This window comes from Gobio gobio (assembly GCF_949357685.1).
Source record: "Gobio gobio genome assembly, chromosome: 17".
In the NCBI taxonomy this organism is placed as follows: Eukaryota; Metazoa; Chordata; class Actinopteri; order Cypriniformes; family Gobionidae; genus Gobio; species Gobio gobio.
In genome coordinates this window covers 26,498,683-26,642,861 of record NC_137110.1, presented here as the reverse complement: position 1 = coordinate 26,642,861, position 144,179 = coordinate 26,498,683, and the positions used below count along the sequence as shown (strand labels likewise).

The window sequence follows — 144,179 nt, the reverse complement described above, 5'->3', positions numbered from 1 at the left end:
AACATGAAGCAATAAGAACATCATTACATAGCAAGGTAAAATATTAGTTAGAGCAAATATGAAGAGGCAGATAAATAAAGCCAGGTCAAAATATCCCGTCGTACACAAATCCACCGTGCAACGGTGTTTATAAACATGTACATGATTATTTAACTCTGAACAGAATAACACTTTATGAGAGTGATGCAGCACACAAATTACACCTACATACAGTATACATGCGGTCAGTTTGACACTTACCGTATCTCGGCTCAGAAGTATAAAGGAAAAAACGGGAATAGAAGAACAACCTTGTTGTGCCGAACAGTCGATGGCAATTCTTCACAAGTATATAAAGTTCTCCTTGTTACAACTGTCACCTTATAAACTCTCTTACTCTATTTGAATGCTCTGCAAAACAGCCTCTGTTAATTTGATACAGCCAAACTCAGAAACCGATCGACCTTTCACTTCTGTACGCGTAAATAAAGCGGAATGGTGGGAACGGTGGAGGACTGGGAGCGCAACAGTTTCTTTCTACACGTCCACAGCGGGAATTTACGAACTCTACTATGGCCGAGGTACAGCTTATACATATTAATTAGGTCATAAAGACGTTGCCTGGTAACCTTCTGGTAGCGTCCAGCCACGTAACCTGATGATTTAGAAAATCGCTCAGGGCTACTGAGAGAACGTCACCTAGCGTAATTAATATTAATGTTTCAAGCCTTCGCCATAGTAACACTCTCGTCTCTATTATGGCTACAGGAGCGCCATCTGCCAGTTCAAACACTACAGGGCAGTATTTCCACGTTCAGTCATAGAAACGTTCACAATTTTCTGCACTTTTTCTTGGGTTATACGTAGTCGGGATTCTTTAATTTATGCAATGTTTTCACTATTTATTTAATTTGTAATTAAAAAAAAAAAAACATTTTGGTAATTACTAAAATGAATACTTTAGAAAACAGGTTATTTTATTTTAAAGTCAAATCAATTGACAATTTTTATTTTATGAAATATTGCAGTATTTTATTTTTAATTCACGTCATCTCTCTGATGACGTGCTCATTGGCGCGAGGGCGGGACAACCTGTCACTCACATGATAACAGCAATAGCAAACCATAAACAACCAACCAATTCCTGATGATAAAAAAAAGCCCCACTCTACTTTTTTTTTCTTGTTTGAGAAGCCGTTTCACTGAGATATACATCACAAGAAAAGACGATCGTTACATCTATTTCAGTACCCCCAAAAAAAATTTAACAACACAGGCTGTCTATAAAACGGGTTGACTTTATTGCTTGGAGAATACAGCTTTTGCAAAGGCATGTGAATACGCTTCTCAACTACACCTTACCAGTCATCACAAGATATGAATTAACCACACATTCACAACTCCACTTTTACACATTGCACCTGTAAAAAATCTGCTATCAAAACATTGTACAAAGTGTGAGTAAGAGCGTTCAGCGGAGTCTGCGCCAAAGCACTCATGTCATACAGAGAGCAAATACCATGAGCAGATTTCCAAAGCCTATATGGTGACTGAATTTTCATAGTTTCTTTGGTACTATAAGACAGATATTATTCTGCACATGTAAATCTTTTCCTTGGAATACTGTTCTGAACACAGGGCAGGTAAAAGCCTATCTACACACAATCTTTATCCTCACTTGAACTAAAATGAACCAAAAAGCAACATCCTACATTACAAATCACGTTCTCTGATCTCTCTCAGCAGAACAAAGAGAAATACGGAAGCGGGGATGAACGGCTGTAAAAATCACTTTCCAAAAATGTTCCCCAATTGTGTCTCTTCAAACTATATTACAAAGACAAATATAAGAGAAATACGCAAATCGCCTAAAACAGGATGCAGCCATTCAAAACAGCTGCTCCTGAATTTAACCAATGACAATTAACATGGTGCGTCTTACGTCACAGCCACTTCACGACTTAACATCCTTCCCACACACATACGGTGAAACGATGACAACTGCCTTCAATTAAATCAGGAACAAATGAGAAAGAAAAGAGGGATTTTCAAGAGCTAATAATTCTAGTTAACAAGTGAATCGAGGCAAACATAGCATGACTGCCCCTGAACCATCATTATGAATTTATACTTGTGGCAATTTAAAAGTTTATACAGGAGACAACACTGCAGAGGTCCTTCTCTGCTAAGGTTTACAGTGGACAGTGTGTGTGTGTGTGTGTGTGTGTGGGAGACCGTACATGTCTGTAAATATATATTTATATATGTGTCAATCTATCTGTGTGCTTCAGAGAAAGCCTGCCGGGATTCACATGTCGTCCTCTTCATCTTCATCCTGGGAAGATCCGGCCTGCTGAGCGGAACTGGCTGAAGCCGCCGCTAACTGTGCCTGCTGGGCGGCCTGCTGCATCTGTAACCACTCCTGCTGTGCTAACTCAGCCTGCTGCTGCCGTGCCTGCAAGACAGCACAACTCATCAGAAGAGACACTTGAAATCTTGTTACAAGGCTGAAAGATACAGAGAGAAAAGTTCATTCATCCGTCTCATGAATAATTCAAAACGCATTTAAAGCTCTTCCAGGATATTTACCTTGGCAAATAATTCCTGCTGTTGACGAAGTAGTTCTTCCTCAGGAATGCCAAGGTTCTCTAGTCGGGAGCTGGCCTTTCTCCGTTTAAGTGCTACAGTTTTACACTCCTGCAGAACGTCTTTTACTTCTGCGATGTATGACCCAAAACCTAGACTTTCAAGTGCTGAAGAAAAAACAAAAAAAAGCATTCACTGTTACATTGGTTTTTAGGAGAGATGTAATGCACAAACGGCAGTGAGCAAGAAACCATTATCTTAACACTGTAAATCTTTTACACGACTGTAAAACAATCATATCCATCCATGTGTTGTGTAAATGTGAAATTAATACTGAAATGCTGAATCTTGCGTACATTAAGACTTGTGTATATTAAGCCTGCTCCAAGATCTGAGCTGTTAACTAAAAGGTTGTAGCTTCAAACCCACCGTTGTCAAAACATTTAAAGGGATAGATCACTCAAAATAATGTTTTTGCTCATATAATTCAAGTCACTGGTGTCCAAAACAACATTTGACCCAACTGACTCGTAGTGGGAAAAACAAATCCAAAAAAGGCATTCCACAGAAGAATGAAAAGCAATCAAGTTTGGAGCTTATTAAACGATTTTCAGGTTAATGTGACTTCCATGTAAACCAATCTAACTTGTTTTAAGATGGTCCTTCAGACAGAAGTCTCACAAAACCCCTTAAAAAACAAGTAATCTGACCAGACTGACAACACTAGGTGAGCAGCTAAGACCAGTAGACCAAATTAGTATGAATTGTATAGAGAATGAGGCGTTGAAAGTGAATGAGGCTGTCAGTCACTATCATCCAGACAAACATCTCATTTTGAGTTCAACAGAAGCAAGCAAGAAACACGGGTGAAGGTGTATGCAAACATTTTTGAGCGAACTACCTCTTTAACTCCAGCTTACTGCACAAACCCTCTTCCAAAATGAAAAATGAGCTGTTAGCGATCTCAACCATCAAGAGGTGCCATCCTCACCGTTTATAACATGTTCAGGGGATATAGTCTTCTTCTCGGATTTATTGCAGATCTCGTTGGCCTCTGATGAGACGAGGTGAATGAACTCTGTGCAGCAGTTGACCACCAGCTCTCTGGCATCGTTCGCTACTCGCACATTGGGAAGCGTTTCTTTAATCATTTTATTGATCGCCGCCCTCGGGATCGTCAGGTCATCGTCGTTCCCCGATGAAGAGGCCATGAGGGACGAGCTGCCGAGACGCTTCAGAGTTTAAAGGCAATCGAAACCAGGCGAAGAGGTTCAATGGGTTGCTAATGATGATACACCCACGGCGAAGGCTTTGTGTGGAGATTCAGATGATGTGGTCGGCTTTCCTATGCAGATCGCTAAAACACTGTCTGAGAGAGTGCAATTTTGAATATAGCTTTGGATTCAAATTCAGGGAGAGGGTGTACGTTAAGTGTTTGGAGGATGAGAGGAGTCAGTACCTTTGGGTTGATCAGTTTACGCTGACTCTCCACATCCACACATCAGTGCTGCTGCTGTTCCTGTGCGCGTTTATAATCATGATTCAACTCCGATCGTTCATTCTCAAGCTGCCTGGATGAACCAATCAACGCCGCGCTTGATCAGCTAAAGCCCGGAGCAGAAATTTGTATACACCCGAAGCTCTTAATTCATTTCTTCAACCACTCGGTTAGCGATCAACGAAATGAACCCCACAATGCAACACTTCCGGATATCCGCTGATTCTTCTGCTTGTTATTGTTTCGTGGGATTGTCCGATACTGCCGCCTACTGTAAGAAACGAAAATTAAGGAATTTAAACTCGTCCCTTCAGCAAATCTCTAAAACCATTCAAATGTTTGATTTGGGAAAGTCACGTGTTGGTGTCCAAGCAGCGAAGTTGTAGGAGTTATGTTGTGCTTGTTATGGTCTTCTTATTTCACTGTAGGCTGCATGTGTAGATATATTACTATATTTACTATATTAGGCCTATATTATTGTAATATGATAGTAGGACTATAATATTGTATTACAGGTCAATTAGTAGCTACACGCAGACAAAGGAACCCAAAATATCAAGTTTAGGTCATGAGGCACAAATTACATCATCTTCCTCATAAATGCTGATGCTTTTGATGTTTTTCTTTGATAGAAGTACTGCGTGTCTTAAAATATAAATAGGACAATTTAGAAAAAATGCTGAACAACCAATTAAATCATAACCCAGAAGATCATTTCAAGTGTTATTTGATGCTCATAATGACATTTGGTATATGCAAGGCACTTTTGTGAGACCTGGCCATAAGGTGGTGCTGTAACAAGTGCATATTTTTATTTATATGAATTGAGAAGCTGTATTCAAACACTTTCCCCCTCTGAAACCTTGAGTGCTTATAATCTAATGGCAATATGATGTGTCATTTCTGCCTATAAAACTCTTTTGAAGTGAAGACATTTTGTTTTGTTTTTTTTACCACAGCCAGTCAGGCGATTTGCATTAAATTCAAAATGTAGAATTCAGGTGCACCCATGTCAAGCCATTATGGAGAAAGATGCAAAATTAAATTTTTGGGAGTGGCCCATTCACAATAGCTGGATTGTCAGATTTGAACCTCACATAGCCATACTGCAGCTTATTCTAAATAAGAACCGGCGGCGGTTACACTTTATTGTAAGGTGTCATTGTTACAGTGTAATTATATATTTGAGTACTGAGTAATATTATAATTAACTATGTACTTATAGGGTAATGGTAGGATTAAGTTTGGTTTAGGGTTAGTTGTATCATTGTATGTATAATTATGCATAATGCACTGTTAATACTGTAAAATAAAGTGTTACCGAACCGGCTGCTTAGACAGTAGGTGACTGACTTAACAGTCCATTAATTTCCGAGGTATTCACCTTATTTTGTAATGCAGAAGTAAGCTATTTTCTGTTAATGTGTGAGACTTCCAAATCATTAGTCACTAAAACTAGAAGAATGAAGCTCTGGGACCATTTTTGGGTTTTCCGCCTGGATTTGGCCTACCCAAATTGAAAAGCTCCCCATACCCACATACAGTGGTCTAAATTCAAAATGTTGGTATTATTTTACAGGAAACACTTTGAAGTTATTAAACACTGCTAAAAGTGATAAACATGTACAAACAAATGGTACCAGAATAATTTTGTGTAAATAAGTTACTTTGTGTAAAACAAATGCCAAAGTGATGCATATCTCCAGAAAGTAGAGACTCTAAGCTTTCAAATGGTACCACATATGAGGTCAGAGCTCCTCCACAGACATTTAAAATTGAAAGTATATACTGTACATGATGATGTCATTCTGGACCCTGTACCGGGTCCGCAGAGTAACAAAGTGCAAACTGTAAAACTCTCGTTACCCTTACCTTCGCCTGACACATGTTCAAATTCCTATAGGCCTATAGCTCCTCCACTGTTCATGTCCTTCTTAACAGTTGTTAAAATAACTTATTTTAATTCATGACATACTGTACATTAATCACCCACATAATTGAATTGTATAGAAACGTATATTAAACATATGTTTTTTTGTTTTTTTTCTTGGAATTGCATATAAGGATTATCTATTAAGACTTAAAGATGACGAAAAAGAAAAAGGAAAAGAAAAAAGATTAGATGAATTAAGAACAATTTATTCAGATGTCTTCAGCTGATGGATGGAAAAGAATTAGCAGGTAACAGAATTAAACAATTTGCAAACTTTTATCCAGCTCTCTGTGATTTAAAATAAAGGATTGTACAATGTTTGATATATGCAATCTGATATATTCCAGAAATTTTTTTTTGTTATGCTGGTTGAAAGTCTCTTCACATCCTGATAGCAATCCCTAAATTAAGTGGTCTAAATTTATTTATATGTATATCACCTGTGGAAGGTATTGGATCATAAAATGTTTGTCCAAGCATTGCATTCGATCTGAATGCAATGCGATGATGTTATGTGCTTTGAAACATGAGGTAGTTTAACGCTGTCTCTCATTTTGTGATGCTTTGCAGACTCTGCTGTGTGCGTTCTGTGTTTTGGAGGTGTGGCTTTGGAGACACTCTGAGGCGGGGGTGGGAACCTGTGGCGGCTGGTGATAATTATTTTTTTTGGGGGGGGCGTTTTTTTTTTTGCGGGGGGGCATTAGTCAATGCATGTTGACTAAATTCAAACATTAAAGAGAAAACAGTGTCTTCACTTTTATCTTTTTACACATACATTTCCCACATATAATTGAATGAGGAAAGGAAAAACAAAAGAATAAAAAAAGCATGTTGACTACTTGAACATACATTTTGCTCTCCTTTCTTTCTGGCCAGCAAATTTCTCAATGACTCTCTGATTAAAGTCAGTCATCTCAGACGTGTCATGACGTTTGCATTTTTCAGTCAGATATTTGAGGTCTCTTACCCCCGTTGTTGTCCACAAAACTTCAGTACCGACACTTAGAAATAAAAGACAGGGAAAGCAATAAAGGGCATTGCTAACAACACATCCAGCCAGCCACCTACGTTTCTCATAACAAGCGTGTGAAGCTACGAGTGCAGCTTCGTCCTCTGTCACTGGCCTGCTGCTGGATTCGTAAATCGCGTTGGTCCGGTTTGGGATGCTTTATCATTTTTTTTCTTCCAAAGAACGCCTTGTGAAAGAATTTGGTTTAACTGCTGCCATCTCTATGAAAGTGATCATCCTCCTAACAAGGTTTTAGCGGAGTCGGAGTGACTGTGTCACCCGCGCACTTTCGCTTTAGTGGCCAAGAGCGTAAAGTTGAATGACAGGTGAAGAGAACCAATCAGATTGGATAAAATAACACGCATCCAATTCTGATTTGCCAGGGACGCAGTGACCTGCGTCCGGAGGGGGATCTTTAAGAAACCAATTAGAGACCAGCTTCAGGTCTGCCCGTATATTTTTGGACTCAGATAGACATCCATTCGTCCGGCGTCCCTCGTGCATGAAACCGCATGAAACATATTGAAGAACATATAAAATAGTTAACCCATCAAAGCTCTTACTAAGGCTTACTGAGGCTCTTACTAACAGCCAGCACATCGTATGAGTAAACTAGTTTATTTTTATTTCATTTTTATATCATTTTTTTATGTATATTTCTGGAATTTTGATGGGGGCGGCGCCCCAGCGCCCTCTATTGACCAGCCGCCACTGGTGGGAACTCATGCTGTCAAAGCTAGCTTGCTATTGCTAGCTTCTCTGAAAATTGCCTACCCTGCCTTTAAGGCTGCAATACACTATACACAACTTTTGCCCAGATGTCTGCCCTGATTTCTGTTCTCGTGGTTGCCGAAAGCAGATTTTCAGCAGTCAAAGTTGACAGATTTAGCAGAAAGTCACATTGTGTATGATGGGCACAGGTTTTTTTGATGGGCACAGGCATCCAGTTGGAGGATATCAAACATGTTTGATTATTACATTTTAGAACACATATTGTTTTCATTTGTCATTTGTATAGTAACGAGGCACAGATTTTTTTGTGTGTGTTGTCAGTTTTTTCTGTAAATCATTTACAAGGTTGGTAAGTGTATAGTACAGTACATTATAGTATGAAAGCAGTCTTTGCTAGCAAAAATAATATGGCTGTATTAAAGGGGTTTCCCATCCAGTTTCTGGAAGGCCACCATCCAGCAGGGTTTATCCAGAGATATTCTTATTATGGGGATATACATTACCAACCACCGCTGCTCTACTATTGGCAATTACATTCCTATACCTTGGACTCTGAACTCTACCTGTCGCAAAAATGTTTGTGACTTCACTGTGACATTTGCTCCTAGCATTGCTATGCTGATGACACAGCTTTAGTTTTTTATTATAACCAGATGATCCGACAGTATAGCTGCATGGATCTCAGATGGATGAAAAGATTATGATCTGCAACTGAACCTTGCAAAGACAGAGCTTTTTGTTTCCCCAGCCTCTTACAGCACATTTTCACCAGCTAAATTCAGCAACAATAATCCCATCAAGTTCAGCCAGGAATCTTGGGGTCATTTTTGAGGACCAGCTGACCTTCAAAGATCACATTGCTACAACAGCACGATCATGCAAGTTTGCACTGTACAACATCTGGAAGATCAGGCCCTTCACTCTTTTAACTGCAGCCTACTATAAATTAATAAATTCTATTTTATCTAGTATATTCCTTTGTGTTCTCACTATTTCTTTATCCCCCTATTCTAGTTTGTACCATCCTGAGCGATGGCTGAAACGTTGTATTACTACTTCTTGTTTATTGCCTCTTTAAGATGAATCACTTGTTTTATTTAATTGTAAATCTCGTCGGATAAAAGCCTCTGCTAAATTAATAAATGTAAATGTAAAAAAGCAATTTTTTTCAGAGTGAACTTCAAAAATTGATCAATCCGAAACAAATGTTTATTGGCAGAGGTGTTGAAGATTAGGATGTCGGATCATCGTTTCTGCAGAGGGTTTATTCGGTGTGAATCCATTGACAATACCGCATATTACACTTTTTTTTGTTTTGTTTGTTAGAGTCTCACCTTGAAGTGGCTCTGGTTTAGCTCTAGCCTTAATTAAACACACCTGATCAGCTAATCAAGGTCATCAGGTTCACTTGAAACTTTCTGACTGGTGTGTTCGTGCTAAACTCTACAGCAGAGGTATTCAAACCAGCTCCAAGGGACCCACTGTCTGGCAAAGTTTATTTCTAAACTGCTTTAGCAGTTGCCTGTGGCTGCATCCAAAATCGCATACTTCCCTACTATATAGTAGGCGAAAAACAGTGTGTTATACCCGAATTCACAGTAGCCTATTCATAAAAGAGTCTAAAAGTACCCGGATGACCTACTTCTTCCGTCAAGATTCTGAAGTGTGCATACGATGGACACTGTACTATCCCATGAGGCCACGGGAGAGGATTTATGACTGGCAGTGGCACAACACAACTGACGCTGGTGGGTCACATGATAATGACAACATGGCGAAGTACATCCAGATTATATTCATACTACACACATTCATACTATATACAACGTCTTTTTTAGCGGTCGTGAAGTAATTATTCAAAATAAGTAATTACTCGAGAGTATGCGATTTCAGATGTGGCCTGTGATTTTCAAGTGATCCTGAAGAGCTTAATAAGCTGGTTCATGTGTGTTTGACTGGGGTTGAAGCTAAACTCTACAGGACAGGGTCCCCAGGAGCAGGGCTGAAGATCTCTGGTCTACAGGAACATGGCCTTCCAGGAGCAAGATTGGACAACCCATCTGTATATGAATAGATCTTTTTGATTTAGCCATTTTACTTACACTTCGGTGATAAAGTGTGATGTAGGCCTATCTCAGGTGCATATAGATGTGTTCACATTTACTGTTAAATCCAGTCATTTCAATAGGAATCCACGCAATTTGGAATTTTGCATGAGGGAGAAAGATTTCCCCATGCAGACTTTGCAATAGGTTCAATCTGGTCACGCGAATATGCCACATTGACCAACAGAAAGCTGCTTGGTTTGAAAGTGACTTCTATGTGAGCTGTGCTTTATGCGTCGCTACACTGTTTATAATAGACAATGGGACTTTATGCCCAATTTCTTGAATGTGACTGCACCTTTTGTGTTGTATTTGTAAATTATGAATTATAATAAAATATTTGGCCACAGATTTGCGATATGTGTCTGGAACCTAAACTGCTCTGGAGAAAGTTATGTTCAGAGAGTAAGTTTCTATATGGCTACTTGCACACCCTGAAAGTTACCTCAGTTTTTTTGGAACCAAAAGTTATCCATTTACTCTAAGTAAACATACCCGGGTAAATCACTTAACCTGCCTTTCTGGATCTCCAGCAGAATATTCTTTAAGAGGCAGTCTTTTCTTTTTCCAAAGTGAAGCTCTTACGGCTTCTCCAGCGCAGAAGCTTGAGGAAATTGAGACTTGCATTGAACACCTTATCATGTTCAAACACCATCTTGTAGAAGGTTTCAATGGGAAGGTCACCGTTTGGATCTGCATATTTCAGGGTGGTCATGGGTGTGTACAGAGTGTTAGTCTGATGGCGAAATGGTGGGTTCTCCATGGTAATCATTTTGAATGTGTGCTGGTTAGAGAAGAAATGACACATGGACTATTAGTAAATCAGAGAAAAAAACAAACATCTATCCTATTGGAATGGTAGATTGCTGCTGCTGTTTTGATGGGTCGTGCAAGTACCTCTGCAATGTCCTCTGGTGTTTGTCCAAGACTTTCAAATATCTGGCCGTAATTCTTCAAGTAGATGTTTTGGAACATATCTGCAGTTACTTTATCAGCTTTGGAGAGGTCTATCTTCACACCTTCCTCATACACCTTGCGCTCAAACTCTGTGATGACAGGTCCTGGTTCAATAAGGCTGATACTGCACATGATGAAAATAAAATAAACCTACAATAACAACTTAAATGCATTCAACGCCTTCAAAACACACCAGAAGTTTCTAAATTACTGTATCAATGTATTATCATGAACACTAGAACTGAGCTCTTTTAATCTTGGACATTTTGAGTAGTTCCCGTCACACTTTGGATGTGTTTACTAGTCAAATTTTATACTAAGCCTGGTTTTGTATGAATATTGCTTGTTTTGAATAAATTCAGTGGACATTCAGTGCTTGGACCTACATATGATCACTTACCTTAGATTGAATCTCAGAGCTTGAACTGCCAGACTCTCACAGAACCCTTCAACAGCAAACTTGGAAGCAGCGTAAATGTCATTAAACAAAATACCTGTGTACATGAACATGACTTTGATTAGGGATGGTAAAATCCTATAGAATCTGGTCCTGTTGAAGTTTGTTCTCTCACATACTGGTGTAAAGATCTCAAATGCAAATATAAACTGGTTGTTGTTCTTTTTTTGTATGGCTCACCCTGAATCCCCATGACACTGCTGATGACCACTATGTGGCCTCTTTTTCTCTTCTTCATATCAGGCAAAACCTCCTTCATGAGCCGCACAAGCCCAAAGAAGTTGGTGTCCATGACCATTTTCATCTCGTCGATGCTCTGACACTCAATGGGGCCAATCATTCCCATTCCAGCATTACTAACTGAAACACAGAGAACAGAAGTGTAGGGACAACAATACTGATTCAGGATAAATTAAACAAATCATTAGGTATTCATAAGCCTTGAAAAAAAATAATAAGTAAATAAATAAATATATATATATATATATATATATATATATATATATATATATATATATATATATATATATATATATATATATAAATAATTATTTTAAATAATAAATAATTAAATATAAATATAAATCAAATATAAATAATTTTTTCCCCAAATGTATCTTATCTACAAATTCAAATGCACTTTGTATCTTATCTACAAATTCAAATGCACTTTGAAAATAACCACTGATTGCGCATGTTTATTGCTATATTTTCAGTGCTCTTAAAACACACTTTATTTGGTAAATCAGTACACTATTATGCAAATGTGTAATCTAATCATGTGGCAGCAAATATGATTAAGAGGTTTCTTTGTTGTTCAACCATCAGAATGGCAAAGAAAGTTTAAAGAACTGAATGGCGAGACAGATTACAGGTGACAGGAAGGTCACAACTAATGGTTATAGTAGTAAAGCCATGGTTAATTTGTGGTTACCATGGTTTAACTATAATAACCATGTTTTTTTTGTTTGTTTGTTTTTTTAGTAAAACCGTAGTTCATTTCCGTAAGGGTTGAACCTTAAAGTGGGTGAATCCTAAATTGTCTTCTTGTCGGAAAAGGAAACAGAAGCTGATTCCACAAACATGACACTAAGTTAAATGTAATCTAATGGCCAAATTTACAGCCAATGCTGTAGACCATGGAATGTCCTCAGATTCTTATAGTTGGTTCCAGATTGGCTCTTTGAACTGAATGGCAGGACTTCCCTTCCACATGAGCGTTACAATTGTCAATCTCCTTATTCTACGGAACCCCACAAATGACATGCATGCAGGGGATTCTTTTCTTTTTTTTCTCTCGATATTGTGGCCACAAATTAAAAATTAATTCCCATGACTTACAGTATTAATTAGTGGCCATGTTTTATTAATTAATTTCCTCAGTTTTGTTCAATCGTCACCAGATTGGTTTAATTCGTTCCTTTGTTTTAGGCAAATCATGCCCATGTTGTATAATTTGTTCACTCATTTTGATTTAGTTAAATTGTAAGTATGATTTAACTAAAATGAGAGTACAGCATGGCCACAATTTATCTAAGTGTACATTCACATGACAACAATGTACAAAAAACTAAAAAGGTTATTTCACGTACACACGACAACATTGTTAAAACGATCGCCGTTCACACGGATCCACGAAAAACGCTGTATTATGTATGCCAGGCCAGTAGTTGGCGATGTCACTTTGTAAAGAAACACTATACACGACGTGCCTATAGACTGAACACATAATACGCCTTCACATGACCAAAGACTATAGATATAGAAAGAGGGAGGGGAGAATCTGCAACCAGCAACATGGCAGAATACGTCCCACCTTAAAAAAAGCCAAGTAAAGGAGCCAATCACTATTTAGTTAAATCATTGTGTCACTGCCGTTAGAAGCTCCGGTTCCCATAGAAATGTGCAGGGCTCCATATTATGCTGCCTCTGATCCTACTTAGTATTAGAAATATTATTAGTACTTACTTACTACTACTAATATCAGTATAGTATTAAAGCTACCAAATGCAATGGATATAGTGTAGTGTTGTTAATTTAATATACTATAAACGTATCGTAGCATTTTATTATTGAGATAATATTGTTTAGAGCACTGAAACAATGGAAAATAGTTTTTAGGCAAGAAGTACATCTAATCAAATCTTACTGAGAATGTCGACTCTACGCATGGGTAGGCTGCTCACACAGGCTTTGATAGAGTTCTCATCACACACGTCGAGCTGCTTGATCTCCAGTGTGCGTCCCAAAGTACGACCTGCTGCCTCCACCAACGCTTCTCCTTTAGCCAGGTTCCTCATGGTAGCATACACTGCCAAGGTCAAAACATTTAGCTTAACTTCCATTTAAGCTAGTCTGCTAACATTTGCAGTGACCAGTCCAAGTGATTTCAGGTAACAGATGGGGAACACAGTCATTCCCTACTCGTGCAAGTTCGAACTGACATAATCCGTATGGACTTTCACATTAGAATGATATAATGACTGCTTTATCTCCCATGTGCATCCCAAAGTATGACCTGCTGCTTCCTCTGAAGCTTCTCTTTTAACAAGTTTCCTCATGTGGCATAAACTTCCAAGTCTAAAACAGATAGCCTAAATTTAATTTGAACTGATATGTTAGCATTAGCAGGTAACATGGTGAACACAGTGAAAATGTATTAACTAATGGGCCAATGCTCAGATGTTTACTTGGAATAATTCAACATGCAAAGTACATTTATTTAGGAGAAATGTTAAAAAGTTATACAAAGAAAGAAAATCAGTTTTTTACTGCAGTTATTCAGAATATTGGGTAGACCGAGTACAGTTGTAACAGGGTAACATTTTGGGGACATGCTAGCATGAGAATTTGCTGAGAAAAGCAGGCAAACATCTGAGGTTATCAGTAAGAAGAGTTGTAACACTGTTGCTTATTATATGCATACATCACACTTATTTAGTATAAAACGTGTCGGTATATTTCATTTAAATGTAGAGCACACTTAGAATGCTACAACTGTCCCGGGGCAGTGTTACAGTTGTACCTTGCATGGGGTAACAAAAGCACTGAAAAATAGGAATTATATATGTATATTTTTGTTGGCAAACAGATAATGGCATTTCATAGAAGAAGAAAATAAATAGATAAACAAAATAATATATATATATATCGTTTATTCTGAACAGTATTTGTGCAATACAAAAGCAGAATTTCACAACTGTACTTGATCTACACCACTATTATACTACTATAATATATTCACAATATTTGTAAATATTTTATTAACTGGTCTTACCCATAAACCTCTTCTTTTCATCTTTGGCAATACGAACAGCAAGTGCCAATCCAATGCCAGAAGAACAACCAGTGATCAGAACAACCTTTTGATTCATGGCTGAAAAATAATGTTTCTTTCTCTGACGATGTGGTGAGACAAAGAACAGAAAGTAAAAGACTACTAAGAAGAACTGGATACACAATAAAGAGACTTGAGCTTGAAGGGAGCTTGAGAGATGAGCTAAAACTTAAACTTACTAATCCACTGCATAAAGACTCAGCAGAATGACCCATGTGTCACTCCAGTCTAGGCATGTGGTGGAACATACGTAACAATACGACTGCTGGGACACAAGTTCTATGCACCACTGTGGTCTAAAAGAAATATCTGATAAAACACAATTTCACTGTGATTTTTTTTTAAACATAAAATCATATAAACATACACCACTGTTTAAACGTTTGGGGGCGGTAAGATTTTGTAACGTTTTTTGAAAGAAGTCTTCTATATTAATATATTTTAAAATTTAATTTATTTGTGTATTGCTCAAGTAACTTTTATTACACATTTGAACATGGTTGTGCTTAAAAAAAATGTTTGTGGAAACTGTGCTACATTTTTGTCAAGATTCTTTAATGAATAGACAGTTCAAATAAAATAGCATTTATTTGAAATAGAAACTTTATGTACTTTATGTAACAATGTAAAAGTGATGAATTGAGAAATCAGCTTTCCCTTGAGTCTTTGATAAATAAAAGTTCATTGTGATATAAGAATATCCTGTAAGTTTCGGAGCTGGAAACTTCCTTGTTAGTCAAAGAAAAGCTTTTATTGACACCAGGCCCAGAGAACGCTCGACCTCAGCATATGTCGACCCTTGACGTCATCGTATGCTGAAACGCCGCCTCAACAGATAAATATGTACGCCTGCTTCTGTAGCCCTGCCCACCGACTCATGCCTGAGATGATATAGGCCTACATAGAGCTAAATCGTGTCGAACTTCTAAGCAATAAACATACCACAATAGCTTCATTCGGATTCCAATATTTAGAATGCATGGATGAACTTTATTTTTAAAGGGGTGGGTTTTATTCTAGGCTTGGTTGTGTTTATGGGGTGCAGTATAACATGTCTTAATACTTATTTTTTTTTAAAACCTTTATTCCACACCGCTGTCTCCACTGTCCTTTGAACGGCTCGTTTGCTTCCTGCTTCTATGAAGCCCATCCCTCCGAAAAACGCAATGGTCTTAGATTGGTTAGATGGCCAAATGTAGTTTGTAGTTCTGCAACAGCTCTCTCTCTTTCGTAATGACTGCGACGTGGCCTCGCCCACTTTGTTGCATGTTCGCGGGGGCAGTGTTTATGTTAATAGCAAGGGTTTATGATGTCACCAACCCGGGAAGAAGCTTGTTGTAGTCCAAACCGGCCGTTTTTGTAGGCAATAAACTGCCATAACTTTAAAAGACAATATCTCCGTTTGCATTGAACTTTCACCGCTGTAACTTTGCAGATACTGTTTATGCTCAAGCAGCAACATTACACACTAACTAAAGTTTAAAAAGTGAAATCGCATGCAACCACCCCTTTAATGAATATCCAGCCCACGTGGGGAAGACATTGCAAGTCTGTTCCTTCATTTCACCACGGATTCGTTTGTAAACGAGACTGGATTTGCAGACAGGATGAGATTACATGAGTGAATGAAGCAACACACTAATGTGAGTAAAACATTTTTTTTTATATGTGATAGTATGCATTGTTACAGATCGTATTGATTAACTGAACACACCTTAGCACGCTGTCAAAGGCTGAAGAATCCTTTATTTGTGGTGTTGTTGGTTCATTGCGATTCGGGATCAGACTCGCAAAGCCCAACGTCCCGGGGCTATGTGTTTTTCAGACGGGCTACCAAAATGTAAGCTGGCCTGCCGACGGGCTATCTTAAATAGTGAAATAACATTCCTTTCTTGATGTGCATTGTTCACTCTCTTGACTTGATATTTGAAGCGTGCGCGTGTGTGTGTACGGTTCGCGGTTATATTCACCGATCGGGCGGGCAAAGTAATACAAAAATAACATTCCAATCAGTCGCGGGTGGATGAGAGATGAATCATTGTGTTTGTTTGATAAAGACATTTTGCGAGCCCTGTGGGCGATTCATTCCGGTTGCCGTTTCCCCACACGCTTTCAAACAATTCCCATATGTACTGACAGGGGAGCTGAAGCTCATTAAATATGCAAATCTTATTTGTAAAGAAAAAGTGTCTTCCAAAATGTAAATTAATATATTGTTTTATGTGAATGTGAAGGCACAATGATTCTCACATCAGTTTGAAGCAAAAACTCAAGGCAACAACACCCATTAGTCAAAAGTCTTGTGGACACATAGCCTATCTATTGTGTGTTTTGTAGCCTTAATTCAGAGACTTACACTTTTTGTTTTTTCAAAAACCATGCATAAATGTTATTCTCTCAAAAATACAAGAAAGTACATATATGTTGCTCTCATATTATGGTAGCCCAGTTTGTGCTGAATACAGTGTAATGACAATTTTGCAATTAATATGTTTATAAGCAACTGAAAAAAGCACAAATGTCAGAGCATGTCAAAACTTCTAAAGGGCCAAAAAACAGCTCAGACGTTCTACTACATTTCTCTCCGATACGGTAGGACATTAAAATGTGGAGGATTTGAACTGTGGCGATGATTGACAGGGCAGTTTAAACAGTGACGGGATGCACGTAACTAAGCGACAGACTGTCCGTTAAAGATGACGAAGTAGTATGTCCCAAAGCTTGCATACTCTTCTGCTACACACTCAAAAGTATGTACTTTTTCTTCACAAAAAAAAAAACATAAAAAAAAAAATCTTACTAACCCTAAATGTTTGAACTGTAGAGTATAATTAATTCTTGAAACAATGTCAACATCAAGAAAAGCATAACTCAATAGTATTTTGAAGGGTATTTTTTATTATATACTGGGAATCTGAATAATTGTAGAGGTGCATTAAAATATTTTTAGCAACTACAGTATATTGTCAGATTACATTTCAGTTTGCATATTTGTGCAGCATTGTCCATACACTTGTACAGTTTTTAATAATCCAAATGCACTAAGTCTGTTGAATTGTCAATTACAAATAAATGTTTTCTTGCTTATAAAAATCTACATTTTCCTTCTTCATTCCTTATAATAGTCATTTAAAAAAAAATCATAATGACAATGTGGTTGAAAACGTCACTGGAATACAGAATTATATATATAAAAAAGATATATAAAAGAATTCAAATGTATAACAAGGCAAAGTCAAGGCACAGAAACAACAAGGCAAAACGTTGTTGATAGTAGCAAAATACGGTACATAGTGGTTTTTGCATACTGTGTTCCTTCCGCATCCCTTTCAGAGCACCAATGCATGAAACACACAAGGTATGAATTCTGGAAGCTATGCAAAAGTATACAATGGTTTGTGCATTTTAGAAACGAGCACGGATGCGATCCAGTGGGTCTGTGTCCCACATCTTCGAGTCCCAAGCCTGGAACCAGCCAGTGAAGGTTGGGGGCTCAAAGCCTTGCTTTATAGTGATGGTTGGGGTGCCACGGCGACCAGAGGGGTCAGAGTCCACATATTCTTTTGCTGATGGCAAAGAAACATTTTATGACATTTATCAATCAGCGAATTACATTCAGTGCCAATGCTAAACCAAACTTAATCCTCCATGGTTTTTGGTGCTTTAACTGAGTTTTCCTAACAATATAATGATAATTTTATAGGTATGAGTGAATATTATGTTGGTTATTGCTTCAGCATTTTAACTTACCTATTTTATCTGATCCAGTCCGCTCCACCTCATTGGCCTCAGTACCAATCCAAAGAAAGATCTAAGGGAAGAAGATTAAAAAACTTTAAGCTTACATTTAACGTTCAGCAGTAGACCTTAGTCACATTAGACACCATATTAAATTTAACACAGATGAAAACGGGGCTCTGTGAGAGAGAACTACAGTCTTTACAATGACATCCACTGTATAATTATTTTCCACTGTATACGTAATTTTCACAACTCAACTTTTTAAAACAGTTTTTTTGGGGGAATTTTGTTTCGTTAGCTTAACAATCTGTATGTTGGTATAAAACAGTACAATCCACTGAACGCAGTGTACATCTATCCCCCACTTCCTTATTTTCCTTCCTGACAAAAATTAAATATGGCACTACCCTGATTATAGTCTTTAACTGAACTTCAGTCTGTGCTCCATTCTGGTTTGTTACGCCCACTTTTCAAGAACCATTCAAATGATTATGGATAAGATCTATTCTCATCCTGCTTTTTTCTGGTTGGTTATCCTGTTTCACTCAGAAGTTTATCAGATTACAGAAGTAATGTGTGTTGTAAACATAATTTCATGCTGACATAATTTCAAGTCATCTGTATTTCAAATGCTAACCTGATCCCAGGTATCCAGAAGCATGACATCATCAGTGGCCAAATCCGACTGGGTGAACTCTCCAGGAACTTCCTCAGCCTGAAATGGAAAAGGAGAGGTACATGTATAGTAAAGTGTATGCAGTCATTTAACAAAGAAATTTGAATTAGTTGCAAATTCCAACTGTTAACTCACAATTAGACGACCAGTCTTGTTGGAGCAGCCAAACAGACGAGGAGGTTTAACACTCTTCTGCAGACTTTTGGAGGTCTGATATTCCTTCTTTCCACCCAAAGCAGACCAAAACGCAGCTGAGAGGAGCAAAGAGATAGATTAAACTAACCAATCAGTTCCAAGTAACAGGAAATGTGATTAGGTTAGGAATGCCTTTTAACTGTAAAAATGACAGTGTCTGAACTTTTATAAAAGGCAGACACCCACCCGGCTCTTTGCCCTCGGAAATTTCCGTAACACTGCCTCCAAGGAAGCTGCAGACGCATTTTGCAGCAGCCATTTCTTCCTCTGAAGCGGCCACTCCTTTCCACAGAAAAACGCCATCAGGAAACTTCAGCACAAACACATCATTAGTGTTCAGTTTAGATGCAGAAGGTTCCACCTGGGTGAGAAGAGAGAGACAGAGAAAGAAAGAGTCAGAGAGGAAGATTATTGCCTGATGGTCATTCCTGGCTGTGACCACATACAGTATGTGTTTGCTACCATCACTGACCTCCACAGCTCGTGTTGCACGGGTGGAGCTCTGACGGATGTGGAAGAGGCGTGTGTTGTCAGCCCGACTCTGACCACCTTTACGTGAAGTCCCACCCAAGTGGATGATCATGGGTTTCCCCTTGAACAGGCTCATCAAATGGGCCGGTTCCTGGCCCTGAGTGACGCGTACCTGTAGGACAACATAACAGTGAATTCTAAGTCAAGTAGACCTTGTTATTTCCTTTTAAAAAAACAAGAAATCCTTTATAAAAATGGAAACTAGATGCATAATTTTATCTGAAAAATATTTAAGATTACAATGACATCTGCCACGATTTTCTGTACCTGAAGTGTTGATTGCAGTATTTCATGAACTTCCATTACAGTACAATTTTTTTGTAGCTTGACCAATATTAATAATTATTTTTAAAGAATACCTTTAAATGAGTATTAAATGATGGCAAATGTATCTAAAAATTAATTATTATTAAAATTTTTATATTTAATTTCAACCAATATACACTGCTGTTCAAAAGTCTGGGGTCAGTAAGATTTTTTTTTAAAAGAAAATTCATACTTTTAATTCAGCAAGGATAAATTCAATTTAACAAAAGTGACAGTAAAGACTTTTGTAATGTTAAAAAAGATTGATATTTCAAATCAATGCTGTTCTTTTGAACTTTGAATTCAAAGCATCCATACTTGTTTCGATTAAATGCATCACAGTTTCCTCAAAAATATTTAGTAGCATAAATGTTTTCACAGTGATGATAAGAAATGTTTCTTTAGCATTAAATCACCATTTTAAAATTATTTAAAGGATTTAAAGGATCATGCGACACTGAAGACTGGAGTAATGATGCTATTCCATGCCAAGGTAACAAGGTAAGTAAAAAAATTACTCAACAGCTATATTAATAAAATAACAGACAATAGTGATTTTATAATAATTGTGCAGACCAATATATATATATATATATATATATATATATATATATATATATATATATATATATATATATATATATATATATATATATATATATATATATATATATATATATATATATATATATATATATATATTGTTTAAGCATGGAATAATGACCAGGCTCAAGACTTGGTAGTACCTGGACAGGTGAACCGCCCATGGAATCATCCATCTTGACAGTTAGAAAAGCTGACGCAGCCAGCTCGTCTTGAGTACACTTCAGTCCTTGCCTGATGTGAAAATCAATAAATATAATTAGAATATTAATATTGACTTGATTGGGTAAATATTGGCTAATCGAGTGAGTACATTCCGGCATGTCATCCTGTGACTGTCTTGACTCACCAGGTGTAGATAATGTGTTGCTCTTTGCTTCCTTGGCGATAGGTGTAGAGAATCAGGTAACAGTCTCCTCCATAGAACTGCCCATAGCTAGCAGGGTCAACAGGAACTTTATCCCCACCCTCGACCCGCCACACCTGCCGAGGTCAAGAGCAATGAACTTCATACAAGTGCAGTGTTGTAGTTAACGATAAAATCAACAGCAATCTTGAATTTTAAGCAATTATAGTTCAGCCAATTTGAATGGGTCGTTAGAATAGAGCTGCATTTATGAGTTTGTAGTTAACTTTAAATAAATGTTATAGTAGCATTAGCAATTTAGGCTAACAGCTTGATACAAACGTTTTAGAACAGCTGTCTTCTTCATCAACTTGTTAGTTTTTCTAAAACCAGGTTTGACATACATGTAGTATGTAGTTGTAGAACACAATTACTTTAAAGTCTCTTCAAGCAATGTTAACCAAAGATTTATCATTATTCGGCTAACTTTTCATGATGGAAATCAAATAATTTCTGTGAATTTGCTATGTTCATCAACAGAAAGCTGCTTGGTTTCAAAGTGACTTCTGTGTGAACTGTGCTTCATACCATTGACAATGAATTGACCTTTTTGCCAACAAAATTTCAACAACATTTCTCTAATGTGACTGCACCTTTAAATTAAAAACATGACCCTAAAAACTCATTAGCATTTCCTGAGGTAATTCTTGGCTCAAAAATGCTAAAGGCCCGTTCACACCAAAGACGATAACTACAAAGATGAAGATGAAGTTTTAAAAATAGTTCTAAATATGAAATAACAGAGTCCAGCCCACAATTATAACGACAATGGCACTGAAACAATATTGTTGGAATCCCTTTTTTACAACAATTTTTCCAGCAGATTAAAAATAGCACAAAATTAACAAAAATCAGCACATGCTTTTAATAAACTACGTTATCGTCCGTTGGTGTAGATGCTAACATTGGTGTGAACAGGCCTTAATTCTCCCCTGGGTTTTAGGACTGTATGGTGCTTGGTGTGATGAGCGTCAATATTTTTACCTGAATCTTGCCAGAGCCGTCATCCACCATACCGTGCTGGGAAGCCATTGTTTTGTTGGAGTGCAGACTGGAGGCGTCAAAGGGAACCTGTGGAACATGGGCAATGCGGCCAATGCTGTAGGCCTGGCCTGGACCTGTGGTTTGATTCTTATCCTTCCAGTTACTGAAGAACTGTTTGAACAGTGTGGTCTCACCTCCAGCTGGCATAACCTGGATCTGATCACAAAAAGTTAGATTGGTTACAGTTTGGCTTCTATTTAATCTACTTCCATTATCAGGCTGGCCAGAGTCTGATACCTGTGTGTTTTTGGGGTAGTTCTTTTCTTTGATAAACTGCTCTGCGACCTTCATGGCTGACTTACGCTCTTCTGTGTTTGCATCCGGTCCTGAAAGGTTAAAATAGATGAAACTTTCAATAAAGCAGCCAATCAAGGTATATATTTCACCATGCAGCTTTAATTAATATATATATAAGGATATCAAAATTAAATTTGACCATACCTTTCCAAAGAAAGATCTTGCTGTCCCCTCCATTGTCCAGGATGTAGCACTCGGTGGGAGTGAGCATCTCCTGTTTGAAAGGGCTGCTCTGGGCCACCAGAGATGTTTTCATAGAGCCTGCAGCATCAGATACCTAACCAAGAACATACAAATACTTACATTTATAAAATGCCATGAATTCTACACAGTTAGCATAAAACAGGGCTCGTTGTAACTCTGATATGCGCATAATAAATAAATGTACCATGTAAAGTGAGGCCTTTTTCTGATTGCTTCTGTCAGCCGTCTCATCGTCAGGACTTCCTGCTGGAATGTCGGGCTTGGGCCCAAGAGCCTAAAAATAAACAAACACAATAGGAGTTTCTACCAGTTTTCTCCATGGCAGCGGTCAACCTAGGACACAAAAAAATACTAATATGCAGAACCTCAGACAAGAAGTCAAAATCAAAACCAGATGAACTGGCATTCTTTGCTGATTGCACTAATTCCCTTAAATATTTACTAGTTACAGTTTACTAATATTTACTGTGACAAACTTATTCCAGCTTTCTTTTTATGTTTCTGTAGGGGAGAGCGGGGCACAACCTAACGCTTTTTGACTGTCTCAGTTTGTGTAAATTCACTTGGGGTTCAGAGTATTTATTTTTTTCTCACATTAATTCCCCACATGTCTAGTACAAATATGTGGTTTTGTGTCATTAATACAGTGTATACTTTTTTCTTGATTTACCCCGAAAGAATGGAAGTGAAATGTGACCACATGCCTCGTAGGTGGGGTACATTGTAACATGTGAGGGGAACAATGTAACGTGACCAAATGACAGCTTAAAATGTTACCTGAAATATTCACAAAAAAAAATATCCAAAACAAACTAAAATATTTTGTCAATAAAATACAATTGTTAACTTTTTCAAATAAAATAACGGCATTTTTTAATCATTAAAAATATACTGATTTTTGAGTTTGACAATAACAAACACATCGCTAAATACAACTAAACAGCATAGTTAAAACATAATAATAATGAATAATTTCTGAACTCTCAGTCATTATTCACCCGTTTCTCATGGTTTCTCAACAGAATTCGTAAAATAAATTGTTCTAATAGCGGCTCATTGTAATGCAGTGTTACAACACACCCCACCTGCGCAACTTGGATTTAAACTTATCTTAAAAAGATTTTTTTAATTTTGGCGCTATTTTTTCTCTAAATAATGTTGATATGGCAACTAGTTTCGTCATACTAAGTTTCGTCATCCTGGCATGTATGGAAAGGGTTAAAACATGCGTGTTACAACTAACCCCGCGTTCGGTTGTGCCCCGCACTCCCCTACCTTAAACCCTAGAGCATGGTGCTAGCAATGCTAAGGTCATGAGTTCAATTGCCAATGAATGTATGAAATTGAATACGCTGTTAACTGCCTTGGATAAATGTGTCTGCCATGTGAATGTTTACAGATTCTTTCTGTTGTACTTTCTCAAGTGTCTCTGTTTCTTTGTTTTGTCAATGTCTTTTTTTCGTATTACTGAAGCCTGTTTCTGTAGCTACAAAGATGGTCTATGATATTTCGAGAAAATTATCCATTCGTTAGAATTCGTTAGTTAGAATTCCCATTCGTTTCAATAACAGTTGCTCAGAACTCCTCTGTTTTATGGAACAAGATGTGTAAAGGCAATGAGGCAAAGGTTTGGACTTTAATTCAGTTTAAAGTCGCTATGTAGTGACAGATCTATTAATCCATATTGTTTCCCAAACATGTAGGATTGTTCAATCCATTGGGTTATTGATTGGATGGAAACAGATCTAAATGCGCGCTTGCAGTTGATGGTAACAAAGGTGCAGAGTTTATGCGGATGAAAAGAAGGAAATAGTTCGGCAATATTAGATAATGGATGAATTGATAATAACATGCATTTAGAAAATAAATGTGAATTTGCATTTCATGCCGACTCATAAACTCTTTCAAGGTGTGTAGTAGTCTGAAACGAGTTCTACCAGTTCATAGTCACCAGTATCCTTAGTTTAGAATTCAAAAAGCCAGAACACACTGCTCAAGAAGGGCAGTGCTGTTACTGGTCTCACTCTAAACTGTGTTTTATTTGTGTTTCATTAAATGAAGATTGTGAAGCATGTCACCACTGACCCAGTTAATCATGTCTTGACTTCCAGCCACAGCAGATCCTCATTCTTCTTACACACTGCATGTTTAAACTTGCAGCATAATGGCACATAGTTTTTTGTTTTGTAGAAGAAGATAAGACTTACACTAAGGACAGGCTCTGGCTCAGAACCGTCCTCAACCATTTGCAGACTGGCACGCCCATTTCTCTCATTATCACGAATGCCAATTGCCACCTCGGATGCTTTCAACCGCTCAAAACGGTTGCACTCACTCCCACACCATTGGTAAATGTCCTAGGAAAATCATAATAATTTCATAATCAAAATCATAATTTTGGATTTCTCAAAATGACAGCACTGAAGAAATGTATTGTACACTTTCTTACCTTGCCAAGATCAACGATGAAGCAGTCTCCATGATTGAAGCTGGCCCAAGACATATTGACCTCGGTGGCACGAATGGCACGTCGTCCTTTAATGTGAAGCAGACGCTTCACGTTCATGTCATTGGTCACCACATGCTGGAAACCAGAGGCCACACCACCTTGCTGTGTAGGGGGAAAAGACAGCCATTGAACAAAATACACCAGCTTGTCTTGTGGCTTTGTGTCTTGTGGCTTTGTGTCTTGTGGCTTGTGCATTACAAAGATTCTCATGATACACAGAAACTTATTGCAGAAGGAATTATAGTGAAAAGGGAAATGCACTAAATCTGAAAGGGGAAAAGGGGGAGGGCAAAGATATACGGAGTGTCTATTTACACCAAGTGCAAACAGAGTGCCTTGTTGGCAAGCACTATTTACACTAGCTCCGCCCAACAATTTTAAAAACAAGATTCAAAAATCAAGTTTCAGCGTCTACAGTGGCATAGTCAGTAGAGTGTAAGACTCACGGAACTAGGTTTTGACGCAATCGACCTGGGTTCGAATCCGCCTTTTGCAGAGCTCGCTCTTCTCCCTTTTCCCATCACATATCACATCGGAAAGGCATTTACTTTCAATAAATATAAAGAAAATGTTCTAAAAGTGGAAATAAAGTGCCTAACGAAATGTTTAATAATAATAAAAGTATGTATTGGGTTAGGGGTAGGTGTAGGGAGGGCTTTTATTGTCCCATTAAGGCGGCATCCATTTAATAATTTTAATAAATATAATAATTTACACTCTATGTTATTATTGCATCCTGTTAATGTATAACAATACTGAGGAACAAATAGTATGTAACTGCCAAAATAAAGTATAAATAGCATCTAATCGCAAAGAACTGCTACTTTTACACGGTGTAAATAGAATATATCTCTATTTTCACTTAGTACAAATAGCCGCTGCCAAATAAATATTTATCAAAGGAATACACTGCAAAATGTTCTGCTGGATCAATTCTTATTTCACAATTTGCCAGATATTTGCAAGGGAAAATTGTTCAGAAAGTTTTCACTACTGATTTGAATGTGGTTTGCGAGATCCTTCTACATAAACAAATTTGTTATTGGTAAAAAACGAAATCATAATTCATACACTACTACCCAGGGCTGTAGCCACCATAGACATTGGCATCCACATTATTTTTTGGTTAGTGCTCCATCAATAAAGCATTTCAATGACAAATTCTTACATTTTTGCATTTGGTCCTTGCTGTTACCCATTGACCTTAATTAACGTTCAGTCAAAGAGGCTTTATTATTTATCACTGAAATGTAACACAGTATAGTGATGCAAGCAGAGAATAAATTATATTCTTCTGACAACATATTTTTTGACAAAAACAAAATAATACATCTCGAATGTGAAAAAGGGTGCATTTAAATGGAGCGCTGACTGTAAAATTAAGCCTGTTACCATTTTGTCAGATTTAGCAACAAAAGTCTGACAGATTTGGCCTTATTTTTTTTTTCAATGAACTCTCTGTAAGGATTATTACCTTGTACTTAATTCCAGTTTTAAAGTAGCCAAGGAAGGTGACAGACTCATTGTTCTGAACCTCACGGTACTGGACTGGTGCTCCACCCAGATGGTCATCCAGCTGCATAGCAAAGATGGCGGCAGCTCCACCTTCATCCTGAGAGCACTCATTACCTGCAGTTTAAACAGACACAGAGAAATATCAGAAATAAAAACAGTGTTGAGGTGTATTTCTGAATCTGCTTACATACCTGACAAGTAAAAAAAACATACCACGTCATTGAAAGGGAAGTTTTTTTTTTGCATATTCGAAATTTGGCAAAAGTTTTAAATGATTAAATGTATTACTTCTACTCACCCAACCACATGTGGATATTGTAGGATGGAGCAGGGGTGGTGTAAAGGACAACATAGGCATCTCCAGTGTAGAAGTTTCCTTGGAGCTGTTTGGGGACCGGTTTCAGGTCCATCTTCTCTATTCTCCAAATCTGCAGACCAGGCGCTTTACCTGCATTCTGGAACTCCTTGTGGGAAACCATGATTCCTGGAACATACAAGAATGCTAGGGCTCAACTATGGAACTTTTTTTTTTTATTCCAAACAATTCTAAAACCTAATGGTCTGAAGTTGTAACTGCTAAGGGTTATAAAACAAATGCACAATGGATCTTATAAAAGAAAAATCTGGAATAGCAAGTGTCCTTATTGATTTACTTCATCTAACACAAGCTCTATAACAAAACTTACTCTATAAGCAACTGTAAACCATTTAATTCAAAATACCAATTTTATTTAAATATAAGGCAAATATGTGCATGCACGTGGTAAAAAAAAATAGACTCACTGCAGAGTAATGCAGAGAGAATCAGGTGCACGTATTCTCAGAGGACAATATGAGAATATGTTTATATTTACATGAAAAAAGGGATGTGATCAGCTGGATGTATTCAGTTGAAGTACAAGTTGTGTGCAGACTAGCAGGGTGAGGCAGACAACAGATGAGTCATTCCGCATGATTACAGCTGTGGGCAGACATAGTGCCCTGTTCCTTTGAGTTTACCAGGAAAAAGTTTCATGCAAAACATACATTTTGCATGTGTTTGAGATCTGCCAGTTAAAGATCCATGGTGTCAAAACAGTGCGATTCACCTTAAACTATAAGAGGTGACATTAACAAAGCCACATGGTGCAAATGTAAACCCTAGGTTCTTTGTACTTGTTCAACCACTTTGAATCTAATTTGATAAAGTCAAAACTCTTAAAACTCATAAAAAAGTAGACTGTTTTATTACATCATTTATTAGTGACTTTTTGTGTTTACACCATGAATAGTTTTACATGCGGTTCTAATACCATGCATCCACGATCAATCCTTTATTTAACTTAATTTTAGATTTAGGTTAAAATATATTTGTATATTGTGTAAATTTTCAGGTATTAATATTATTAGTAATATTAAAAATAAAAGTAATTTGCAAAATGCTGTTTGAAAAACTGTTAGATGAAGCATAGCCTACGTCACTGCAGTACATCAACTTCCATAAAAAGTAGACTGTTTTATTGCATCTTTTATTGGTGACATTTTGTGTTTACCCCATAAATATTTTTATACGCGGTTCTAATACCACGTAGCCACGATTATTCATTTATTTAAATAAATAAATTTACATTTGCCTAACTTTTTAATGGAAAGTAGGCTATGTCTGTCTGAATGGACACGCCCACATGTTAAAGTTCTAGCCGGGATTTTGAATAAACAAAACAATTAAATACGATTAGGCTATTTTTTTTATTTTATTAAATAATAACTATTAGAAGCAGATGCACATTTAGCAAGCAAAATATTTTTTTTTAGCTTGGAGTTTTTATTATCTGATGCTGTAGATATCCATCTCTGCAAAGTAGCCTACAATGAATAATAGCAACTATATGTTTGCTGTAAATATAGATAAAGGAGTGGCCAGCAGAATAAAAACGGTCCTACATTTTTTAATGAAACTGTTATTTCCTGTGCTTGACTTTCCGTCGTAAAGCGGGTATCTGCGTAGCCTATAAAATGCGCTTCCGTGAAACACCCCATCGACTCCAGAAAGTTATTTAAAGTTATGTGATAACCCAGAGAAGTGTTAACATAGTTTATTCTGAACTCAGCTGTCGTTCGGAGACTCAATGAAGAAGTAGCAAACGAGACTAAAAGTGATTGTTGTTTAGTTCTCTTACCTTCCTGGTCAAGAAAGTGCACAGAAGGCGATGAAGACAGATGTGGTTTGAGAAGCTGCTCCGGGTTTAGTCCAGATTCAGTTTCATACGTTTCAATGGATGCAAGCCGACTTTAAATGATCTGCCGTGTTTCCAGAGGAGAGGCAGATGCGAGTCCTCAGCCAATGACACTCTCTGATTCTCTTCCCCCCTGAGGCAGATCTTTAAACCAGCATTATGCAACTTTGTGGCACGAAGTCATCTCACTCCCCCTCAAAACATATCACACCATAATCCAAAATTACGCCGTATTCGTTCTTCTTACATAGACAGAACAGTGCAACATACATTACACATACAATTAAATGGAAAACCCATATGGTGGGTGCAGCAAGCAGTTAAAAAACGACAATATAGTACGTAATTGATGCATTTTTTTATTTTTTTATTTTAGATTTTAGCTTATAATTGACGTGAATATGAAAGGGAATATATTTGTATACTGTTGTGTATATTTTATATACTATGGCTGATAAAATCATTTGCAAAATGCTTTTTGAAAAGCTGTTAGATGAAGCATAGCACGTCACTGCAGGACATGTCAACTTCCCAAAAATGATTTCGTATTTAGTGTATTTCGACATTCTCATTTACACAGAGCTGTGGTTTAGGTCTGTATATGTGCACACAAAATGTGATCAGACTTTTTCTTGTGCATTCCATGTCAATATCAAATGCACTATTCATAATGTTGACGATGCAAAAGAAATGTAATGTACTGTGATAATTTGAATGTGGGATGATTCGTGTCATCCGGTTTTAGGTGCAGAATTGTTAATGTCTCAAAGACTGTGTAAAAACATATGAGAAACATTGTAGTGCAAAAGACAAAGAAAGGTGTTCACCAACTCTTCTATTTTATTATCATATTGACATTATGTGCATTATGTGTTCATTGTGCAGGATCATTCAACACTGTTTTTGCAGTTGGTAGTTGAAGTGAAGCATTGTTCCCACATTTAAGGTTAAGCTCACAACACATATTTCCAGTGAGGTGGCATTCTGTCAGACCACACCTTTCAGGTAATTATAGCAGTCAGGTCTGCTTGTTTGTGCTTTATGCACATTAAATTCACAGTACAGCAAACAATTCACTCTTCCCCATGTCAGTCATTTCCTCCATAACGTTTGCTGACTAGGCACCGCCCTACCCTGCTCTTGCATTTTCCAACACACCTCCACCCAGCCCTCATGGCTCTCCAATGTCATTACAATCTCAAGGCTTTCTCTGAGCCCTGCTACACCTGCAGACCTGAGAATCTACCTCACAGCAGCTGGCAGAAACAAAAAGCCTGTAAGATTTACTGTAATATTCTAGAGAATCTGAAATATTCCATCCAGACACAGAGAGCACACAAGCTTTCGATTTAATATTCTCATCAGATCCACCATGTAATGCCCTGAGCGCACTGCTTTGTCTGAATATGCCTTCGGGTCATGAAATTACCGAGTGGTATTTCTCAGGCATTCCATAAAGTGAAGGGTCAAAAAATCATTGGTGCATCTCTTGAGTTTCGGAAAGATCGAGCCTGATCTGCCTAAAGATTTGCTTAATGGCCTGTGGATTTAAAACATGAAGGTCTGACATGAGGGCTGTGAAATAAAAGCATAACAGGAGGAGTGGCATTATGTGGAGTGGAGTGAGTGAGTCAGAGTGAGTCACAGGCTCTCAGTGCTAAAGTTAGTCTTCTAGTGGTGTTTCCTCCACCGTCTATGGCTGTTTTCCATTGCAGAAACATAATGCTCACAATTATGCATAAACTACAGGGCCAAAGCTATGGACACTACAGTGTAACACTGTTTTGATTGTCCACTTTAGACATTCTACTAACTATAAGAAACTTTGCAACTACATGTCAAACTCTCATTAGAGTATTAGTGGATTGGTAGTAGAGTATTTTGATGGTCCCCCAACAGACATTCTACTGAATATAAGTAACTCTGCAACTATATGTCAACTCTACTAATCTAAACCCTAGCACGTAACCCTAAGAGTCTACTAACTGTCTACTACTCTAATGAGAGTTAGTTGACATATACTTGCAAAGTGACTTATAGTTGGTAGGATGTCTAAAGTGGACTATTGAAATTAAAGCGTTACTGTAACATTTTCATACTCACACAATTTGTCCACTAACAATGTCTCAATGTCTCAAACAATGTTTTTGCTTGATCATATTCTGTCATAGAAATTATGGTGGAGGAAATTACGTTAAACATGCTAATTTTTAAATATATATACTTGATTAAAACATTTAATAAAAATGGTTCCCTTGTCTTAAGGCTAATTTATTAGCTAGCATTAGCTAGCTAGCTAATTTCCTAAACAATTACATTTTCACACTTTTTTTGCAAGTTTTGCATATTTTCCTCATGCATCTAATATTTAATCTCAAGCATGCTCTTGAGAATGTTGTCTCCTTGGTAACCAAGTATACACTTAACTTAAAAAGGCATACTTGTTTGTTCTGGTGGAAATGACACCACAACTGAGGAACAGTCATTATTTGTGTCAAAATGTATGGCATTTTTGGAATCATACAATTAATATTAAAATGGTTTATATTTAGGCTACTTTAGTCTTTGTTTAGATTATCATAGTTTTAAAATTGTACACCTTACAGAGGTAAGGTGACACATGTTTTACCGTAGTAGTAATGATAAGTAAATTATGCATAATGATAAGTATTAACCCAAAACCAGAACATAACCTTAACCCCAACGTAAGTAGTTAATTAATATTACTCATTACATATTTGTGTAATTAAACTGTAACAACATCACCTTAAAACAAAGTGCAGTCAACTTTGCAGAAACTTTGTATCCCTTATTTCTTAAATGTTGAAAAACAGCTAAAATATGCAGAACTACAGAAAATAAAACCACAGCTTTGAAGTAATGAATGCATATCAAGACCAGTTTTTAGACTCTCTGTAACTTAGCGTTATAACATCCTGTTTAAGGAAGCTGTAACAAGTGTCTCTGCAATGATACAAACCCTTTACAGAAGTCTAACCACAGGCACAAACAAATGTTTCCAATGACTACAATAGAGAGTGTGTAAACAGAGAAGTTGCTGCATAAATAAAAGTAAACCTACAGGTATAACGGCATATACATCATCAAATAGTACAACAGCAGACTTTTGTATTTTGTAATTGTCATGATCCCAGCCTGTCCTTTGTAGTTTTGCTTGTTAGTTTTGAAGTAGTTCTTTGATTTTTCCCAGCTATATCTTGTTTGCCAATTACCCCTTGTTTAAACCCCAGTGTTTCTTGTGTTCCTTGCCGCGCCTTGTTCTTCATGGCTGTATGTTTGGTGAGCTCATTCTGTTTCCTGGTTCTCTGGTCTCCGTGATGGATTTGTTTATGGGTTTTTTTTCTGTCATTAAACTCATTATAGATCCAGCTCTCCCTCATTTTTGAATCATATTTGGTTACACTTTAATTTAAGATGTCCTTGTTAAAGGTCCCCTTCTTCGCGATTCCATTGTTCAAACTTTAGTTAGTGTGTAATGTTGCTGTTAGAGCATAAATAATACCTGTAAAATTATAAAGCTCAAAGTTCAATGCCAAGCGAGATATTTTATTTAACAGAAGTTCCCTTTCAAAGCCTACAGCGAACGGCTGGCTTGGACTACATCCTGGTACTTCATTCTTTAATTACGTCAGTAGAGCAGTACAACAGACTAACCTCCGCCCACAAAGAAACGCGAAAAAGGGGGCGCGGTCTTGTTGCTGTCCCACGTGGAGAAGCGGACGGTCGCGTGGAGAAAAGGAACTGTTGCGTTGAGTGTGTTTATCGCCATGTCATCGAGACGCTGTTATTCTCATCCAGGAGTCAAATCACCTTTGTTTGGCTTTCCCAGGGACGCTGTAGAGATTATTGAACGCATACATCTCTCCGTTAAGAGGCGTGACCTTTCCAACGTGCGCTAAGCTGCTGTCAAATTACAACACAGGAACCGCTTTCACGTGCGCTAAGCTGTGGTCGAATCACAGCACAGGAACCGCTTGCACAATCAGAACTCGTTACGTGTTTCTGAAGGAGGGACTTTATAGAACAAGGAAATCACCAGCCGTTTTTAGGACAGTGGAAACAGCGGTATACAGATAAGTAAATAGTGTGAAAAATACTGTGTTTTTTTACACGCGAAACATGAACACATGTTATATTGCACACTGTAAACACAATCAAAGCTTCAAAAAAACACGAAGAACCGATATACTCATGGCGAAGTTCGAAGTTCGAAATACATGAGCAGTTGACGTGAATTTCGACGTGAAAGAAGGCAGAGCTTCCGCGCACACATATCTATTATGTAATCGCCACTGACCAATGGTACAAATGTGTTTACCAGCCGTAGCGGACTTTTCCAGAAAGTTCGCTTTGGCAAGCTGTTTTGAACTCCCAAAATGAACTTCGTTCTTCGGTTTCGCTTGAAATATATCGGGCCATTACTGTTACGTTTTTCTGGTCAGTAAACACAAGGATAGAAAATTCAATATATAGACTTTAATTAACTGACAGTCAGGAGGAATGTTAGACACTAATGCAACATTAACGCATGACAAAACAATGAGGAGAATTAAGGGCTTAAATACACAAGGAGAGGTAATGAGGTAACAAAATTAACAACAGGTGAACATAATCAGTAACTAAGGGAACAAACTGGCACACACTAGGGGCACGTCTCAATCAGTTCCCTAGCTCCTGAGGTCGTGAATCAGTATATCGCGTACACGAATTGGGCACTGGTAAAGATGATAAAGGACGCTGGCTCACTACACATTGGGACACTGATGACTCTATTTCCGGCGACGTGACAAACTTACTCATTGTACAACATCATTACTGGTATATATGAAAAACAGCAGAGCTGATATCTTTCTGACATTACTTGTAATGTTATTTAAAGTACATTATGACCAATACTTTGCTTGTTACATATAGGCCTATACGTGCAACATTTTAGCCGTAAATAAATTATAAATGTTAGCTAGATTGTTTATAGTGATTAATTTACCTGTCTAACAATGTATGTTTATCCAGAAATATAATAAAATAATGCTTTCTATTTTTAAAAACATTTCGCGTGTCGTTATCTGTCTATATGTGTGAGTTGGCCTTTTTCTTTAAAAAGCTACGAAACATGCTATCTGTCTCTGATGCAGAAAAGTTAGTTCATGCATTCATGACCTCTAGACTAGATTACTGTAATGCACTACTAGCTGGCTGTCCTGCCTCCTCAATAAACAAGCTACAATTAGTCCAAAATGCAGCTGCTAGAGTTCTTACTAGGTCAAGAAAATATGATCACATAACACCAATTCTAACATCTCTACACTGGTTACCTGTTAAGTTTTGTATCAATTATAAAGTATTGATACTGACCTATAAGGCCCTAAATGGTTTAGCTCCTGTGTATTTAACTGATCTTCTATCGCCTTATAACCAATCACGATCACGGGCTTCTGGTAATACCTAGGGTATCTAAGTCCACTAAAGGAGGAAGAACGTTTTCATATTTGGCACCTAAACTATGGAATAGCCTTCCTAATAATGTTCGGGGCTCAGACTCACTCCTCCAGTTTAAATCTAGATTAAAGACGCATCTCTTTAGCCAGGCATTCACATGATGCTTCTCCTAACCTTGCACTCCAGTTATGTCAGTGCACATGATTGTCTTTGCTTAATGCTTTGAACAGCAGCTACGCAAATTATTTTTCTGTTCTGTTTTATCTCGGGACACCCGTCCCGAGGTAACTAGAGAGTCCGTCAGCTCCAGTCTGGATCCAGCTTCTCATAAAGACTTCAGATGACCATCACCTGTGAAAAGACGACTCCAACTCCTGTGAGGACTTCAGATGACACAGCTCTGCATCAACACGCACCCATTCTCACTCTATATACCCTATTCATTAACAACATGTATTCTTATTCCACTCATTTCTGTGCCTTAGTTATTATATTGACTAATAATATATCGTTGGCTAATCTGTGTGCTTTGTATATGTGCATTTCTGAAATGCATAACATGGACAAATCACTTTAAATTGTAATGTAGACGCATGCATTTTCTGTGAAGCTGCTTTGAAACGATATGTATCGTGAAAAGCACTATACAAATAAATTTGAATTGAATTGAATTAAAGTTTTGCCCTTCAGAACTTCTGTTAAGGGAACATCGATGCACCCTGGGTTTTGCGGTGCAGTGTGGGACGTTTTAGGGATTGAACTTTTCAGTGCACTGGAAGGATTCTGCGATTGATACAGCCCTTAAAATGGCCGACTCCCTGATCAGTGCCCTGACTACTGAACTAGGGAGCTGATTGAGACGCACCCTAGGAAACTGTATAGGGCTGCATCCGCAAAACTGTTAAATACTGCCCTCGGAGGACGCATTCCAAGGCAGGAAGGCATCAAGGCATGTCCGAATCGATGTTTCCTTCACTGCCTTTGATATCCCACAATCATGCACTCAAAAAAATATTTTTATGATGCTGTTCACTTTATTTAAGCAATTCATCTTGATTTAACACAATTATATCAGGTTTCTGGTTCAAATGTAATTGATTCATGTTAAACTGACTTAAAACCGTTACTCTTTGACATAACTTGATGTTTTCATTTTGAAATAACACGTTTCAATCAAGTAACCCAATCAAACAAGACTTTCTCTTCCCGTCATGCTTTGCAAAGGGGCTGAATTCGGAGAGTAAATGTTTAAATAAAGTGCTATTTGATGCCTTTTTAACAAGATGAGAAAATGGAGAGACTTTTTAATGCTTAATGTTTTGTTATGTTGGTATTTAAAATGTTTTGTTATGTTAGTGTTTTTGGAGGTTACCATTGTGGTGAAGTAGAGCATGCGCGTTCAGTGAAAGTTGAGCTAGAAAAAGAAAGATGCCGTCTGAAAGTTGCAGTTGCTGTTCAGTTTGTTTGTAAATGTATGTTTTTAACATTTTCCACTTCTGATGTCATTTCTAGTGAGTAATTACTACTGTAGAAATTAAATATTTGTTTAGTTTGCACCAAAGCTTGCTCCATTTTGCTGTAGATCATTAAACAGTTAGTATACGCTGCCTCAGAAGTCTGTCCGAAATCAGTGCCTATAAGGCAGTGACAGGGAACACAACTAAATCAGAAAAGAACATGTTAGTGACAGTGTAACTATACATTGAAGTGCTGAGTAATTTTAATTAACAACATATACTTACTGTATAATTAGGGTTAGGGTTATATATATATTTTCACATGGCTGTTTGGCAGAGGAATGAGTGCAGCTGCATAGACCCTCTCATGACTAAACACTGGGGGGAGGGCTGCAAAATCCCTAAGCCCCTCACCGCAACCTCAGCATTTTCTGCTATTGTCTGCCCTTTAAACACACACGCCCTTCATACAAGATCTCGCACACACAGAAATACATACCTGTACACATGCTTGCGCACATGTGTATGTAAACAATCTCAGACATTGACACACACACACACACACCTCCTGAAGTGATCAGTAACACACTCCAGTTGTCAAAACTTACGCAAACCCCTTTCACGCATACATTCACAAATACAAAACTGTGCTCCGGTGCCCACATGCAACAAAAGACAGGGATATAATGCTATTGTCTTCCGACCGGAGGAGTGTGAGCAGAGCGTGCCATCAGGAATGTGGATGAATCAGGCGTTATACGATTATCCAACAATTCCAAAAAAAGTCTGATGGATGCTATATTTCAAAATAATCTAAAAATCTTGGTTGATGTACCAGTTTCAGGTCATTATATCACAAACTGGCCTGTTAAGTGACTAAATGTCCAATTTCATTAAAGATTTCGGAAGGATTGGATGCGAATCCCTGAAGAGAACGCTTATCCTCTTTGCAGCTCTAGATTTGTTCCTGGGCCAATGGAAATTTACCCTGGCTCCCTTTCCCAAACCTTGCAGTGTTTCCAAAAAATACAACTGCCACTGCTGGAATTGATAGTTATATTGTCAATCTCATGTAAAAGAAAAGTTTAGTGCAAATACGAGACAGCAATGACCCTCCCTATATCGGTCCGAATAACAGTTAACCTGTAGAGTTTCCAAGTGCTTTGTGTCCTTGTGAATGTGGATCTCAGAGAGATTTGGGAGCAACACGTGTGCGGAATGGCCAACAGATGCTCCAGCACTTTCATTTCCTGTTGCTGACTTCTTGGATCTTCTGGAACAGCAAAGCTAATGCTACCAGACTTCACCGAATAGCCATTTTAATGCCACGTCACACTCACACGACTGCCATTTGAACATGTGTGAATCAGCTCTGACTAGAAAAGGAAAACTTCTGAGACATTAAAATTAAATTTTTATTGAGTTCACTAGTAGGGGAGCGCTGGGCACAACCTAACACGGGGTTAGTTGTTACACGCATGGTTTAAAACTTTCCACACATGCCAGGATGACGAAACTTAGTGTATTTACTAGTTGCCATATCAACATTATTAAGAGAAAAAATTGTGCCAAAATTAAAAAAATCTTTGGAAGATATCACTGAACATTTATTCCGGGCACACATATGTAATCGACACTGACCAATGGTACAAAGGTGTTTACCAGCCGTAGCAGACTTTTCCAGAAAGTTCGCTTTGGCAAGCTGTTTTGAACTCCCAAAATGAACTTCGTTCTTCGGTTTCGCTTGAAATATATCGGGCCATTACTGTTACGTTTTTCTGGTCAGTTAACACAAGGATAGAGAATTCAATATATATAGGCCTACTTTAATTAACTGACAGTCAGGAGAATACAGGAACAGGAACAGGAGTTCCTGTTTTTTTTGTGTTTATTTAAAATAAGACAAATCTGATATTATTTTAACCTTATATCTGTTATTTAACAGTTGAGATTGTTCTTTAATGCTGCTCTAACAGCAGAAGACACGAGCCGCGGTTTAAATCTCAGTTGCGCAGGTGGGGTGCATTGTAACACCGCGTTACAATCAGGCCCGTCGCGACAAGGCAGGCAAACCAAGCAATTGCTTGGGGCCCCGAGCTGGCCTAGGGCCCCAAGACAACGACAGGTTGCTAACTTACCTGCCTGACGGCAAATGCTGCTTGTAACGAACAGTTAGTGCAACTTTTTTTTCGAACAGACGGAATGACATAAGATTGCTATAGCTTTGTAATAGGTTTTGATGAAAGTGGCATAGCATGCTATACTAACTATTATTTATGCTATGCATAAATACGGTAACCTGGAGTTAATATAGCATGCTATATTAACAATTATTATAAACATTATTTAACCAGAAAGAGGCAGAGGAACATGATTTTTTTCATAGCTTATCTTAATGTGCTAGTGTCGGGATATATACGGTAGTGACAGAAATGCAAATATGACATTATTTGTATAAGTTACCAATGGATCTTGAACAGTTACTTTATTCTGTGTGGCAATTTTTACACTGTTACATTTTGAAGTAACGTTACAGTATCAGGACAACCCACATGTTTTACAGGTACTGTTTACATGTTTTACTGGTACTGCCCACATGTTTTACTGGTACTGTTTATTAACTATTTAACAAGGTAGGCCTATTATAGTCATCTGTATTCTGCAACTTTATAATAACCATCCAGATAATGTTTATAGACAGTTTACAAACCAACTAGTAACCCTTAAGTATTCCCAAAGTGTTAGGAATATCTGGTCCGTCTATCTATGTAAATGTAATGTTTATTGGTATCATGTTATGTATGTTTAACAAATGGTTACTTAAAGGTTTACACTTTGTTTTTTTTCAATGATACAGTACTGTATCTGTGGTGTTTTTTGCAAATGTTTTCAAATTTTATGCACAGTATATGCAACAACAGTATTTGCACTGTAAACCTTTTTATTTATATAAAGTGTGGGTGAACTTAAACTGTATGGCTATGCTGCGGTTCCTGTAGGCTTTGCGTGCGTGCGGGTGGGGTGGTATTGGGGGGGCCTCCATGTCCATTTTGCTTCAGGCCCCCAAATTTCTTCAAACGGCCCTGGTTACAATGAGCTCCTAGAAATATGCTATTATATTGTATACTTTTATGAATTATTTTGTGAAACCATGAGAAAAGGGTGAATAATGACTAAGAGTTAATGTTCAGAAATTATTCATTATCATTATGTTTTTAACTATGCTGTTTAGCCGTATTTAGCGATGTGTTTGTTGTCAAACTCAATTTTTTTATATTTTTAATGATTAAAAAATGCCATTATTTTAGTTTAAAAAGTTAATAATTGTATTTTATTGAAAAAACATTTTAGTTTGTCTTGGATATTTTTTATTATATCAGGTAACATTTTAAGCTGTTATTTGATCATGTTACAATGTACCACCTATGGCATGTTGTCACATCACTTCCATTCTTTCGGGGTAAATCAAGAAAAAATTATACACTGAATTAATGAAACAAAACCACATAATTGTATAGACAATGTGAAATTTGTGGGAAATTAATGTGGGAAAAAATAAACGCTTGGATATTCTGACCAAGATGTTTTATAAAACATCTGTCAAGAATTACCTATTATAATGCATTGCAGTCTGTTTACGACAAAGCAAACCATCCTAACTTAATGTAAACAGTTATCAAAGGGGCTGGGAAACAGATGCTATGACAGAGTGTGTGGTTTGTCTTGATGCTAATCTGAGAGACACAAGTCTTGAGTTCCTAGGAGAGCACTACATATCTTTTCTTGGGCTGCTACAAAACAATTGTATGTCTAATTTGAAGAAAACATTCAACAATGGCCTGATTGTGATCATATGAAGTCACATAACCAAAATGCCTTGAGTCTAAAATTGTCTAGAACATCTAGAACCACATCACAGTCATTCTGTGTCTGTCCTGACTAGCCTAAGGTCATTTAGTGGATGTATGAAGTAGGACACAGGTGCCCTAGCAGACATGTAGTTAACTAAATGTTTGAATAATAAAGATTTTCATTTAAAAAAAATTTTTTTAATGCTTTTCCTTGAAATGTGTGCTTGTGCTATTTATATATATATCAAAACATATACTTTATATAATCATTTATATTCTGGTGTATATATTGGTGCACTGCAGTGTTGCATATCCGATATATTTTAGTTTACACCTCTAGTGAAAATTATTTTACAATATATATAAAAATTCCTGCATGAGTTTGAACATGCATCAACATGAATAATGCTGTCTGGTGCTGCTGACAGTGTGTGGATTCTTTGGATTGAGTATAGACTAGATTTTTTTTGTAGACCTATCTCTCATTCTTTCATTGTTTGCAGGTCCTCTTACAAATGTTTCATCTCACTCTTAAATCCACAAGACAAGGTGATTACACATTTTTTTTCCTCCTCTGTTTTTAGCAATAGATCCAACTCTTGATCTTAATCCACGCTACAAGACACATTATACCACATGAAAAACAAGTACTCATAACATTATTATGACAATGATGACCATAAAACAATTTAGGGAGACCATGGTATGAGTAGCACATAAAAAAACATAAAGGATTAAACACATGTTTTTTTCTTTAAAGTTGGTTTAAAAGCATATCGATAGATTTGCAATGAAGACAGAAAAGATCAGGGCCCGTATTTATCAAGCTTCTCAAAGTGCCATTTTAGTCTTAAGTGCCGAGAATTCATGAAATTTACTCCTACTTTCAAACTTAAGTATAAAAGCAAGTTATCAAATTTCTTAAAGCTAAGAATCACTCTTACTCTCCCAGTTATTTAAGACAGCTTGAGAGGTCTCTCAAGTGGTTAGGAGTTGCCAGTAGGGGCTTGTGATGGCACTGAGGAGACAGAGACGTGCGCAAATCTTTTTTAGAAGAGGAAGAATGTTTTTGAAATGTTTGACAATGAGCATTTAATCAAATGGTATCGTTTGGACAGAGCAGGCATCATCTTTAGGCAGGTCACAAAAAATGTAATTAAGACATGTTGGAAAACGTGTTTATCTTTCATTTCAAATGTGTATATTATAATGTATTCTCTTGAATATTATTTATTGTCAAATGTGTGTTGAATGTATACTCCTCTTAGGAATTCCACCATTCAATGTGAATTTATCTGAGAATATTCTTAAATAAGGACATCTATTCAGTGATTGGTTCATGCCTATGACATCATCCAAAATCCCGGCACAGCAAAGTGTCATAAATCAACTCTAAGACTGAAACTTAAGATTTAGTCCTACACTTCACTTAAAGTATGTTTGAGATGCTTGATAACTAACTTTTAAGCGCAGCTTTGAGCCAATAATTTTTTTACTCTTAAGTCAATTCTTAGCAGTGTTCTTGTGAGTAATTCTCAGATGCTTGATAAATACGGGCCCAGAACAAATTTTTAAATATTAATAAATGGGAATGATAGTGGATGATAAACCTCCTTGAAGCACTCGTGGACAGGGCCAAACATTGCCACCCTGCTGACCAAAATAAATATATGCAAGGTAAAAAACACCAAAACCATGCTTCTCAACTTTTCTTTTATAATATCAGACTACTTCACCTCTGAGCAGTGAATTGAGAGTATTTATAATGTAATTAGAGAGTTTGGCTTGAACAAATCACCTGAGATTTTAGTATATATTAAGTATATTAAGAATATATTTGATGATATTCACTCACAGGCCATCCAGAGTTCTCTACTGTTGATGCTTATCAGCTAACAGATAAGTTGATATTCTGAGATTCATAATGGCCTGAGGAAAGAACCTGCAATAGGCATAATGCAATTTATGACTACTAAAGATTCAATTTATGTAGCCCAGAAGATTACAGTAGCTTGGATTCACCAATCCATGTTCTCACTGCCCTGCACATGACCTTAAAAGTTACTTAGACCCTTAGACTTAGCACAGATCATAAGCAAATCTTGAACAATTAAAAAAATACATAGAGAAATATATCTTAGAACTGTTGAGTCTTGAGAACATGCCTTGGATTCATTAATTTTTCTTATTTGATTTAAAAGCTCCCTTTCTGGGTGCAGTTATTGACCACCTTCTGTCCTCGAGTCTTGCAGCTACAGCTTAAAACTCCATTAATGAATCTTTCCCGTGTCATAAGAGAGTGTTCAGAATTTCATAGGGCTTTATTGATTTCTCTACAAGAAAATGTTTTGTAGTGACTAGTGACATCAATACTTAAAGGGTTAGTTCACCCAAAAATGAAAATTCTGTCAGTAATTACTCACCCTCATGTTGTTCCAACCATGTAAGACCTTCGTTCATCTTCGGAACATAATTTAGTATATTTTTGATGAAATCTGAGAGCTGTCTCACTCCTCCATAGGCTTTCAGAGGGAATGAAACTTGATGGCCCAGAATAGTAAGTAAAACGTCATTTAAGGAGTCCAAATGACTACAGTGGCTCTGTATTAAGTCTATCATGCGACGAAAATACTTTTTGAGCGGAAAAACAACAAAAATAACGACTTTATTCCAATATTATTGTTGTTCAATTTGAGCCTCTGACGAGAGTTCGCGGGAGTGCCACGACGCATGCGCGAGAACTGAGGATTAACCCTACTCCGAAAGAGTGAGCAGCCAGTAACAAGTAGTAGTAGAAGAAGAACGCCGTAATCTCAGTTCTCGCGCATGCGTCGTGGCACTCCCGCAAACTCTCGTCAGAGGCTCAAATTGAACAACAATAATATTGGAATAAAGTCATTATTTTTGTTGTTTTTCCGCAGAATTTTCATTTTTGGGTGAACTAACCCTTTAACTCCTCCCCCTCTATTGAAGGAATTGTCCGTCATTTATGAGATATCAACGCTTCCCCACTTGACCGAATTTTCACTGTTACACGGTAGGGGGCGCTATTACGTATCTTCTAAAAGAGCAGAGAATCTCCGGGTCAAAACACAGTCAAAAAAGGAGCAGAAACAAGAGATAAAAGCATCACTTATTATGCGATTTTCTCAGCGTTTTGTCCAAAATGTAACTTTTTTATAAAACACTTGCTTTTTTACTAGTTGCTCTTTTGATAAAAAAAGAATGCATGAATAAAACTTTATTTTGTATTTATTTTTTAAGCAGAGGCTGTTCTCCCTTTTGATATTGCATGTTCAAATATTCATACAACAAAATATTCTGGGGGCCATTACATTTTTGTGAAAATTATTAAAAATGTTGGCGGTGGCTGACAAACGCTGGCGGGGAAAGAGTTAATACACTACAAGAAAATGTTTTCTTGCCCCTGTGAGGAAGATAGACCATTTCTGTTGTTACAAAAAAGAGAAAACAACCATCTAAATCAGTTTTTATATGCAGCGGTGGGGAAAACAAGATATTGTGGCGGCCACAAATGAAGAATACCCTTATTTTAGTTAAATCATCACAATTTGTTCAATTTTTTTATCATGACCACAATTTAACCAAATTAAAATGAGGGAACAGATTAGTATACAACATGGCCACAATACTATTATTTTAATTTAATTTCCATTCATACATTTAATTTTAGAATGTATAGGAAATGTTTGGGGTTTAGTGTCATATAGGGTTTGGGTCACATTTAGGGATTTTTGGGATTTATTTGTTATGGGCTTTAAACTATTGCCTAAAACTATTGACTAAAATGCATGCTTGAGCTGTTTTAACTGTAAGCAACTTGCACTGATATACGTTAAAATATGTCAGTGCCATTGTTATGTCTCAAGATGCACACCAGTAATGTTTGTTTTTTTCCCCTAAGGCACATTATAAAAGCTACTTAAATGTCCTAATTGAACTAAGGTTTAATCCTGGCTTAATCTAAACCTTGTCTGTGAAACCAGGCCTATGTGTGATAAAGTAATCTTGGCTTAATGGTATACACTCAGCATTTTTTGTTTGTTTACATTGCCCTGAGAGATGTGGCAATCTACTTGGATGTTTACTGACATCTATTGGTGTGGCTGTATCAGGCAAAAGCAGCAGTTTTCAGATACCAACACCAGAAATGTACTTTTCAAAGTCAACCAATATTAATTCAGTACACGAGCAAAGGTGTTTAGTCACAAGAAACCCCTGAGATAAATTCAGTGGTGTTGCTGGTCTCAACATGTCGACCCCCATGAGGTTGCCCGCTCTGTACAAAATGTATTAAGCAACTGATGACTGAAGCAATGACTGGCAACTTCATTACAAGCGAGTGTATTCGATTGTAAACATATTTTACAAAAAGTAAACGTGTAAAACATTTTTAATGAGGGCAAAAGTACCATTAATCTTTTAACACAAGGTGAAGTGAGGACAGGTCAGTGGTGTCTCGCTAGCAAGAGTGGAATGAGGCCATAAAGTATGAGAGAACTTCAGTCAAAGCAGAGGATCTGAAAAGTAGATTTAGGATTGAATCTTATACTAAAGCCCCTGAAAGCAACATGAAAAAGTGATCTTTAGGATATGGGGAGGAAATCCTCAACTGAAATGGATACAATGTTTCTGTTTTCTTTTCATAAAGTACAATCTGGAGGACATATCAATATTTTAATGAACAAAATCATAAACACACATCTTTAAAGTTTACTTGCATTACTGAAATGGTGATTAATAACGTTGATACAGCATGTATGCTACTGTAACACCGCAGATCATGTAAAAGTTCAAACCTTATAAGAAATAAAAAGGCAAAAGCAGCTATGAATATAGGTGACTAAAGTATTCATATCAAGAAATGCGGGACTCACTTTGCTCATTCCACATATAAAACAACTCATTGCTATAAGACATTGTAGCCTACACAATCTGTTGTCTTACAAAACAAATCATGTGAAGACATAAACCAAAACAAAAAGTACTTTCCAGAAACCATCATACAGTAAATCGGTGTCAAAAGTGACAGGGTGTGAAATTTATTTGACAAGTTGACAAGTCATTCAGTGGATGTCTATATACTTAAATGATAAATTATGGCTTAAGGGGGCATTTCAGTAAAAACAGGATGTCAGAACTGTGTCTATCTTTACAGGGTAAACACATGCACTTTAAATAATTGTGGCATGATTTAATTGTTTAAAAGAGACATTACAACAGCATCTGGTTGTAAAGGAATGTGTGAGCCAATGTGAAAGATTATGCCATTCTGGATGTGCAGTCAAACAAATATTTCAGATGAACAGTTGTGTCTTCACGATGAGATGAACTGAAGGTGGTGTCTCACCTCAGCCCTGCAGCAAGTTTTTGCATGGCAGCATCCCGCTCTTCTGATTTCTGCTGCGAGCGGCGCAATATGTTGCGCAGCTCCTCCAGGTGGTCCAGCGTGCCAACAAGCTCGCCGCGAACCGTCTTCATCTGACTCTCCAGCAGCTGTGTGCGATGGAGGGAATTACGGCGGTCCCGCTTACTGCGCTGGACCTTCTGCTCCAGATCAGATACTAAGACCAGAACAAAATCACAAGAGTCAGATTGAATTCACATTCATTTGTCAAACTGAAAATCATGAAATACAGCCTACTCAGCTAAGAAGCTATAAAAATGTCCAGTTTTCATTTGTCAAACTGAAAATCATGAAATACAGCCTACTCAGCTAAGAAGCTATATGTCCTGTTTATTAAAGTCACCATGAAATCAAAACGGACAATTCTTATTTTTATGGATTATTGGAATGTCCCCTCAATCTTGCAGCAACATCTCTTCGATTCTATGGTGACGTGTTGGCATGAGGGCAGGACAACCTCACTCATTGGTCACTCACATGAGATTGACCAATAGCAAACCACAACGATCCAGCGATCCAATCAATTCCAATATTAACCAATACATCACAATATGGATGAAAAAAGGCTACTATTTCAACTGTTTCATGACGACTTTAAAACAATTATTTTTCTTGGTTGTACGAACATTAATGGAACATTCCATTTTATCATTTTCCAAACATCATGGGAAAGTTACTTTTACTTAGTATCATTTTAAAGCTAAAAACAAAGTCTAAAGCTTCCATGAACAATGTGTAAATAACGTTTTTGTGTTAACATTTTGGGCACATTAAAAAAGACCAGATAAGTTTGAACAAACATTCCATTAACATTATTGGAACAAAGTTTTATCGTAACTTTGACAGAACCTTGTGAGAATGTTAGCCAAAGTTCTGAGAATGGTCCCTGTTAGTTGGGTATTAAAAAGAGGAGAATGCAATATTTTTTTTAATAATATACTAAAATAATATCTTGTTTTCTAGTTAAAATATCTAAACATACCTAAAACTACACTCTAAAAATGCTGGTTTAAAAACTTGGGTTGAAAATGGACTAACCCAGCAATTGGGTTGTTTTAACCCAGTGAATGGGTCGTTTTAACCCAGCGGTTGGGTTAAATGTTTGCTTAAAACAACCCAATTGCTGGGTTAAAACAACCCAATTGTTTTTAACCCAGCATTTTTTTAGAGTGTAATGTACATAAGAAGTAACATAAATATAGATATTAGACATTCGAACTTACAACTGTTGAGGTTTTGATAGAACATGTTTTGGATTTGATTTTCTTATTTACATTTTTGTCTTATTTAAAGAAAATGTTTAAGACACATTGTGTTTAAAAGTTTTATGTTTAAAAAGAGAAAAAAGTAAATTGGGTAAGAACAATGAATTAGAGATATATTCTTTTAAAACAAGTCTTTACATTATTTTATAATGTTGAAATTTTATCTTGATTTACGAATGTTTAGATATCTCTGGTGATATATATATATACATATATATATATATATCCCAAGAAATGTATCTTGTTTTAAGGATACTTAATGCAAGCCCCACATTCAGGCATTCAATTTGAAGATAGTTCAAATATACATACCCATAGTGTCACCACAGGCGTTGCTTTCTGGATCCGTCTCTGTCTTCTTCTCCAGCAGGCCTTTGGTTTCTTGTAGCATCTTTTCCATATGAGCCAGCTGAGAGGCGTTGGCTCCACTGGCCCTGCGGATGAGCAACCGTTCTTTCTCTCTCTCACTCAACTCTTTCTTACACTTACTCATCTTCTCTGTTAGTGACCAGTGTACAAAAGCAGCACACGGTCAAACGCTCTACAATGCTAGTAACAAGGAGACTCCAGATGGATTTAAGCTCAAATGTTCCTTCTAATTTGCACAAAATCATTCAAGAAAGACAAAGCTATGATGTTAAACCAAACACCACCTTGTCATTCTGTTTTCTGTGAGTTTCCCATTGCATTTTATTTTCTAGTGCTTGCCTATTTTTCCTATCTTTTAGTTCATACGTCTTCTGTATCATCCACAGCAGTTCTGTAACTTGTAAGTATTCACTTTGATAGGAAGGAGAAGATTGAGTTCTTTTATACTTGTTATCGAGATCACATTTAGCCAGCAGGCAAACAAACAAAGAGTGAATAGAGAGTTGTGGCAGTCATGAGACCAGCCTGATTCACAGCCTTCAGCAACTCGGCCTTTTACACTTCATCAGACACTGACGGACAATACAAGGCATTCTGAGGAGCTCATTAAAAGCGAATGGAACATTCAAAACACTTTTGGTCAATAAATGCTCCAGTTAAAAGTCATTTTTTACATAACTAACACATTGCCTCAGTGATTGACATGTGATGTGCTTGCACTGCACTTCTTTATCTGCTTTCGAACACATTTCTTCCTCTACCGTTCATTGATAAACTCTAGGGGCCCTATCATACACCTGGCGCAATGCGGTGCCAGGCAAGTATTTTTTGCAGCCTGACGCAGTTCATTTTCACGTATAGTGCCACGTTGTTTAAATAGCAAGTGCATTTGTGCCCATGCATTTGTGCGCCCATGGGCGTGCTGGACTGAAAACGAGGTGTGTTCAGGCGCATTGTTGGCACGTTGCTATTTTTAGGCAACTGAAATAGACTGGCACAATATTTGTTTGTTATTTAAAGAGCGTATTATTAATATGCGCCTATAGGCGGGTCCACAACGCGTGTACACTCTGCTTATTACACACACAGGGACACGCAGCAGCACACAAACATTTTTAAAAATGAAAAATGAAAGGATTTAAATGTAAATTGTTATTATTGTACATAAAGATAAAATGCCTACATGTCATAATGGATAGTCATTGCATGTTTCAGAATTAGCCTACCTATTTGCAGTAATGACGAGCAAGCAGGCGTCATTGGACAGGCAGAAGCCATGCCATGTAATTGGCAATCCGCCATGGCGCGAGCGCAACTGGCTTTTAAAAGGAAATGGGAGATTAGACTCTAATTGGTTTATTGCACGTTTACACACCCATTACTCATTAAGAGAATAGGGATAACTATTTTGGACCATGCACTGGGTGCACCGTCCTTAAACTAGCAAAAGTGGATTCGGACACGCCCGAAGAGCACCTGTCCCATTGCGCTTCAGATCATGCTCTTAGATTGTCAAAATAGGGCCCTAGGTATGTGCTGTCAGACTGCTGCAGAACATGACTTCATCAAATGTGCAGCATGTTCCTGGATCAACATTCCAATCAACCAATCAGATTTGAGGGACAAGTTTACAGTTTATGTCAAGTTTAGGCTTGCAACCAGGGTTAGGTGCTTCTACACCTATCATTTCCCTCTGGTTCTAGGGATAACTTATGGGTAGGGTTTTGGACAGGAATGTTGTTCCAGGATCAACAAATATGTTGACCCAGGAACGTGTCTAACTTGGTAAAATCATGACATCAGACATGCCTGTCAGACATCATGGACCAAAGAAAAATCAGGCCTTTTGTTGTTTTTTTTAAGTTCCCAAGAAAAATGATCATAATTTAATGAGGATTTTGTTTAAAAATACAGTGCAGGTGTGTCTCTCACATAACTTATGAAGATCTGAACACACTTAAGGACTTTAAGGGCCCTATTCTAACAATCTGAGCGCATGGTCTTAATCCGAATCCACTTTAAACAACGAAAAAAGAAAGAAAAAACGGTCTGTGCCAACCAAAAGGGTTGTACCTTGTCTCTTAATGAGTCATGGGTGTGGGCATAACATGCAATAAACCAATCAGAGTCTCATCTCCCATTCCCTTTAAAAGCCAGTTGCGCTTGCACCATGGCAGATTCACTGCCGGAACTTGCGAGCGTAAAGACTGAACGCTTCTCCAGAAAGGAATCCTTTTATTTTTAATATTTAAAAATGTTTGTGTGCTGCTGTGCGTCCCTGTGTGTGTAATAAGCAGAGTGTACACGCTTTTCCTGTAGCTCAAACAGTAGAGCGTGGCGCTAGCAACGCCAAGGTCATGGGCTCGATTCCCAGGGAAAGGAAGAACTGACAAAATCTCAAATGTGTACCTTGAATGCAACGTAAGTCGCTTTGGATAAAAGTGTCTGAAAAATGTAAATAAATGTAAATGTACACGGATTGTGCAACCACCTTTAGGTGCATATTACAAACACACCCTTTAAATAACACAAAAAATACTGCGTTATTGACTTTAGACCAGGTTTTTGTTGGTCAATGGCGCAGTCGTTTTCTGTTGCCTTAAAATAGCAATGCGCCAATAATGCGCCTGAACACAACTCGTTTTCAGACCAGCACGCCCATGGGCAAACAGATGGGCGCTGGATGTGAAAATGATAACTGTGTCAGGCTGAAACTAGCAAAAAACACTTGCGTTGTGCCTGGCCTCACATTGCCCCGGGTGTATGATAGGGCTAAGACTCTCTCATCTACCCGAGGGTACCACAGCACAGAACACAGTAGGTTTTCATGTCAATTATACAAAAAATGTCTTAACCATAGGCCATTTCTCAAAAAAGCCCTGGTTCTGTCAAGATTGCTTCTTTCCATGTTCGATCTCTTATTGAGGACAGTGCAGTCACTTAGTAATGGAACAGTCTTGTGATGAATCACGAAGACTGTTGCTAGCATGCATGGCCAGCAGGAGACAAAGGATGGGTGTCCTTCTCACATGCTGGGACAAGAGTTTCAATATCTGGGACAGCATGAGCACTTTATAGGCTTAATTACTTAAGTAACTGCTGAATAGTACAGTCTAATAAGCATGATTCAGGGATCTTTAGATTGTGGAGCTTTCCCATGCTTTTGGTAATGTGAATGTAAAAGTTGTGTTTATTCACGTTTTCACGTACAATTATATATTTAAGTACTGAGTAATATTAATTAACTACATGTACCTACTATAGGATTAGGGTTTGGTTGAGGGTTAGTTGCATGAAATTATGCATAAATTTACTGTAGTACATGTAAAATATGTAACAAGGACACTGTAAAAACAAGTGTTACCGAAACATTATAAATGACAAAAAGCAAAAAAACAAAATGACTAAAAAATTACAATAAAAACTCAAAATATTACACTAATATAATACTAAAATCAGGCAAGTAAATTTGACATTTCTTGTTTTGAAATTCCAACAAAATGTGAACAATGTTGGGTTTTACCTGTGATCTCATTTATTATCCAAAATAAGGATATTATATTAATTTATTTATATACAAATAAATGAATGAAAGAATAAGTCATTTTATTAAACAAATTGATATTTAATACTTTTATTACACACACACGTTGGGTTTTCATATTTTAAGGGGACTTTCCATAGACATAATTTTTATACTGTACAAACTGTATATTATATCCCCCTACACCTACCCATCACAGAAAACTGTCAGTATTTTTAAATTTTCAAAAAACATGATTTATAAGCTGTTTTCCTCGTGCGGAATAAAAAATGTCCCCACACGGACAAGGATATCAGATATTGACATATTTGTGGGGAGATTTTGTCCACATAATATAAGGTTTACCTGGACCACACACACACACAATACCTTCATTTAAAATATGCACAAATATGCATCATTTGACTAAAATATTCAAATGATTTCAGGCCTGCCAGAGCTGTGGGTTATTTTGGATTTCTGTTTCTGATATGAACTGCAATTGTCTGTGTGCTTGTGGCTCATGTGACTCAAACACACATGGACACAGATTTACCTTTAAAGCCGCATAACCATTCAGACTAATTCCCTCATGGGTGATGATATTGTTATTGTTGTTCATAACCTAAGAAAATGTTGAGCAAGTGAACCAATAAACAAATCGATTCATTGTTACACCCACTGAACTCACACTTGACTTTTCAGCTGAACACTGGGAGTATTATGCCATCACAAAAGAGATCTACCGATTAAAGGAAAATAGGCAAATATAGACTCAGGGCCTCAGGGCCTCAGGCTTGTGCTTTTCATGTAAAAAGCTGCCTTTATTAACTCTGATAATACTGATATATCAAGTTCTGGTTAAAAGTGGCTGCACATACAAGGCAAAATATTTTGAGATGTTGTAAACGAAATAGACGAAAAAAAGGTTTAAGGCAAATATATATCATCTTAGAGTTTTAAATTGATACTGACAAATGTGTGTCCAACATATGAAAGTCTCTCCATTGCACCTAACACCTTTAGAAATTTCTCATCCTTGTCAACATCACAGCTGAACACTGATTCTTAGAAAGAACTCGAATGCTTTATGGGCTGGCTTATTATTGTGGCATTTCCTGAAATTTCTGAAAGAAAGTGACTATTTCTCACACCGGAAATGAGGAATAAATAAGGATGTTCACTTGATTCTTCTCAAGCTCTAGACTGCAGCTGCTGCATCTTCACTCCATCTGCTTCAGACTGAATTCCTCCTGACAGCGAAACAATGTGGGCTTCAGAAACTTCACTTGCAATTAAAAAGACAAATGGGTTTAGCCAAACGGCAGCGGGTGTCGCAGTCTTAAAGAGGATTACTGTGTTTTACAAGAGAACAGATGAGATGGAGATTATGTAACTTGCACCATCAGCCTCCACAGTTGCTCCTGGTTGCGGCCTCTAATGGGCTCTGTCTCATTGTCATATTAAGGAGTTGTCATTACATTACATTAAGTGTACGTTCTTGCAGGAGAAAATAATTAAACGTTAGGCTACCGTATATGAGTGGCACTTCAAATTCTATTCGTGTACAATCAGTGGTATGAACACCGAATCCACTGTGACTGAATAATCTCTGCTTTTCTCGTCAAAAGCATTTTTAACATTCTGATATTCTTCTAAAAAAGTACCTTGCAAAAAATACATGGGAAGGTCTCCATGGATCTCCTAACATGATAACTTTGTTTTGAGTTATTAAACTAGATTTTGGTTAAGCACATTTACTTTCCCATTGCCAGTGTATATTCAGAGCATTTTTTCCCCTCAAACTATATGGCTGCCATTCTGGTGGTCTTCCTCTTTAACTGTTAGTAGAAAATAACTCCACTAGGTGGAGACAGAGATAGATAAGACCACGAGAAAATAACTCGCTAAATGTATTGGTAATTTTAAAATGAACCCGTTTAAAACATTAAATGTTTGAAATAATAATCTGCGAGTCTAAAAAGTGAATAAGAATGCTAACATATATTCTTCTGCAGGTACCAGACCTCCTTGATAAAGGTTTGTCTATTTACAGGAAGCTAAAGATCTGCCTGAAGAACCGTGTCCCGTTTTTTTCCAGCAGTGTTTTTGCAAACGTATGCACATCCAGACAAAAGCAGATGAACAAATTCGGTGGGAGACATTGCAGCATGTCTTACTCTGACCTGATTATGTTGTGAGTAATTAGCTGTGTAGTTGCAGAAGTTTGATGCTGGCCCTAAAAATGCTGACGTGGTGTAACAAATGAAGTGAATAAGAATTAAATTCCCACACACATTTCAGTGAATTTAAAGATTATGTAAACAGGATATCTAGGCCTATTCGAAAATGTTTGGAACTGTTGGATATGGGGGAAAACCCCGCCTACAATACTGTACACCTCCTGGAATGGCCTGCTCTGCTCTTATGTGTTTGCTTATTGTATTCTTAAGATACTTTCCTCTGCAAGGACACAGAATGATTTTCCCTTCAGCGTTTCATCTGTCACTTTCAGCTAATCTGTGCAATGGAAAACAGACTCATCTTTTTCCCCCCTCAAAATCCAGTGTCCTGATTTAGCCTGTCAAGAGATAGGCCTACAGAACGCAGGCCTTAAAATGCCACTCTCATGTTCGAAGTGAAAAGGTAAGGTTGTTAGATGAAGTTTTCTGTAGTAAGGGTAATACAAGTGTAGCATTATTGAAATGTCAGTTAATTTTGTTAGTCAAATCCAAGTGATCCATCTTGGCTGTATTAAGCCCTGCTTTTATTTGATTTCAAAGAATAATGGAACTGCAGATTTACTTTCTACTCATTCCCATTAACTAAAGGAGGTAGACAATTGATTTTGGATTCGATAAATTGGGTGAAAAAACAACAATAAAATTGGTTATAAATACACAAAAGGTCATTGCCATACTCTTTTAATGAGTAGTTATAATCAAGATGTGTAAATCACGGCTTTTAATTGGTCAAATGTACTTGCATAATTATTTATACAACATTTAAATAGACTAAATTATTGTTTTTTTATTCGAAAAGATATAGGCAGTTAAAAGTAACTATTTAAACATGTATCAATCTACTACCTTTCAATGAAAAAAGCAACACAATTCAAACAACACGGCTTTTATTATTAATACAACAAATGTAAACCGGAACCACTAACATAATCTCTACACTCTGTTCAAAACATTTGAACAAAAAGAGCAACAAGAAAATGCATTTTTGGTATTCTACAAAGATTCAAGCAACACCCATCAAGTAAACAATATAACTTAGAAAATTGCCCACATGCAAAACAACTGCACTGAGGTCACTATTCCAGTCCTTCATATAGTACCTGTACGATGAGTACAAAATGGCATGTAACTTCGCTCAACTTAAGCTGCGACTGATCCGTCTTTCTCCCCCAAACAAATAAGAAGCACAGAAAGGAGGAAAGGATGCAGTAATCCAAAGAGTCCTATCAAAACATTGGCTGTATTCCAGTTCAGGATGCCGTCAGTGATGCGTTTCCAGCTCCACGATAGTCCACTCGCCCTGTGGAGAGGCAGCGTCCTCAGGGGAGAAGCTGGTCACAGTGATGCTGGTGGTGGAGTCCTCCAGTGGAGAAATAAGCTCGGCCCAGCGCTTAAATGTGTCTTTTTCATGATACAAGTAGTCCTGTTCATTCAAGCAGTCTCGAGACAAGGACAGCGTCTGCTTTATCAGGTACTGTGCAAGGTTTAAATCCTCTGGGACTGAGTTTATGACGCCCAGATTGGATTCTTGGTCAGACAGAAGCTGTCGAAGCAGACTCCAGTCTTTCTCTGCAAACTTACTGACTTCATTGTCCACTTCCTCGGTCTCTACTCCTTTACCATCCCAATGTGACTCCTCCTGTTGGGGATCATTTCTCCTGTCTGCATCCGTGCTTTGTTCGAGGGCTTCTCCCAGGTCCATCTCAATAATGGGGGACAGGGCTTTAGACGACCGCCGGTCATGTGTGCAGGTTTGATCCAATGTGTCACAACCATCAATGTCCCCTAAAAATAATTGACAATACTGCACAATGACCAAGTGTTTTATCCGTATGTGGGCTTAAAAAAAAACAACAAAAAAAAACAGCAATTTTCTTGAAGACATGCGTTGTTTCTAGCTCCACGTGATGTACAGAATCACCCCTAGTGCAACTGTGTCCTCCATGAAGCAGTTAAGACAAGCTTGATATACGAATCATTTTAAAGACTAAACAGATGAAAAAAATATATTCTGTCTTAGGCAGTAATCACTTTTCTATTGTCATTAATCAAGATTTGATTAAATGACACATGCATTACAATTAAGCAGATGTGCAAATCCAAAGTTTTCCATGGAGCAACTCTTGACTTTCCATGTACAACTTCTGAATTTAGGATAAGGATGGACAGCTGCCATAAAGGTGATGCACAGAGGAAAATCTACACTGAATGTGTCTCTTTTGTTCACAAGTGCTATAACAGTAAAAGGCATATTTTTGCCAGCCGCTGCATCTCCAGCATAACTTAAGTTTTGTTCACACACAAAAGATATGAATTCCCTAGTTCTGATCAAACTGAGCATTTGTTCTCTTAAATATACACATTGAAACGTAAGCAAGCACTGGAGCTTTTTAGTTTGTTTCTTAAGTTTTAACTTAAAGCTACACAGAAAATATGAGGGACATGCTGGCAAAAGAGTGCTTATTGCTTTACTTGGCAAACTCAAGATACGCTTCTTGTAAAGATAAAACTCAAGCAAAACCTTTAACAGTGACTGGAATACACGTATACAAGTGTGAAAAAAGAGAGACACAAGGAGGACCTTGAAGATTGTTTTCTAGAAACACAACATACAGAAAAAAAACCTACTAATTCTACAGAAATGCATTGAATAATATGAATTCTACAACGCAAAAATCTAGAGTTGAGAAACTGATTACCTACTACAGAACTAGAAATGGTGTGATATATTGTGAATGAGAAATAAAACAAATAGAAAAAAAACAAACACACAAGGATGGATACAAACATAGATGGGATTTGAACAAAATCAATAACAAAGCCTAGCATTGGCATGCAAGATTCCCTGGTTTGGATGACTAAACAGACAGAGTCTTGAAAAGTAAGAGCAACACTCAACATCAATATTGAGTACAAAAAAACATCTAGATCTAACACATTCAAAGCATCATGGCCTCTGTATAAGGTGTGGTCCTTAATGTGCAGTATTAAAAGGAAGCTTAGCTCACTGTATGTTTGTGCATATATTTATATATTTGAAGGCCAAGTCACATTGGTGCTTGTCTTTTGCATAAAGATCGCTTATGGAAAAGTCAACGTATAAAGGACTTGGCCTATGAGGAAGAAGCGTACTATTCAGTATGGATAATGACAAACAAACAAAAATGACTGAGGACTTGGGTGACTATAAATTAAGTGCACGGGTACAACTGAGACTTCCCAGCCATACCACATAACAGATGGTCAGCATACTACACCACAGGCATATAGATATTTTACTGTAAAAATTAAGCTTGTAAACTTGTTTGTTGAGTAACTATAGCGCCTCAGAGAAGGCATTTTAGTTGTGTGTATAGCTTATTGAAGTATTAGCAAACAATGGACGTTTAAAGAAGATGATTAAGTGAAGGGGAAAAGGGAGGCAGTAGAGTGCTACTATCTAAATCAATGAACTACCAGGATTTACTCCATTGGATTTACCTCATTGAAAAAGAACTGTCTGACAATTTGAGTTGGATGTGTCAGGATGGGAAACTGAGTGAATGTTTTTGAGACTGCAGTCAGGGGGGATGGGCTCTAGCATTATACATTACCTGCTGGAGAGTGTGCAGGTGAGCTCGCATTCAACTGCGGCTCTGGTAAGTCTAGCCGCAAGTCAGCTTTCCGGCTGTCTTTATGTTTGGCCTGGAGATTGCCGTACTGTTCTCCCAGCCGGAGGTCCAGGTGACTAGGGCGCTCCTGAGCGGGAACGTCACTGGTGTCTTTGTCTTGCACAGGAGCATCTGATTGATTATATGCACAATCCTCCTGTGGAGATCCCCGGACCTCTGTCAGGAATACCACAGGTTTGGGCTCTCGTTCATTTTCTCGGTGGTTAGAGATTTGGTTTCCTATCGCTGTGCTTGTGGATTGCTGGGAGCAGTAGTCTGTCTGAGAATTGTGAGGTTCACTGTCGAAGACATCGCCTGAATGGTTTGTCGGAGTCTGGGCACCTCCTTCTTCGCATCCAAGCTCTTCACACTCATCCACCGAGAGCAAAACAGAGCGCCGGAAGTTAGAAGCTGACTGGTACTCTGTTTGCTCATTCTCTTGGTCTGCTGGATCTTCAAATGCAAGGTTGACAATACCTTGGAACTGTGGAGGTGGCTCGTTAAGTGGGGGAGCCATTCCTCTCGGTAGCACCTCAACTTCCGATCTTTCATCCTCAGTCTCTTCCTCTTCTTCCTCCTCCTCTTCTTCTTCCTCAGTAGAGAAAAGTTGGTTCTGTACACTCTTCAAGTTTTTTAATGCGGAATCCATTTCACAAGGTTCCTCTTCCACTGGCACATCATCCTTTCTAATCCACGATCGCGGTCTTTGACACCCTACCTCTTCTTCACTTGTAGTCTCTGCCTCCCGTCCTCTGAGCCGTACCTCCACACGTAGTCCAGCACCACTCTCGTACATTTTAAGCTCCTCAGGTGTGCTGGTGTCACTGCTGCTGCGGCCTAGAAAGTCAGGGCAACGCATGGTCCCACACTTTGAAGCGTCACGCTCATGAGAGCAACAGTCGTCATCCTGTGAGCCTCCAGCATCATAATCCTCTGACCGTGGCTTTATGTCATCAGAAGAAGTGGTGGCACTGCCAGTCTCTGACTCTGGGCTAACTTGGGGAGGAAGCCCATTCCACGAGTCCTCTAGGGGTGTCTCAATGCTCCCTAGACTGCAAGGTGTATCAAGAGGGAGATCTGAGTCCTTTAAGGAGTTCATGGAATTGAGGCCCCGGTCTGATCCAGTGGTATGGGGTGGAATGGCATGGTCTTTTCGCAATTTACTCCCGCTCACCTCACACTGTTCAGAAGTATATGTATGCATGTCCGGAGTTACTGACTCAGTCTTTACCTCTGTGCTACGTAATTTACTCACTGGATCACTGCTTTTCTCCATATCATGAACCTTGGTGGAAGTTGCTGACATACCCTTGGAAGCCACTTCTGGCTGGTCTGATATAGCCGTGCTGACTAGTGAATGCGGCTCCATGGACAAAGGAACTTTGGAACTCTCTAGACAAGATGCAACTACTTCCTTGCTTCTTGTCTTACCTTCGGTAGAAGCTGAATTCTGCTGAGTGACCTTTTTTAAGTGTTTGGGGCTAGATATTGAATCTTTCGCAGCAGTGCCTGGCTTTTTAGAGCCAGCAGGAGTTGAGTTTTTGACTGCCCCTGAGGATTTTAGAGATGATTTTGTTGGAAGTGTTTCTGGAGCCTTCTGTTTAGGTCCTGTTTTGTTTGGGGCAGCAAGCGACTGCTTAGAGGAAGACGTGGAAGCTTTGATGCTCTGCCTTGACTCAGAGATGGCCTTTGTTGTCTTCTTAATAGTTGAAGGTTTTGATATATCTTTCTCTACCTCTTTTCTGGGGGAGGCAGACTTTTTAGAGCTAAGGGCCGAGTCAGGTCTAGATGAAGCTGTTTAAAAGAGGGAACAGAAAATACTTGAACTCATTACTGTTCATTTACCATCAGATTCATTCTGAAGCATGACTGTTTCTTACCATGGTTCTCTGAAAGGCCTGACACAGTGCTCTTGCTCTTTGGATCTGAGCGGGATGCAGGAATTACAGGTACCGCACGGCTAGTTGTGGTAGGCTTAGTCTTGCTTGATTTATTAGTGGGGCTGTAGCAAAACAATGAAGGACCAAATATTGACTATCAACTGGAAGAAATAGATATAATGAAAAGGTGTGAGGATCACAGGCTTGTTGCTCACCTGCTAGTCTTTTCAGTGTCTGGTTTTTGGGCAGTTTTGGTCAGAGGAGATTTTGTTGTTGCCTTGGCTTGAAGTTTTGACCTGAGACCTACAATGTAAAAGGATTATCCAGTCTTTATAACAACACAACAATGTTTTTATAAATTAAATTGCATAATGACAACGTAGAATGTAGTTATTTAAAAACAATTCCAGGCAAATCATATAAAACATTAGTGTGTATGTTTTAATGTATAGCCAATTAATCTATTTAAACAGAGCATTATCCTACACAATCGTATTCTCAGCACGGTCTACTCAAGAAAATGTATTACATTCATTTTAAATGTATTAAGTTTTGATATTTGTTGTACCTCATTGTAAACTGGCATATCCAGCAGTATACTCCATGTGCTATCTAAAACCACTTTCCTTAAGAACTGTGAGCAAGGTAACAGGCATGTACAATTTTAGAAGTGCTAAGCAGCTTAATGACAAGCTAACTCTGGCATACCCCGCTAAAACCTACTCTGCTGAGCACAGACTCTCTGACTCACAGAGGAGTCAGTACCAGGCAAACACCAGCTAATGAGCAAGGAAAACAGGAGAGACACCTATATTTTTACCTCTGGATTTCAAGATTCAGAAATTTTGTACATTCCTTCTCTCTCTATCCTTACTTTCCCATTCTAATTTTCTAACTTTTATTAAAACTTAAAAGCACACATACTTTTACACATACATACTGTAACTTTTACTTGGGGTGACAAACATTAGGGGGTAATCTCCAATATCAGGGGCTAATCTGAGAAACTAAGGATAGCTACTTGACTTCCATGGACCTAAAGCTCTGTCTAGCTTATTTAATTATAGAGCTGTTTTCAGGTCTGATTTTCATAACTCCAGAGAACATTTTTGGATTTTTACTTTAAACACATTGTTTCCCAAAAGTCTGAATCAGGAAACTGATTATAGTATGTTTTATTGATATTTTGCCTTCTCTTCTCTTCTTCCCTTTTTTATTCTTTCTCCCCTAGTCTGGTTAGGAAACCACTTCCACAATTAGTAGAGTAGCACACCTGTTGCTGATTGCAAGAGTGTATAAAGCAGTATGTGATATTGTTGCTTTTGATGTCTAATAAAGACCTTGACAATGTCAAGTGGGGCAGTCGTGGCCTAATGGTTAGAGAGTCTGACTTGTAACTGGAAGGTTGTGGGTTCGAGTCTCAAGTCCGGCAGGAATTGATGGTGGGGGGAGTGAATAACCAGCGCTCTCCTCCACCATCAATACAACGACTGAGGTGAGACCCTTGAGCAAGGCACCGAACCCCCAACTGCTCCCCGGGCGCTGCAGCAATATGGCTGCCCACTGCTCTGGGTGTGTGTTCATGTTGTGTGTGTTCACTACTGTGTGTGTGTGTGCACTTGGATGTGTTAAATGCAGAGCACAAATTCCAAGTATGGGTCACCATACTTGGCCACATGTCACTTTACAATGGCTGAAACTTAACATGTTTTTTAATCAATAAAGTTGGATTTCTTCAAGAGTGAGTGTTGCCCCATTTTCCAATTTACTAATTTTCTGCTCAGACAGTTTTACTAGCTCTGATTTTGCAGAAAGCAACAAACAAAAACATTTTTGCTGGAAGCCTCCACTCTTCACAGTAAAACAAGGGACTAGCTCAAGATGAAGTAGAGTATCATTTAGTGACGCGTGGGGTGTGAAGATAATGATGAATCTAGGTAAATTCACCTGTTGGTGTACTGTGGCCATTGTTGCGTGGACTCCCAGTGCTGTTGTCTGGTGAGGTGCTGCCAGAGTTTGATGGAGTATTCTGAGCATTGCTAGCTGATTCCTGAGGCAGATCTTTCCCTGACATTGTGTTCTTCAGCACTTTTCCTCCTTTAGCCTGGCCTGTTGAGAGACAAGACCCAGCAGGGGAAGACTTTGGCCTTGCTCCTGGGTTTGGCTTCCTGTCCAACACCGTCTTCCCTGTAGGTGAACCACGGGCACCTGAAGTGGTGGAATTCTCCCGTGGAGCACCACCAGTAGTGCCATTCAACACTGGTTTAACAGTAGATGAAGTCTTGGTCTTAGCTGGCGTGTGAGTTGGCTTAATTTTATCATTCTTGCTTTTAAGTGAGGCGTTGTTACTGGATTTTGTTTTCCCAGAAGGAGCCGTGTGAGCTGATGGCCCTAGAGCATCAGACTTCATGGTGCCTGATGCTGCAGCTACAGATCTTGCAGGGGAAGCACGTGGACCCTGTGATACCTTAATGGGATGATGAGTAGGGCTATCACATGGAGATGAAGTGCCCGAGAGGCATTTTGTAGATTTCTGTTGCAGTGAGAGATATGGAGAGAGAATGAAAGACTATGATGGCTTTGTACAATATTAATCAGATCAGCATCCCATTTGACTAATCTCAGACATAAAAGAACGAAGTACTATACCATGATCTTTGGATTAAAGGCTAAAAAGCATATTCTAGCCAATTAAAGAAAAACTGAAGGACAGCTGTTTCCTTAGCCCAATGTCTTTGTGTCTTATAGTTGTTGTTTTTTTTTAAATTATATCTCAAGAATAAGACAAAAAAAAATTAAACAGATATTCACCTTCTCTTTAAGAACATAATTCTCACAGGTAATCTATATAGCTAACTATGTTTTCAGCATCAGTAATTCTGCAGCACAGATTCCCTGGATCACCCTTAAGGTTGCTGTGACAAAATAGCACTCATCTAACACCCATTTAACGTCAGTTCAATGAGCTTGTCTTTCAGTAAAAGAAACCCTTACAAAATCAGAACTCACAGCAGAGCCTATGCCAGTAAATCACATTATTTCAAGTGGTCAACCGATATTGTTTTTTTTTAATGGCTGATGCGGATATCTAGAAAGTAGGTTGGCTGAAATAATGCAAATTAATACACAATACAATTGAATGGAGGCAAATAAGGATTGATGAATTTACAGTAAAAGAACATTTATCTTTATATATTTACTCCAAAAATATATATTGCTGTATATTGGTTGATGCAGACAATCTCAAAATGATCGAATACTGGCCAATGTATCTGTCTATAGCCAAACATTTCTCATAGTTTCACCAAAATAAGTAACAGAATAAAATAATACCTGCGAGCTGGTGAGCACAGGTTTTTTCCCGAGCGGTCTGCAGTCTCCTTTATCAAGAGCAGCTAAGAGGGTTGTTAGAGGGAGGAAGAAAATAAAAGCTAATTTTAGATTACAGACAGCTTCAGTTTAATTAGAACATCCACTCCTGCATAATCAACATTTGCCAAACATTTCCTCAATCAGACACGCACTTACAATCAGTCACAACCCCAATCAGTAAAATTGGCAGTGCAGCTCTGCAGAGAGCCACTGATTTCCTAGATATAGCCTTTGATCATCTCACAGTTTATCCAGAACATCCTTAATATCATCATAAAAAAACAAAGATCTAGGCTTTCTTCCCAGCAGTACAACGGAGCTCTGATTTCACTGTTGTCATTCCAGAAAACAAACCAAATCATGGATCAAATATCTCCTGTGAAGGAATGCAGCTTGAGTGTTTGTTGTTGCACAGCGAATGCTTTGCATATGAGGCACTGCATTTGCATATGTGGGGGAATCTTTAGAAAGCAGAATGTAAGCACGATCTTGACACCCAAAGCAATGCATAATTTATCCACAAGCTTATATGTTTCCACTTGAAGGACAGAAAAACACAAAACCCATTGTATCTAATTGTGGACCCCATTCCCCAGCCCCCTTTGGAAATAATGTTTTGATGTGCTTGGAGTATTCTAGCCCTCGATGGTCAAAGCATCACAGGATGCTATTAAAGAGATTCGTTCTGATGTCTGTGTTGATGGACTGACAGGAGTTGGAGGTTATCCAGCAGGGTTTCTCTAACCAGCACTGGCTACCCCACTATCCATGCAAAGGAGGGCTCTTTATCACTGCACTGGACCATAAAAAAAGAAAAATAAATAAATAAATAAAATAACACCCCCCCCTCATCCTCCTCCACACAAGCGCATTCTGACTGCTGCCTGAAAGCTGTTAGTTTCTTATGTACTTCTCTCTCCTCTGATTTATTCTGTGCTCTTCCCACATTATTTACATTTAATTTCCATTCCTCTTTCTTTTACTATTGCTAAATTCTTACCTTTTCTCATCCCTCTCCTTACCTGCAAGTATTTTTTCTCGATATGTGGGTCGTAGAGAGTCCCATCCTTGTGTGTGCCGCACTGCAAAGAAGGACTGAAACAGGAAGGTCCAGAGCCTCGTGCGCAGCAAACACAGCTCACGCCTGAATGGCTACCAGAGGGACAGAATGAGTGAGAGCGGGTGAGCGAGTCAGTCAGAGAAAAGGAGAGAGAGAGAAGGAGGGAGGGTGGATACAACAGCAGGAGAAGAGGAGCGAATCAGCAGCTGCTTCAAAGGCTGGTTGTCTTGGCAACCGATTGCCGTTGCCTCCCTCTACTGCTAACAGGATCCTCTCAAGCTAAATGTATGATGTCACTAGCAGAGGCTTGTGGTCACGCCTTCTGCATCGAATGTTCATAAAAAAAAAAAAAGAATCTCTGTATTTTTCAGATCCTGCCTCAGCCTTTCCATCCGCAATTCATTTCTCCCCCTGCCCCTCCCTGCTTTTCTCTATAATGGACATAGAGCCAGATTACACATGGCCACACCCATGACTCTTGGTCTTTCTCAGACTAATCCATTCTGCTATTTCCCCTGGGATGTGAATTAACTCACAAAGAGACAGGAAGCGACAGAAATGGGCAGAGAGAAATAAAAATAAACATAAAATGTCAGAGAGAGACCATAAGCATGAAAGGTTGGGTTGTTTACTATGACCTTTTCTATTTGTAGTGTCACTTTACTGTAATCCAGCCCAGGCCTGGCCACGTACATTATAGCTTTAAATCCCAGGATCAAATGAAGTATACATGCCTTTTAACACACAAAATCTGCTCAGCAGACCATTGCTGCAGGCATGCTCGATGAAGCAAAGGGAATCTATTAATCAAGTATTTTAATAACTACAACACTGTAGTTATTAAAATATTTAGGTAAAAGATTAAAATAAATATACATCATGTACTTTTTAATGTATATATTTTTAAGTGCATCTTATCCCAACTTTTTATTTATTTAAAAAAAGTTGTGTCTTCAATCTTTTATGAAAATGTATTAACTGAAACGGCTGTTCTTTTTAGTCGACGTCACAAATCCCTCTTATTTTTACAACAACTTTAATCCAAACATACAACCACAATTCTGGTATGTAACACGCAATGGACAGAAGTGTCACCATACTTTGAATATCACAATTGGATTTCAATTGAAAATGAGATTACAGAAGTAAAGACATGTTCATACTGTAATTTCAGAAGTAAATCCAGTATTTGTATTTGCAAATTGAATTGTAATTATGTATTCCTCACATTACTTTATATTGACCATAATACAACGAACAGTTCTGAACCTGGATTGCTTAAAGGGATAGATCACTCTGAAATGAAAATAAAGCCATCTTTTACTCACCCCGGTGTTGTTCTAATGCCCTATGTCCTTTTTTCTTTTTCGGACCTCAAAAGCAGAAATTTAAAAAATAGTCCTGCACGTGCTCCTTCCTATAATGGCAGTGAATAGCGACCAGGCTAAAACATTACAAAAAATATACAGAAGTATCACGTAATGAGCTCAGTGTTTTGACTGAATAATACAGTTTCTTTCTCGTAAAACCTTATAGTATGCCTCCTGAACACTTTCCACCTGGTCGCAATTCACTGCCATTATAGGAAGGAGTGCATGCTGGACTATTTAAAGAATTTCTGCTTTTGAGGTACGAAAAAGATAGAAGGACATAGGGCACTGGAACAACAGCAGGGTGAGTAAAAGATGGCTTTATTTTCATTTCAGAATGAACTATCACTTTAAAGGGTTAGTTCACCCAAAAATGAAATTTCTGTCATTAATTACTCACCCTCATGTTGTTCCAACCTGTAAAAACATTGTTCATCTCCAGAACACAAATTAAGGTATTTTTGATGAAATCGGAGAGCTTTCTATCCCCCATAGACTGCAACCTAATTACCACTTTCAAGGCCCAGAAAGGTAGTAAAGACATCGTTTAAATAGTCTATGTGACGACAGTGGTTCAATCCTTAATGTTATTAAGTGACGATAATACTTTTTGTGCGCAAAAAAATAAGAGACTGACACAGAAGAGAAGAAATTGTTGAAAGTCGTTTTTGTTTATATTTTTTCCGCACAAAAAGTTATCGTCACTTAATAACATTAAGGATTGAACCACTGTAGTCACATGGACTTTTTTAACAATGTCTTTACTACCTTTCTGGGCCTTGAAAGTGGCAATAGCATTGCTGTCTGTGGGGGGTCAGAAAGCTCTCGGATTTCATCAAAAATATTTTAATTTGTGTTCCGAAGATGAATAAAGGTCTTACAGGTCCTGAATGACATGAGGGTGAGACATGAATTAAGTAATTAAATGACAGAATTTCCATTTTTGGGTGAACTAACCCTTTAACAAAATAATGTTTGAATGAAAACTATGTAAGCATGTTTTAAAATTAGGTGTCCAGGGATGTGGTAATTTTTTTATACACTCACCTAAAGGATTATTAGGAACACCATACTAATACTGTGTTTGACCCCCTTTCGCCTTCAGAACTGCCTTAATTCTACGTGACATTGATTCAACAAGGTGCTGAAAGCATTCTTTAGAAATGTTGGCCCATATTGAGAGGATAGCATCTTGCAGTTGATGGAGATTTGTGGGATGCACATCCAGGGCACAAAGCTCCCGTTCCACCACATCCCAAAGATGCTCTATTGGGTTGAGATCTGGTGACTGTGGGGGCCATTTTAGTACAGTGAACTCATTGTCATGTTCAAGAAATCAATTTGAAATGATTCGAGCTTTGTGCATGGTGCATTATCCTGCTGGAAGTAGCCATCAGAGGATGGGTACATGGTGGTCATAAAAGGATGGACATGGTCAGAAACAATGCTCAGGTAGGCCTTGGCATTTAAACGATGCCCAATTGGCACTAAGGGGCCTAAAGTGTGCCAAGAAAACATCCCCCACACCATTACACCACCACCACCACCAGCCTGCACAGTGGTAACAAGGCATGATGGATCCATGTTTTCATTCTGTTTACGCCAAATTCTGACTCTACCATCTAAATGTCTCAACAGAAATCGAGACTCATCAGACCAGGCAACATTTTTCCAGTCTTCAACTGTCCAATTTTGGTGAGCTTGTGCAAATTGTAGCCTCTTTTTCCTATTTGTAGTGGAGATGAGTGGTACCCGGTGGGGTCTTCTGCTGTTGTAGCCCATCCGCCTCAAGGTTGTGTGTGTTGTGGCTTCACAAATGCTTTGCTGCATACCTCGGTTGTAACGAGTGGTTATTTCAGTCAAAGTTGCTCTTCTATCAGCTTGAATCAGTTGGCCCATTCTCCTCTGACCTCTAGCATCAACAAGGCATTTTCGCCCACAGGACTGCCGCATACTGGATGTTTTTCCCTTTCCACACCATTCTTTGTAAACCCTAGAAATGGTTGTGCGTGAAAATCCCAGTAACTGAGCAGATTGTGAAATACTCAGACCGGCCCGTCTGGCACCAACAACCATGCCACGCTCAAAATTGCTTAAATCACCTTTCTTTCCCATTCTGACATTCAGTTTGGAGTTCAGGAGATTGTCTTGACCAGGACCACACCCCTAAATGCATTGAATCAACTGCCATGTGATTGGTTGATTAGATAATTGCATTAATGAGAAATTGAACAGGTATTCCTAATAATCCTTTAGGTGAGTGTATAGTCAAGGCTGCAGGGGTTTCAGGTACTCCTCTGAACATTAGCGTACACAGAATTTTCGGATCAGAATAGTTGAACTTTTGCGTTTAGACCGTATGTGACGGTTTAACCTAATGTGATGTATTTGAATCATAACTATGAAAGTAAGGTGAAAATTACCAATATTTTTTGTACTAAAACGTTATTCTTTAAACATTATGAGTAATTATGTCTAACTCTCATGGTGTATGTGTATGTTTAGATAAAGACACTGTCTCAAAATCCATGTGATATTTTGTTATTTTGTTAATAAGAATGTATAATAAAAAGAAGAACTCATTGAATGTGGTTTGCGAGGTGAATGCCTGACGTAGTAGTACTGACTGAAAGCTTAAAATCCGACGGAGAAATATTATAATATAATTAGTAATATTATGAAATACAGTAATTTATTGCGTTTTATAATTAATATGAACATTTTACTATTAAAATAAATATTATAAATCACACTAAATGAATGTGTTAAACTGACCTAATTGACTGATTAAAATGCTCTGTTTATATCACTTTTTTAATAAATGATTAATTTACTAAATGAGCTATAATGAAATGCTGGCTTTTAGTGTCCTGTTTTGTTTACCTCCACTTCCTCCTGATTGGCTTGGTCTTCTGTGATAATGTCTACCTCACTCGGGTCCCCACTCAGCCAGTTCACAGCAGTAAAGAGGTCACAGCAGTTGTCCACAGTAACGCCCTCTCGCACAGCTATACACACCTTCCTCAGTAGTGTGGGGTCACGTGTAAACTCCTCTCTCTGAAACGGTATACGTCTGACAGTCATAGCTGACAAGACATCTTATATCTTATGTCTAAACATCATCGACTGGTCGTACCCTTCGGAGATCGCGGAAGGCAGCGGTGTGTGTGACCTGGGGCAGGTGTGTGACAATCATCTGCAGACACTCCTCTTGCAGTTCGCTGGCCAGACTCAGCACCTGCTTGGCCCATTTCACCTCCGGCAGGCTGGAGATCAGCTGCTCGCTGCCACACAGCACAGATACTACACTCTGCACCGACTGAAAACCATAAACACACGGTCTTATTCATAGATCCATCTTCCCTTCTTCCTCTGACACACAGTGGCCGCACTGTTAGTGACTGCAAATTTCCGAGTGTAATCCAATATGCTTCAGCAGTGGTTTACATCAAGACTGGAAGTCAGGAGGGGGAAAACCCAAGGTTATACAACTACACTTGGCTGAGTGTAGCTGCTGAAGGTCTGGGTCTGTGTGTGTATGTGCGTGAGAGAAATTTAGGGGACTGCCAGACTATGGATGAAGTTAATGAGCTGTTTGTGGCTTTAACACACACACACACACACACACACACACACACACACACACACACACACACACACACACACACACACACACACACACACACACACACACACACACACACACACACACACACACACACACACACACACACACACACACACACACACACACACACACACACACACACACACACACACACACACACACACACACACACTCAATCAAGACCTATAATTGCTCTTTAGTCAATGGCCATCCTCACAACAGAGGCCACAGCTCATCTCATCAATGTCTTATTGTACTATTAGTTGCAGACAGAAGCACAAAGACAGTGAGGGAAAAAAAAACGTGTTGTTGTCTATGTTGTTTCCCATGAGGAAAACAGTATAAAAATACTAAAGTAATGTCTTAATGCAAAGTTATTGTGAGAAATAGTTTTAAAGTAGGATAAGAGGGTATAAAATATCATTAGCTCAATATACAAACAAATTCAAAGGGAAGTCCCCACTAAAATAGAAAACATATTTTACATACCATGTTTTTGGTGACAGTATTAAGGCAATCTCTCTGTAGTTCTGGCGGGAGGAGGGCAAAATTCCTTTCTGACCAGCACTTCACGAAATTCTCAGCTACCCATCTGTGGATTGAAACACACATTCATATTTCATTCTTGCTTTCAAATCCAAGTCAAAAAAGCAATATTCAAAACGTATTTCCTAGCAATTCCTGCTGACATACAAATGCAGTTTTGTGTCATTTACCCACTTTTGTGTCATTTCAAACCTGTAGTTTGAAAGACTCGAAAAAGGACAAAACACTTCGGCTGGTCAGCCGAATCAAATTCTGTTGCATTATTTTCCTGTTTAACACTGTGAAGCTGCTTTGAAACAATCAGCATTGTAAAAAACGCTATATAAATAAAGGTGACTTGACTACCATACAAGTGTCATGGTTATCAGTCAACACAAATTCTGTTTAATTATGTTCCTCTCACAAAACTATTGTACAGCTTTAGAAGACTTGGAATATAGTGCACAAGTCAAATTTACTATTTTCGTAGCACTTTTATTGTCTTTTTCTCCTTTTTGGAGTTTCTCAGTATAATTGTGTCAGTATATAAAAGAACAGCCCGAAACTTCTGATAAATATTCATGCCAATCATATGTTCAAGTTCAAGTTTATTTATAAAGCACATGTAAAATCGACAAACATTGAACCGTTGAAGTGCTGTACAATTAGGAAAATACAGTGAAAAAAAAAACTGGACAAATTGGAATTCGATCAAATTAATAGAGCAAGATAGCACGCCTGATCGCCCTTAGTTTTCAAGTGGAAACGGGGAACAGAGAGAAGCAACTGATTTTATGAACAGAGATATCACTACAGAATATGGTTGAAGAAGATCAACAAATTAACTATGGTGCTAGACTATGCAAAGCTTTATAAACATACAGCAAAACTTTAAATTCGACTTTGTAGCCAACTGGTAACCAATGCAAGGAAGCGAGAACAGGGGTGATATGTTATCTCTTCTCTGTACCCATTAGAATTCTAGTTGCGGCATTTTGAACCAATTGCAAATGTTTAAGAGTAGATTTAGGCAAACCTACATATAAGGAACTGAAGTAGTCCAAGCGTGATGTGATAAGTGCATGAATAACTAAATCCTTCTCTGAAAGTAACTGTTTTCATTTGGACCGAAGATAAAAAAAATGTTCAATTAATAATGGCACTTCTCTGCTTATCAAATAGTAAGTCAGAATCAAAGATGACACCCAGATTCTTAACTCTGTCATGCGATGTTAAAGACAGGGTACCCTAACTGATTTGCAGTATTAGCTATCATTGTTAGACTTGACAGGAAGATAAGGTTGCGTATTGTCTGCATAACTGTGATAAGAGACACCATACTTCTGAAAAATAAAGCCTAGAGGAAGCATATATAGAGAAGAAAGCAATGGACTCAAAATGGAGCCTTGTGGGACACCACATGTAATCAGTGTTGAAGAGGAGTTGTGATTACCAATACTGACAGACAAGTTATAAAAAGAATAAAAATAGCACCATCGCCAGAATCCAAGGTACGCAGAACATCAGTCACCATTAGCAAAGCAGTCTCACTACTGTGAAATTATATAAAGCCTGACTAAAATGTATTGAATATATTGAAAGTAGTCAAGTGAGAATAAAGCTGCAGATAAAGCACCTTTTCTAGAATTTTTGGATAGAAATGGTAACTTTGAAATAGGCCTATAATTATGTACAACATCAGAGTCAAGATGAGTTTTTTTTTCAGGAGAGGCTACACCACAGCATGTTGGAACCACTCAATTCCCTAGAGAATGGTTTATTATGGTCAAAAATGATGGGGGCAACACAACAGAGTCAAAGTGTTTTTTTAAGAAAACGTGATGGTATGACATCCATGGGGGAGTTTGAAGGTTTCAATTATGAAGCTATGTTTGACAACTGAATGAGAGAGATGTGTCAAAATTCCTGAAAGAGCTTGGAGGCAACGTAGATTCAGAATGAGTCACAACTGGGGCCAATTTGTTCTAATATCCTGAATTTTATCAACAAAAAATTCAAGGAACTTTGTCTACGGGGTTGTAGTAGGATATCCTACCATGGAAGGGTCCATAACAGAATCTATTCTATTAAAAATTCCCTATGGGCATTTTTAGCAATTATTTCAGAGAGATAATTCGATTGTGCAGACTTGATACTGTTTTAATAAATAACAAAACATTTCAAATGAAACCTGAAGTTTATCTTTCTTCCACTTGTGCTCTGCTTTCCTACATTTCCACCTAATGGAACGGGGATGTTCATTAAACCAGGGCTGGATGTTTGACTTATTTTTATATCATCTCAGCGATTTGAAGTCTAAAATGTCAGCACAAGTAGTGTTAAAGACTTCAATCAACTGTGTGGTGTCTGTGGTGCTAGTTGTAAGATAGGTGGAAGCATACATCTCTTCAAACTGTGTGTTGAACAAAATAATCTTTGTTTTTTGATTTTTGGATTGAAGATCCCAATGATCTAAGTTAGTAACAGAAGGACGGTAGGTTTAGCTGATGCTGGACTGGCCATCAGATCATTGATGCTGTACTGAGAGCCTCGCATCCTGATGCGTGACTCTTCACCATCCTACCTGCAGCCGAGGCAGCGGAAAAACATCAGAGAAACAACACACACGCACAGTCTCTCTCTTTCTATCTCTAAGGCACTGGAAAAATTTCCCGACCTACATTCACACGCCTCTCTGAGCTGGTTTACCGCAGTGCACTGAGTTGAGCAACGAGAATTAAATGACAGAGTTGAGTAATTAAGTCATGGTGATGGTATGAAATGATCAAAAGGTCAAAGATGTAATTTTTTCCTGCTATTCATGTTGTTGATCAAAGAATCTTTGGACATCTAGTTGTTAATTTCTCCATCTATATGTGTTACCAATACAAAATTACAGTGAAATCAAAGAGGAACTATTTTATTCGACATATTTTTTAATGCACACCACAATCTAAAGATGGAAAAAAATAAATTCATTCAAATCAATCTTTTTGCACTGCCTAGAGGTGCTTTAACACCAAATGTGAAACGCCTAAATTGACGAACATACCGAGAGCGAAGCCAATATTTGTTGGTACAATACAGTATGCAAACACTTTTCAGTTGTTCAGCCATCCGACTATCACTAACAGCTCTGCTAGAGAAATATAGGATGCAAGACCGTTGCCTAATGTCAGCTATATAAGTCACAGCAATAGTGCTCCACACTTGAAAAAGATGAAAATAAAGTACTGGGTAAAGTTAAAAAAATTATAATTTGAACAGTTTTTCACATACTGTAAGTTTTGAGGTATTAAGAAAAAAAAAAGAAATGATTCTGTGTGAGGGAGTAAACAGCACTATAAAAATCTGCTTCTGTCGGGTGTCTAGCGCATATATTTTACTACAGGTCAAATAAATAGCTTGACCCAACACTTATTGTTTTTTTTCTTTCCTTATAAGTTAACTGTATGGCCCCTATTTTAACGATCTGAGCGCATGTTCTGAAGCGCATGGGGCAGGTGCCCTTAGGGTGTGTCCCAATCCACTTTTGCTAGTTTAACGGCGTAAAAACATCAGGCGCATGGTCCAAAAGGGTTGTACCTAGTCTTTTAATGAATCATGAGTGTGTTTTGGGAGTATCATGCAATAAACCAATCAGAGTCTCAGCTTCCATTCCCTTTAAAAGCCAGTTGCGCTTGCACCATGGCGGATTTGCTATATTTATGGCGGAATTTGCGAGCGGAAAGACTGAACGGTTCTCCAGAGAGGAATCCTTTTATTTTTAATATTTAAACATGTTTGTGTGCTGCTGCGCATCCCTGTGTGTGTAACAAGAAGAGTGTACGTGTGTTATGCGCCCGCCAATATGCGCATATTACTAACGCGCCCTCAAAATACTGCACTATTGACTTATTGACAGTTATTTTCAGTTGCCTCAAAAAAGCAACGCGCCAACAATGCGCCTGAAAACACCTCATTTTCAGACCAGCACGCACATGGCTGAACAGATGGGCGTGAGTGCATTTGCTATTTAAACAACTTGCCTCTGGACGTGAATATTATTAACTGCGTCAGGCTGAAACTAGCAAAAAACACTTGCGTAGCGTCTGGCGTTGCATTACGCCGGGTGTATGATAGGGCCCATATTGTTAACAACAACAACAAATCAATAAATTGTGATTTATTATTTATTGTTTAATTATTAACTATTTTATTTTATGCAAAGGCAAATATGTAAATGTTAAAGATGTAGTGAACATTTTTTGATGGAGCAAACATTTTTACATGGTAGCACAGTTTTAAGAATAGACAAAAAATAATATTGATTGAGATAAACAAAATGTCTTAGGAGAAAAGAGTTAAAGGGGTATTTGATTATGCTTTCACTTTTTTTTAGTGTGTAATGTTGCTGTTTGAGCATAAACAATATCTGCAAAGTTACAACGCTCAAAGTTCAATGCAAAGAGAGATGTTTTCTTTTACAGAAATCACTTTTTAAGGACTACAACAAACGGCTGGTAGGGACTACAACAAGCTTCTTCCCGGGTTGGTGACATTATGAACCCTAAAATTTACATAAACCCTGCCCCGGGGAACACGCAACAAAGGGGGTGAGGCCATGTTGGGCTGAGTTGTTGTAGTAGAGTGTTGTTGCCATGCCGTCGAAACGTTGTTATTTCTGTTACACAGTCTGCCATGTTTATATCCTCGCTAGAGCAGCTAGTCATAAAATGTCTCACCTATTTAAACACTATAACTGTTCTGTTTTTGGCTGTAATAATAAACTCCCGGCATCTGAGCCATTGAAAATGCAGTGGATTCATTTCATTTGTGAAGGGAATGTGCCAGAGAAATGAGCTAAATTCATATATTTTTATGTGAATCACTGTACACTGGACTGCTTTGCAAATGAGGGTCAGTAAGAACAGGATTTACACAAAAGTTGCTTCTCAAAGATTGATCAAAGATGGCCATGTGGCAAAATAGCCTTCTGTATATTGAATCCACCAAAAAATCCACCCACTCACTAAAGATAAAACTTTGCTCTTTTGATGCAAATGCTCGTCTATTCCAAACATTTGTTTGTTTTTTTGCTGAATAATTATGCATTTGATGTGAAAAGACCTTAAAGGGGTGGTAAACCACGATTTCACTATTCTAACTTTAGCTAACGTGTAATGTTGCTGCTTGAGCATAAACAACATCTGCAAAGTTACAACGTTCAAAGTTTAAAGCAAAGGGAGATATTTGCTTTTAAAGAAATCAGTTTCTAAGAACTAAAGCAAACGGCCAGTAGGCGACTACACACATTCCTCCAGGGTTGGTGACATCAACAGGCTCAATATTTACATAAACCCCTCCTCCGAGAATATTAAATAAGGGGGGGTGAGGCCATTTTGTATCGCGGCGCTGTTGTGGTATAGTAGGCTGGAGTGTTGTTGCCGCGATGCCAAGGAAACGCTGTTATATTCATCCGGATTGCAGGTCTGGGGTACTTGCTCTGTTCAGCCTTCATAGGGACGGGGGTGCGTTGCAGAGCGTTTAACATACAGCATGTTATATGCACGTGTGTTTGAGTCAGCGGGGAATCAGGCGCGCGCAGGGCTCCCTGCAGCACATCCACGGAGGAGAACATCCACCGTCTTCGCGATTTCAATGCCAGATTTGCACAACGTCAGCTGCGTGAAAAAAACACTGCCGGTGCGTGGATGCATGACGCGCGCGCTGCACATTTCACGGAGGACAACACAAACTTCCACAAACTTCGCGAGTTCAATACAGGATATGCACAACGGCTTGTCCTGAAAGCTGGATTTACAAACAGAAGCTGTTCACGGGCCACAACCTGTAAGTCTGATTTATTTTTCATCGATGTGTTTTCCTGTAATAGGTTGTAGCAAGGAAGTAAACAGATGACAACGCTGTTCTGCAAACCAGTCTGTTAAATGCTCATTCATACTTAACGTTATCCGACGAACACCTAACGTTACAAACACTAACGTTAAAATCTCAACAGCGAACTTGGCATTAGTGTAAATGATTCTTTGATTAGAGCTTTTATGTATTGTTTATCTACAGGCATGCTAAACATGGTTCTGTGTGTGATTTGGCTTACTAGTTAAAGCCAGTGCTTAGTGTTTGTTTTGGGTTAGTTCTTGTGACAGATATTTGGCTATAATCGTTCTAAAAATACAAAAGTTAAAGTGCCATTCAGTAGCGATCATTATAGATCCGCAGTCTTTACTCTTGAGGACTGAACAGGTTCTGCTCGATCATCTTCACTCAAATGTTCTGGGTCTGATTCGGGCTCAGATTGGTATGGTTTTATTGACGCCGTTGTTTCTAACACTGACCAAAGCACAGCCTCCGATAAAGGTAAGGGGCGTGACGTTTCCGACATACGTGCACTAGGCGTTTAGCGAATCACAACACACTGGGCCAGCTAACCAATCTGAGCCCATCGCGTATTTTTGAGGGACTGGCTTCATACAACCCGGAAAGCATCAGACCGTTTTACAAGGAGGGACAGAGCAGTGTAGAATAAAGGTCAAATATATGAAAAATAAGGCAATTTTTTTTAAAACGAAGCATGAACACATGTTACAGTGCACCCCACAAACACAGTCAAGTCTTCAAAAGAATGTGTTTTACCACCCCTTTAAAAATGGGTTTGTTTTAAATGTTGAATAAATATCTGCAAAACTGACCGCATCCACATTTGGACAGAAGCACAACCTCAGAAACAGAAAGCATTTTGGAACATATTATTTATTGATTTATTTAGTCATTTATTATTTAGTGATTCATTTGCACTGTACAGTATACACATATGGCAGTAGATGGAGGAAAGAACTCTAATGGGGCAGTACAACCAGAAAAGTCATGTTAAAAACCATTTTTAAAAGCAGTAGCATCCACAGAAGTGCAGAAAAGGCCTCACCTCACACAGGAGCAGTAGAGTTCGTGCAGGCCGATAGAGTGGGTAATGGCGAGGCACTCCAGAATGGATCTCTGAACTCCATCAACAGGCTGAGGAAAATGAGAAGAGGGACTGACTCTTGATATTCACACCTCATCGCACACACTTTTGTGGTTCAATAGTCTGGAACTCTAATTTACAGTATAGTTCAGCTGCCTGAATTTATGTGTTTCCTAGAATTTTATTCCAATCTGAACAACTTCCTGAAAGCCACCATTTGCAAACTTTGGCAAACAGATTATTTATTAAAAATTTGCAATGGCCAAGCATCTGATTACCAGTAAATAATGGAGAAATACCTCTTTATGGGTTAGTTATAAATCATGCATAATATATTTTACTTGTTGAGCTTTAATGACCATGCTTTAATTGGTACTCTTTATACAATGAATTTGCATGGTCATTAAAGCGCAACAAGTGAAATATCACACACAAAGGAATCAACGCATCACTTCATCTTGACACATGTAGTAGGCAAAAAGTGGAACTATACAATTTGTAAAAGAGAATCAAAAGCATTAAACCACTGAATTATGAACCTGATTATTGAAATAGGTGTTAACTGTTTCAAAAGACCATGTCCATAAAGTGTGAATAATGTTATTTTGTTATTGAATTATTCTATTTTTCTATTATTATTCTATATATTGCATTTGCATGCGTTTTTGTAAAATACAATTTTAGTTTATTGAGATGAGAAAATAACTGTTACATATGTTAATGCTATGCATTAAGTTTATCGGAAATTGCAAAAATGTAAGTTTATTTTTTATTTTTTTAAGAATGCATTAAATGGTATAAAATTAACTGAAGAAATGAATACTTTTATTCAGCAAGGGCACATTAAACTTTAAAAGTGACAGTAAAGAATATCAAAAGTTGTAAAGACGGTTAAGACAGCAAGTAATTTCAAATAAATGCAGCTCTTTTGAAATATCTATTCATCCAAAAACCTTGACAAAATTGTTTCCACATAAATATTAAATCAGCACTGTTTAATCTGTTTACAACACTTATAACAATAAGAACTGTTTCTTGAGCACCAAATCAGCACATTAAAAGGATTTCAGAAATGTGACACTGAAGACCGGAGTACTGGATGGATGCTGATAATTTAGCTTTATCATCCCAAGAATAAAATCCATTTAACAAATACTGAAATAGAAAAAAGTTATTTTAAATTGTAGTAATACACTATATTGCCAAAAGTTTTGGGACGCCTGTCTTTACATGCACATGAATTTTAATGACATCATATTCTTAATCCGTAGGGTTTAATATGGAGTTGTCCCACCCTTTGCAGCTTTAACAGCTTTAACTCTTCTGGGAAGGCTTTCCACAAGGTTTAGGAGTGTGTTTATGGGAATTTTTGACCATTATTCTAGAAGCGCATTTGAGAGGTCAGGCATTGATGTTGGACGAGAAGGTCTGGCTCGCAGTCTCCGCTCTAATTCATCCCAAAGGTGTTCTATCGAGTGGAGGTCAGGAATCTGTGCAGGCCAGTCAAGTACCTCCACACCAAACTCACTCATCCATGTCTTTATGGACCTTGCTTTGTGCACTGGTGCGCAGTCATGTTGGAACAACAAGGGGCCAAAGGGGCTTTTCTTACAAAGTTGGGAGCATGAAATTGTCCAAAATGTCCTGGTATGCTGAAGCATTAAGAGTTCCTTTCAGGGAACTAAGGGGCCAAGCCCAACCCCTGAAAAACAACCCCATAATCCCCCCTCCACCAAACTTTACACTTGACACAATTCAGTCAAGTACCATTCTCCTGGCAACGGTTAAATCCAGACTCGTCCATCAGATTGCCAGACAGAGAGGCGTGATTCCTCACTCCAGAGAACACGTCCAGTGGTGGCGTGCTTTACACCACTGCATCCGATGCTTTGCATTGCTCTTGGTGATGCTTGGATGCAGCTGCTTGGCCAAGGAAACCCATTCCATTAAGCTATCTACACACTGTCCTTGAGCTAATCTGAAGGCCACATGATGTTTGGAGGTCTACAGCTATTGACTCTCAGCATGCGCTGACCCCGCTCTGTGATTTTACGTGACCTACCACTTCGTGGCTCAGTTGCTGTTTTGCCCAATTGCTTCCACTTTGTTATAATACCACTAACAGTTGACCGTAGAATTACACGAATGGACTTATTGCACAAGTGGCAACCTATCATGGTACCACGCTTGAATTCACTGAGCTCCTGAGAGCGACCCATTCTTTCACAAATGTTTGTAGAAGCAGTCTGCATGTCTAGGTGCTTGATTTTATATACCTGTGGCCATGGAAGTGATTGGAACACCTGAATTCAATGATTTGGAGGGGTGTCCCAATACTTTTGGCAATATAGTGTATTAACAATATTACTGTTTTTACTGTATTTTAGATCAAATCTTTTGAACGGTAGTGTCTAAATATAATATTCATAGACAGTCCTAGTTTAAATCTGTCAAAAGTACATTCTCAGCGTACATCAAATTTTTCCTACACTTTAACAGAAGCTAATTATTTTGAAAGAGGAAGGGGGAGTGAATGCATTTCTTTCATCTCTGTGTACAGAAGGATGAAATTACTAGCTGAAAGGACACAAACTGGACTGGTCTCAAAGCATTCTTGAAAGGTGGGAGTGAGAATGAGAGACTTGAAGTAAAAACAAAACAGCTCTTCACGAATTGCAAGAGGGCTGTCAAACACACCGCCTCCTGACTTACTCTGCCTCCCACTGCTGCTTTTGTATCAGAGAGCGCATGTTTACGACAAACTGCACTAAACATGGGGTGAGTCTGCTGCAGTACTTCTATTATAAGATAAGTAGAAAAATGGCACAACTATAGCTGGAAAAAGATGTTACACCTGCATCTGAGGAACTTAAGGGAAGGTTCATCCTCTGGAGCCACAGCAGAGGGATAGGGCCATGTACTTTTGGCTGACAAATGAAATGCTCTACAAAAGCTGAACCAATGCCCAGACTTTACTCGCTCACAAATACAAATCACATAATGTGTCCCTAAAGGGTAATAAACGACAAGATGATAGTACTATTGGCATGATCTGACAATAGACTCACTGCTTAACAGGACTATTTACACTCATCACCTCAAATAGACTGAATGTGTAAACTGTGAAAAAAGTAAAAAAGTGTGTAAACCTTGGGAAAAAAGCGGCAGTAGTCCCGAGTCAGGACCATCTCGGCCACATCTTTTAGTCCCTCCAGGCCCAGCATGTCTGCTGCTAACACAACCTGACTAAGATCAGAGATAAACACACACACATCTTGACATTTGTGCGATATCTGTCCAAAGCCATAGGATTTTTGTATTTATCACATTGTAAGAAGAAATGACACAACAGAGCTCGTTTACCTGACATTTGTTCCTGGTGGGAAGTCTAGGATGGCACCGTACATGAAATTAAGCAGAATCTCCATCTCATCTGGACCCAGACTGATTGAAACAAACACACACAAAAAAACAGACATACATTCAGATTATTTTGACATCTTACAATCTCCACACAACCATTTGAACTCAAATATCTGGTCTCATTTGCGTTTCTGGGAAACCCTGTTAAAACTTAAATCAACACAAAATTTTGTGAATATTTGCTAGGCATCTGTTTTGTGTGTGTGATGAAAAAAAATATGGTGTTTGTACATAGTCCTGGCTATGTAAATAGGAGAAAAACATTGGATGGGACCGATCCACCAAGCATCAAAACACTCATGACGGGGGAGGAGAGAGTGAGCAAGAAGGACATTTGTGGAAAAACAGGCAAGTGTTGATATCATTTCAAATAAAAAACCAAGTTGGGGTGGACATATTGGGCCCTGTCATACACCCGGCACAATGCGATGCCAGGCGCAACGCAAGTGTTTTTTGCAAGTTTCAGCCATTTTCACGTCCAGCGCCACGTTGTTTAATAGCAAATGCACTCGCGCCCATTTGTGCACCCATAGGCACTTTCATTTGAGGCAAATGGAAACGACTGCGCCATTGACCAACAAAAACCTGGTCTAAAGTCAATAGCGCAGTATTTTTTGTTATTTAAAGGGTGCGTTATTAATATACGCCTATAGGCATGTGCACAACACACATACACTCTACTTATTACACACACAGCGATGCGCAGCAGCACACAAACATTTTTAAATAATAAAAATAAAAGGATTCCTCTCTGGAGAAGTGTTCAGTCTTTCCGCTCGCAAATTCCGCCATTTAAATAGGAAATCCGCCATGGTGCAAGCGCAACTGGCTTTTTAGCGCTTTGGGTTTAAGAAAAGCGCATTATAAATAAAATGTATTATTATTATTAAAGGGAATGGGAGATAAGACTCTGATTGGTTTATTGCACGTCACACCCAAAACACACCCATGACTCATTAAGAGACTAGGTACAACCCATTTGGACCATGCGCCTGGCATGCCGACCGTTTTTTCCGTCGTTAAACTAACAAAAGTGGATTTGTACACACCCTAAGTGCACCTGCGCCATGCGCTCAGGTCGTTAAAATATTGCCCATTTAGTTTATGTCACAGCCTGGCAAAACTAAGAGACTTCAGATTCAATCATTGGCACCACTTACATCTTTACCTACACTTGTAGAACAGCCAGAAACAGAGATCAAAATATCAGAAAAAGATCCAAAGATGTAGATCTTCTGATGAAGAGGGCTATAATGAATTATTAAAATGAATAAAATAAAAAGGAATTTACGTTTCCATAAATTGTGTCACAGAGCTCAGAAATATCTGCATCAAGTATTTTATTCTTCTTGATATTGTGTTTTGACCATATAGGGTAAAAGCTAAATGCAGTTTTAGGATAAAATCACCTCTGATCTCACACATGGACTAAAATCCATAAAAGACTTTGGATACACATCATGGATTGAACTGCATGAAACACTACACACAGTATCCTGGTTTTCCCAGACAGAGACGGAGCAATGAATAATTGATTGCTGGTAGGCTGGAATGTCCTCCTCAGGAAGAAGGTCTGACTGAGAACTCACGCTGAACTCTGCGACAGGTCAGATCACACACATAACCTATTAACTTAACACACACAGAGTCTGGATTTTTAAAGGACATGAACTGCAAGCACAACGGCCACAGGTTCAATCCAAAAAATTATCAAAAGAAAAATATAGGTATTTTAAAAATCAAAGCCCTGCTTTGTCATCCTAAATGCAGGATGTTCCAGGCTCTCTCTCTGTATATACAGTAACACATCTGTCTGGAAAAGCCGAATCTGATTGGTCACTTGCAGCACTGAGCGGTGAAATATTTGTGAATAACCATGAAACTAAATATGTGCCATGGCAAAATATTGGTGCTATTTTGTCTCTCATATCACTGTGCAGTTTCTCGCTTTTCATACCAACACAACTTAGAATAACGAACATGTGAATATAAAATGTTATGGAATGTTGTAAAAGTTGCCTCCAGTGTTAATTTGAATGTATGCATATATAGCCAGTAAGAGGAACCGGTAAAAGAGGAAAGCCTTCGGATGACAAAATCTAAATATGAAAGAGTATTTGTACTATGTGTGAAGACAGTTGAAGGCTAAATGATGAGTTGCAGTGATTTGTCCCATTTTGATGGTTGTACTGCATAACCTACCCCTGCAGAGTGATACACTGACGCAAACTCTCCATCCAACTGCCACACAACATCGCTCGGAAATACTGTGCGCGTGCACACAGAATGGCCCTGTGGGAAAGGAGAAACACATACACACAGACAACGTCAGCTTCCCCTATCACTCACACACGCTTCACACCACATTACCCAGGATCGATATTTGTAAAGCAGCCCCAGGAAAAATGTGTGTGCGTGCTAGTGTGTGTTTTTCACTGACTGATTTGCTTGGGCATGTTGAGAAAAAAAAGAGAATATAAAGAATATACTTCATGAAATGGGAGGAGGGAGGTGTAATGGTTTGTTGAAGTAATATTTTAGAAGATGGTGCAGACTGTGGCTCTTATACAAAACCTAGTGAGCTTACACCTTCACAGACACATTCCGACAGTCATGTTCCAGGTTCTTATAAGTACTCTTTGTCTTCTGTAGAGCTGATTTATAGCTGAATGGAATTTATTTCGTAATTGATGAACTGCAACACCGACACTGTTATTGAACTAAATTAAAGCAACACTGATATGACCTTTATTTATATAGCGCTTTGTAACAATACAGATCGTTTCAAAGTAGCTTTACAGTGATAACAGGAATGCAACAAAGACTGTTTTGGCTGTACAGCAGCTCTAGAAGAAAGTCATTGTCCAGTTTAAGTTCAATGTTGATTAATTTCCATTGTAAAAGTCATTAATTATTAATTTAGTTAGTTTCTCTAAACAGCAGTTCTGGAGAAAACAGTGATGTCATCGTCCAGTTCAGTTCTCATACAATGGTGTCAATGCAGGCAGATCAATAATATTGTTGAATATTAAGCGAATAATGACATTATTGCTGTCTGTATAGCTGAATTAAGCTTATTGCATAGTTTAATATACTTTGCACTGTTATTGAACTAAATTGAATACATCTAGAGTGAACTAAATTGAGCTGAACATTGACACGATTATCTTTTTTGAGCTGCTTCAGTTCAAATGTATTTATTTCATAATTAAATAACTTTTGTTTGCAACATTAATACAGATAATAATCTTGTTTATTACCGTGAAGCTGCTTTGAGAAAAGCTGTATTGTGTTTTTTTTTATCAATTTAACACATCCTTGCTGAATAAAAGTATTAATTTCTGTATATATAAAAAAAGACTGACCCCAAACTTTTGAACGGTAGTGTATATTGCTCATTTCAGATTTCTATTTTAAATAAATGTTGTTCTTTTTTAAACTTTTCTTTAAAGAATCCTGAGAAAAAGTATCACAAGTTATAAAAAATATTAATCAGCACAATGATAATACATTGATAATAAATTAGAATGATTACTGAAGGATGTAACACTGAAGACTGGAGTAATGGCTGATGAAATTTCAGTTTGCATCATAGAAATAAATATAAATATAAATAAATAAATGCAACCTTGGTGAGCATAAGAGACTTCTTTCATTAAAAATAGTTTTTTTATGGCATGTGCTATCAAACTACTTTTCCCATAATTATCTAAGGCAAAACAAGAATGATAAAATACTTAGATATCACATAACTTACACACTTAATGCACATCCTTTGCTCTTCATTTGCTGCACCAAAATTACGATTTCTGAAGCCACAAGTAAAACACTTCCCTGAAGGCAGCATTAGACACAGCTGGTGACACTTCATATGATCTACAGTCTACGTCCTGCTCTCTTATGTCCCTCATCTTCTCCCTCCCAGTCCTCCTTTATCCCTCAACCAACAGCCCCATTATTCTCTATCCGCCATAAACATTCGCTATAAATAGATTCTTATTTTATAAGGTGTCACTTCTGGTCTCCTCTCAGAACAAACTGCAGCTCTAAGAGTGATTACTGAGGGAGGCTAAGAATAACGCTTTAAAAAAAAGTCTAACACATTATGGATTATACTTTATTTCGGAGGACAGATCTGCATGTCCCTGCTCATAAGGGTCTTGTACAGTAAGGACCTTTTTGTCATGGTCAATTTTGTCCTCATTTTCACATGAATAAGCTTGTAGCAGAGGAGCATCTTCATTTGTCGAGCATTTTGTTCATGTGTCATACAGTCCTCATATGTGCTCTCCCTTCTATTGCTTTCCCATTACCATTCCATAATTCTGCTTTTGACATACATTCTGCTATTTTGGGTTCTATTTATTGATTACATTAAGGCCGATTAGCAGCCTGAACGTCTCACATTCAAAGCGAAAAATATACCACCGAACCAACAACACATATTTGATACTGTATTCAGTTGATGACACACACATTTATCGACTGACCTACAAAATTCAGGGACTGTTGGCTGTGGATGACGTTGTAAAATTAAATATGTCACAAGTTTATTTAAGCACTTTGACTGGCTAATAGGATTTATTTCTCTCTCTAAAATATTTTAAGTTGTTTTATGTTGAAATCTAGTAATACAATTTGCCATATAATTTGCTGTTTAAAGGTGCAGTGTGCAGATTTTAGCGACATCTAGTGGTGAGGTTGTGAATTGTAATCACCCACCGCTCACCCCTCCCTTTTGAAGCACATAAAGAGTGGCTGACACTAGGGCTGGACCAGAATATTCGAATATTCGTTCGGTGGGTTGGTATTCGATATTCAATTTTGGGTTTTGAACGTTTTTTTCTTTATGCACACCTGGCATCCCCCTCGACACGGTTCTCATTAGCGCCTGCATATGTTTACACTATAAAATCTGGCGAAATACAATACTCTCTTTTTTTTTGTACAATTATTTTATAGCCTAGCAGTTTTTAATAGGATGGAAGGTTTAATAGGAAATAGCGGCTGTGAACGAATGCAGCTGTGCGCAGTTTACTTTTGGTTCGCCAATTCGGGGGCGGGTTGCTTGAATTGTGGGTTCATTAGCCTATTATTCTTAATGAAAAACCCAACAACAAAACAGTACAATGACAAACTCTCTTAAATAGGCACTTTTACATTTCACCTTGAAACCAAATCTTCCACGATCATTCAGCTCCTCACTCTCGTGATGAATGAAATCTGACTCTCGTTCGGCTTTCGCTGCACGTTCAGTTTTTAATTGTAGTTAATCTGTTCTCTAACTGACAATTTTTTTTTACTACTATATCAAAACTGGGACGTAACAGACCGGTGTGTTTTGTATCACTACAGTGTCCGTTCTCGGAGCATAAAAGCCCAGCCCGTGTGAGGTGCGCCGCTTCTCGAGAGTCCTGCCTTTATTAGAGAGAAGAATATGTTCAGCTCCTTTCCTCCGAAAATTTGAATATTCAATGTTGATTTCTACTGAAGCTTCGAAGCTCAAAAAAATGGTATTCGGACCAGCCGTAGCCGACACAGGACAAAAATATTGTGGTCGGAGAGAGCAGAGTGACTAGCGCTCTGTATAGAAGTTTGTCCGTTTAGGGCAGGGGTGTCCAATCCTGCTCCTGGAGGGCCACTGTCCTGCAGAGTTTAGCTTCAACCCCAATTAAACACACCTGAACCAGCTAATCAAGGTCTTATTAGGCATACTAGAAACTTCCAGACGGGTGTTGAGGCAAGTAAGAGTTAAAATCTGCAGGACAGTGGCCCTCCAGGACCGACTTTGGAAACCCCTGGTTTAGGGCTACTGTAGAAACATGACGTCGCAAAATGGCGATTTCACTATAAGGGGACCCGTGGTGTATGTAGATAGAAATGGCTCATTCTAAGGTAATAAAAACATAACAGTACATTATGTTAGGTCTTTATACTCCACTGAAAACATAGTTATGTATAGTATATTGCATTTTTGTCAGTAGATCCTCATAAATACTACACACTGCACCATTAAATGCATTGTGACACTTCTAATTGTAATGTTATAATTTCAGTTTTAGAAAAATCCATTTTAACAAATGAACTATTTAAAACCGGGATATTAAATTATTTGTACATGGTCTATTTAATATTCATAAGCTAGCCATGTGTGAAGTCATAACTAGCACGCCTGTGCAACCCAACCCAAAACTGTCCCCACCATTTTTTTAAACAAAGTTATGCTGGTGCAACTGCTACAGTGAATTACAGCTGATTATGCACATTTTTAACCTGTATGTGTATCTGTACGTGTCTCTAAAATGCACATATGTGTGTGATGACTGATCATCCTCGTCTCGTGGGAGATGTATGGACAGATGAACGAGGGATAATGAAAGTGAATGGGAGATGAGACCGGGATTACCCGCGCTGTTGTGGTGTATGTATTCTGCAGTGAGACTGACAGAACTGCAGCAGTCACCTCAAGCCTGACATACTGATCAGGACTGCAGACGTCTCTCTCCATCCATACAACCTAAACCCGCAGAGATGCTGCTCCTGGCTGATGATGAGGGAGAGCCTGTTGCTATAGTAACAGGTCATGGCAACTGCTCTAACCTCTGCAGCTCCAAACAAAGGTGCTAAGATACTGAATGACAGAAAACTACACAAATACAACAGTGCTGCAATTCATCTTCAGAGCACGACCGTACCCGTGCCACATGCTAATATCATCAGCAATCACTACAGATTGGTGTGTTGTATGCAAAATATAATTTTTGGTATTTTGATTTTTAATGTTAGATTATATTCAGTTAGTTTCTTTCTGATTAGCTTGGACTTTGCTGCTTCACGTAGGAGTAAACTGTAACTCTGCCACCTCCTGGGAATTTATGATACAGCAACATTAGCTGGTTCCATTTAAGTCAGACCATCCAGCAGTGAAGATTAGAGATGCACAGTACCATATATCAGCTGATACTGGAGATCTTTTTTTACTTTTTTCACTCCTTGATGGCCACTGTCCAGCAGAGTTAAGTTAACTTGCCTGCCTGGAGGTTTCTAGTATGCCAAGTAAGACCTTGAGCGGCTAATCCAGGTGTGTTTAATTGGGGTTGGAGCTGAACTCTGCAGGACAGTGGCCCTCCAGGAGCAGGATTGGACACCCCTGCTATGTTGGCCCTGACCCAAATGGCACACTTCATATGCACGTTCGGTCTTGTGGACTTACAATGGCTGCCGTGTGCACATGTCAGTTAAAGCCCATAGTAGGGTGTCCCATTTATCACTTTTCAGAAGTCAGGTTTCAGATGGGTGCCTTTGCGATCAATTTGTGCCCTCAATGAGCACTTTTGCCATTGTTCCAAACCTGTACGAGTTTCTTTTTTCTGAAGATTTTAAAGAATGTTGGTAATCAAACAGTGACAAAGCCATTGACGTCCATAGTATTTTGTTCCTACTATGGAAGTCAATGGCTACTGTAAACTGTTTGATTACCAACATTCTTTAAAATATCTTCTTTTTATTTTAGTAATTCATACATGTTTGAAACTACTTGAGAGTGAGTAAATGATGACAGAATTTTTATTTTTGGGTGAACTATCCCTTTAACTTTGTCATGATCTAACACTCACTTAAAGTACATTTAAAAAAACGCTATACTAATAATTTAAAACTCAAAATGAACAACCATTTTAACTTGTAGCATTTAAAATTTTAGATTTTTAGTGCTTTGAAAGACTTTTCATTTAGTATGGATCTTTAAAGGTGCTGTATGTAAGTTTTTGACTGTACAAAAGCATAAAAATACCATAATATGTTTGCAGATATTTAGGAAGCATGCTGAGTTCACAAAATGCTACAGCCAGTTATTTTTCTTTGAAATGTGCGTTCCGTGTTGGAATGTCCGTTTTTGTTTTGGTCCGTGCGATAACGCACGTTGCCAGTTTACCCAATAGTATTTCGACACCACAGGTTGCCAGTTGGTGGAAAACACAGCGTATTTCTGCCATGGAAGCCAGCAAACAAACTGGGTAAGAGATCGCAGATTCTACCTGACCAAAACAACCTTGGCATCCGTCTAAAAACTCTATGAACGGAAGCACATTAAAATGCGGCTAAATCAACTCATCAACTACACTGGAAGTTGATGAGTTGATTCTCCTTTCCTTCCATTGTCAATTTACACTCATTCCTGTTGTGTGTCCTTAAACTGGCAACCCGTGTGAGCGTCAAGTCTGAGAAGGAGGGGGCGGGACAAACTATATTTTTTATTTGGACTGCAGTACTCATTTCAACCACTAGCTGTCATTCCTTCTTACAGCACCTTTAATAAATGGCCATTTACTGATTATCGGCTATACATGAATATAACTATTGGCTTAACGTATCGGACAGAATTTCAGTGCATCTCTATTGAAAATACAAAAGTACTTTTATAATTCTGTTTACAGTTTGTTATAGTTTGATTTTAGAGTGGGACTACCTGTTTGTATAAACAACAGTAGACCCCAGTAGGGCTGTTTGGCAAACCTGTTTGCGTGTCATTTCCATTTGGTGCTGCTAGTAGTGTAACAATCCATTTTTGTTGCTGTTCATCAATTTTTGAATGTTTTCATTAACAGTAACAACTTTGTTGCTGGAAAATCTCTGCATGACGTACTGAGGCTGCTGTAATATCACTGGGTTTGAATGAAAAGCCATAGTGTGGTGAATTCTCACACAAAAACTGACACTGAAAGAGTATAGTGAAAGTGGAAGAGAATGTCATGGTTGAACAGCTGGTTAAATTACACATTTGGAATTAGTGAAACTCCATGCAATAGAGGGCCAAATGTCTAAGACCACTGCAGTGAAATGCTTCCATTTTCATTCTTTTCCAATGTAAATGTAAATTCCAATTGTCATGATTTTACATTTTACATGTATTTAGAATGTATTACGTCCCACTTTTGCTTTATTGACAGCAGCACTCAAGCTGCATGAACTCCACAAGTTTGGGTTAAAACTGATAATCATGTTATTCAATATAATTTTAAAATGTTTCAAGAAGCATCTACTGCTTCAGTGGTAAACATGGAAATACGACATTTTGTAGGAGTTGACCTAGTCAATGTCTCAAATTTGTTTATTTGATTACTGTCCAAGAATTTTTAAATCTTAAAGGGTTAGTTCACCCAAAACTGTAAATTCTGTCATTAATTACTCACCCTCATGTCGTTCGACACCCGTAAGACCTCCGTTCATCTTCGGAACACAAATGAAGATATTTTTGTTGAAAGCTGATGGCTGAGAAAGGCTTCAGATAGGCCTCCATTGGCATTCAGTACATTTACACTCACAAGACCCATAAAAGGCACTTAAAACGTCGTTACAAAGTCCATCTCACCACAGTGGCTCTACAATAATTTTACGATGCGACGACAATAGAAAAATACAAAAAAAAATCTAAATAACGCCTTTATCCAACTTGTTCTTGTCTTCCGTGTGTGCCTCCACGAAGCATGCGCGAGAATATGACGCAGATCCGGCGTTCGGACATATGACCCAGAAGCGATTTTTTTACCAGCAGAGGAAGACGCGCGTGTCTAAGCTGTTGGATTCTACATTGATCGTGCTGTAGGTCTCGGCGTAGTGCTCAAATGGGACTAAAGTGTGCATTTCATGGATTCCCGAACGCCGGATCTGCGTCATATTCTCGCGCATGCGCCGTGGAGGCACACAAGGAAGACAAGAAGAGGTTGAATAAAGTCGTTATTTAGATTTTTTTTGCACACAAAAACTATTGTCGTCGCTTCGTAAAATGATTGTAGAGCCACTGTGGTGAGATGGACTTTGTAACAACGTTTTAAGTGCCTTTTATTGGTCTTGTGAGTGTAAATGTACTGAATGCCAATGGAGGCCTATCTGAAGCCATTCTCAGCCATCAGCTTTCAACAAAAATATCTTCATTTGTGTTCCGAAGATGAACGGAGGTCTTACGGGTGTCGAACGACATGAGGGTGAGTAATTAATGACAGAATTTTCATTTTTGGGTAACATCATACCAAGTTTGAATTTTCCCAAAACAACTGTTTATTTCCATGTTTAAAGGAACAACAATACCACATTTTCAAAATGGTCTGCAACTTCTGAACCCTGCTACATAAACGATTTAAGAATAGTGAGATGCAAGCACATTGGTAAATTTATGCAAAAGCTGCAGAAAGCCGGGCAAGATGATTTTACCTGTGTGCTGAGAAGACTCTATCGGCCACCTGAATGCTGATGTCAGACATATCAGCCCTCTGATACAGAGCCAAAAGATCCGCCCCAAGCCCTGATGCTGACTCTAAATTCAAAGAGAAATTAAGCAGAATGAGTAACAAGGGTACAATGTGTAATGGTGGCTATTACTATTCATAAATATAGAGCAGAGCTAATGCAGCTGCAGTGGACAAAAATAATCAGTAAAGAACAATAAGATTTCTGCATAGATCTGCAGAGAAATAAACTGGACATGTTGTCCTTACCTGGGTCAGAGCTGACCTGAGAGTCAACATCAGGGCCATCTGCAGCAGTGCCATTCACTACCACTGATTGGCCATTGTGTATATTTAAGGCAGTGTTATCCTTCGCCAGGCACTTGTCATCTGTGTACACTTTTCTGTTATAGCAAGAGCAACATGTAACATTTTAGCAAACACATATAGCTCAACTCTTTTACAGTTACAGGTACAAGATTGATCCATGGATTTATTTTTATGAAGAAAAAAAAAGCTTTAAAACAGCTTTAGCTTTAATGCAATAATAATATTACCGGTAATAATAATAATACTGATTAAGTTGGTCGTGAAGAGTAATACAGAAAATGCCAGTATGTACTGTATGAAGTCCTTGAGGGCTGCAGGTTCAATCCCTTGCAGGTGGACGACAGGTGTAGTTGGCTCGGTTCCTAGCAGGAGGTGAGGAGCTCGGGCCAGCAACACCGCCCTGTGGGCCTTCAGCCGAACAGAACCTACACACAGAGTGACGTCAGTCTCCTGCTCCTCCTGCAGCAGCCTAGTGCAGAAAGAGATCAAAATAACATAAAAAATGAATGCAGGAGGTTTTTATTATGTTCTGTCTGTTTGTTAGTTCGGGTATTTTTTTTTTTTACTGGAATAACATTTTGTTGAATTGCTCAATGCCTCTTATTATTTTGTTGCATTTAGCAACACACTGCTGACAGCCTTTCTTGAGATATATATATATATATATATACACATTATCTTGCTGAAAGAGGCCACAGCCTCCAGGGGGAAGCGTTTCCATGAAAGGATGTACATGGTCTGCAACAATGCTTAAGTAGGTGGTACATGTCAAAGTAGCATCCACATGGATAGCAGGACCCAAGGTTTCCCAGCAGAACATTGCCCAAAGCATCACACTCCCTCCGCCGGCTTGCCTTCTTCTTATAGTGCATCCTGGTGCCATGTGTTCCCCAGGTAAGCGATGCACACGCACCCGGCCATCCACGTGATGTAAAAGAAAAAGATTAATCAGACCAGGCCACCTTCTTCCATTGCTCCGTTGTCCAGTTCTGATGCTCACGTCCCACTGTTGGCGCTTTCGGTGGTGGACAGGGGTCAGCATGCGCACCCTGACTGGTCTGCGGCTATGCAGCCCCATATGCAACAAACTGCAATGCACTGTGTATTCTTACAACTTTCTATCAGAACCAGCATTAACTTATTGAGCAATTTGAGCTACAGTAGCTCGTCTTTTTGTTCGGACCACACGGGCCAGCCTTCGCTCCCCACATGCATCAATGAGCCATGACCCTGTGGCCGGTTCACCACTGTTCCTTCCTTGGACCACTTTTGATAGATACTGACCACTGCAGACCGGAAACACCCCACAAGAGCTGGAGTTTTGGAGATGCTCTGACCTAGCCTGACGTCGTCATACTCAGATTCTAGTCAGATTATGGGGCGTATTTCAACCGAACCAGGAAAGAAAATGCCTCTGCACTCAATTGGATAGACTTACAACCAATCTGAGCGACACATAGTTGTCAACAGAACTCAACTGCATGCATGCTGGAAGAAGTAAGATATAGAAAGATTGTGTAAACAATCTTTGCCGGTGTTGTAAAAATAATTTAAGGATACACTGAGTACTTACCAACACGATCATCATTTTTGAGAGAAATAGGAAAGGTGAATGCATGTAAGAACAAGTTCTCTGTTTAGAATTAGAACGAATTCAACCCATGTTCTCTTTGGTTACGTTACTGTTGATCATCTGTCCATCATCGTATAATGCCCGCCCTGACAATTTGATTGGTCCAAACAGCTCTGGTTCGAGCATAGTTGCTCCACAACGGATCAAATCCAGACCGAACTTCCCGACCTCAAATGTTGTGGGCGGGGCTATGTTCGGCTGGCATCCAGGCTAGCTCTGACCCAGTCCTCTAGCCATCACAATTTGGCCCTTGTCAAACTCGCTCAAATCCTTACACTTGCCCATTTTTCCTGCTTCAAACACATCAACTTTGAGGGTAAAATGTTAACTTCCTGCCTAATATATCCGACCCACTAACAGGTCGGCACCGATGAAGAGATAATCAGTGTTATTCACTTCACCTGTCAGTAGTCATAATGTTGTGCCTGATCGGTGTATAAAGTCGCAATCATGAAATAAAGTCTCAATTACAAGATTTAAAAAATAAGAAAAAGTAAATTGTGCGATTTAAAGCCACAATTACCTTTTTTTATTATTTATTTATCTGTTGAAGATAAAAGAAGATATTTTGAAGAGCGATAATAACCAATAGTTTCTGGTCCCCATTGACTTCCATAGTATTTATTTTTTCATACTATGGAAGTCAATGGGGACCAGCAACTGTTCAAAATATCTTCTTTTGTGTTCAACAGAACAAAGAGCAACTTGAGGGTGTGTAAATGATGACAGAATTTTCATTTTTGGATGGACTAACCAACATTACGATAAATCTCTTTTAAACTTAAAGCAAGGGCCCTATTTTAACGATCTAAGCGCTTGGTCTAAATTGCACAGCGCAAGTGCACTTAGGGCATGTCCAAATACACTTTTGCTAATTTAACGACGGGAAAAATGGTCAGCACGTCCGGCGCATGGTCTAAAAAAGCTGCCCCTATTCTCTTAATTAGTAATGGGTGTGTTTTGGGCATAATGTGCAATAAACCAATCAGAGTCTCATCTCCCATTCCCTTTTAAAGCCAGTTGCACTTGTACCATGGCGGATTCGCTATTTACATGCTGGAATATGGACACCCTCAACCTGACGAGTCATTTTAAATACATGTGTGTATTGCCACGATTGGTAAAATAAGCAGCCGATTTCATTCGTCATTACTGCAAATAGCTCATTCTGATACATGAAATGACTATCCATTATGACATGTAGGCATTTTATCTTTATGTATACAAATAATAATCTTTTACATTATAATCCTTTTATTTTTAATATTTAAAAATGTTTGTGTGCTGCTCCTTGTGTGTGTAATAAGCAGTTTGTGTGTACGCACCTAGTGCACCAGCCTATAGGCTCATATTACTAACATGCCCTTTAAAGAACACAAAAAATACTGTGCTATTGATAGGGCTGTAAAGATTTGACCAAAAATAAAAACCTCGATTAATTGAACATTTGACCTCGATTACGATTAATGAACGATTATTTTGCTCTTTTTTTTTTGCCCTCATAAGGTTGAGTAAGTTCACTGATAAGGTTTGTACTGTAAATATTTTCTACTATTAAAGGTGGAATTTTTTTTCTAATGAAGAAGTGCATTTCTTTGTGATTTTTAAATACTTGAAGGAAACGGTTCTTTCAGCAGTTATTGTCTATGGGGCAGATTTCTGTTTGTTGTACATCAGATACAGATAAATTAACACAGTAGGCCTACATTACATTTATTTGAATGCATTAATGAGAGAGTGATAGTGTGTGAATTACTCTTACTGTCTCTATTCATTATGAAGCTGTGGTTTACTTCAAAGGTATTAAAATGTATGCCTATAACGGTTGAGTTTCTAAGCTACTTTAGTGGCTTCACTTTAAAGTGCGTTTCTGTGCGCGATCTTCACGTGATGTGCAAGCTTCTGTCTGAGTGTTCGTTTGTCACAATATATCAGGCATTAGTTCAACATAATACACATCTGATGGTAGAAACTCGCTTTAATGTTCAAAATGGCAGGGCTTAAACCACATACAAATGACAAAGCTTTGTGAGGACGCATGTGAAAGAGGTCTGCCTTCAGGGTGTGTGTTGTCGACACTGCTCGGCTCTGTATCACAGAAAAAGCTGAGCACTGATAAGTTTTACGTATTGTTGCTTTTGAATAGTGCACAATCGCTTTAAATGTTGAAACTGGCAAGCCTTTAAACGCATTTACTTGACAAACTTTATGAGCACGAAAGTGAAAGCGGCTTCGGGGCTTGCGCGCGCCGTCTGTGTGTGTGTGTGTGTGTGTGTCAGCGCGTAGGCTATACAGGGAGATCAGAATTATTAAGCACGTTGATTTTCTGATCATATTTTTTTTCCAGGCACATTTGACCAATTCCAAACCACAGTAATCCTAATAACTACTATTAATTTAGTCCATCCTGAAGTCCGTTTTGCAGAGATGGACTAAAAATGAACTCCCAAAACGTACTGCCAGATTCTGGAAGATGAATTCTTCAAACAGTGGTACTAGAGGATGTGGTGCTGGTCCTTCAAGAGTCACTCTCAACCTATCTGTCCATAAAGCCTATAAAAAAACCTTCTTCATGTATTTTACAACACTTCTCTGAGATCCTGACACCTTGCACTTCTGGAGACTCCAGGTAGGTTGCAGCTTTGGAAAATGGTGGCGCTGGAGACTAAAGGGTTCCTGATGGTTTCACCCTTAATTCTTCACCTTAATTCTTTTGCGGTTAATAGGTGTCTTTTCTTCACCACCTGTTTTTGTCTGACCCTGCTGACCCAACGAGCATTTCACTGTCCAATGGTCACGCCTTAACTGCAATGTCTAGTATTGCATTAGTATTGCATCCTGCTCATGGGCATTTAATACTTTTTGACTTTTCAGTCTGAGTTAAATCTCTTTTTTGGCTCAATTTATCTGTAAAAGAAAACATGCCTAATAATTCTGCACACCTGAATATAAGGTGATTTTCATTTCCAGCCTTCATGAACAATTATATATCACTTATACATTATTAAATACTAAATCAATAGTAGTTATTAGGATTACTGTGGTTTGGAATTGGTCAAATGTGCCTGGAAAAAAAATATGATCAGAAAATCAACGTGCCTAATAATTCTGCACTCCCTGTAAGAACAGCAATCAACTGACCTGTATAAACTGTGTAAAACATGCAGTTACTATAGTGATTCTGAGCATCTATAAACACAGATAACTGCTCCTGCTTCTCTCTGTGTGCCTTCAAACTGCACTTGATGTGACTGACGGGGCGGAGTCACGTGAAAACCGAAATAACCGACATGGGAAAAATACGTCGGTTAGATGTTCTGAATGTCGGTTTCGGTTATTTTTCGATTAATCGTACAGCCCTAGCTATTGACTTTAGCATTGAATTAATTTGCTATGTAAACAATGTGGCGCTGGACGTGAAAATAATAACTTCGTCAGGATGAAACTATCAAAAAAAACTTGCGTCGTGCCGGGTGTATGATAGGGCCCTATATCTCAGTTAGCCATATATTTTACTGAAACTGGCTTTCAAAATGTTGAAATAGGCTGAAATACTACACAATAAAAACACACGTGTCTTTAGAGAACACCAGAACTATTACTATTACTATTATTAAAGTATCACTGAGGCACTAAATCTAAAAAGTGAGTCTTTACTGATGGAGGCTCTTCCTCCAGCTTCACATCCACATCAACATCATTGTCAGCATCATTTTGGCATCTTCTGCTGCAGTGCGATGAATCTGGGTAACCCAGAATCCTATGTTGCCCGAGGCCTTTGTTCTGGGCATTGGTGTGACTGCAGTCCTCTCTCCTCCGATGTGAGCACAGAAAAATTAAGAAGTGGGAGAGAAGAGAGTTGCATTTCCATCCTAACTAAAACTGCCGTGTGATCCATGAGTAATAACTACAGCTCCGACTGTAGACAAATCTGACCGATTAGTCTATAATAATTTTCATGTTATGGGCAATAAGTTATAAATGGACGTTATTACAATTCAAATACTAATTTTGTCAAAATAAATAAAAAATAAAACAAATAGGCATCACAGCATATTAATGTGCAGTATCAAAAAATAGATAATCATTTTGAGATTTGCTAGAGATAACAAATTCAACAATGTTTAAATGTTTATTATAGACCTATTTTGTGTTTGCAAACAACGATGATGGGGTTTTTTTTGTGGGCGGAGCCTACGTGGTGGCAGAAAAGGATCTGTGGAAGCCACGGAATAAAAATGTTATGAATTTTAGTTCGTTTATCTCACAATTCAGACTTTTTTTCCTCGCAAATCCGAGTTTATATCTCACAATTCTTAGAAGGATAAACAGAATTGTGAGATATACTCGTTATTCTGTCTTTTTTCCTCAGAATTGTGGTATAAACTCAAAATTGCTTATAAAGTCCGAACTGGGAGATATAAACATGCAAGAGCAAGAAAAAGAGTCAAGAATTGTGAGATAAAAATGTTATAGGCTATGTTTAAAAGTTATCTATGTAAAATGTTATAGGTTTAAATATTATTTCATGGTATAACTGCTATGTATGCATGTCCCCTATGAACTGCATATGTGAATTTTATGAAGACTTACTGTTTACATCAAATTCAAGCTTTAATAGTAGACTAATCATGGCAGGTTTCATCAGTCCAGTCTGTGACTTGCAACATAAACGTCTGCGTTTAGCTTCAAAGGGTGTCTTCAAAGACGGAATTCTATAAAAATGAAGACCGTATTTTTTGCATTCCGATTTTGACATACAAAGGCACAACAAAACATTTTTCTCTTATTCTGTGGATTTTGCCCATTTTTCTCCACTTGTTACCGCCATTTTCTGCCACCACTATGCGCGTGGTGCAAGAGACGTAACTGTAACATCTGCTCCTAATTGGTTTATTTTTAACTGAATTGAGCGCCATATGATACCGAAAGTAGTATAATTATAAATCTAAAAATAGAGGAATGAGAATGCACAATTATACAGATAAAAAAACTCCTCTAATATCACATGTTTGGTACCAATATATTGTCCATCCATAAACACAAGGACAATTTTTTTTGAGAAATGCGTTTCATTTTAGATTTCCTCAGCAGTTTTGATCAATGCTATGAACAGAATTATCTATTTCTTTCAAAAATGTCTTCATAAATATTTTTATAAAAATATAAAAATGTATTTTTATTTAATCCAAACTTTTGAATGGTAGAGTATATGTTCACATAAAGCAAACGATCAGCGTTTGCATACAGTATAAAATCAGCAACGGGAGTGGCATGAGCTGTGCAAACATTAAAGCAGGTTGGCGTGATTTGACTACACTGGTTGCTAAGAGTGCATCATATAACAACAACAACAACAGTGATACTCCATGCTGTGAGCAATCCAGACAAATTTTGAAAAAGAATAACAAAGGCCTTTCATGCTGAATGTGATGATTACCGGTTCAGGTCTCCTGACAAAGCATTTGCCAGTCTCTTCTTCAGCTGGCTTCTGCATTTGCGCTCTTTGGCTAGGAACTCCCTGGCAGCCTCGGTGGATGACATGTTATTGCCAAACTGCTGAGCACAAACGTCAGCACATTTCTATGATGATGAACATCTGATGAGAGAAATAAGAGACACAATTCAGTCTTCTAACCACATCATTACTATCTTTATACTACAACAAATGCAAATAAATTATGATGATACCATTGTGTATATTTTGGGGGGTTGTGTATATTTTGTCATTGTTTCATTTTAGTTTTTTTTTAGAAGGGTTGAGTTAGAAAAAACACCCCATATAGGACAAAACAAAAGATATTTCCAATGTCAAATGTACAACAATGTACTAGGGGGGAAATATCTATGAAATAAATCAATAAAATAAACAAATAACATAAAAATAAAGACAAAGTAAACCAAGAAACAAAGTTACTCAAAAAAGCATGTAGAATACGGTAACAGTAAATGTAACCGACATTAAACAACTTTTTTGGCAGCAGTCAATATATGGGTTTTCTGAAGCTAACATTTAGAAAGCAGAATGGGGTACGGTGGTATATATGAATATTAACTTTTTACTTTGCATGTTAAACGCAATCATATTAGATCTTTTTTTAATCCCAAGGTGTCAAAAATACAAGTACATAAGCACATTTCAAATAGTCTATATATACATATATATACAACCAATCATATTTTTTTATTATTATGTATGAGTACAATTATGTATGCAAGTCAAGCACAATAGAAAAACAATTGAGATTTTCCAGATTAAGCTGATTTATGGTTATGTAAATAAGAAGTGAAGTTATCATCACATGCAATATCAAAAGACTATAATATCAAGGCTATTAGATATTTAAGGACATGTGATAAATAAAAGATTGTAGAATAAATATAGTAATAAATAGATCAAATATAGTTTAAACGCCTTTTTTTCAACATTATATGTGAAAACAGTTAATAATCCTTTGACTGGGCTTTTAGAACTGACACATGGGGTTTGAACGCCTACACTTTCAGTTACCCTGTCAGATCTTCGATCACTAGACCACCAAGTCTAACATGGGTCAGCATCTGTGAGTATGCACAATTATAATCAAGTAAATTATTGATTAATAAAGGTTAGACTCAACTGACGCAAAGTCATGATATATTATAAAGCTTAGATGGAGAAATCTGATCTGTTAGCATGGTTAGCATTCACACCTTTTGAGTTCTCATATCAGAGAGCTATCAAAACAAGCCTGCTTTAATAAACCAGTCATAAAATCATAATATTTAAACAAAATCACTTCATCTATCACATACTGTGTGCTAAATGTTTAAATAAAGGGCGTGAACGTGTATTTAATGACCCAGACTGCTAGCCATTAGCCTATATAAACTGTCATTACCACTAAGAGATAAACTTCGCTGTGAATAATATAAATACTACCTGCATTTTTCTACAAGAAAAAATAATATTCATATCACGCTGAAGACGATAAAACTAACAGACCACTTACTGAGGCACAATGACATTTCAAAAGCATCAGTGAGACTGTCGTGTTGTCAATGACAACTGGATGAGGACACTTACCTCACACTTTATCAAACTGAACAACGCGTCATCCTCACAGTTAAACATCCGCATCTGCACTTAAATGTTCGCAAATGATTCTGACAGCGAAAGTACATTTTAACAATCCAAGGAAAGCTGACAACTAACACAACCTTCAAAATTTACACGAGGAGTGCTGTCTGGGAGTTGGGAGTATTTCTGACTTTGTTTTGCTGCCCTCGTGCGGTGCAGATGTGAAATATGGCATGCAAAGTAGGTGAAGGTTGTGAGGTTATTAGATGTGTGCCAAATGTAATAGGACGAAACTTTTCCAAGAAATAAAGCAGATTATAAGTTAAGAAAATATTTAAAAAAAATAAATAAATAAATAAATAAAACTGAAAAACTGAAAAAATAAAATAAAAAATCTAAATGGAGAAATGTAAACCTGTAGTCTTAAAGTCACAATTAAAATGGACAATTCTTATTTCTTATTGGAGTATTTATAAATTAATTATCCGTGGCGTGCACTAATTGTCTTGTTTTTTTATTTTTTATTCATGCTCTCGTAATCTTTAATGTTAATTAAAAACTTCCCCTTCCTCCTGCAACCATACATGCTCTTGCAAATACATCTCTTCAATGATGACGTGTTTTCCAGCACAAAGGAAAATTCTTCATTCATAAGCAACAATTTGCAAAAGGTATTCCATCCTACACCCACTTTGAAATTGAATTAAACTCACTTCTTAAATCTCTTTATTACATAGGCCTAAAAAAAACTTAAAAAAAACTAAGATTCCTTAAATACTATTAAGAAATATTTAAAGAAAATCTATGGAATTAAAGCTTTCCTTGTGATTGTCTGTATGTTACTGTATTAATACAACTGTGTCCTAGCAAATTATGATTTGATTATAATTTTTTTTTTTTCTTTCTTGTATTTTAATTGTGTGTGTTTATGTTCTTATGTTTGTTATTCGAGCATTAATAAAAATAAATAAAAAAATCGCTGCAACGGCAAACCACAACGATCCAATCAATTATCGATGGACAAAATCAAATAGCCTACTTCAAAAAAGGAAAGACTATCGCGACTTCCATTTCGTGCCGACTTAAAGAGATAGTTCACCCAAAATTTAAATTGACTTGCCCTCAAGTCATCCTAGGTATTTATGACATTTTTCTTTCAGACGAATACAATCTCAGTTATATAAAAAAATGTCCTGGCTCTTCCAAGCTTTATAATGGCAGTGAATGGCTATTTCTGTTTTGAAGTTCATAAAAGTGCATCTATCCATCATATAACTGCTCCACACGGCTCCAGGGGGTTAATAAAGGTCTTCTGAAGCGAAGCGATGCGTTTGTGTAAGAAAAATATCCATATTTAACACGTTATAAAAGTAAAATATGTCGCTTCCGCTAACTGTCGTACACGCATTCACGAGAGACTGGTGTTCCAGCGTATGGACGCAGGCGTAGCGTAACTTCCAGTGACGAATGCGGAATCGCAGAGGATAGAGCAAAACAAAACTTGGTTCTCGCCAAAACTAGCATATTGTCACCGAAACGCCCTGTCATACGCTGGAACACCAGTCTCTCATGAACCCGCATACGACAGTAAGCGGAAGTTAGAGGTTACAGTTTGTAACCTATTAAATATGGATATTTTTCTTACACAAACACTTCGCTTCAGAAGGCCTTTATTAACCCTTTCTGGAGCTGTGTGGAGCAGTTATATGATAGATAGATAGATGTACTTTTTTGGACATCAAAACAGAAATAGCCATTCACTGCCATTATAATGCTTGGAAGAGCCAGGACATTTTAATATTACTCCGATTGTTTTCGTCTGAAAGAAGAATGTCATACACGATAGGATGACTTGAGGGTGAGTAAATCATGGGCTAATTTTCTTTTTTAGGTGAACTATCCCTTTAAAATTAAATATGTTTTCAATAAGAATACTGAAAAGAATTTCTGTTACTGATTTCTGGACTACTGCCACTGAAAAGTGTTTTTCACACTGCTAAACAGTAACACGTGAGTGATTCTATATTTGGAGTTACATTTCAAAAAGATAAGGAAAAAAAACTGAAAACAGTTTCTTCAACAGAAGAGGCAGAAGCAGAGACAGTAGAGGCAGCAGAAGCCTCAAGCTTCTTTCCCACAGGGAGCACCCATGCACACCAGGTCCCAAAAGAGAGTGTTCATGTCTGCCTTGTTTTCACATGGCACACTCGTTCCTGCCCTTTTACCCCAGGGAGCACCCGTGCCCACCTCCTTTCCACAGGCAACACCTGCGTACCCATTTTATCCATAGGGAGCACCCGTGCCCAGTTGGAAGCAAATGGAGCAAAGGAGAATTGATTAGTTCCTCCTATCTCTATCCCTTTACTTTAGTTGGTCCACTTTAGACATTCTACTAACTATAAGTAACTTTGCGACTACATGTTATCTCATTAGAGTATTAGTTCACTGGTTGCTAATATCTGCTAATACTTTATTTTATGGTCCCCAACAAACATTCTATTAAGTAACATTGTAACTATATGTCAACTTATGCTAACACCTAACACTATTACCTAGTCTACTATTTCTCTAATGAAAGTTAGTTGACATGTAGTTGCAAAGGTACTTACAGTTAGCAGAATGTCTAAAGTGAAAATCTTCTTTGTCTAAGAAGCACTCATTAAACCTGCTCATCATTACATAATGTCTTTTTCTTAAAACAGGACAAGCGTGTACCAGCCTCCTCCACCATTTTTTTTTAATACAATTAGTAGATCATTTATTTAGTAGAGACTGTGCTTGAATTTGATTAAATAGGGAGTGATTGGCTGCTAACTAATTTGGTCTGGCAAAATGAGTAGTGCTTATTGAATTACTCTACTAACTTGAACTGAAAACAAGGCTGAGTGTGTTCTATTTGATGGGATTTGTTGGATAAACCAATTACAGAATAAGTATAAGAGATTTTTTCTTATATATCTTTATATTTGAATTTAATATATAAAAATATACTGACCACATTCCAATGTTAAAATAAACATTAAATTAATAAAGGAAGGTCCCACCCTCCCTTACAATTTGCCTGAAAACAAGGATATCTGTATAGTGACTTACAATATCCCAGATATCTTAAAATATGCAGCCGCTTGTAAAATATGCACATATTGCATGACATCAAAGTAGTATCCCACGGAAAAGGTCACAGCTTTTGTTTTTGGTTTAATGCTATCAACAACTAATGTTGTTTAACGAAATGTCAAATAATAATAAAAATAACTTTTATAAACTTTAACCCTCTACTGCATAGCGTTGCTCTCAGGCAACGGAAAGTGTTTTTAAGTTTAATTTCCAGTACATGTTTCTTTAAATAATTGCAACCAATCAAAATGGTCAAATGATTGCTATAGAATGGTCCAATAAGGTGTGGGAGTCACTATCAAGTGTCATTTGAAGGCGGGGCTTCCTTTTCTGACATGTGGTCACATGAGCACATGGTGTGAGAAGAAGGTAAGATTATTTGCTTCAGTAATCTTATTTACAATGACATGAACTGTAAATAAAAAAATATATGTATGTGCATGAAGGTGTAGAGAAGTTGTTTGTCAAGTTTTATTAACTTTTTTTTTAATTTAGCATGTTTAGAAATTCAGTTTTTCTTCTTGTTGCCTCAGGGCAACGTTATGCGATAAGGGGTACTTTTTATGGAGGTCTTTGCTGACAATGTATTTGGATGTTATCACACATCATTACATGTTATTTGTGCACAATATGGTAAAATAATAATAATAACTTCATAGCCACGCCCTAGCAACCAGTTACAGCACCCTAGCAACCATATATCAACATTAACGAGCCATATCTCAGTACCAGAGCATTGTAGAAATACAGAGTTGGGCTCTTTTGACTCAGACTGGCCAATAGTCTTTCAATATCACCCCATTAACTGTATAGCCACACCCTAGCAACCATTTAGAGCACCCTAGCAACCGTATTGCAACATAAAGAAGCCATATCTCAGCCCCAGAACATCGTACAGTCATGGGGGTGGGCTCTTTTGACTCAGACTGGCCAATATTCTTTAAATATCACCCCAAGAACTGTATAGACACATCGTAGCAACCATGTACAGTACCCTAGCAACAGTACAAACACATTAATAAGCCATATCTCAGCCCCAGAACATCCTACAGACATGTTGCTTGGCTTTTTTGCATCCCAGTAGCATCCGAGAGGATTTTTTTTTGCCACGGCAAGCACCACTCACATTTTCTTCAGGAAATGTACATTCTAGAGTGAGAAAGTGAACTGTTCAAACAGGTTCTACAGTGTTTGAAAAAAGAAAACTACCTCTGTTTGATGGATTGACAAATAAGTTTTAGTCAGATTAAATACTTTTTACTTGCTAAGACATATTTGAAGTGTTTTTAAAAGGAAAATTACCACTGTTTGATGTGTGTAAATGGACCAAATGCTACAATTAAATATTTGAAACCCATTATTAATTGAAAAGAGTGCCAGTTCCCTCTTGATTTTCCTAATAAACATTGAGACAATATTACATTTTTCTCTGTGATTTACTACCTATACTGCATAGCGTTGCCCTGAGGCAACAAAATAAAATCTGCTAAGGGGGTGGGTTTTTAAAAAAAAAATTTTTTGTTTGTTAATCTGTTATCTTAAATCTTCATGAAAATAAGATTAAATTTTTTTTTTAATGCAAAAACATAATTCATGCATTAGAGGGTTAATAATATAATTATTGAAAGATTATTTTTGAAATATTACTTTATTGAAAATATTTACTTCTATATGAGCAAAGTGTACATTTACAAAGTATGAAATATATTTAAAAAAAATATATATATTAATTAAAATATATATATATATTAATTCTGGATTATTGTGAATCCTTTCTGAAAATGTATTTTTGACTTTCCACAATAATTTGTAACTGCAACCTTTTTTTCCCGCAAGACCAAACATTTGCAAATTATTTTGATCAATAACCAAAGGTAACAGAGTTCAAGTGAATGACTTCCCACTATTAGGCCTATTTATTAGCTTATAAAATCAAAATGGCGCAGAGCTGGTTCTATTGTCTTAGATGCGGTGTTTAGCAAGAGATACAAAAAAAGTGTACAATATTGAAACATCACATTGTTTTATCATACAGGAGGATCAAAATAATGCAATTCTCAAATGTTTAAGCCAAATATTGTCAAAAATACAAAAAAGAAGAAGAAGAACAATATTTTCCACTAAGACAACACCTGATAGAGATGCGGAGGGGTTTAGGACTCCCTTAAGACTGTGTTACGTGTTAGAGAGAGTAGTAAAACTGACAATACAAATTGTTGACAACCCCACAGCTCGGTCTCAAAAAGACATGGCACATCTTTTACGCTGCAAAATGGTATGTTGAAAGGCACCACACATTACAACTTACAGATATTTTGCAACACACTTTTAAACACTGTCACCAAGAAACCTTAAGGCGAATGTCATGTGCAAACTTAAGAAAAATAGATTAAACATACTACTCTCTCTCTATGCAACCCCTCCAATTAAAATGTGCTTTTGTTCTTTTCTGCTTCACTGAAGTTTGATTTGTTTCTATATCTTAAATGTATCAAATTTAAAACGATGATTGCATTAATCATTACATTGGTTTGTATTCACAGGCATTTCCCTGGTCCCCTCTTCAGACGAGCTCAGAGGGCGAAGGACCCCATTATAAGTCCCTGTAGTTTTTCCGGCCTTCTCCCTCCTTAATGAAAGTCCATATGAGTGTATTGACGATGTCGGGCTGGTCTTGTTGCAGCCAATGACTGGCTCCAGAGATGATGTTGAGGCGGAAATGGTTTCTGATGTACAGACGGCAGGCCTCGGCCATGTCCTGCTCCAGGAAGGCATCTCTCTCTCCCCACAGCAGCAATACAGGAGACTTCACCTCACTCTGACTCAGTGGGAGGACACTACCGAATACAAATAATACAAAAATTAGGGCTCTCAATTGATTCAAAATGTTATTGTTTGTGCCTTAAATTATGACATCTGTGTGATTTGTATATGTACTTTTCTGAAATCCATAACTTGGACACAGTCTCCTCTGATAACAAATAACTTTAAATTGTAATGTAGACGCATGCATTTTTTGTAAAGCTTTGAAATGATATGTATTGTGAAAGGCGCTATACAAATAAATGTGGAATTGAATTGAATAGTCTCGTGTAGCCCGACCTTCAGACTGACGGCAGAAGGCCTGGACTCTATTGCAGCTTTCATTGATCAAGGACTGCCAAAGAGGACGTTTGACTGACATGTAACACAACCAGTCACAATTAGTTTTGTTCCGCGTCATGTTTAGTCGATGAAAAGTCGATGTCCCTAGCCAAGAAATCTAGACACACCCTAGCGGCAGCAAATCTAATTTGCAGCCAGGGTAGTCTAGCAACTCGCCGTTGGCTTGCGAGCTGGAAAAATCTAACTCTGGTCAGGCCAATCACATCGTGTGTAGAGTCAGTGGGCGGGCTTAACATAATGACGGCAGAGTTGCCACGGTTCCGCGTGCTTCTTGTAAACAAAGAAGCTGGTGAACAGCGGCCTTTCGAATCGGCTTTGGCCGCAACTCTGGAAGACTTGGAGTTAAGCTTTTCTTTGAGAAAAGAACAAAGAACGGCACTGAAGTCATTCTTAAGAAAGGAAGATGTGTTCGGAGTTTTGCCGACCGGATACGGCGAAAGTTTAATCTATCAACTAGCTCCGCTTCACCTTCTTCGTTGGTTGTATTGCTATCCTATTGCGTGCAGAGGGAATTTGAAAGACAACCGTTTACCCCGCCCCTCGGATTGAGCCCTGCCAATGGTGAGTTCCAAGACCCAACATCTTGATGTGGGTCTTGCTTGTCAGGCTACGATGTCCCTGCATTCATTCAAGAACGTTGTGCAAGTCTACTGCAACAATGAAGCCGCGAACTTCACATACTTTTGAAAACCCAGCGTTTTCTTTATCCTGGTAAGCGCTCATTGTCACAGTTGTAAACATGACAGGGTTCTTCTTCCACGAGGGGGTTTGGCGTCACGGCATTCGTTTCCAGGCGGAGCGTAAAAGAACGCAACACACAAGTCTCGCAGCCATCCTGTAGTAGAATTCAACCAATCAGATGATGACTTTAAAACTCCTGAAGTATTTCCAGTGCCATATGCATCAGACGGACCATGGGCATGACGTCTGAGGCTGAGACTAGCTCAGGTCCGTAAAATAATATAAACAAATACAACTTCTGATTTTAATAATAAATTACTAAATACTGAAATTGACATTAACTAAGATGAATAAATGCTGTAGAAATGTTTTTCATTTTTAGTTCTTGTTAACTAATGTAGTTATCTAATGTTAACAAATGAAACATTATTGTAAAGTGTTACCAATTAAACTATTCCCAATTAATCTGTCACAGCTGGGCACAGACTGTAGAGGAGAGGAGAAGAGGATCTAATTGCAGCACTTTTAATACATAGTTTAACCAAAAACAAAGAAGATAATCCACTCAGGAAAAAAATTATAAACTAAGAAAACCCATAGCAGGGTTTTGGTCAAAAGGCCGAGGTGGAGGCTGGGGCTTGAAGGCAAGAGGTGGAACTGAGGGATCCATGCACCAAGGCAGAGCTGATGAATGGGAAGCCCAAGCAGGATCCGAGCAGCATGGTGGAAACATTGGAGGATCCGTGACGAAGGAGACTTTGTGCTGGACAATGAAGGAGACTTGGTACTGGCTTGACTCAATGGCTACGAAGACCATTTGGAACTGGGCTTAACCAGCAAAGACTACTTTGGACTAGATGGGATCAACGGTGGAGACAACGATTGAATGTAGGAGGAAATCAGGGTATCAAGAAGTTCACATGAGGAGGAATAGACTTTAGGGGTAGGAAAATGAGTGGAACGCCATTCCACGATGTTCAATTCCCACAGCACTCTCTCAGGGGTGAACATCGATACCGGCTCAAACACCTGTCGTCAGGCTTTGGCTCTGGGTCTGCAGTGGGCTCTGGCTTGTGGTTCATGCACGTGGCGAGTGCAGCTTCGGGCTCCAGGACAAACACTGGCTCAGACTCGAGCTCCAGGATGGACATTGTGCCGGCTCATAAACCTGCTGACAGACTCGACATGCTCTGGGTCTACGGTGGGCTCAGGCTTTAGGTCCATGGCGGGCTTTGGTACCGGCTCTGGGTTCGTTGTTGCATGCGTGAAGAGGAGTGAGAAAAGACTAGGGAGGAGTTCCGAGGCAGGTTGGGTCACTGGAACAACGATAACAGTTGACTGGATGGTGGAAGTGGGCTGGGAAGGTTGCGGCTGAGTGGCGAGGTCCTCCACTCAGCCCTAGTGCATAATCCAGGTATTGTGCCAGCATGCAGGTGGTAGATCTCACTGGCAGTAGTCGGAACAAGTGGTCATCCAGCCCACTCCAGAAACAGGTCTTTAAAGTGCTGTCAATCTAGGACACCAGGTGGCAGTGCTCCAGGAACTCCTCAACATAGTCTTCCAGTGGATGGCCATCTTGTGAAAGGGAGAAAAGAAAGTCTTCGGGGAAGGGACTGGAAAATCATGCTGTGGTCATCTTTGTTTGGTCTGGTCTTCTGTCATGATATGGCTCATACATAATGATGATGACACAGGGTAAGTTTGAAGCAGCAGGAACAGACACAGCAGTAGGTAAGTAATAACTTTGGTAAATGACTTGAGAATGACTAGATGGATGAATAACCATCTTTGATGGCAGGAGGATGATGACACACACTAGAGATCAGACAAGACGAGAAGATGACATGCGCAGTTGTCATTCTAACTCGAAAGACCGTAAATGCTCTAAGTGACCATTACAAGCTATATATAGAATATGTATAAAGACCTATTTGTACTATGTGAGGAAAAGTGTGATATTTTGCTAAATTAAATAATTAGCTTTTATATTATGACTGCACTGAAGCCAAAGTAAAAATCTTTTCTGACCTCATATTAGTTGTATCTTTTTTCTACCCTCTATAAGATGTTTTGTTTCCATAAATCTTCAATTCAGCTAAATATTTGTATATTGTTTTTCATAATAAATACAAAATTACACATTGGCAGTCTTAAAAAAAAATACATTTTGTAAAATCTGTTTTTTCTCTATAATGTTTCCACTAACTCGCTAGAACCCTCTTGCAGCTTTCTGACAGCCCTAAAAACCCACTGGACATACTAGATAGTTAAAGAGGTGAAGACATGTTTAAAGGTTTGGACACCTCTCCTCAGTTCTCTGATATGGACTTGTATGCTTCTAGCTTCCGTAGAAACTGTTATGTCAGCGCCCTCCTACATACACCCACCTGCCCACCTACACACACACTCGCACACACAAGCACAGTCAGCACAGCTCTGCCCTGAGACATAATCAAAGTGTGCTTCAAGAGCAGATGGAGGGCTCAGTCATGCATGCACTTATCACATGTTTCAAACACATGCACTCCGCAAGCAAATTAATGCAGTGCACTTCCAGAATTGTTTGGGGTATATTAAAATGAACTGAAACCCATTTTGATTGTTTAGTACTCTCAGAGATATACCCAGCAGTTGATCTGTTGCTGATATGAGCTCAGTGTGAATGAATATCATTATTACATAGGCAGTGAGTTGAAATTGCTTTATAAAAACAAATATGCATTTCAGGCACTAGAGGGCAACATTTTCTGACAATTAAGCAGCGACTGTGCTGCATTTTTGTACAAGACATCAACAAATCAGTTAAAAGACATCATTTCTTATAAGATTTTCAAATAAGAAACAAGTACCTGAAGACATTTCTGAAGTAGTTGAGAGCCCCTGTGAGGGCCCCTGGCTGTGAGAGGGCATACAGGTATGCTTCAAGGTCTTCTGTGGTGAGCCAGCGGCCTTTACAACTGATGCCTGTGCTGCGGCTGGTGAATAGATTCTTCAGCGCCTGTAAATCCACATTAGCAAACAATAAGGAAGAAGTCACATCATTTGGCCCCGCTTTATATTAGGTGTCTTTAACTACTATGTACTTACAGGGGTTGGATAATGAAACTGATAGATCTAGTTTTAGACCACAACAATTTATTACTTCGTTATTATTAATTTTGCAGCCAATGCAGCATGAATTCATCCTGGGAATCTGTCCTTGTGATGAGCCAGTGAGACGCGCACCAACAATTTATCCTCTTTTCAACTCTGATATGTCTCCCATTATGTTGTGTGGATTGCAATATTTTATGTACAGCTGTGCTATTGATCTGTTAATTCATCCTTCACATTCTGCTCTTACTGATGGAATGTGAAATCAGTAAAGATCGGCCATATAATAGGTGTGAATCATCCAACACTATACTGGCCAGATTTTCAGTTTCATTCTCCAACCCCTGTATGTCAAAAAAACTAAATAAATAGTTCAATGTACTTATTGTGTTCATGTCGTATTGCAAAATACTTTTGCTGCTATTGAGGAGGGATATGGTTAAGGTGACAGGTTTTTGGGTGTGGTTAATTTTAAGGTTGGATTAAGAAGTAGCAGTATGTTCACCAGTGTAGTTATAGATGTCAGCACAGAAACTACAGATTACATTTAGGTATCTTTTAAAAAGTAAAAGTACAACTTAAAACATGTACACAATAAGTGCTTTCTATCAAATGATTAATTTAAATGTTAGTATATACTGTAATAGTTAAAGAAAGTGGGTACCAAAATTCAATCTGGTCTCACCAAAGTAGGATCTGAAAAGAAGTGACTGAAAAGAAAAGGCAATTCTATAGATGCTATGCTAAATAAAATTATTTGTCATTTTACAAAGGTAGCGGAGCAATTAAGTTTAAATATTTTGCTCTTATTTTTACTTGTTTTATATTATGTCCATGGTTTAAACGATACTAGACATTGGATTATTTAAATATGCTCTGCTTAAATACATGCTTACTATAGGTTTCCATCTAGGATGCATGATATGCATGAAATAGCATCGGAAGTAAAACCGAGCTGTGTGTTGAAGACAGATGGATAAACTTGGCTGAGTGATTCACTCTGTATTAGTAATTCTGACACAAACAAATTCACATGCTGGACCGAAAGGCTGTTAGGTTATGAAGAATCTTCCAGAATGATGGGTAATTAAAACAATAGAGGTAACATCAACCCACATTTCTCAGTTTATAGGCTACATTTATAGTTACTTATATGGAATTCTGAAATCAGTCCAGAAATTCAGAATGTATTGTTTTCTGCATATGCATTATACTAATTTATTCCAGTAAGGTTTATCAAGTAACAAAAGTATATAGCATAATTTTGAGTCACTAAGATTTTTAAGTAGCCCACCAAGATTGTTAGGCTTTATTTCAAAAACAAACAAACAGTAAAAACAGTAATAATGTGAAATATTATTACAATTTAATGTTTTCTATTTTGATATATTTTACAACAAAAACATTTCCTGATGTGATGCCAAAACTGTCTTCAGTGTCACATGATCTTTTTAGAAATCCTTCTAATATTTTTCATTATTATAAAAGTTGAAAATTGTTGTGCTACTTAACATTTTTGTGTAAAATGAGATAAAAAAACATTCCAGGATTCTTTGGTGAAAATTCAAAAGAACAGCATTTATTTGAAATTTTTTGGAACAATATCTTTACTGTCACTTTAGATCAATTGAATGCATATATGTACTGAGACTATTAATTTTGTAAAAAAGCAAACACAAAAAACCCTTACTGACCCCAAACTATTAAACAGTATTGTATTCAGTCACGCTCACCTTGAAATCATTGATGGAGAGCATTAGCTCTGGGAAATGTGGCAACTGGAAGAAAAAGTAGTAACTTGACTTGAGCATCTGACTGGGGTGACGGAGGGCATAATCTGGACAGAGAAGACAGAAAATTAAAAAGAATTACCTGCTTACCAGTTTCGGTTCCCTTTGAAAATGGAAGTCAATGGCAACCAACACTGTTTGGTTACCAACATTCTTCAAAATATCTTATTTTGTGTCTCACAGCAGAAAAAAACAAAAGTCACAGGCTTGGAACGACATAAGCGTGAATAAACTATGACAGAATTTACATTTTTTGGTGCACTATCCCTTTGTGCGGGTTGTGGGAGAACAACATTATTTGTAAGACTCTTGGAAAATAGAAAGCTATCTAAAAACAGTTGTTATTCCTTTATTGCACAAATGCAATAAGAACAACTAAAATAAAATAAAAACAATTTACAGGCACAGGCATAGGCGCTCTGGAAAGCCTCAAAGGTTTCTATTTACATTGTGTTTTTGCAGCTTTAAGCAATGTATCCAATCCCAAACATATCTGTTGATTTCTTGAACGCAATGGCCCATCAGAAGTGTTAGAATCGATTAGAATCGTCTCACTGGTCAAAACTCCAAAGTGTTTGTCCAGTGCTGAATTCTGCACACTCGTGAATCCTTTCATTAAAACAAGCAAAGTAGACACAATGTAAATAAATGAGTCATTGTGCAGTGTAGACAGCTTCATTGAATATAACAGAACTTTGTGAGATCGCAATTAACTAAAATGAGTGACAGCTTTATGAGTGATTATAAAGGCAGCTCTCTTTGCGTGCTTTCTGCAATGCCAAATCATGCATGCAGTAGCCTATACTTGTAGATGCTTTAACTCTTTCCCCACCAGCGTTTTTTTTTTTAAGTTGCCAGCCACCGCCAGTGTTTTTGATCATTTTCACAATATTTTCATGGTCCCCAGAATATTTAGTTGTATGAATATCTGAACATGCAATATATCAAAAGAAAGATCAGAGCCTCTGTGTTTAAACAAAAAAAGTGGGTATGTTTCATAAAAAAAGCTACATTTTGAGCAAAAAAATTTTTTGTCGAAGAATACATCTGGATCATATTCAGAACGATGATCAAAACATAGATGGAGTAGATTGAATACATCAACACCCCTAATTCTTGCACAGTCCTATAGCTCGTCCTGGGTCGACATTTCATTCAGTAACATTAGGCAGGGATTTATATGCTGTTTAATGTTGATGATCGCTTTATTTTACATATTCATATGATTATGCTATCGCTTGTTTCTGCTTCTTCTTCGCATGTCTTTTGATCAGGAGATCTTTTGATCTTTCAGAAGATGTGTCATAGCACCCCCAACCGTATAACAGTGAAAACGCAGAAAGCCATAAAATTGCGTCAATAGCGGGGAAAGAGTTAATAACAAATAATTTTTCAGGAGAGTTTATGTTCAGATTTGTAGGTTGTGGCTAGGCGGCACGAAACTTAAAAGTATTTCATGGAAATGTAATGTAGCCAACTGAAAAAATCCATTTATACTTTATACTATTATACCTGCGGAGGGAGTGTGGGACAAAACATGAATGTTGTGGGTGGGAGCAGGAGAAGGTAACATTTTTGCGGAAGCGCGACAGAATCCATTGGAAGTGGGACTAAGAAATCCTTCCTGTCAGGATCCTGCCCTGACAGTCTTGTCTGTTTTGTCCTTGTTTAGTGTTTCTTTGTTTGTCTTGTGCTTGAGCACATGGCTGTGTCTTTGTTTGTGTGTTCCTCTTGTCCTGCCTCCTTGTTTCCCTTTACCACGCCCCCTTGTCTAGTCCTCATTTCACTAATTGTGCTCACCTGATCCTCATGTGCTCTGGTCCCTTTATATTGTGCTACTTTCCCTCATGTCCTTGCTGGTTCGTTGCGTTTGTTTGCATTCGTTGTCTGGCTTATCTTGTCCTTGTGATAGCTGTTGCTCTTGCCTAGTTATTGTTCTTAGCCTTATTTTCCCTAGCCTTATTTTTTGGTTTTCTCTAGCTTTGATTTTGTTTCCCTCTAGTTTAGTGGTCTTATTTTTCTAGTATTTATCTTGTTTGTTTTTAAATTATATATTTATATCTCGTTTTCTTTTTAGATTTCTGTTTCTTAGTTGCTTTTTCCCTATTCTTTGTTATTTTTGCTCTTGTTTATTTCTTGTCTTGTCGTGTGTGTGTGTCTTGTGTTGGTTCCTGTCCTGAGTTCCCTTGGCCACTGTCTCCTTATCCCTGGCAATCAAGACTGGAGCTGATTCTGGGAGAGGACATCAAGTCTCTGTTTCCTGGTGTTCCAGCCTGGGTTGTCCCACCATCTGCCTGGTGTTGCCTTCCAAGCATCATCAATTTCATGGTCTCCCTGGACTGGTCTCAGTGGTCATCCTCCCTGCCTGTCATCGTGGTGTCTGTCCCCTGCCCTGCTGTTTGAACTCACACCTTACCACTTCCTTGTTGTGCCCTGTCTAGAGTCTTGTTAATAAAGTCTTTGATGTTCAATCTGCATCTGGGTCCTCAGTTTCAGAAACCCTGACACCTTCCCTCGCAGGTCTCTACCACAGGTTAACAAGCCCATATTTTTTTGTAAGCACATGGCTTGTAAATAAACTGGCACTAAAATGGTTTTGAATTTTGATTTTGAATAAATGAGTAAAGGGATTTTATGGTCACACTACATCCTGGCAGTCATTTTAAAATAATTTAAAATCCTGCATGGTGCACTGCATTGAGGACACATTTTTACTCTGGAGAGCTGCTCTAAGAAAAGCAAATTGCATTGATTTTTCAGCCATCATAAAATATGATTCACTTTTGTTAGTAGATAAACCTAACTGTAAAACATTTAGAGTCTTATACATTATCTACATATTCAAAATATGTGAAAAATATAATTAAAGGATGAGTTAGGAGCCGATTTTATTTAATTCTGTCATGTAGGAGGTAGTTTAAGTCTTTGATTATTTTTTCCCACAGTGTTGTCTCTAGGCAACATATCTTTTGATTTTATGTAATTGAATCAAATGTGCTTCATAACACATGCATTATAAGGTGTGCTTCATAAGACACCCCATTTAGAGGAGATACATTTCAAAAGAACAAGAAAAGCAAAAGGTGTTTTCAACATGTCACTGAGGTACGGCAGGTACTGAGTGTTATTATAAGAAGGTCCCGTGTTTCTGCCAAAAGCCTGCCTGTAATTACCTCCTCCTCCAGGCTGGAGTGCACAAGACAGATGGAGGGCAAAGCCCCATGATTCCCTGGGCCTAACCACAATATTTCATTGTGAATGATGCAGATCACACTAATGAGCCCTAAAAACAAAGCAGAGCCTCTGGAACTGGCATGATTGAACAGGAAGTCTGTTTGTCAATGTCAGATGTATAGGGATCTTACCAGTGAATACACAGGGGTGAGGACTGTTCAGCACTATGAGTTTTGTCACCATTTCAGGGTAGTGAATTGCACAGAGCCATGCGATGATGCCACCCCAGTCATGCCCCACGAGAAAACATCTGTTGTATCCTGAGGAGAGGATCAGAAGGAGGAAGCTGACATGTTTTTGTTTGCAGTGTATGTATGTCTCATAATTAATGGGTAAAGTGAAATGATAGCGATAACAGGATTGGGGAATGACACAAACTCATATTTTCCAAATAAGCACCATAGCCATTTTATTGTTAAATAAAAGTGATATTTGTGATTTAAGTAAAAACAGTTCTAATTTCAGTTTACTTAAATGGCTTTCTGTGGCATATTTTATATGATTTCATATATGAATTCATCGCCATTAATTAAGAATTTGTCCATGATTATTAATAGGATCGGGGAATGACACAAGCCAAACTCAAAGTCATATTTTCCAAATGAGCACCACTGCATAATGTCTACCACTAGGCCACAGTTCCAACCTAAAATTTTGTCCTCTAATTTGAAAGACATGCATGAGGAATTATTTCCCTCATCTTATTAATTCATGGAAATTTGTATTAATTTGTTCCCTTGTTTTAGTTCAAATGTGGTTGTTTTATTTTCAGTCTAAAATGAGGGAATGAATACAATGTGGCTACAATTGACCTGGAAAGTGGGAAAAAACATTAATTATTTTTTATCGCACGTCTCCATAACTCCAAAATATTTTAATTTACATTTATCATTCAGTTGGAACTGTGGCTTAGTGGGTAGACACATTGCGCAATGGCCCTCAATTGGACAAATTGACGAGTTGTGTACTTTGCCGTGGACAAATTCTTAAATAATAGCCACAATATGTAGATATAGTGGCTTCTTATTGCAATATGTAAACTATAAATAAAACCATATAAAATATGGCACAGAAAGCAAATGGATTAAAATCATAAATCAGAACTATTTCTTATTTTTTATTTAACAATATAAAACAAAAAAAGTTTATAATGGGCCTAATGTTTTACTACTGTTTACACCGTGGTTCATGTGTAAGTCCTCTTTTTTGCAATAATATAACGTTGCAGTTCATTTAGTGTCATATCAAGGTCTGACTAAGGATGAATGACACCATTGCTGTGAGCCAGAGTGGAAGTTTCCATCATCTGCAATAAAGTGATACCAATGTCAAGGAGCTTAGACCCCGGAGCAAGACATCATCATGAATCCTAATAACGTGTCATTGAGGGCCTGTCATAATACACCACCAGCCGCTTACACACATGCCACTGTGTGCAAGCAGACAGATGAATTTAACTTTGACATGATATACAGTGCTCATCCACAATTTTCTTCGTCCTTGAGTCACACAGTACTTTAACGTAGCTCAACTAATTCTGTATTTGAAATCAGTTAATTAGACTTCATGTTAAGCAGCCTAAACTGACAGTACGTATCTAAAAAGCCAAGGACATCTGTGAATGGGTCACCTTCACATTACAGATTGTTGGGAAGAGTGCTACATTAGCATTCACCACTACAACAGCCTTATCAAAACCTCTAGACAGGCTGGAATGTGAAATGGAAATAGGGCTGAGATAATGGAGGCAGTCTGTTCTTACCCAGATACTCCACAATGTCCTTGATGTCGGTGACAAGGTAGTCCAGTCGGTAGCTCTCAGTGGAGGAGGGCAGGTCAGACTCCCCATAGCCTCGCATATCCACAGCAACAACACGGAACTCGCTCTTAAATTCCCTCAGCTGGTGACGCCAGGAGAACCTGGGGAAAAAAGGGGGAAATCTTTGAGAAATGTTTTGCGTGATTTCTAGAAGTATACAGTTTGCTGTTAAATTTAGATCCAGAGGTTCAGATGTCTGAACACTCAAAGTGGGTCCCAGGGGGTCACAATGCTGGGGAGTCCATGGAAAAATATAAATAAATAAATAAATAAAATGAATGGATTAATGAATTAATGCAGCCTTGAAGAATGATGATAAATGCAGCCTTGATGAGCATAAGAGGCTTCTTTCAATTTTACCAAACCCAAACTTTTAAACGGTTGTGCACATATAACAGGTCTCTAATAGTGGGTACAAAATACAGTGTAAACCTAATAAGAAGTCAATATTTAAGTTAGTATATAGCTGCCTTTTTATTTTAGAGGATCTTGCAAGTTCTGTGCAAAATACCTTTTTTAGACTGACCAAATTTAGACCTGAATGAATAATTTCAGCCACATTTTTTATTTAACCTACAATAATAGTACAAATTAACTCTTAAAACCCATACCTCGGGTCTTTAGTGACCCGGGACGTCATTCACTATGTAATATATAATTATAATATATGTTAGACAAACAATATAACAAGAAAAAAATATATAAAGAAATGCCTGTTTTCCCATGATATTTTTTGTAGAAATTGTATAGGGTCACTAACACAGTTGTCCGGGGAGGTTCCTCGAGGGAGCTTTGCTACATATGTGGAGTGTGTAATGCCGTCCTGCGGATCACCGTTCACCGTTGTGGATGCCGCCAGCCTCACTCCCCATCCAGTGCCCAGCCAAAACTACCCAGACGTCGAGGATCGATGGCCTGAGCCCACCGCGGGTAGCGCGACGGAGACTGCCACGATGTACGAGCCCGAGCCCACAAGAGCGACCGGGGAACACATCGTCATGGAGCCCGAGCAGCGTGTGCCTGACCAGGTGTGAGCCGGCTGAGCCATCCATCGCCGAGGGAGTATTGGTGGACTTTGAAGGTTTGGAAGAAGAAACTGAGTGAGTTGTTGGCTGAGACACTGTTGGACTTAAGGTTTGGAGAGGATATTTTTCTAGCCCCAGAACTGTTGCTTGAACCAGTCTGTCTTCTGCCTGTCTTGCTGACCCAACCCCCTCCAACCTCCTCTCCAGACTATTTCTGATGCTGTGTTTTTTGGGGGGATTTTTGCATGAACCTTCATTCTCTTCCCCAGGCTACAGCCATTAGTGCCACCCAGTCATCTTCGTCTCCCATCAGTCCCTTGGACTTACCGCCTCTAGCTTCTCTCAGTAGTGTGGCATGTCTCCTCCTGGGCATGAGGAGCCTGAGTCTTCGCCTCCAGCCTCGGTGCGCTATGATCTGCCTCGACAGGTCGCCCTGGCTCCTGCACCCGTGCTTCTTCCACCCTCGACCTCAGTGTGGACCATTGGCCATTCGGCCTCGCTGGACTCCCTCAGCACATCGGCTCCACCTGGGTCAGACATTGCTTCGCCTCCGCTGCTCTCTGGTCCTCCACCCCTTCAGCTGTGGCTTGCTCTGCCCTACCTCAGGCTCCACCTCCACCCTCGGCCTCGGGAGGTCGTTGGGGCGGCTCTGTCAAGATCTTCACCTCTCCACCCCCTCGGCTCAGCGGCTACACCACGTAGCCGCTGAGCCGAGGGGGTGGAGAGGTGAAGATCTTGACAGAGCCGCCCCAACCATCCTCCATCCTCGCCGTCATTGTCTCCATTCATCCCCATGGCGGCCCTCATCAATGTTTCTGCATGGTTCCTCCCTCCATCAACGCCGCCGTGGTGCACTTCCCTGGCTGTGGCCTGAATAAGTATCCATCAGCCCCTGCTCAAGGTCATCCCTTGGCTCACTGAACCATCATCTCCACCTTGAACTCTGTTGTTCCTCCTCCTCCCGGTTGTCTGTCCACCTCCAGAAACTCCTTCTGCCTGTCTGTGCCATCCCTTCACCAGCCTCCTAAACCATCCCTTTGCCATCCCTTCACCAGCCTCCTTAACCATCCCTTTGCCATCCCTTCACCAGCCTCCTTAACCATCCCTTTGCCATCCCTTCAACCTCGTCGGTTCCTCGTACCGGGAGGGGGCGTTCTGTCACAGTCAAGTTTAGTTTCAGTTTTATTGCACTTTCAGTTTGTTTGTATTCGTCACATGTTCCTTTGTTCTGTTTTTTTTTTGAAGATGTTGAAATTTATACTTTTGAGAATATGTTTGAGATCGCAAATGAGTCAGATGCTGAATGTACTGGAACGTGAGCTAAAAAAACATCAGCTCAAACTGAACTCTTCCAAGCTCCAAAAGGTAACAAAATATGCTTTATTTCATTCTCCTGTAACTGTTACTCTAATATCAGGAGAGTTTTATATGATGGCGACAGGTAGAGATCCATCCGTGTTTGATATTTGGGTCTTTAGCAACCCGGATCTATATGTAATAATGATTGGAGAAACATTCATGATTCATAAAATGATGTGTGTTGAAATCCACTTGGGCCAAAAATCTGAAGGAGCAGAGGCAGATTGCACCACCGGCTAGAACTTTAACTGAAATGACTTATTCAAAATCAAATTTACGGAGTGAATGTACCCTGAAACTAGTTTGACATACGCAAGATCCGGTTGAATTGTATCAGTACACTCTGCCACACTGGCACTCCCTAATTGGTGACTGTCTTAAAGAGGGAGAAGAAAGAGAGAGAGAAAGTTGAGGAAAGGCAGAAGGAAGCCTGACTATGATTCTGATGAGTCAGATGCAGAAAAAGCTCTCATGACCCAAACCCAATATGTTAGAATATAGATGAGCTTTAAGTTGGCACACACACGCATAACCTATAGTAACCTCAATGCTTCCCTATTGCTCAGCAGTGAGGGAAATCTTTGACTTGCACTTTTTGAATGCAGCAAACTAAAGTGGAGCAGAAGTCAGAGAAAAAGGGTGTCCTCCAGGTCTCCTCTACTCGTCCACGAGTTCATCACTGATTCTGGAACAGTAGATTGGCCAGTGAAGCAAAAAGGAGCCATGCCACATTAATTAGGCACAGTCCTGTCCTGTTCGCAGTTCTGCTGTCTGGCAGCTCACTGAAACGACAGCTTCACTGGTCCCAAGATAGTCTGAATGTCACGACACTCCAGATCCCATTTCATAACAGTAATACAATATATCGTCCGGTTTACATTTCACAACAACAATACAGCACACCTCGGAATCTCAAGAGGATATTAATAGCATTAAGTTCACATTTTTAGACATTGTGTCTTAAAAAGAGAGAAGTATGTGTTGAAAGGGAAGGTTTGTGTCTCTGACTCTGACGTGTATAATGTGGACTGCTTCCACAACAACATATTTCCGATCTGTGTCTGGCAGCATCCCAGTAGAGAAGTGTTTCCCTTGTGTGTGCGAGTGCGTTTTGAGTCTCACCAAAACTCAGGGAATCCATGCAGAAACAGCATAAGTGGCTTTCCTCGTTCCCCGGCAGCAACATAGTGAAATCTGAGTCCAGACTCCTAAAACCATACAGAGACCAGAGGCAGTTATTCTTCACCGTACACACAGGATATCATAAATGCTGCCCGGTTTCTTTAATCACACGGGCCCTTCCATCCTGATGTAAAATCCATTCTCACATCACTCTCTGCTTTATAGAGCCATAAAATGTATCAGGAGAGAGGGAGTCATGTCCGCAGGCTTCAGCTAATACTAAAGCAATATCTTCCATTGACATTTATGAGAAAATTCATACCCTGTTAAAGGACAGCCTGCATCAAATTGCACGTGATAGTATCCTCGGGTTGTGGGGCTATTTAAAGAGAATGTTGTTTGCAACGCAACATTTTCCTTTTGAATACAAACAAGTTGTGGGATCCTGTTTACACACAGAAAACAACCCAGCTCACAAAATACCTGATAAATATATAAAATTCTTATTTTTTAATTCTGCAGGAAAATAATGTATTACTATTTTCCAGGACATTTGGATATTGCTTATTTAAGGTCAATTGTTATTTTACTTATACAGAAATCAAGAGTTGGTGCCAGAGGTTTTATACCAAATCCCTCACTCCAAAGGGGCCGATTTACTATATTTTTCCTAAGAAATGTCTGTATACCCCAGATTACAAAAAGGGTTAACCACTTTAAGTTTTGTATGTGTGTTTTCAAGTCTAAGACTTCATCACAGCTATCTTGAGACTGCCTAAGTAAATGTTTTCAGCACCACTTGGGTGGACAGCAAAGTTCAGGCAATGACTTTCATTTTGTGGGAAACTGATCACACTGCTGTCCACCCAGATGGTGCTGAATTGATGTTCACTGATGGTCACTGCTTTTTTTCCCCCCGTAGGGACAACAATCACAAATGAGATCTCTTTAAAGGGGCAGCTCCCTTATGAAAAAACAAACAAAAAAACGTGAAAATTATATCTAATCATCACGGCGTTCCAAACCTGCATGACTTTCTTCTGCAGAACACAAGATTTTTTTGGCGGTGTTGTTTTTGATTACCATTGACTTACATTGTATTGACAAAAGTCATGCATGTTTTGAACGACATGAAGATTTTGAAAGAATTTTCATTATGGGGTGATCTATCACTTTCATGTCTCAAATGTTTCTCAATGAAATTAAAATGAGTTCAAATTCTGAGAAAAACAACTAGTAATTTCCCAACAATGCCTTACCAAACCGAAGATCTCAATATATTTCAATTTCATGTTTTCATATGTGTACGCTTACTGTATGACAACAATCGTCTCATTTGTTTCTCCTAAAGAGACACATTTGAGACGATAAAGTTCATATTTGAACTCCTCAGCTATGCAAGAGCAATATAAAATCCTCTGGGATGCACCAAAGAGCAAAGTTATGTTTTTGTATACATTCTTTCATATACTGTCATGCATCCATCTTACGCCGCTTTCTAACGAAACCTCTTACCTTGATTCTAACATAGCAGTGGGTTCCCAAGGACGTGTCATTCAGGCACGCGGGGGGTGTCTCACGAACCGTCCACTGAAAGGTTGTTGACGGTCGTAGGATGATATTCCAGCCAAGTTTGAGCAGCGCTACGCCCGTGCATAGCGCGCAATATCCATAGATCAGAGACCAGTATCCCATAACTCTGATCTTCAGCGTCAGCGCGACTGTCAACAACAGCAAGTTATGAAGCAGTCTCGCCATCTTTACATTACTGCAGTCGCGCGCTTGTTGATCACGGCTTCTATTGATTTGTTTACTCAACTGCCCGTGATTCAAAAACGACGTGCATCGTAAGCCCTGTCGCACCGTCACCGGGGAGGATCCCTGTGTAGACGCTACGGAGCCGCGCTTACGTATGACAGGGGAGATGCTCAGTCCCAAAGGTGTTTATACCTCGGACTAAACCATTACACCCCATCTACACTGACAAAACTAGAAGGCTCTCATAATATTCAACGCAGCTGCCTTTGGCCCTCCTCGCGCTCAAGCGCTGTCCACGCGCAGAGTTCTGGACGCTCCCGGTAATAATGAGCAGAAGCTTCGTCAATCATGGGAGAGATCTCGTTTTAGTCGCGCGCGCAGTGTAAACTAGGTTTAGCTACATCTCTTCCAATATTTTGCCTAGGATACATAATATATTGGATACAATAACAAAATATACAGTGCCTCATGTGCATTAAAATACGATTTCTCGAGACCTTAAGCTCCGCCTGCATATTAGATATTCAAAGTTGTACAGTATTACTATTCTGCTATTGACTTGCATTTAAGAAACAGGCTAAATTATCGTTAAAAACAAGGACAGTCTAAATAACTTTTGGACCTGAAAATGACGGAGACATGGTGTACATAATCATTATAGACTGATGATCATTTAAATGAACAGGATGGAACCTGATACGATGTAAAAGGAACCAAAGTTAGTATTTGCACAGTGAAATGCTTGAGTCAATTTTGATATTTCTAAACATTATTTTGAAATTTAATATACTTCCAGTACCAGCATTTGTGATTTAATCTAAAAGAATGTTTATATATTAGAAATCTAAGAAATGATTATCAGTTTAAACAATATTCGCTAAAAAATATTGTTTGGAACATTTTTAGATAAAGCAAAAAACTAAACTGGGAAAATTGCTTTTCACACCATGGAAAAAGCTGGTCAAGCCAGCCAAAGTTCACCCCCCATGTTAAAAATAAATAAAATCAAATAAAAATTGGTAAAAACTGTAATATTGTGAAAAATTATGATTTAATGGTTATGGGACTCTGTAATCTTCTCAGCTCCCCAGACTTTTTAAAGTGGTGGTTCAAAATGAAAATGTCTATTATATTTAATAATTGCATTTAAATAAAAAATCTTGTAGACATACATTTCCTGTGAAGCGAATTGAATTTCGAAGAGTATAGCGATTATATGATGGGGACTTGAATATTATGTACTGCGCAACAAGAATGAGCGAAATATATTTTTTAACTTCACTGTAAATGACGACAACACACATTTTAATGAAAATACTTATTTCTTTCTTTTATTGATTTAACTTTTAGAATGTGATTTCTTTGAAATAATGTCTTTCCCTCACTAGAATGTGACACCTCAGCATGGTGGTGTAATGAATAAAGTGCTTGTGATGAAAACTGCCACAACCATTATAGTCAGAGAAACGATTTTGAACATGTTTTCAGTGCAGTACAATCACCAGATCACACCTTGGAATCAACACGGCTCTGGAGAAACCACTAACTTTAGGCACAGAGAACTGCCTATCATCTCCAAGAGAGAAACATATGGCACTGCACTTCCAAGTGGATACAAATAGAAATACAGGAAGTGCAATAACTTCTCTAAATAAGTTGAAGGCAGACACCTGAAGAAAAAAAGAAAAAAAAAGGAGCCCCTCCCCCCCAGTAACAAAACACTAAATATTTATACACACACATGCTTACATTACATTTCTGACACTACAGAAATATTATTTTATATATATATATATATATATATGCATATATAACTTAAACAGGACAAGTTTAACGCAGCCAGCGCATTTTCTGTTTAAATTGCTGCATCAAGTCAAATATATGAAATACCAGCTAACAGGATAAACAGGGCCGGGGCCTTGCACAGGAATATCCTTTACAGTTCTGACAACAGCTAGCGCAAGACGACCAGCTATGCAATATTCATACAGCAGAAGAGTTGATGGAATGTGTCAAAGATTCAGATTGCAATAATAATAATAATCAAGAGAAGTAAACATTCTTCTTTATAAACAAAAATACAGAATAACAAAAACGGTTGTGAAACGTCAAGACATGTTTCTCTTTCAAAACCGCCTCAGACAATCAGCAGCGATTCAGTGCAGGCATTTCTGGATCCAAGCATCAAACTTATCAAAATATCAAAAAACTCAAGAATATACACTCAACACTGTTAATGGTGCAAATATTGGTCTTACAACATTGTACAATGTCCACTACTGTATTCTTATTTTTTTTACAAGAGCTAATTCGGTACAAATGTAAAGTGATGCAGCTGTATTGCAGTGTTTTTTGCCCGTCAAAAGACTAAGACCCGTTTCAGTCACCAGGACTCATGGAGCGAGTAAGGGAAGGGAAAAGACGGCCTGCACTGTTCACTGAACAGAAGCGCAACACAAACAAGCACTTTTTTTATTGGTTTATATCTCAGTCCAAGTTCTTCTCAAAGGTTGCCATTATGTCACTCTGCATGGTCATATCAATGACTCCTGACATCTAGAGAAAGAGCATTAAAAAGAAAAGGTATGCATCATTAATAACATCATAAAAACATCTTTATTACTACTATTATTAAAAAGACATTATATTGGTTAATAACAATAACCAAAAAGTTGTTATTGCATAAAATATTTGCATAAAACATTACTTAATCATATAGTATTAACAATAGCAACAATGATTTATGTGATTATTATTAATAATAATAATACCTGAAGATATATTACTTGTTTTTTTTCATCACAAAACTCTTAATTATAGTAATACCAATAAAAGTATCTGGACCCCATTTTATGATAACCACACACATTGAGGGCCCTATTTTATTATTATTATTAGGGCTGGGTATCGATACAATTCGATTCACAAGCTTGCGATTCGTTTCAATATCGATTATTTTGTATATATACCAGGTACAGTACATGGCAAATTTTATCAAGGGGAAGAAAAAAAAATCCATTAACTAATGCTGTAAACTATACAGAGTCAAGTTGGTACTAGATTACTTTAATATTGAAGGTTGAAATTAACTGATTGTATAAAAACAATTGAATTACATGGAAGTTTATGTAAAAAATAATGTTATAATAATCGTTTCCACTCCAATTCTTTTTTTGAAAAAACATTTAAATGGTGGCTGTCATAAAAACTATACGGATTTAATTCAAACATACATTAAATATATTTAAAGAAATTATATGAATATAGGCAATATGGTGCATACACCTAGCAAAATGCCCCTCTCTAGAGTTTATTTTTGTAGATGACTAACAAAGTTCATGGTCACTGAATGGCCTTTCTGAGATAAATGTAACATTGAGATTAATTTATTATAAAGCTGTTTTATTGACGTCTTTCCACAGTTAAGCGGATTAAATTGATTAAGCGATTACATGAGACATGCTACAGATTCCACCAAGTTGTACTGTATCTTTAAACAAACTTGCATTTACATCAGAAAGTATATTTTGTGCTGTAACTAGTAGTAAGCAATGATCAGTTTATGCAGCTTCGGCACTACAGCGATTTGTCACAGCAAATTAAAGAGCCAAATTGGTATTTATTGTTCGACTATCATAAAATGGACAGAATTTTAAATCTTTGAAACCGAAATATCCTACTCGCTATTTGGATTAAATGATTTCAAATGAAGTTTTTTTAATTGAATATCTAAATACTTAGCGTGTGAAGTACTTACCGCCTCTCTTCTGCGGCGTTCCTGCTCTCTCTTGCGGGCCATCTCTCGTTCTCTGTCTACAGAGCTCTGCAGAAGAGAGCAGGGCTCAGGCGCTTTGGGGATATCCAAGATGGCGGCCATCAGAGGCAGCTCTGCTGACTCCACTTCTGGCTTTGAAGGCTGGCAGTCCAGCTTGGTCTTTGGGAGCTGCTGCGTCAGACTAGAAATCATTAAAGGCCACATTGTCAGCTGGTTCGGCGAGGACAGTCGTACAATAAACATGTGGGTTATAGGGATCAGAGTGGAAATTAATAAGAGAAATAACATTTTGAAAGCATGTTGCAAACTCGCTGGTTTTGAAACAAATCCATGGGAAGCTGTGGTCAGCTGGAATCATGTCTCCAGCCAGCCAGGCAGAAATTGAAACTCCTCCAAAATGAAACTTGCATAACACATCTTTACTGCCTGAAAAATACAATTGTGTTTATACCCGCTTTTGTCTGTGCTGCTCTTCTCTCGACCAGCCTCCAGTTGCAGTTTACGAGCTCTTTCTCGTTCCTCTTTCTCCATGGCAGCTTTGCGAAACTGCTGGAAACTTTCCTTAGACGATTTGATGGGGCAAGGAGTTTGAGTAGCCATCTTACCCAGGCTTGTCCAGGAGTCAGCATGCTTTAGGACAATATCCTTAAACACACATGAATAGGTCCAGGTTATCGGAGAAGGCACTAAAGATTGAGCGCATTTTGCTTCGTACACATGTAACGCATCTGTACCTTTTTTTGCAGGGAGGATTTGGCATCTTGAATAGACCTGCATAGTTCACTGGAATCGTGTTTCAGTCCTAGAAAATGTGACAAAGGACTCGTTTCAAGAAACCATTGAGGAAAGGGAAAGGACTGCAGAGGAAAACGGCAGAAGAAATGCTGACCGTGCATTTTGTGCAGCTGAACGGAGGGTTCTTCCAGTGTGTCTGGGCAGCCCTGCTCATCCCTCATATTGGTTAATGGACTCTCGTGCAGAGGTGACAACAATCTACATTGCTGCAGAGATACAGACAGTACAAAAAAGGCATTTGTGGTGGAACATGATTTTCAGTAGTACTACAGCATACCGTGAGTTAGTACTGTTTGTTTTTGGAATCTGATAGAGCGTTTGAACCAAGAAATGATGATGCCACCAGATTGTTCTAAAGAGAATAGGGAAGTCCAAACGGAAAGTCCACAGCTATGCACCTTTGAATGTGTGAGGTTTTATTAGCGGCTATAGGCAAATATCTAGAAGAATAACAAAATGTAGTATATACAAAAATAATAAGAATTACCAGCTTGCAATTTCAATATATTTTGTACAGCTAAAAATACTGGAAGCGTATGCCACCAAAAGCCTCACACATTCAAGTTACAGATGGAGGCACCCAGTCTTATGTTTAGGGACACACGATATATCGGCAACATATCGTTATCGGCCGATAAATGCTCATTTTTGATGTTATCGTTATTGATCCGATAAGAAAATTTGGCCAATATATTCAAGCCGATAGATGTATTATTTCCTTCAGCTGTGCCCCGTCCATCATGATTTTGAATTGCTTGGAATAGGATTAGAATCACTTCGAAAAGGAAAATACAGTTAAGTGTTTTACTGTTTTATCAACAATTTCCTTGCTTGCTGCGGCACTCATTTTCCACTTATCACTCCACACCGGTTCGGTTACTGAAGAATCCAACACAAGACAACGATATGGCGCAACTAAACTTGATACCGTTACATGATTGGCTGTTGGCTAGATTACCAGAGAGTTAATGCCTTTGTTAATGCAACCAAACTTGCTTCGCAACCTCTGATTTCTTCCGAGAAAGGAGAAAAAAAAAAAAAAAAATTTTTTTTAATCGAACACATTTTTTATTGATAACAATTACAAGTCTATCGTGGAAGTTTTATAGCCCAGCCCTATTTGCTGGTTAATGTTAACTAATGCTAACGTATCGTAAAGTGTTACCAATTTTTTTTTTTATAAAGTTTTTTATAAAGTGTAAAATTTATTTTGAAAGTTAAGGAATCTTAAACTGGTTCAAACTAGGCTACTGTACTGTATAGGTTTGATTTATGTTTAAGTGTTTGGGACATGGCTTTTAATGGTGAGCCTTTTGTTTTTGTAATCAGGCTCTCAGAGTTTATCAAAATTTGTATTTAGATTTATCAGCCCATATATCGGTTATCGGCTTACAAATATAAAGAATTATCGTTATCGGTTAAAATGTTCATATCGGTGCATCCCTACTTACATTACAAATAAACTTAATCAGGTTAACTCCTCCTAACTGACATCATAATCAACCACATATTTTATTGTTATAGGCATCCCAGAAATAGAGATACCAGACTTGCTTCGTTCATTTAATAATTGTGATGAATTTAATCCTTTGTACAGTAAGTGATCATTTTGCAGTGAAAGATAACAGCTAACGCAATTAAATTTAAGCATTTAATTCAGTAAATAACTGAAACAATCTGGCCAAAGAAAAGGGTTATAAATGTATTATTTATAATGGGGCAACAATATATGATAGATACGACAGAAGATAGGCTTTTAATAATCTTTCAGTGCACAAAACCATGATAATATGAAACGCTTCAAAACAGAGCAGCACAAACCGCTTATGTGCATCCCGGGTGCAGAATGATGTGCTTAACCACTTACACCCTGAAGGCATTTTTTAAATGATTTCACTCTAAGTGGCATACTTAAAAGTAATGGCTTATAGCTCTACAAAAAAAAAAAAGATGTACACGGTCTCATTTGATAGAAAAAAATCTATATATTTTGATAATGTTTGGAAGTTCTTATGTTACATCACAGCTGAGAAAACCTCAGAAAAGTGATGCAATTTATTGATTTTTTTTGTTACTATTGATGATTGACATGATGACTATTAGAAAGCATGTATGGAAGCTTGTAACTTGTGCGCAACATGTCAACTGCATCTGAGACAAATTTTGTGTTGATATCTCAAAGCAATCAAAAGTTATGGCATTTGGAAACCAAGGTAGCCTTTTTATTAAAAGTCACAATTTTTTTTACTGAACATAAGAATATTTATAATTACATAGAAGTAACAAGTAATAAGATCCTGGCCGATGAGTGATGATTTTTCAGCGTGCTCTCCAATTCTATGGCGCATGGGAAATCCAAGCGCGCTCCAGCTGTAAGTGTCTCTGATTGCTCTCTACACATAGTCCCACCCACCATATCAACCTACCACACCCAAGATCCAGTTTCCATTGGTTGAACTCTCAAGTGACGCTGCGTCATGATCGCGACGCGTGATTGAGATCGCGGAAGTAAGCATGTCTCACCAAATAAGCATGTCTTGTAGATCTTGCGAAAATCCTCGTGGAGTGACATGTCATATGTTGTGTTTGGGCTCATTTGAATCGGGACAACCTGCTCTAAATAAAGATGTGTGATTTACTATGGTTTACTGATGTTTCGCGAAGTTATATAGAAAAACGTAACGCAAAAGGGTTATCTGTGTACTCTGCTTATATGCATTGGCAGGGATCCTTTCATACAAATTTTTGGAAAAGTTTGGTCTCAAACTGAAACAAATACGTTTTTTTTTCTATTCTGCTAGTTGAGACCTTTTCAACGATATATAAAACAAAAGACTATCAGTTATGTATGATGCTTTTACAGACCACATAAGTCATTTTTCACACTATAAAAATGGTGCTATCAAATTTAAAAGCACTTGTTAAGAATAAGACATTCACTGTAAAGCCAAGCTTCTAATCTTTAAAATGTCACCAAATTTTAATTGATCAAGCAAGTGGCTATGAAGTTACAGGATGACAACTTTTTTGTTTTGACTCTGTCACTACTGATGTCATAGGCTTTGATCCTGAGTTCAGGAGTTTAGCTGAGTTGACAGAGAGCTGATGATCAGCATCATTGGACCAACAAAGCCTGAACAGATTGGTTTGGTTGTCAACTCGAAACTAATCCTGTAACCCTGAGTTTGTTAAACTACCATCATGGTACAGGCCCCAGGTGTCATATCATATTGCTGATTGTTGTAACTGAACGTGAAGTGCTGTTTCAATGCTGAATGGAGTATGACTGACAGCCGCAGCGGAGGGAAGCAGATTTTCTGTGAACTTTGATTTAATGTAAATATTCTTCTGTCCCTCACATTAAGCTATGGAATGGCTTCAGATGACTTTGTAGCAGCAAATAATTATATTAGAATGCTTACTGGAAGCGCATCTCGTCAGTAAAGCCGGTTCCTTGATTAGTAGTAAATCGCCATCACCTGCTTTCAGCTTTCAGAAACACCTGCGGCATTTACTACACAGAGCCATAGTTCACTGACAAGCTGAGCCATATTGCATTAATTATCGCAGGCGATACGTCCGTGATAATTAATGCGATATGGCTCAGGGTGTCAGTGAACTACGGCTCTGTGTAGTAAATGCCGTTCCATCTGAAAGCAGGTGATGGCGATTTACTACTAATCAAGGAACCGGCTTTACTGACGAGATGCGCCTAACAATGTCGGGCGATATATCGCCCAGCCCTACTGGAGGACCATCACATTGATATCAATCTCTGATTATTTAAATTATCACTACAGGTCTAATCCGAGCATGTGACTACCGGTCCACAGCCAGAGGCAGCACGAAATTTGACTGAGACAACTGCCTCGTGATTCTCTATGCAGCAAAAACCCTGCACCACTGTTGCACAACAGTCAAAGAAAGATTCTACAGGCAACCCCCTAAAAGCAATACGAATGGACTGTTTATTTTGATTAACACCCGTACAGATAGCAGATTTTCATCAGCTCTTGACAATTTTTCCAAGTTATTTTTATCATGACCAGAGAGAAAGGCTCAGTCTACAAAGTCTCCACCATTGACTGGGATTCAACAACGATCAATGCTACGATCGCTTCTTTTCTCAGCTACACCAATTACTCTGATTAATCATACAATTGCACATAACCTTAAATATTTGATTCCTTCCATTATCATCACTGGTCTAGTCCCTTCCCTTCATCAAAACATGTATAACTGTTACAATCAGCCACTCCTCATGGGCCATATAATTGTCAGCTAGCTTGAGAACAACATTCATAAGAAAATTATGGGAAAAAAACCCCAAGTCAAATCCTCAATTACATACCTAATATGTGACCAAGATCAGTGTCAGGGTAACTTGTAGTGACATGGATATAGCAATAAACCCCAAGAAGCTGTGGTTTACAGTGATTTGAACAGCTAAGAGGCGTTGTTAGGCACAGCGCAAAGCATTTTGAATTCTGTAAACCATGGCTTTAGAAGACTTATTGCTTACATCAAAAAAAAATAAAAAATCCATAAAAAAAGTTGCAAAGCTACCTTTAAGAAAAACTACTATATTTTAAAGTCCCTTTACCTTTATTGACAACAACCTAATTTAACCAAATGAATGAAAAAACAGTTTCTCTCCTTGTGTATATGTTTAGCAGAAAAATATTACCTCAAACTGAGAGCTGGAGGTAGGCTGGGATCCTGTGATGGGCATGGCTGCAGGTGGTGAGGTCAGTGGTGACAGAAGAGGAGGGATGCCTGCAAGATTGAGGAGAGGGAGAGAGATGGGAGTTTACCTTGAATAGTATCCTGTTTTACTTGTACTTTCAAGCGGAGACAGCAATGACATGCAGCTAGGGAGAGAAACTAAATCTGACAAAACTCGACAACAAACCACCAGTTAAAGACGAACACACAATGCGAACACACAATGCTAACCTACAATGGAAGGGGAAAGTTGCAGATGCAGATCGTTAACAGAGAGCGAGGGGAGAGAACGGCGGGAGTTGGGAGTCGACACTCGACACATCAAGCGACCTCTTACCTTCCTGCTCAGACTTATGTGGAGGCTTCTCTGCAGCAGCAGGTGATGGGGCATCAAACTGTGATACCTGCAGGTCAAGGGGTTCGAGCGAGGGACTACAGGAGAACAATGGTTCTGCAAGGAGTGAGTTGGGTGGGGGTGGGGTGATTGAAACGTGGGAACATTTGGGTGGGGTGGTTGTGTTGTCTTCACAGGGGGAGGTGGCGGAAGTGTTACGTAAAGGGCTGAGGGCCTGGTCTGGAGGTGGGCTGAGTGGTAAAGGGCCAGTGCAGGTTTTACGAGGTAGCGGGGCAGCTTTGCCACAAGGTCTGGATGGCTGAGGAGGCAGCCAGCTGTGTAACGCTGTCGTGGAAGCAGAGGGATGGACAGAAAGGTGTTAAACCGATAAATCAATGCTGCAGACATCCATCTGGTCTCCAAATGTAGTTTTAGATTTAGACGAGGCATAAAAAGAAACCGTTCTCATTTTTGGAGGTCATTTCATTCTTTTTGTGCAATGTGGCCACAGAAAACACATTAACATGAACAGCAGTATGAACAATGGCACCGAGCCTAACCTGGGATTGCTGTGATGGTGTCTTCGGCAGGATGCTTTGCTTGCTGTGACGCAAACAGGTCTTTGGAGTCTGCCTCTGAGACTAGTGACGCTAGGCGAGACTGGCACGTCACGACTGAGGCAGAAAAAGAGTCCTTTACCTCAGCAGCGGCCTGCCGCATTGCCTGTTTGGGGAGGGGGACAATGGGGCAATATTTCACTCAGGAAAAATCTGGCACTACATTAAGTGAAATGCTCCATGTGCCATCAAAAGATTTAAGGAGTGGGAGTAGGCCATTTAATAATGGTTGTTGTCTCTTATTGGCTTGTGTGCTTTTTACCTTGTTTTTATTTTTGTTGGCATGGCCAGGGGCTTTGCTTTGCTTCCTCTTAGCTTTCTGTTCTGTAAGACACGCACAATGCACACTGAGGTCATTTCACTTCAGTCATGGCTGCGGGAAAGGCCAACCCCATCCCATGGGCATTTCTGGTGATTTACCCAGTTTGTTTGAGCTCCACTAATAAAAAAAAATTAACTGTGTATGCATGCAAGTGCTAGAAGCGTCAATCACTGTAATAATAAAATAAAAAAATACAAACTAATAATAATAATAATACAAATTTCATTTCAAGTGGTTGAAATGTGGGTATTTTCAAGTAAAATGTTCACAATGTGTGAGTGTTTTGTGACACGAGTAAAAGTGAAAAAAAAAAAAGTGAAATGACAAGTGGGGTGGGGGGAGAAATCACAACACTAATCTTAATAATCAACATTTGTCTATGAAAATGCGTTTTATTTAAATCTCTGGGTGTCAAACACCAAGCTCAATGGGTAAGCTTTACCTGTTTAGGTAAATAAAAATGTACACATCTACAAAATATGCAATATATTTAAAACAGGACAAGAGGTTGCCACTTATGACAAGCTTTTTTTGGTCCTAGCTTCCATGTTCCAACTCTAGTTTACAATCCAAGTTCCTCACATACAACATATTGACGTATGCTTTTACAATCTATTGTAAATTTTCATTACATACACATCTCTGCATAACCTATCACACAAGTACAAAAGGTGAAATTACAAAGCAATGGAAGAGGAGAATCACATAGTAATGACTGAATGCAGCAGTTTAAAACAGACCAGCTGTAACTCTTAGCAGGGACAACAGCTTGGCACAAACTACTGTGCTCTCAGTTATGTTTGATGAAGTTCCCAATTAAAAACTTCTAAGCCCACAGAGTGTTTTTAACCTAAATGCAAGGGAAGTTATAACAACTTCAGGTAAACCCCATACCAAGAGCCAACTGGTCTCAAGCTTGTCTTAAACTACAGCACCAACATAAATAAGCGTTTGTGATGAAAACAAGAACAAAACCTCAAACACAGGAAAACAATAAATAACACCCCAAAAAAAAAACTGAAAGAGTGAGAGACCCCTTACATGACTAATAATTGTATCATTATTTGGAGCCAAAAGTGCACAATTTTTATTACAAAAAAGAGAGAGTGAGAGAGAGAGATATGGGACAAGTAGTGAAAAAAGGAACATACACATTTTTTTTAATTGAGGAGAAAAAAAAATCTGAACTGCATACAGTCTCATGCATTTTGTTGTCCAGTAGTGAAATAAATTGAAGAGTTTATAACACTCGGGATGTCCAAGTAAGCTTTACAATTTTTGGTTTGTTTTCTGCATCAGTGGCCAGATAGATAGTGTGTGTGTGGGGGGGGGGACTGGCCTGAGAGACAGTGAGTGAATAAAAGCGTTGGTGGGTAGGTGTGAAGCAGCTAACCTGAATCAGAGTCACAGCTATCAGAGGAGCTAGAGTCACTACTACTGCTGTCAGAGCTGGACGAGCTGCTGCTGCTGTCACTCAGACGAGACGGACGGCTCATGTCTTTACACTCACCTTCCGTTTCAACTGCACATAGAAAGAAAAAATAAATAAATACACATTTATATTGAATCTATACGATTACTAGAGGTGTAACGATATTCAAACCGAACCGAAGAACCACGATACACCACCAACGGAACGAGCAACATTACGTTACGGGAGTGGTTACGGATATTCAAACCCAAGCCGCCACACAGTCGTCATCGGAAAGGGACCGCCATTCCAGACCGAAAGTTACTTTTCAGATTTTAATTAAAGATTACCACGGCAAAAAAAAATTTCTGTGTATTAACTTGCACGGATTAATTGTTCACCCGAAGTAATTTCACCCTGTAATGTGGGCTAACAAAGTAAATAAGATCGGTAAATAAGGACTTTAACAGTTCATGATGTTTTATGTATTCGCCATGGTAACTTGTTTCCATAATCAAAATAAAGTGAAAATAAAGTGGCATTTTGGAGTTACTTTTAAATGAGTGTGGTGGCTACTTTATTGTATTAACAAAAACTGCTATTTAATAGCTTTAATACTAATGAATAAATAGACCAATAAGTTAGTAATTTTCATACAATTTATGCGTTTGATAAGTAGGCTAAAGTGTGACATTACTTGTGCGTGTCACCAATTTTTATGAAATAAATTAGCTTTTTTTTTTACATTATGGTAGATTTCTGACAACTCTACAGTGGAGGCATTCATTTCATTTTAGTTTACTCAGGTATGCTAACTGCTCTAAAGAAAACATGAAGCCGAAGTATAAAGTTATAATAAAGATACATTTATATTATTTTTTTATTGTTGTTATTATTAATAAGTTAAAAGTGAATCTAGTTATTATTGCTGGTGCCCTGCCATGAACCCTGCCTCCACAGAAAACAGAACCGAGCCGTGGCTCCAAAACTGTGATAGGAACCGAACCGTGGCATTGGTGTATCGTTACACACCTAACGATTACATTAATATATATTAAAAATAAATAAATAAAAAGAATACATATACTCACTTTTGGCCTTTTTATTTGAGTTTGGTTCTCCAGTTGTGTGTTGTAGCTCTTTATCCATTTCCTTGATTTTAGACTTCTTTTGTGACTTCTTTTCTAAAAATGTAAACAGATTAAACCCATAAATATACGCTACAATTTCTCCCTTTACACAGATAAATTTGTATTTCTTGAAGTCGGTTTTAATGTTATTGTTTTTTTTTACATCCAAATTATGAGGCACTGCTTCTTTACAAAATTGTAAATTTAACCTTGTCTTTTCAAATAATGAGAGGGCAAATAAACAAATAATATTTTTTTTAAATTATCTAGAGTATGTTTTGTACGGAACAATAGCCCTCGTTGGGAGCCATTTGTTTGCAATTTCAGGCTACATAGAGGCCAAAACACTGTACTACGATAATCTGTGGGGGTTTAATAATGAACATTTTCCACGACTTGGCACATACTTTTTTGCATGTAATTTAATCATATCACATGTAGTATGAACAGGCTTTTAGTACTAATTCACACATCATTTTATTTACATAGCTTTCAATATAATATGTTCCAACATGAAAAGCTGTTAATAATGACTGAATATTACTCACTGTCGGTTTCTTTTGGTTTCTTCCGAAGGCAAGTTACAACGTAGCACTCAAGAGCTCGAAGAGTTGAAGGTTTAAGAGTCTCAAAGTCGATCTCGATCTCCTCAGGGTCTGTGTCCCTGAGCAGAGGTTCTCGCACCTTGATGATGTTCACGACTTTGCCAAGCTTGTCCCCAGGAAGCTTGTTAATGTCTAAACTCAGTTGCCGTTTCTCCTCATAAGACATGGGTAAAGTGTTCATCTCTTCTTCTTCTTCAGAGTCACATGCTCTACTCTCCTTCCGCCTAAGAACGGTTTATGATAATTTTGAATAAAGTCCCATAGTAAAAATACTCCATAGATTATATTAGTGTGGAAATGGCCAGGGATGATGTGCACACACACACACACACAAGCACAAACAAAAGTTTCTTACCTTGATGACTTGCTGCTGTTTGACCTTTTCTGTATTTTTGCAGATTTCTTTATTTCTTCACCTTTTCGCTTACTGGACTCTCTCTCCTTCTTCCTCTTCTTTTTGGACTTTTCCCTTTTCTTTGGTTTCAAGAGTGGTGTTTGGGTCAGTAACTGCAGCTGCTCTCGTACTGCTTTCAGCTGGAGAGGAAAAACAGAAATGGCATTAGGAATAAATATGCTCCATCTATAGTTCAAAACCCTGCAAGCTACCTCTCACTGCCTACTGTACAAATGGGCAGCATCCAAACTTCATAACTGACTGATTTTGAATGCTCACATTGGCATACAAGACTAGATTTCAACAGGGTTTGACGTGCGATATCATTATTTTAGATTGTGAGAAATTACTTCATGATCTGCCTCTGAAGAACGAGATTGTTAGAATCATGCTACACATTCTATCAGTTGCAGTTCATTGCCATCACAGAAGTTTATTTGCATGCGTTTTAAAGCCTTTTCAGTTAAACTTTCAAACAACTTTACTCACACACTGTTCTATAGTGGTTCAAAGGATCACAAAACTCACAGTTCGGATCATATTACGGTTTGAGTCTAACTAGTAAAGTTCAACTTCAAACATTTTAAAAGGCAAGTGAACCGTCAGTAAAAAAATATATATATACACTAAATCACAAGCATAGATAAATACAATATAACAACGTTACAAATAAAATAATTGTAGTATTCAGGTACAGAAATGTAATTAGGCCTAAGCGTAAAAAAAAACCATATAGTGTTCACTGTATAAATTAATGTTTAAGCAGTGTTTTGTTTGCTTAACAAATGACAGACAACAGCAGGTATTTATAGGCTGCTGTCACTTAACAGAGCTAAATAATGATTCCCATCTGACTTCTTTCTCTACTGTGTACGTTCACTTAAGATATAACCAACTGTGTTTGAGAACTCTTGCGGAGATGGGTATTTTCACATAGTTTTTGTGTCTGTTCAAGTGCGGCTGTGCACCGAATTGAGTGCTCTTTTGCCTCTACTTTTGTTTGCATGTTTTAAAAATCACTTGAATGTGTAAATTGGCAACAACACATGCAGATGATAAACTTTCACTATATGATGGTTAAACTTTGCACTAAATCTGCAAATCACATGCCGTATCGCCTGGTCCGTACCCTCCGTGTAAACCCTACGGTTCTGTCATTCTCTTTCCAGAGCACAACATCTGAAGCTTAAGCAAGTACTGAACTAGGTTCTCTTTCACGTCTTATTGCGCTTAAACTGTCAAAAACACACAAGGTTTACATAAGTCGGTTAGGTCTAGAACTGCACGATTCTGGATAAATTGAGAATTCATTAATGTGTTGATTTGAATAAAGACACGGAACTCATTTCATGGTAAAACGCATCGAACATGCGTCACTCTTTTCTTTCGCTTTTAACATTGTGATGTCCAGCTCGTAAACGAATTGTTCTTTTGAACCGTATCTTTTTAATGAACTGGTCGAACAGTTCACCAAATTGGATTGAATCGTTTTCGGAGTATTTCTCTTCAGGGAAAACCAATCAAGGAAAATATATGTCTAGAGCACCTCCCAGTGGTCATTATATAAAACACAAAGGAAAATACATGAGATTTTGCTTTATAACTTCACAGCTTTAACTAAAAATATACACAAGCTTAACATAAATTATTCTGATAAGAGTGTTTTCCAACAATGATGTAGCCTAATGAAACAGTGACAATTTAATTTGTGTTTAGACTATTAATGAAATGTAATTTAGCTAAAGAAGAACTTTTATTTTAAATAAATGTTAATTTAAAAGCAGTCATATTTTATATAAAATTTTATATTTTACCCCAAACTGGGGTGAGAATCTTATTTTCTAAAAAATATACACACACACACCATATCACAAGTAAAAAAATTTTTTGTAATGCCGCAGACTTATTTGTGAAGACTTTTCAGTTTAGTGTAGAGTATAAGCATATTCATAAACCCCCTTTCGCTTCTTGGCGAAGAACATTCTGTAATGCAAGTCTTACCTGTTCCTCCAGGTTGGCAAGTCTATGCGCTCTCTCCTCTTCATCCTCCTCTGCGTCTGAGGAGTCTCCTGATGGAGATGATGATTCGCTATCACTGCTCTCAGAGCTGGACGGACTGTGTGCTCGCTCCTTCTTTACTCTGTGCTGACTCGAGGTTGGAGCTGCATTCCTTGGCTCATCAGGAATCTTAGAGAAGCGAAACTCAAAAACATCCTGAAAAAAATAAAAATAAATAAAGAACATTCAGCTTGTGAGGAAAGACTTAATTTCCTGAAAGCAATATGCAGATATTGCATTTACAAAAGGAAATAGGAAGATTGACTAAACCACCAAAAGACACACCTGGAGTTTCCTTGCCATTCCCACAACCTCATGGCCTGGTGGATTGTATTTGTAGCAGTTTGAGAACATGAGTCGCATATCTGCAGCAAATTGCAATGCATCCGTGTACTCACGCGTTTCCATCTTTTTCTGTTAGGAAAAAAAATAGGCCAATTACTAGCACAATAATAGTGAGCAAAGATTTCCAAGTAATAGTAACACAATAGAGGTACTCACTTTTATGGTACTCATATCCATGGGTTGGTGAATGATTTCATGATAATCATCAAGGCCCAGTGCCTTAGCATCCACAGGCTTATAAAAAGGCCAGGCATAAGCGGAATGCTTTTTGGCAAACATCTCCTTTAGGATGGCACAGCAGTATTTGAGTCTCTCAGAGAGTTTGGTCCTTCTGCCCACCTGATGCTGTGGTGGTGATTCAGGAAGGTCTTTACAGGGAGGTTTAATGGGTCGGCCACTGCCTCGCCTGGAGAATAACTTTAGGACTTTTGGTTCTGTTACACAAGGGGATGACTCACAGCTGGTGATGGAAGAAGCAGAAGGGGTCGTTGTGTCTGCTTTTCTTTTCACGCCAGTTTTCAACTGAAAGAAAACAAGACCGTTAATTTAGATAGATGTGGATTACTGTTAAAACAACTAATGCTCAAACATCTTCTCCAATCCCACCTTTAGCCTATATCATTTCCATAATTGTCAAACACCAACTGACTTCAGAGAGATACAACAAAATAGGCCTCATCTAAGTCGAGAAGGCAAAACTATGCTTATTCACTAATACATATGTGGATTATCAATATTTATACGCACAGAAGAACCACTAATTTCTGTCTAATTCCTAAAACATGCATCAATTTGCTCCTAACCTTGTTGTAATGTTAAAGGGGTCATAACTATGCTATATTATTTATATTTATTGGGTGTAATAGAATAAGTTAACATTCTTTTTTTAAATACTGTACATTGCAGCTCCTCTATTCCCAGTCTGTCTGAAGCGCATTGCACATGTGACAAATTGCTGCTGGTCAGCTGAGCCTTGTGAAGTGGAGCTCAAAGTTTAAATGAATCTGTGCTTTTGAAGGTGTTCATTGAATGAACGGTTTAAATCGCTCTCTCAAAGACAGCCCATTGCCGCCACCTAGTGGTGTAATAGTGTAATAGCGCTGAGTGACAGCCTGTCTAGAACGTGCAGGGATGAGCAATGATGCAGAAAGCCTCTTGTCAAGTGAGAGGATCGGAACTGACTGTTATACATATGACAATAGCCTAATGAGCTTATTGTCAGTTTTCTGTTCTTTTACAGTGGTGGCCAAAATTATTAGTACACTTGGTATCTGGAAGTCATCTTATTTATTTTCAAAGAAGACAATGCCCCGAAACATTCTTCTAACTATTACCGGACCTACCTGCGACGGAAGTAATCTGATGGAACATTGAAAATGATGGACTGGCCCCCCTCAAAGTCTGGACCTCATCCCCATAGAGCACATTTGGTACAACTGGTAGAGATTTTGGACAATCGTTTCTATTGAGGTTACTCTCATTTGACGTTGCTGTGCTGCGCACGGTCACAAAAGAGTATATGCATGTGTTTTAAGCATTGCAGTTTAAAAACAAGTACATTTCGAACTGTTCTTTTTGACACCTAATTGGGCTAGAATGGTTCAATACAAATACTTCTGTGTCAAAATGCCGGTCTTTGCAAGTAGCCTCATAAACAGTCATATCGGATCCGTAGTTAAGAAAGTTCAATTTACACAGTGAAGACTAGTATTTCTAGTGCTCAAAGTTTTTCAAGTAGATCTATTTTTCTGTTTTATTGTATTTGTCTTCCAATATGCAAAATAATTACTGTCTTTTTGTCTTCAGTAAGCTGGTTTTAAATATTGTTTTTTTTGTAGGCTAGTAGTTTGTGATATTGAAAATGGTGAAAAGAATTATGGTATTTCAATAGTAATAGTAGGGGTGTAACGATATATCTAATCAAACTCTTCTGAAAAGACACGAACGATGGTTTATGATGAACAGATTTACAACGAGGCACATACTGTAGTAAACACAGACGTTCAAATGATTGTTTGACGCGCAAAAACAACATGAGTAAATGCAGAATTAAAAGTGAGTAATGCGTGAGGGAAAAAAATTCAAGTTTACGGAGTTTCAGTGACATTACATTAAACGACTATATATAATGTTGAAAATAATGTATAAGAATGCAATGGGGGAACATTTGTGGGTCCTGATCATTTAAAAAAAACTCTTTATTTTGGCTTAAAATATCGGGATACATATCGTATCGTGAGTTCAGTATCACGATTTATATCGAATCGTGACGAGTATCGTTACACCCCTAGGTAATAGTGAAATAAAATCACAGATATTGTGATAAGATTTTGGTCATATTGTCCACCCCTAATGACACCTTTAAAGGGGCTATATGCAACTTTTCCCCCAAAATAAACGTAACAATAGCCTTTTTATTTTACCATTTATGACTCAAACATCTCCTGATGAGCATACTGACACCTTGTCCGCTCACAGTGGGTGCACCTATAAGCCTGTATCCTATTTTTCCTATTTTCTGGCGGGTCGTCTTTTCCTGCGCTGTCTGCGGATGTGACGTCACCACCGCTGCGAGAGCGAGCAGAAAATGAGAGCAGTTCTGTTTTTTGGCCACAGGTGTCAGTCGCAAGTTTAAATTTCAGAAAAACGCAAATAGCCCCTTTAATGAATTGAGAATATTCTAAATGCATATCCAATCGGCTTGCAGCGGTAGTTAGTGTTATCGGTGTTAAATAGTGTTCAGCTGTACACTGATTACAATACTTGGCCACCGAGGCACTGGTGGCACTGTCGCTACAACGGCCGCTACAATTATAAATGGCTCTGCTCTAAAAAGCACGAGCTGCAGAGTCACAGGAGGAGTCAAATTTTTACTTATGAGACTAGAGTAAGGAGAAATTACTGAAAAGACAATGGCGGATGATTTGGTGCGCAACAGATGCTGAGGCGTCACTGACCAATATATTATCTTGTAAATTGTGATCAGTACCGCCGCTCCCTATACACAGAGTACATGCAATCATGATTTCTAAAGCAAAAAGCAAGTGCGTATTCAAAAGCATTTTCAATACCCAGCATTTTGATAGCTGCTCTCTGATGCTCTCAAATAATATAAAATATCCCCCCACACCCGTTGTTATCGGTAATACCAGTGTTCTTGCAAGTTTATTTACCGGTCTGAAAATCTCTTCAACGTAACATCCCTAATGTCCAAGGCTGGTAATTTGTATAAAACACCCAACGAGACCAGATATTCTTAATTCTTTGCATTTTATCATAGTTTGTGAAATTCAGGAAGCAAAAGGATGTTCATATCAAATCACTGTAATTACAAGGTGTTCATTTTTGAGGGTTACAATGAATAAATGCCTGAGTTTTAAGAGTTCACTTGGTATGGTATGGGAGACTTATGATACCGCTGAGATGTGTGTTAAAAGTGCAGGTGATTTGGAACTGACTTTGGCTGTGAGCTGTGCAGACAAGGGAGCGGAGGGAATTGTATGTAGAGCATCTGGAGGGATGACAGTCACTGTTTGCTGGAAAACCACCTCAGAAACAGGAGACTGCGGCCTCATCTTTAACCCTGCAGAAACATGCAACGGTACGTTTTAGTTCCAGTCAACTGCCAAACATGACGCAAAAACCTAAAACAGTAATTTGACAATCTATTTCATTAGAAAGGTCTTGGGTGAGAATACCTGTTATAGACTTCCTTCCTCCTTTTAGAGGAGCTTTAATTGTCAGAGCAGAGATCTCAAACTCATCCTGAGGCATCTGTGCCACCTTCTCCAAAAAATACTTCTCAAGGTCTTGAGCCATCCTAACAATATCGTCTCCTGGCTGGAACCACACACATACACAAGAAACATGTCTAAGACCAAATGTTGAAAATCAAATCTTCAACTTAAACCAATTTTACACATAATAAGACCAAGGTCCTCACCCGATTGTACACGTAACAGTTTGTGAACATGGTGTTAAAGTCTTCTATACACTCCATTGCCTTCCAGTAGTAATTGTTTTCAAGACGCTTTTTAATGGTACTCATGTCCATTGGGTTCTTGATGATTGTATAATAATCCTAAATTAAATAAATACGGAGATCACAAATAACCCCAAGCAAGAACATTTTAAAAGCATGTTACTAAAGATTTGCACTTACAAACTGTGTAACCAGTAAAATATCAAGTACATGGGAGTAAAAACGAAAAAAAGAACTGTGAGACTTACTGGTAAATGGAGTCTGACGGCATCCACAGGCTGTCTGAAAGGCCAGGAGAAGTGGTGTCTCCATAGGGACTTAATCACCACTTTTTCTAGATACTGCAACTGATTGGTGAGGCGTCCAGGCTTTTTGGGGTTCTTGAAATGAGGGGGAGGGGGGTTCCCATTCATGGTGAAATTCTGTGAGGGTTTCACATCAGACATCGCCTGAACTGATCCAGGGAGTGGTGACCAGTACGGAAAGGGTTTTCGCAGCTACGACTAGGCAGCTCAGCGAGCATTACACATCCACTGTCTGTGCCACTGTAAACAGGGAGAGCAGTGTCAACATACTCATGGTATTCTGCACTGCTGTTAGTTATCTTTAGGCAAATCAGAACAAGCCGCAGATGAGAAGCCTTTGAATCACAAATCCTTTTGACAAGTAGTAGCTTTGTTTCTAGTTATTCAAATACCGCACTGTAGTCCAGTGCTCAGGACTATTGCAGGTTTCCTGCGGTATGCACTGCCCTCTATTGCCTAATAAACGAACATAATGACTTTCAGCTCCACTAGACATCAAAAGTCATCTTCATAAGGTGAAGTATAAGATCGGTCTAATACCCACCCAAAATAACTCTTAAATTGACGAACAGAAATGCGTACGGAAACTTGCCAGATAAAATGCAGCAAGTCAAAGTTTGAACATACTTCAATTTTCCCTCCTATAAGAGATTATCAGCACATTAAAAATATATACCAGTGCTGTTTAGAACGTAAAATGCCACAATTAGCATTTTTCAAAGACTAAATTTAAAACTTTTTTAAAAAGGAAAAATATATATATATGTATATATTTATATTGCAGCAGTAATAATAAATTCCAAGGCAAATTAATAAATAAAACTAGTAGTAACGGATATCTATCCCTAATTAATTTTCACTTACCAACTTAAAATGCTCTTCAAGACTCAAGTTACCCATTAGTTAAACAAATGAAAACACCTGAAGACTCTTAAATTTACAATATGTACAGTGGAAAAACAGCTGCTTAACTCAGAATTGTTTTATTAGTCTCTGAGCAATCTTTATTCAGCTCAACTTCACCACACTTACCCCAAACTAAAAGGTCATCGTCCCTCTCAGTAATTTTTTGTTTTGTTTTGTTTTTTGGTCATACTCAAAAACATTTACAAGTTACATTGATCATTAGGTGTACTTTATTTAAATAAAAAGTAAAAGAAAAAAATCATTGTACAAGAAATCTAAGGGCTTACAAATTTATTTATACAAGCAAAACAATTTGAAAAAAAAACGTTAAATGCCATTTTATTATTTTTTGTGAGCTATGTAAAAACATTTAGTTTCACACTGGTTTGCTTATGATTGGGAAAGGGAGTATTTGTTTTTTGAGGGAAGGGGAGAATGAAAGGATGTCCATTTTCATTGATAAAGTCCACTGGAAGGGAAAACAAATGTTTCATGATTATTTTCTAACAGTTTACAATTAGTCTATACAAATGTAGCGACGTTGTGACGATTTGTAGATGTTTGTTGTAGTCGAGCGCATGCCAATAGGACAAATGCAAGCCTGCGCGCAGGAGAATAACATTAATCCATTCAGGCCAGAAAGAGACTTCGTAAGTTTACAGAATTGAACAGCAATATAAATATTTAACTATAAACAGCTCCCTATATCGAAAAAATATAATATGCACCATGTGTTGCGTTTGTGCGCAAAATTTGGTTTGTTGCATTACTCAATTCAGGGCCATGCGTTACATAAACCGGACGAATTCTTGACTGTGGATGACGCAATACCAACTTCCGGCTAAATATGCATCCCAGTTAAGTGTCGCCTCTGCTTAAATGACAAGTATTATGAAATTATATAAGCATTTAACACACTTTAGGTAATTAAGACACAGGTTTACATGAATTCCCCGATAACAGTTATCAAACCTCGAGACACAAAATGGCGCCTGGCTAGCTTTAGCACGGCTAGCCACACATCACCCCGCCCCGTCAGATGCTGACATTGAGCTCAGTTAACAGTCCCTCCCCTAACCATTCCGCTAGCTAAATGATGCTAGCTCAACGTGGACCCAAAATTTTACCTTTCCGTCTCGGGCACAACAAAGAAAGTTTAAACTGCCGAACTGAGACAGACGCTGCAGTGCAGGAGGAGCTCTGCTGGAAAACTTCACCAATCGAAGGATCTCGTTGATGCTTTGCGCCCGAAAAACCCTCATAGAAAACGACTGAAAGATTTTTGAGCTTAGTTTTCAACGCCAACAGAACAAATTAACATCATATACATTTGAAATAACTGTGTTTCTTTGAAAGGTTAGTCATCAATGGCGGATGTCTCTCACGGCAACCGCCTGGTATTTATACCCTCCTGCTGAAAGCGCCCAATCCCATTGGACAAGACCCCTCACGTGCTCCCTTCTTCCCCCTCGCGCCTCAAACACCAAGGAAATATTCCTTTAAAATGTATCCCACGGAAATCACGCTCGTTTTTTATACCCAACATAAATCCAAAACGCTATTTTACGATTGACCACGTTTATGTTTTACTACGCCGGACGAATTCCTATAAGAAACGGACACGTACGTCAGAGTATTTTTTTAAAAGTGCGACATAACTGGTCTCCGGACATCACATGACCATTCTAGAACATTCTGTCGATCGCTATAGTTCAATTCCCCTTTTAGTGTTTGTTAAATGGTTACATTGTGGCTCTTTTCCGTAGCTTTGGTTGTCAGCTTCTGGCGAGTGTCGGACATCGGTCATCTCTGTAGCTTGAAAATCTCACAAAGAGAACTATGATATGATAGAGCAAGAGCACTGAGCAATGCTGAGGGGAGGCGAACACGAACTAATGCGCATGCGCACTTTCTTGACAGTGATTGGCTTCTCGGTTCACGCTGTCTGTCCTCATCTTTTGTCTGAGGATCTCCGTACATTTTTAATCTGTATTAAACCTCTTCAGATAACAATCATTATCACTTCAAAAATCACTTAAAAACAAAAACATAGCATTATCATTGTTAAACAAAAACACAGTTTAAGCAGAGTGCACAGAAAGATTGAAAATAGGGGTTGCTGGTTTACAGTTTTTCTGAATTGCTAAAACACTAAACCAAACTCACAATAGCCTAAATCAATTTGTCAAATAAACCACTCTTTCTCACTAAAACACACTTTGCACTGTAATGCACTTATTTTTCAAAACGCTAAACACAGGCAGGTAAAAGTTAACACAACTACAACACATGTTGTCATTATTTACACACAACGACTCCAAATTGTTCCCACTGTACAAAATATAAGTCTGTTCAGAGTGCCAAAAATGTTGCGCTGAATGATACCAACATTGGATGGAAACGATATAAGAGGGAAAGGAGGGACATACATGTAAGAGGAGGTGAACAAAAAGGATGAGGACAAGAAAAAGCGAGGTGTGGAGAATGTTGTCAAGGCTGGATCCAGCACACCAGAGGGTTTTCCCCTTTGCCTGGGCAGAGAAGACATTGCCTGTGATGTGGACAACATGTAGATGTAATGCTGAGGCAGAATGAATGTATTCAGTTGAACAGCTCTTTTGAGTGTAACATTTTTGGATTTTGCAGTTGGGTTACTGTATTTTCACAGTAAGAGAATGCTGAATATACAGACATTCAATAGGCCTACTATACAATATTAGGTGCAATACGTGCAGTGCATGTATACAATTTATTCACTTTGC

The 144,179-nt window shown here is 38.3% G+C and overlaps 8 protein-coding genes across 12 annotated transcripts in view; all 8 read right to left on the bottom strand.

The window, feature by feature from the left end:
* Nucleotides 1-350, bottom strand: part of gng12b (guanine nucleotide binding protein (G protein), gamma 12b) — an 88,070-nt gene extending 87,720 nt beyond the window's left edge. The window contains exon 1 of the mRNA XM_079841274.1: nt 241-350. The gene's annotated coding sequence lies outside the window, so the exon portion shown is untranslated. The remainder of the gene's footprint in view (nt 1-240) is intronic.
* Nucleotides 1-4,281, bottom strand: part of dr1 (down-regulator of transcription 1) — a 6,192-nt gene extending 1,911 nt beyond the window's left edge. The window contains exons 1-4 of one of the 2 annotated variants that reach the window (XM_079841273.1): nt 4,025-4,281; nt 3,557-3,934; nt 2,569-2,732; nt 1-2,434 (exon numbers count right to left, since the gene is read on the bottom strand). The exon at nt 1-2,434 is cut by the window's left edge and continues 1,911 nt beyond it. In XM_079841273.1, the coding sequence (XP_079697399.1) occupies nt 2,288-2,434; nt 2,569-2,732; nt 3,557-3,776 (531 nt within the window). In that variant the 5' untranslated portion in view covers nt 3,777-3,934; nt 4,025-4,281 and the 3' untranslated portion in view covers nt 1-2,287. Of the gene's footprint in view, nt 2,435-2,568; nt 2,733-3,556 lie in introns of both variants that reach the window. The other variant, XM_079841272.1, reaches the window with a different exon arrangement.
* A 2,404-nt stretch (nt 4,282-6,685) lies between these two features.
* Nucleotides 6,686-14,785, bottom strand: LOC307141401 (retinol dehydrogenase 8). Its single transcript, XM_079841585.1, has 6 exons — nt 14,534-14,785; nt 13,406-13,567; nt 11,437-11,616; nt 11,200-11,293; nt 10,740-10,923; nt 6,686-10,626 (listed from the first exon to the last, which is right to left on the bottom strand). The coding sequence occupies exons 1-6, from the start codon at nt 14,628-14,630 to the stop codon at nt 10,387-10,389; spliced, it is 957 nt and encodes a 318-aa protein (XP_079697711.1). The 5' UTR covers nt 14,631-14,785; the 3' UTR covers nt 6,686-10,386.
* A 2,011-nt stretch (nt 14,786-16,796) lies between these two features.
* scinla (scinderin like a) lies at nt 16,797-29,055 on the bottom strand. Of its 2 annotated transcripts, XM_079841862.1 has the most exons (18): nt 28,780-29,033; nt 27,475-27,581; nt 26,919-27,104; nt 26,580-26,734; nt 25,046-25,207; nt 24,804-24,953; nt 22,781-22,870; nt 22,537-22,669; nt 22,333-22,421; nt 22,036-22,251; nt 20,995-21,128; nt 20,789-20,879; nt 19,678-19,848; nt 19,392-19,566; nt 19,146-19,261; nt 18,972-19,049; nt 18,344-18,404; nt 17,470-18,159 (listed from the first exon to the last, which is right to left on the bottom strand). In XM_079841862.1, the coding sequence occupies exons 3-18, from the start codon at nt 27,097-27,099 to the stop codon at nt 17,999-18,001; spliced, it is 2,163 nt and encodes a 720-aa protein (XP_079697988.1). In that variant the 5' UTR covers nt 27,100-27,104; nt 27,475-27,581; nt 28,780-29,033; the 3' UTR covers nt 17,470-17,998. The 2 variants fall into 2 exon arrangements, with proteins under 2 accessions (XP_079697987.1, XP_079697988.1); XM_079841861.1 differs by lacking the exon at nt 27,475-27,581 and having other exon boundaries at nt 16,797-18,159; nt 28,780-29,055.
* Nucleotides 29,056-42,865: 13,810 nt separating this feature from the next.
* On the bottom strand, nt 42,866-47,081 carry LOC307140425 (uncharacterized protein). The gene is made up of 2 exons (XM_079839967.1): nt 46,610-47,081; nt 42,866-45,189 (listed from the first exon to the last, which is right to left on the bottom strand). The coding sequence occupies exons 1-2, from the start codon at nt 46,788-46,790 to the stop codon at nt 44,972-44,974; spliced, it is 399 nt and encodes a 132-aa protein (XP_079696093.1). The 5' UTR covers nt 46,791-47,081; the 3' UTR covers nt 42,866-44,971.
* A 6,223-nt stretch (nt 47,082-53,304) lies between these two features.
* btbd8 (BTB domain containing 8) lies at nt 53,305-97,755 on the bottom strand. Its single transcript, XM_079841265.1, has 19 exons — nt 97,557-97,755; nt 95,931-96,089; nt 89,150-89,326; nt 88,798-88,931; nt 88,514-88,616; nt 80,507-80,596; nt 78,245-78,325; nt 78,031-78,127; nt 74,843-74,931; nt 67,882-67,984; nt 66,901-67,083; nt 66,648-66,821; nt 62,357-62,486; nt 61,296-61,357; nt 59,910-60,495; nt 58,178-58,265; nt 57,963-58,084; nt 56,026-57,876; nt 53,305-54,217 (listed from the first exon to the last, which is right to left on the bottom strand). Exons 2-19 carry the CDS (start codon nt 96,032-96,034, stop codon nt 53,694-53,696), a joined length of 4,698 nt encoding a protein of 1,565 aa, XP_079697391.1. The 5' UTR covers nt 96,035-96,089; nt 97,557-97,755; the 3' UTR covers nt 53,305-53,693.
* Nucleotides 97,756-102,553: 4,798 nt separating this feature from the next.
* On the bottom strand, nt 102,554-120,220 carry ephx4 (epoxide hydrolase 4). Its single transcript, XM_079841270.1, has 7 exons — nt 119,471-120,220; nt 117,956-118,041; nt 114,393-114,550; nt 112,762-112,890; nt 109,340-109,443; nt 107,363-107,511; nt 102,554-103,504 (listed from the first exon to the last, which is right to left on the bottom strand). The coding sequence occupies exons 1-7, from the start codon at nt 119,711-119,713 to the stop codon at nt 103,261-103,263; spliced, it is 1,113 nt and encodes a 370-aa protein (XP_079697396.1). The 5' UTR covers nt 119,714-120,220; the 3' UTR covers nt 102,554-103,260.
* Nucleotides 120,221-121,759: 1,539 nt separating this feature from the next.
* On the bottom strand, nt 121,760-143,296 carry brdt (bromodomain, testis-specific). 3 transcript variants are annotated; one of them, XM_079841276.1, is made up of 21 exons: nt 143,164-143,296; nt 140,455-140,751; nt 140,168-140,305; nt 139,923-140,064; nt 139,683-139,807; nt 136,381-136,746; nt 136,165-136,293; nt 135,823-136,035; nt 133,783-133,961; nt 133,371-133,651; nt 132,784-132,876; nt 131,675-131,803; nt 130,222-130,283; nt 129,903-130,065; nt 129,346-129,687; nt 128,971-129,059; nt 124,378-124,489; nt 124,223-124,290; nt 123,940-124,133; nt 123,471-123,669; nt 121,760-122,269 (listed from the first exon to the last, which is right to left on the bottom strand). In XM_079841276.1, exons 2-21 carry the CDS (start codon nt 140,650-140,652, stop codon nt 122,201-122,203), a joined length of 3,291 nt encoding a protein of 1,096 aa, XP_079697402.1. In that variant the 5' UTR covers nt 140,653-140,751; nt 143,164-143,296; the 3' UTR covers nt 121,760-122,200. The 3 variants fall into 3 exon arrangements, with proteins under 3 accessions (XP_079697402.1, XP_079697401.1, XP_079697403.1); XM_079841275.1 differs by lacking the exon at nt 143,164-143,296 and adding an exon at nt 142,545-143,066; XM_079841277.1 differs by lacking the exons at nt 129,346-129,687; nt 143,164-143,296 and adding an exon at nt 142,545-143,066 and having other exon boundaries at nt 121,762-122,269.
* Nucleotides 143,297-144,179: the final 883 nt, after the last annotated feature.

What these genes read in the sequence shown, in the direction of transcription:
- scinla (XM_079841861.1), bottom strand. Translation starts at nt 27,099, where the DNA reads ATGGTTTCCCACAAGGAGTTCCAGAATGCAGGTAAAGCGCCTGGTCTG. An exon ending in GTGCAACACGAGCTGTGGAG is followed by an intron (nt 19,567 to 19,677) that starts GTCAGTGATGGT and finishes CTTCTCACCCAG; the next exon opens with GTGGAACCTTCTGCATCTAA. An exon ending in ACAAGACTGGTCGTCTAATT is followed by an intron (nt 19,050 to 19,145) that starts GTGAGTTAACAG and finishes TTTCCATTTCAG; the next exon opens with GCTGAGGAAGTTCCTGGAGA.
- brdt (XM_079841276.1), bottom strand. Translation starts at nt 140,652, where the DNA reads ATGTCTGATGTGAAACCCTCACAGAATTTCACCATGAATGGGAACCCC. An exon ending in ACTGTTACGTGTACAATCGG is followed by an intron (nt 140,065 to 140,167) that starts GTGAGGACCTTG and finishes GTGTGGTTCCAG; the next exon opens with CCAGGAGACGATATTGTTAG. An exon ending in AACGCCGCAGAAGAGAGGCG is followed by an intron (nt 122,270 to 123,470) that starts GTAAGTACTTCA and finishes CTCTTTCTCTAG; the next exon opens with ATGTCAGGAGTCATTGATAT.
- LOC307141401 (XM_079841585.1), bottom strand. Translation starts at nt 14,630, where the DNA reads ATGAATCAAAAGGTTGTTCTGATCACTGGTTGTTCTTCTGGCATTGGA. An exon ending in CAGTGTCATGGGGATTCAGG is followed by an intron (nt 11,294 to 11,436) that starts GTGAGCCATACA and finishes TCATGTACACAG; the next exon opens with GTATTTTGTTTAATGACATT. An exon ending in CACCAGAGGACATTGCAGAG is followed by an intron (nt 10,627 to 10,739) that starts GTACTTGCACGA and finishes TTCTCTAACCAG; the next exon opens with CACACATTCAAAATGATTAC.
- LOC307140425 (XM_079839967.1), bottom strand. Translation starts at nt 46,790, where the DNA reads ATGAGTAAGTGTAAGAAAGAGTTGAGTGAGAGAGAGAAAGAACGGTTG. An exon ending in CGCCTGTGGTGACACTATGG is followed by an intron (nt 45,190 to 46,609) that starts GTATGTATATTT and finishes TTCTGGTCTTAG; the next exon opens with TATCTGATCTGGAGCAGAAG.
- ephx4 (XM_079841270.1), bottom strand. Translation starts at nt 119,713, where the DNA reads ATGGCGAGACTGCTTCATAACTTGCTGTTGTTGACAGTCGCGCTGACG. An exon ending in GGACATTGTGGAGTATCTGG is followed by an intron (nt 112,891 to 114,392) that starts GTAAGAACAGAC and finishes TCCTCTCCTCAG; the next exon opens with GATACAACAGATGTTTTCTC. An exon ending in TCACCCCTGTGTATTCACTG is followed by an intron (nt 109,444 to 112,761) that starts GTAAGATCCCTA and finishes TTCTCTGTCCAG; the next exon opens with ATTATGCCCTCCGTCACCCC.
- btbd8 (XM_079841265.1), bottom strand. Translation starts at nt 96,034, where the DNA reads ATGTCATCCACCGAGGCTGCCAGGGAGTTCCTAGCCAAAGAGCGCAAA. An exon ending in CAGTGTATCACTCTGCAGGG is followed by an intron (nt 78,326 to 80,506) that starts GTAGGTTATGCA and finishes TGTTTCAATCAG; the next exon opens with TCTGGGTCCAGATGAGATGG. An exon ending in CCACCAGGAACAAATGTCAG is followed by an intron (nt 78,128 to 78,244) that starts GTAAACGAGCTC and finishes CTCTGATCTTAG; the next exon opens with TCAGGTTGTGTTAGCAGCAG.